Here is a 126261-nt window from a genome sequence, read left to right as displayed (position 1 = left end):
TTTGTGATGCCTTAGACTAGGAGTTGCTATTATATGTGATGTGCCTTCGAGTATGTGCTGAGTATGAGTATCCAGCAGGAATCCTTTTAGAGAGGGATCTGAGTAGAGGAGTAATCTAGGAGAAATACCTAGATGAGCATTTGAGGAGTCTACTGAGAGAGTAGTCAGATGACCGCGTGGGGTAAGGTTGCTTGAGTTCGGTGATATCCTTTGAGTATGAGGAGAGCAAGTGGGTAATAACGTAGAGTGGTTTTACATGTTGGTAGAGATTATTCGATGCCCGAATGCTGCTTGCTTCGTGCTTTGTGGAACTCCTGATGAGGGGAGTCACCTACTAAGTGAATATGACGATATTCAGGAGGTAGATGACTGGCATCATAAGGAGTTCTTCAGCAGCTGATGGCAGGGAAGTGTGAGAACCTAGGAAGAGCCTAGGAAAGGGTGACCCTAGTCAGATGAGTACGCTGACAGAGTAGAGCAATTCGTAGAGGAGCGAACACGCGTGACGGGATTGGTGATCGAGAAGGTTGAGCAGCTCCTTAGGAACTCGGGGATGGTCCGTGTAAAAAGTATGGGTAGATGTGGCAGGTAGTATGGGCCCATACTACTGAAAGCAGAGGACCCATACTCGATACAGGGAACATTCTGGAGGATCTAAGTAGCAGATCGAGAGGTGATTTCATGGTTCGAGTACCATGATTTGTAGCAGATTGAGAGGTGATTTCATGGTTCGAGTACCATGATTTGTAGTAGATCGAGAGGTGATTTCATGGTTCGAGTACCATGATTTGTAGCAGATCGAGAGGTGATTTTATGGTTCGAGTACCATGATTTGTAGCAGATCGAGAGGTGATTTCATGGTTCGAGTATCATGATTTGTAGCGGATCGAGAGGTGATTTCATGATTCGAGTACCATGATTTGTAGCGGATCGAGAGGTGATTTCATGGTTCGAGTATCATGATTTGTAGCGGATCGAGAGGTGATTTCATGGTTCGAGTACCATGATTTGTAGCGGATCGAGAGGTGATTTCATGGTTCGAGTACCATGATTTGCAGCAGATCAAGAGGTGATGTCATGGTTCGAGTATCATGATTCGTAGCGGATTTAGAAGGGAGAACATGGTTCGAGTACCATGATTCGTAATGGATTGAGAAGAGATAATGTGGTTCGGGTACCATGATTCATAGCAATTCAAGAGGTGGCCACATGGTTCGAGTACCCTGACTCGTGGCGGTTAGTGCTTCTGGTTTACCGGTTATTCTATGGTGATTGTCTATACTGAGATCAGATGTGAAAGAGTATGGGGCCAGAGGGCCATGATGAACGAGTTTTAGTGGAGCATCCCTTGAAAGGGGAATCGAGTTAGCTCTGAGGGATTTTTGGTGAGATGCCAGTTGGAGTCGCAAGACTCAGGGATAAGTAGGGATGGTACGTTATTGGAGAATACGGTCTGGGCTGAGCGACCGGACGATAGTGGAGATGTCATTTTCTGTGACCTGAGTGCTGTTATTTCTGTTCCAGTGGGAAACAGGAGAGATATTGAGATTTTTGGTTTCCGAGGTTGGGGGTGATCCCTGTGGGGTAGTTTTAGTTACGATCTTTCATCGGAGTATCTGGGCAGTAAATCTGCCGCGAGGTAAGGATATAGCATGAGCAGGTTGTCAGTGGGGACTGAGATGGTCAAGGACCAGGATACACCCTATTTGAGCACAGTAGGGCATGTGTTAGCTGCAGCAACGGACAGTCAAGAGGAGTATATCGGAGTGGTGGCTCTTATTGTCTATGCTGGGTATCGAGTGTGGAAATGAGGTCTCTGCTCTTATGATAATTCACGTGATGGGACGTCAGTTGAGGAGTCGAGGACGAGGATCATGTTAGTTCATTATTTTCAGACTGAGGGTCAGTATTACTACTGGACAGTTGAGATGTCCGGTAGTGGGATGGTACGAGATTCTGAATGACTAGAGGTAGTCATGATGAGAAGTTTCTGAGGATTTCATCTGAGATTCGGGGTAGTTGGAGTTGTTCGATCTCCATCGGGGAGATCATCGAGCATTGTGTATCACCTTCCAAGGGTAGGTGCGATGTTACTGGTAAAAACAGTATGTGGGATAGATTGTTGGTGAACCAATTGGTGATGGTTCGAACCCTGAGTGGGGGAGAACCGGGTACCTTTGAGGAGATTAGAGGTTGTTCAAGAGTGGTTGGAGAACTGGATATAGAGACCCGCGGTGCGGATTCCTGAGACCAGGGTTATTGGTGGTCAAGTCGAAGTGCAGAGCGAGATAGTGCATGTGGTATGTGTCACACCCCAAAACCGAGAACGGCGGAATACGTTCTGGGGTGGAAGACGTCATGTCAAGTATCACAACATATGCAGTATAGTAATCAAAGTACAACAACCATTGCATTAATAGTAATAATTTTACATAGGTTACATTTCATAGCAACATCATTAAAAGTAAATACAGAGAATAACATAGATGCAGCTTGGTACTAGGCTGACTTCGCAAAAGTTCCCGGGATGTACCTGTCTATCGATGACCTGAGAATACAAGTTATTTTGAAAGCGAGTATCAGCATATTTAAATGTTGGTGAATTCATAAGTATTTAATGACATTAGTATAAATACACATTTTTATTCAAAATAACCTCATGAAAGATGGTGGATTAGAATCTACAGAGTATTAGAATTCTTCCCAGAAAATCCGATATTTTCTAAATAAAAGCAGTCTTCTACCAAGACCCATTTGTTTTATGTTTAAGAAGTAATTTCCCCAAAGGTACTATCATTACTAAAACATAGTTTTTTTTACCTTAAAGGAGTTGTGAAAAAGCCTTAAGTAAAAATAATAAGGGAAATCATATTTTCCTCAGCAGAGACACTGCTGGCTAAAAGTGAAAAAAACCTAGACTCCAGGCGGGACGCCTCGCAAAGTTTAAAGGTAAATAAATCATAGAATTCAGGAGATACGCCTTGCAAAGTCTAAAAATAAGTAAAACATAGACTCCAGGAGAGTATCAAATGGGTAATACGCCTGGCTCAGTCTAAAACAAGGAGATACAGACTCCAGACAGTATCGAATGAACGATACAGCTAGCAAAGTCTAAAACAAGGAAACACAGACTCCAGACAGTATCAAATGAACGATACAGCTAGAAAAGTCTAAAACAAGGAAACACAGACTCCAGACAGTATCAAATGAACGATACAGCCAGCAAAGTCTAAAACAAGGAAACACAGACTCCAGACAGTATCAAATGAACGATACAGCTAGCAAAGTCTAAAACAACCTTTTACCCTAATTGGGTTGGTTTAAAGGTTTAAAAATATGGGCCTAGTGTATAACTAGGAAGGTATATATATAATGATAAGTTTATATATATATAAACCATAATGATACTTATTACCTTAAAGCCATGAATTATAAGGTAAGTGTAAAGATACTCGTAACGATACTGATTGACAATCAAATACTTGACGACTTGCAATCGTCCGAATGAATGTGACATTTGTCACCCCTTGGCTTGGTCGGCCGGGACTGTAGCTAGCAGTCAGGATGTGAGAGTGTCTGTCGCGTATAGATCTATACACACAATGCCCGCTCTCCATCCTGGAGACTCTGGTTACCAACTCGACGTACGGTGGAATCCGCGTCATGAGGATGTATCTCGCGTTATGAATTCTATTCAAAGTAATATAGTAATAGTATAGACTCGCGAATGAACTGACTCCTGAGTAATTCTTTGTACTAGAGAGAGAGAGAGAGTAAAATAGAATCCCCTAACTATTCCTATAATAGTTACTAATGTTTCAGGTATATGAACAATGAATGGAAGGATGCCTTTTCTACCCAAAGGAAAATGAACTGGCTGATGGAAACCTTTATGACTATAGATGTACACATGATATATAATTAATAGTTAAACGACCTTCGGACGGATAACCGATACCCCAGAACCACATCCAAACAAGGAAAAGGAGGTAGGGTGAGCTAGCCTTCCTAAGTCTTTTAAACATTACTTATATAACTATACATACACAGGCATGCATTTTATATTATAAAAGCATAGAAGAAACTTTGGTAAAACCTTTGGAAAACTTTACAAATAAGAATTTATGACTTGATGTCAGTTTATAAACAAGCTTTGGAAAACCTTTGGAAAACCTTTGATAATCTAAAATAGAAATTCATACTTTAAAACAAGATTTGATAACAAGATTTGAAAACCTTTCGCTGAGTAAAGCGGTTTAACATGTAAAAATCCATTTGCTATACAGTTATTAATCACATGCGATTGATATAATAACTCTATAGTTCAACTTGTATTTCCCCCCCCCCCCATAAAAGCATTTAAAATCATTTAAAAGGTTAATTCAGGGGTATGAACTCACCTGACGTGGGTGATTCGGGTGAACGGACGATATAGGATGCTATGTGTCAGTTGAGGATTTGAACACACACTCGGATCCTATTTAACAAGTAGTGATAAATTTAAGTATCAAATTAGTCATTTAATAACTAATTAAGCAAGTAAGGATGTCCTAACACATGAAAACACTTTGCTACAAGTGTTAGGAGTACCAAGGGTTGCATATGAAGAGTGTATGGACTCACATTGGAGTTTACTCTTCAATTGATGGCCCTTAGGGGTGTTTACGGTTCTGGGACCATAACCCCCATGAGTTTATGGCTGTAAACTCATGGTAGTGGTGTCATGGGATGTTTAAAGGTCTTATCTCACTCATAGAATTATGCTAGAGTCGAATCAAGGGCTAAGGAAGTGATTGGGGCTCAAAATGGACATAATAGGGAGTTTACGGTCCTTGGACCACCCCCTTGGGTGTTTACGGTCGTAAACACATGGGTTTACGGCCGTAAACCCATGTTTGTCCATTTCTTTTGTGTTTTGGGTGGTTCTAACTCATGCATGCAAGTTTCTAGACACTTAAACAAGCATAGGAAGGTGTTAAGGGCATTTAAACACCTTGAAAAGGTGTTTACGGTTTTGGGAGGTGTTCTAAAACCGTAAACTCATGTTTCTTGATGATCTTCAAGGCTTTAACATGTATACTAAGCAAACAACTAGCTAGGAGAAGTATACTTACATATAGGAAGCTTGAATGGGTGTTTGGAGCCCAAGAACACTAGTGTGTGTTCTTGGTGTTCTTGGTGTTCTTGATGAACACTTGAAGATCTAAGCAAAAGTCGAAATCCATGGATGAAGTGGTGTAAAAACACTAGATTAAGTGTTATATAAACAAATCTAGGCAAGAAACACTTACGTTTTGGCGGATTTGACGAAAAAGAAATATGATACTTTGAGAGGATTTCTTGAGTGTTCTTGAGGTGGAAGTTGGAAAAAAATGAGAGAAAATGACTAAGTGTCATATTTATACTCTCGGGGGTTTGCGGTTGTAAACTCCGAGTTTACTCCCGTAATTTCCAAATTTTGGAGTTTTGCGTCTTACGTTAAACACGGCAACTCTAAATTTATACTTCCTTATTTTTGGTTCGCTTGACGAATATTATTTAAAATATTCCAACGGGATTAAATCCGGCCAAAAATGTTTTAAAATAAATTTGGCAAATTTTTGTATTTCTTAATTGCGGAGTTTATACGAATAAAAATTTTGGGTTGTCACATCATCCCCCCGTTAGAGGGAATTTCGTTCCGAAATTAGGATTTAGACAAAGAGGTAGGCATGAACAATCAAGTAAAGAGATGAGGGTACTTCCTATTCGGTTGGTCCTCGTGCTCCCAAGTGAACTCCGGTCTTCACTTGGTGTTCCAGCGAACCTTCACTAGTGGGACGCGGATCCGTTTCGTTCGCTTGATCTCTCGGTTCGTGATTTCCTACAGGTTCTTCTACGAAGTTAGGGTTCCCAATGATTTTCTATCACGACGAGTGGGATTATACAAGTCGCGTCGGACAAGCACCTTGTCCATGCTGGAGACGTGAATAGACTACGGTGGAATTTATGGAATTCCAGAAGTAGTCGAGGTCTGACGAGGGTTGGACCAATTCTTATAAGGAATCTCGGATGGTCCTAAGCTCTCGGAAGGATAGAGCTTTTTCAGTACTTTAGAACACAAGGTACTTCTATTGGTGAGATCATCACTGGCGTGATCGCCATTTCGAAGGTCCAAAAGTTCTCTCTTACTGTCGTGTGATTCCCGGGTTGGTTCTTAGAAGGCTCAGGTTGTTTTCGGATTCGTATTCCCTACTAGTTGGCTTTCGGAGGTTTTCTGGATCATCGGATGTATTGGCTACACACTGGCATCTATTGGTTACGGGACATCTATCTCGATCTAGTGCGAAAATGGACCTGCACTTCTGACTCTCGAGGTGTTTCTATCGGAAACTCTCAAGTTCAGTGAGATAGGGCTTTACCAGACGATGTTTAGAAATTTTTAAATTTTCATCATCATTTAACAGATGCTTTCACAGTATGATTCCTAGATGGCAGGAATCATGCTCTTACTCGCTTCGTTGTTTTATGGATAGCAGTCTCTGTTCAGGGCTAACTTGGCCCTTAGAGATTTTCTGAAGTGTTGGGCCATTTCAGGAGGTGGTTCTACTATCTCACTAGGGATAGTATTCTTTGGAGCACCGAGTAGCCCAACGAATCTCTAAGATATGCCCTATTTTCTAAGGTGTCGGCTCCTTTCAGTTTGTGGGAAACGCATGTTCTTGTATAACCCATCGACTAACACCTAGACTGGTGTTGAGTCTAAGATCTCTTCGGGATCTGGGTTATAAGGCTTAACGCAACTCACTTTCGTACTTTATTCAAGTATTCTTGGTTGCGGAGGTTATCCTGTGGTTCTTGGCATCCTAGTATTCACTTCGGAGAATGCAGTCTATCATCTACCGGGCAACGGTGCCTTCTTTTATGCATGAGGAGGTGGTGTATCCTAGGCATTAATCATCTGTAACTGGATGGACGAAGTGCCTGAGTAGTGCGAGTATTCCTTGCAACTACTCTTCCGGTGTTTCAGAGTTTCCTCGATCTAGATTAAGTCTAGAGAGTATAGGGTTCCGTTGCTCAGGGTTTCTAATTTCTTCATCCACTCTTCTCAGAGTTTAAGCTGTCACAGCTTCTAGGTTTCCGGGATCTCTTGTTGAGATGCTTAATTCGTGGGATTAAGCGTGAATGGATGGTCGTAGTCAATGTTTTGACTCTTACGACTCAAGTTACCTTTCCTAACCGAGGGTGCTAGCTACTATTTTGGCTTAACCGGGATGACAACAACTTTCGGATTTGTGATCCTATTAGTAGCTCAACCCACAGTGGTTCTCTTGACTCCAACTCCTTTCCTATGGGATAGGATGAAGAGTTTTACTACAGGTTCGTGGTAGAGCTCATAATCGTCTTAATCACTACTACTTGGTGTATGCCAGTCGTATATAATTGAGATCGACGGGATGTTCAGTTGTGTGGCCCCACCCCAAACCCACAACCCAACGAGGAACAGGGAGTAGGGAGGAAGCACACATCTTAAGTCTTATTGATCTGAATTACATACCACTCTAATGCATATACTCAGTAGCAGTATGTTAATCCCATGAGTTCTTTCTCTTGATTCACGAACCTGGTTGTGAGGTGCTAAGGGTCTTTTCGGGGGATCCACTGAGTAGGTTTCGGGTGGTTGGTGTCTTCTGGGATACCTGCAGTGTCTTTCGCTTCGGGTTCTATCTGCCTAAGGAAGGGTTGGTTAACAGCGCGTGGTACCTCCTCCTGGGACTTCGGAAGGTTTGGATAAGAGAGACGACTGGCGGATCGCATTAGGTTTTATGATTAGGTTCGGAAGAACCTTTATTCGACGAATTGGCTATGGTGAAAGTTCTCTTTACACAGCACTAGGAATTTTCACATGGTCGTACTAAGTCGAACCATGATTGACGGAAATGTCGAATTTAACAAACATCGACATGATGTGAATGAGAATCGATGGGACCATGTGCTGTACTGGGCACACAAGTTCTTAGCGTCTTGGGTTTCGTCCATGGTATCACTGTCGCGGATACTTAGACCGATAGAATCGACGCGGAACTCTAGGGGTCCTGATGTTTCGGAATAATGTACTTTTCATGAATGTATTTCTCACGAGGCCTCTCTATAATCGCTTAGTATACACTAGTCATGTATAATTAAGGTGTAAAGGACTGTTGACTGAGCGACTCCGCCCTAAATCCACAACCAAACGAGGAACAGGAAATAAGGCAGTATCACTCACTCGAGGTCTATCAATCTTAATTATACATGGCCTTAACGTATATATCGAGCCATTATAGCTTTTACCTGATGGATTTTTAAATTTTATAACAGTGCTACGACTTTCGCCTTAACGAGAGAGTAATTACAATTAGAATTAATCATTTAATGTATTTGGTTAACTACTCGGGATTGAGAGAGAAACGTACCAAAATTCTACCGGGTTCTTTGATGCTTCTCTCTAGGCACTAGGGTTAGACTCCTCCTGTGCCCTTGTTGTTTCTTTCAGTTGGGCAGTCCCTCTTGAAGTGCCCAATTTCACCACAGAGATGGCACACTGGACTGGTCGCCACATTGGTGGTTGATGTAATGAACTCAACCGGGGTTCTACAGACGCGAGCGGTATGCCCCTTCATGTTGCACCTAACACAAAAGAGTTCTCTGCAGATACCATGATGATGGTAGCTACACTTGCTGCAACGGGGGAGGTTTCCTAGGTATGGTCTTCTTGGAGTCGGGACGGAAGGGTTGACAGGGGTATTGACTACCTCAGCTTGTTGCCCTTAGGAAGGTCCTTGAGCCGAGGTACTTCCCTCCTTGTTCTTGAACTTTCTCTTCAGTGGATTTGGTTGAGGTTCTTGGGTGGCTGGGTACACGGGTGTTGGTTGCTGTTGTCCATTGCTAGGATTGGGAATCCCGATAGGGCTCCTGCTAACATTGGCGTTGTTAGCATTCAGGTGAGCCATGACAGCTGCTACGGCTGCTGAGACTGCAGCTTGAAACGTAGCTTCATCGAATAGGAGAGTCGGTTTCCTGCCAGCGGGTTGGTTACGTTTCTTCGGAGGCATGGTTTTTCCTACACGAAAAGGAATACAAGCTGATGAGAGACGAGGGTTAACCCTGAACGTATCTCGCTTTACTATGATAGGTATAAATTTTTCCCGTGCCTCGAGTTATGGTTATCTGAGTGTCGACCTACATCCCTATGATGCAGTCCGGGTAACAAGGTAGGAGTAAGTGTATCGGAAAGCCATAAGGTGGGAGTCGTTCCTACTAAGTTATCTTTATACTGGAGAGATTTACTCTCCGATTTGGAAAGATTTGAGGGAAGTTCAGAATGTAGATTACAGAAGAAAAGGCTCATGAAGACTTATGGCTAAACACTCTAAATCGAGGTTCTGAGATCCGATCTATTCGTATTAATTGCGACGGGAAAGACGATTTACCTAACACATAGTGTGAGTAGTTTAATCACTAACTCACTAAATTGTATTATTTTAGGGGTTTATTAGCGTGACGATGACAAGGAAAAGACACTTCTCGGGCTCCATGTACTGGCTCCCTCTGTCTACCTCTTATCCTTGACTGGGAATCGGCGTTGGTTTTCTTCGGGTGTTTTTCCTAGGGTTCTATTCTCTTGCAGACTTATTGAATCTCTGCTCCGTCTTACTTCCGATTCTGACTCTGAGTGTCATCACCTCAGGATGGATGACTGGGGTCTCGAAAGTTCAAGCGAATTTCCCACCGATGTCCCTAAAAGGTATAGGCACTTGAGAGGATTTCTTGAGAGGATTTCTTGAGTGTTCTTGAGGTGGAAGTTCAGGCGAATTTCCCACTTACGTTTTGGCGGATTTGACGAAAAAGAAATATGATACTTGAGAGGATTTCTTGAGTATTCTTGAGGTGGAAGTTGGAAAAAAATGAGAGAAAATGACTAAGTGTCATATTTATACTCTCGGGGGTTTGCGGTTGTAAACTCCGATTTTACTCCCGTAATTTCCAAATTTTGGAGTTTTGCGTCTTACGTTAAACACGGCAACTCTAAATTTATACTTCCTTATTTTTGGTTCGCTTGACGAATATTATTTAAAATATTCCAACGGGATTAAATCCGGCCAAAAATGTTTTGAAATAAATTTGGCAAATTTTTGGATTTCTTAATTGCAGAGTTTATACGAATAAAAATTTCGGGTTGTCACAGTATGTGTTAAGGAAAGGATGAGTGTCTCCACGGCAGGTAGCTGTCGATCGAAGACCGTGTGTGGCATGAAGATTAGTGGTGAATCCTGAAGGAACACATTGTTGTATCTGTGTATGATGCGGTAAGTAGGAGATTAGTGGTTGAGACAGGACATCATGAGGTTCCGTGATGATGTACCGAGGTATCCGAGTATGATGTTCTAAATTTCAGACTATTTTGAGACTTGAGTTATGGGATGACGAGTGGGGTATCAGATGTCTACGGTTCCAGTGGGAGCCCTTTCAGCTAATTGACATCAAACAGGATTATTCGAGAATGTGGATTGCAGCAGGGAAAAGTGTTTTGTTATGGCAGATGTCGTCAGAAATAGCAATGCATAATTTGGGTAAGTATGTACACCTATGGTTGGTCCGCAAGGCATGAGTTAATGATCGCAGTGTGGCGTCGACCTGAGGATGAGATTGTGAAGTGATAAGAGCAAGGGCGGTGATGCTACAGGGAGCCGTAGTACTCACTATTCAGTGAGAGGTTGTGGTGATGCTACGGGGAGCCGTAGTACTCATTATTCAGTGAGAGGTTGTGGTGATGCTACGGGGAGCCATAGTACTCACTATTCAGTGAGAGGTTGTGGTGATGCTACGGGGAGCCGTAGTACTCACTATTCAGTGATAGGTTGTGGTGATGCTACGGGGAGCCGTAGTACTCACTATTCAGTGAGAGGTTGTGGTGATGCTGCGGGGAGCCGTAGTACTCACTATTCAGTGAGAGGTTGTTGTGATACTGCGGGGAGCCGTAGTACCCACTAGTCAGCAAGAGAATGTTGCGACGAAGTACTCTCTGATCAGAGCGTGAGACAGAGGAGTTTTGGGCTTGGGTAGCCCTAATATTTGAGTTTTGTGGGAGCCTGGTGGTCGAATCAGGGGTGAGACTGGGATCTCCATAATTGTCGGGAGTTGTTATACTCTGAATTGAGTAATGGTTGTCGCAACCAAAGGGAAGTGGATAAGTGAAGAACGCATGAGTTGCGGGTCATGAGTCATGAGTTGAGTGGTTCGTTGGGACGAGTGGTTCCAATTCTGTGCCGGATCAGACTCTCGAGTTGAGTTCGATTCTAGTGGTGTATCGAGTAGACAGAATGAGATTCCAGATTCAGAGATGCATTTCATTTGGAAGGGGGTATTGTTCCATATGGTGTCTTGGACCGGAGTTCAATTCGTTGGTATGAGAAAACCGCGAAACGCATGGAACTAATGAGTAGTGGACGACAGAGATCCAGAGTGAGTCGAATTCCGTATTCGCTTGAGGTACAGCGAACTCTGTGACTGGTGTGTGTCACACTGGGCCGAGATAGTTGTTGTGGAAAGGAAGTAGACGAGACGTTTTGGGACATGCAATAGGTAACCTTTAGAGGTTCAGCTGCTGGGTCGGGTGAGGACCCGGTGCTCAGTTTTGAGAGGGGAGCTGAGGTTTATGTTTGTTAGATGTCGGAGGACGCTTCAGAACAAGCATGATCATTATCTGTGTTTGAGGTCAGGGTGTTGAGGATTCGTTGTTCAGATGGGTTTGATTGCAGTACAGTGGATGAGTCCCTGGTGTGATGTGATCCTTCCATTCCTTGTTATATGATATGGGTTGTTTATCATGTCTGGGACGAGTGATCGGTAGCCAGTTTTGGGCATGGACTTGTTTTTATCGGTCCCCACCAGAGAATCAGAGGTGCAGTGAGCTATCGGGGTTTATTATTCGAGGAGCAAATAACGAGGTGACACCTGAAGAGAGCGGTTTGGCTATGTATCGAGATACTAGAGTTTCCAGACTCTTGAGAGTCAGGAGGGGTAGCGTAGTGGCAGTGAGTCTGTCCTTTTCCAGGGAGGAGTTCCTGTTGGATTCAGGTGCCCAGAGAGAAAGATAGTTGTGTGGTATGAGATCCTTTCGATGGTGCTGTTCGATTATTGGATTAGATCTATATGTTGTTGAGAAGCGATTTCGAGGGCGAAATCTAATTCAAGTGGGGGAGAATTGTAACATCCGGATTTTCAGGGACATTATTGTGTATGTTAATCTTGAGATTTAAGGAGGGACTCGACGAGTTGAGGGACCAACTCGCCGAGTCGAGTCGAGATTGCCGCGTGGATTTAATGAATGGACTCGACGAGTCAGAGGAGGGACTCTCTGAGTAGGTGCTGGGCAGAGAAACCCTAATTTCCCGGGTTTGGGACCTATTTAAAGGCATTTATATCCTCATTTGCGGCTACCTTCCCCTGAGAGAAAACCCTATTTGCTATTGGAGCTAGAGAGTGAGAGAGAAGCTCATATTGTGGTTATTGGTGCATTTCTATGAAGAAGGATGAAGAGCTTCATGATGGGGAACAAAGGAAGGCAGTGGATCTGTGGTATTGAGTGTTTCAGCTGCTAAGAGAAGGTACAAAGTCCTCATCTTGTTCATTCCTTGTACTAGATCTCAATTTGGGAGTTTTAGGGCTTTGCTTCCATCCTTTTGAATCTATGAGTCGAATGAGACCTGGTTGTGGTTGGAAACCTCAGATCTGGACCTCTTAAGGTCCTTAGAGTCTAGATGTCTCAGCTTTAGTGGTCCAAATGAGGGTTGATGAGCAAAAACCTTCATGAAGAGCATGTATTAGCGTTTTGAAGCAATAGCATCATGTATGAACGTAAAGATTGAAGCTTTACGTAATTATTGAGCCTTGGGATGATAGATCTATAGTTTAGAGTGATAGATCTGGTTGAAATCGTCTGAATGAGAAATCAGATCAAAGGGACTCACCGAGTCCATGACCCGACTCGACGAGTCGGCGAGGGTTTGTCCCGATGGATTGATTGTGCGATAACTCGACGAGTTGGGGGTCAACTCGACGAGTTGAGTTGGACTTTTGAGACTTCTGAGGATACGAGGGGACTCGACGAGTCACAGGAGTGCACTCGACGAGTCGGGTCAACTTGGACTGTTGACTCGAGTTTGACTTTTGTTGACCTTGGGGTTTTGGTCAACATATGTGATAGAGACCTTGGAGGGATAAAATGGTCTTTTACCCACTTTAATGAGTTAGAAAGAGAAAGAATCGCCTTCGATTATCTGAGTCGTGAGAAGAATATTAATAAGAGATATTCATCCTTTGTGTTAGGGGGAGGCTAGTTCGAGATCTGAGCGCGAGGTTATTTGCTTACCTGCTAGCCGAGGTGAGTCTTCTCACTATACATTACCTAGAGTGGTAACTATGTGCAGACCGGAGGGTCTTATGTGTTAATTCGCACAAACTGCAGGGACTTGAAATCCGCAAAGTAACACCGGCTTCAGTCTCCAACGAGCTAGCGCGATCAAGACCAAACTCCCCCTCGAAGTAACACCGGTCTTCAAATCCGCAAATGAATATCCGACAAACCCGCTTCAAATACCCATCATTCTCCCCTTTTTATAATAAAAAAATGATTATAAAACCCATTAAGGGTGAGAAGCGCCCGAGAAATGAACTTCACAATACTCCCCCTTGATGTGTACCAAAAATGAATCACCAAAAATCTTGCACGGAAAACAATCACGAAAAAGCCTAAAAAAATTTCCAATTTGTGAATTTTTTTGACTTTTTGGGTGAAAGTTGCAAGATTTTCCAAAATTCGGGTAAAAACTGTTACTTTCTGAATTCTGCAGGGACCTGTTGCTCCAAAAACAACCAAATATGCGAAATTCTCCCCCATTTGCGAAACTGGGTAGAAAATGTTAATTCGCACAAACTGCAGGGACTTGAAATGTACATTCTTCAAATTCTCATAAAATCAGCCCATTTTCGAATTTGGGTACGGTCAGCCAAATTTTCGAAACTTCAGGTACTAATTTCGAAACTTCTGTACACTTCTTCAAACTTTCGAAAGTTTAGTCCTTATTTCTTCGAAAGTGGGTGCAAACTATCAATCTTTCGAAAGTTCAAGTACAATTTTTGAAATTTCTGCCTTATTTCTTCCAATATGTCGAAAATTACCCCAAATTTCAAAGGTGGGTAAAAGCTGTCAAGCTTTTGAAACTTTAAGGTCCAATTTCGAAAGTTTTGTGTTTCTTCCTTCCCAAATCGTGAACCAGATTTTCGAAAGTTGTTAACCCAAAATCTTCGACATGGACTGGCAAGCCTTCGCTTTTTAACACCAATGACTCCTTTGCAACGACGTCAAAATCTTTGACTATCAAAACATAACTCAAACTTTCGAAATATCAATACATGAACCCTTCTCACTTTAACATGCTACCATCGACTTTTGTTGTTAGTGATCAAACCAAAACATCAACTTCCCAACATCGTCCAAAAACAAACTTTCGTTACTCAACAATCAGGGCTGGTCCAGACGGTGGGCAACCCGGGCGGCCGCCCAGGGCCCACGTCTCCAGGGGGCCCAAAATTTATGGGCTATGTAGTGCATACATAAAAAAAATTATTACCTAAATGATTTTTAGGGCTTAAAGTTGGTTCAAACTCAAACTAGCTCAAAAGATAAACAATTTGGTTTGCTTGGTATTGCTAATTGAACGCATTTATAGTGAAGATAAATGATATTTTTTTAACCTTTAATATATTTGAGTTTAAAGGTTTTTTTTTTTTCGACAGGGACGTTTGGACTAGGGGTGTTCAAAACCGGATATCCGAAAATTCGGATATCCGAATTTCGGATAGTTGATGATTGTATCCGAATCCGTATCCGAATTTTCGGATATCCGAATTTTCGGATACGGATTCGGATACCAAACTGGATATCCGAAAATCATGTATTTCATTATTAAATATTCATAAGTTAAAAAATTTTAACCAATAAAACATAGTTGTAATTTACGTAAACAATATAAAATGATAACAAATTTAACAGAACAACGACAAACAAGTTACATAATATAGATACTAGTTTTTACGTATAAACGATAGATTGGTTGTTTAAACACATATTAAACAAATAAAATAAGATTACAATTCACTTTATTAAATTAATCAATTTGTAAAACTGTTTGTGTACATTGAAATTAAATATACCCTTAAAAATTCACCGCAACAATCTTAAAATGAGTAATAAACATAGGCAAGAACTATGTTAAAAGTAATATTTAGTTAGTGGTTTTGAATTATAAGCCAACCAACCTGGAGTACAACAAACAAATATATAGCGATTGTAAATGTCAATGTTTGCAACATCGATTTAAAAGTTTGGAAAGAATGGTGATGAAAGGGTTGAAAATGATGGGGTAAAATAAGTCCAGTAACAATGTCAACGTTTCTTATTTCTTATTTTAAAATATTACAAATAAAGAAAAATTATTTTTTTTCGGATATATCGGATATCAGAAATATCCGAAAGTTTATATAATCAATATCCGTATCCGAATCCGAAAAATCGGATATCCGAATTTCGGATATCCGAAAATCCGGATATCCGAAATTTCGGATAATTTCGGATCGGATTTTCGGAATCAACATCAATTCGTTCCAAAATCAATTCTTCGTTTTTCAGTCGATAATCATCAACATCTATTCCAATTGACTTTCACAGTGACTCGATATCGACTCCAAACGCTTCAATTCGTTAACAATCAATCCATTTGCATCGACCTTTCTCAGTTCGTCCCTAATCAATCGACATCAAAATAACGAACAATTCAATCACTGTACGTTTTCAACCATTCCATCTTTAACCCAAGCATCGATATCAAAATCTAACTCAAGACTTCGCTTTTCATTCACCCCAAACTCATCAACCATTGACCATCGGAATCAAAACAAATTCACTTATCAATCGATTGTCGATCCTTCGTCTTTCATTCACCAATAATTTTCGATCACAAACCAGTGAACCTTGATTTCTACTGTTCGTCAATCGACTCCAAAATTCCACAGTGAATGATGTCTGACCTCCAAATCGTCAACAGTCAATCCATCTGTTCTTCCCCAAACCATCGACTGTGAACCAATGAACTACCTTCGCTCTTATCAAACTCAAATACCACCAATCAAAGCGTATCTTCTCATTTCAAAATCAAAATCAATTAACCCTTCAAAATCGATCCTTCCTGTAGATTCGAAATCAATAGAACACAGTTTGACTTCAAAAAGTCAACTCAAATCAATTTCCTCAATCCGTTTCCAAACCATCGATTCCAAATATACAATTGACATACAAACTGACTTCTTAATTCCAAATCAAACCAGTCGACTTCAAGACATTCGACTCCAATGTTACATCCATTCCAAGTCAACTTTAACTATTCCTTTGTCGATTCAAGCTTCATGAACCATCATCGATTCCATACCTACTTGGCATGAAATCTCAAATTAAGAATATCAATCGAAACTGATTTTGAATACAATGTTCGACTCCAATCAAGCAATAGAAATCCAGTTTCAATTTCGATTTTAAGAGATGAAAATTAAACATCGATGATTTTGAAGGAGAATGTACAATAGTTCTGAGACTTCGAACACTTGATAAAGGAATAGATTTATGAATAGTATTCGAACTAGGGAAGAATCCCGCCCTGCGGGTGTTGGAGTTGCGGGGGTTGGAGGGTATTTCATAGTCATTTATTTAAAAACAGGAAATAGCAACAAACTTTACAATGCTTTACTTTTCTTACCAAAGTTAGGACAACTTAATAAACATTTTACACAACATATCCTACTCCATTTCTTCCTGTTACAACATTATACTTCACAATATCATCCAAATAATGTTTTAATAAGAAATTGTAAATGAACGAAAATTGAACTATGTTTGCTAAGGTTCTTGTGTCAAAAGCATACTGAGATGCTGATACTCTTGTTCCAACTCCACTTCCATTCAACTCATTCCCTTCAAAAAAAAATTCAACAATTTAAAACCATTTTCAATAATAAAATTCATAGTGTGTACTCTAATTGAATTCAAAAAGCCGATTAGGGACTAAATGAGTCAAAAGGTGAAAGTTTGTTGCTGAACTGATACCTTTGTTTCAGATTGGAAGTCATTCCGGGTCTCTTGAATTACTTCTGATCTCTTTGAAAATATGAAAAGTAAATAAATAAATAAATATTAAATACCTTCAGGAACTTCAGTATTAGTTGCAAGGCGTTTCCACTGTATAGACACTGATAATAAAACACAATAACCCAACACACCATAAAAAATATAACAAAAAAACATAAACTAATTTTTTTTTAATATTATGTGAAAATCAGAAAATGATCTACTCACCCCTGTCTAAAACAACACAGTCATTGTAGTAAACATCATAGCGACTCAACCAACCACCGGTTCCATGGCCTCCAAACATGAAAAGCTGGAAAAGATATAATTTTTAAAAAAATAATAATAATAATGTTAATAAAAGTTGAAATTTGAAGAAAAGGAGACTAACATAGTGGCCTCCAGAGGTGACAGTATGACCGCATCGGGTACCTCCTCAGTGGGTTCCAACAAAGAAACGGTTCTATGTTAATGATGTCTTCAGGAGCAGAAGACACAAATCTGATGCCTTAAACAGCAGTCACTGCTTATGCTCTGAAAGTGGCTACATCATTTGTTGCCCAAATGTTTGTTGAAGAAGTGAAGAGCGTTCTTCCACCACCAACGTTTACAGGTCTTTTCATCATACACAGACATAGAGATGTTGGTAGTTTTATCAGTTTCATCATGGAGACAGAGATTTGTGAGGGTTTTAACAGTTTCATCAAGGATATTGCTTCACTCAGCTGGAAATACAAACTTTGTTGTTGAAGATGCTTCCGAGTCCGCTTTCTCCTCTGCACATTTAGATTCGATTCATTAGCATTAGCAACTCCTAATCTTCAGATTGAATCGAATATATGATTTGATTCTTTACCTATATGTTTACAGCTACTTTAGTTTCAATAACTTTAAAGGGCAAATACCCAGGAAGCTTGCTACTCTTCCACAAATTCTGCATCTTCATCTGCAAGATAAACCCTCAAAATTAAGAAAACTGATTTTTTTTTATTTGGGTATTTGGTTTAGTCAGGCATTTAGACAAACAGGTGGTGGGCATGAATAGAAAGACAGATGAAATCCTCGTCATTCGTGTTGGATTGATTCCAAATCACGAAAAGAGGATCGTACATCAGTTTGAAATTGCTATATTTCTCGATGATTAGAAACAAATGAAACAATTTTGGTTACAGACGACCTAATTTCACGATCATTCTGTTCAGACTGTAGTTAGTACTGTAACTTACCTTGGCGAAGTACCGATTAGGATGAGCTTGGAAAAGAGATGAGGACGGCGAATAGAGGCGAGAATACCGATCATAGCGCGATGACGGCGAGAGGGTGTTCGATGGGAACGCTGTGTAGTGGCAAAGGAGATGTAGAACATAAGATCAGAGAGGTGAAGAACGAACTCCCTGGTGGGTGAAGAATCTGAGATGAAAAGCCGGTGGAGAAGAACCCAGATAAGAAGAGGCGGTGGGTTATCTGTTGCCCGTATTTCATTGGAAGAAGTGGGAGGTGGCCACCACGTGTAAAACGACGTTCTAAAACAAAAGCATGTGTAAAGGACATCGGGAAAAAAGTATTAAAGATAACATATTATTTTTTTTTTAAAATCAGGGAACAAATAACTGTTCATCATGTAGTTTAGTATATATATAAATGGGATATAAATTAGTTGATTGGACTCAAAATAATAAGAACAGTATTGGATATTTGGATTCATTATCACAGATTGGGCTTCGAAAATTAACATGAACAGTACTTGAAATTTTATTTAGAACTCAAAAAGTATGAATCAACGATATGGGCTTTAATCAGATTGGGCTTGAACAAATAGTAATCAGATCAAAAAATTTGGGTTTTCAGTGAACAATAATTTTCGTGATTAGGGCTTGATCTATTGAAAATTTATATTGGATCATTAATAAGGTTGAAACGGATTGATCCAATGAGACAAATCGATCAAAAATGAAAAACGTAAAATACGACTCGAAATCATGGATGTTTTGGAATCCATTTGAGAATTTGAGATACCTTTTTGACGAATCGAGTTCCATTTTCAACGAACGAATCAAATTTAGAAGATCTTGGTTCTTTTGTTGGAATGAAAAAATCTCCAATTTGAACATTGTACCACCCACGATGCGTGTTGTACAACTCGTTCTTCGTGTTCTTCATCGATCCAAGAACATTTTCAAAAGAACCACCAACACTTTTGGGTTTTGACTTCAAATTCAATGCAACATTTGGAGATTGTTTCTTTGGAACCCAAATTTGTTTCACGGATTTCGGCTTCACAACATTTGACGATTTTTGAGAATAAATCCACTTGTTCTTCCGTTTAATCTTCTTCTTCTTTTTCTTTCTCATCTTTTTGCATCTTGAAGATTTGATTTCAAGAACACCTTCATTATTTACAACTTCAACTTTGCAAGTTTGAATCAAATCTTTTGGAATTTGATACTTGTGAATTTCTTGGATCACCGGCTTCCGATAAGGAATCATTCCTTCAAACGAATCACAAGAACACACAATATCATCTGTTTGAACTCCAATTGAGCAAAAAACTTTTTCATCTTCATGAGAATCAACTTGAATCTTCTTATCATGAACCTCAAGAACATCAAGAACATCTTCAACAAACTTAAGAGCATGAAGATCACTTGGGTTTTCAACAAGAGAAATGTATCTTTTATTAAACAAATCTCTTTCATCTCCTTCTTTTCGGTTATCACTACGAACTAACATCATTATGGAAAGATCATACAAGCATTCAATCTTCGAAAGTGGTTAAAATACCAATCTTCCATGAACATCCTTCAAACCTCCATAAGAAACCATAGAATCCCATGAAATCAACTCACTTAACAATAACCCATAAAATTGATATTCGTTGACCTTGTATTTCACACCTTCAATGATTACAACCCAAGAATCATACTCCAAACGCACCATGATCACAAAATCTTGAAGATTTCTAGAGAGAGAAAGTGATTTTGAATGGGTTTTCTAGAGAGATAAAGTAAAAATCACATGAATTCTAGTGAAGAAAATCGAATTTTGAATAGAATCAAAGATGAATTCGATTTCTAGAATCCAAAAACTCTCTAAATCACGAAGATCAAAGATCAAAAAATGAATCACCAAATCAAGAATGCCACCATGGATCAATTCTTGATCAAATCAAGAACACCCGCTCTGATACCAATTGTAGTGATGTTGATTATCATGGCATGTGCGGAATTAGAAAAGATCTAGTGAATCATCATGTAAACTCAAGAACACAAGGAGTAAATAAATTTGTGTAAGCTCATATTAGATCTAGAAAGGATATACAAATGGGTTTGTACAAATTTCTCTCTCTAGTCTAACACTCTAAAATGATCATTCTAAATATGAGTGTCACTCACTTCCTATTTATAGGAAAGACAACTCATTTACACATCAATAAGGGTAAGCCACATCCAAGCGTGACTTTGCACCCTAACACATAATGAAAGTCACGATTCCACTCCCTTAGATTGTTTTTAAGAGTTTGAAGTTTTTTCTTAAAACAACCCACTGCTCATCTACATCCTGAATCTGTTGGCTCCAAGTATTTTTAACAATATCTTCAAAACCTTCCAAAGAGAACGAAGAATGGAAAATACGGAAAGGGTAAAGGCCATAATCCACCACATGCTCCAAAAGGAGAATGGGGCGATGATCTGGAATCTTCTTGTCAAGAATAAGCCATGTCAAATGAGGAAAAGCATCCAAAAAAACCCTAGAAACAAGAAACCGTTCTATTTTACTAAGTTTAGATCCTGAAGGATTGGACCAAGTAAACCGAGAACCTCCAAGGGGAACCTCAATAAGATCCGCATCAAGAATAAACTGATTGAAATAATGAGCGGAAGACACACAAAACTGGGAACCAAGTCTCTCCGAAGCATCCCAAACCTCATTAAAATCAGCCATGAGAATAACTTCTGCTTATGTGGCATTAATCAAGAGCAAAATAGTGGACCTAACATGTTTCTTATCATTAATATCTTGAGGAGCATAAACCCTAATAATCAGAACCTCTAGACCCATAGGAACCTACACCGCATCAACCGCAACAAAATAGTCATGAGAAAATGCCCTCTTCTTACAAAAAAAAATGGAAGGATCAAAAATGACTAGAATACCTCCAGAAAGACCGCGAGAATAAGAACATTCAAATTGAAAAGAAGAATTGCCCCAAAAATCTCTAATCGTCGCCATATCCATTGACTCGAACTTTGTTTCTTGAATTCCCAAAAAATTAACCCTATGTTTATTACATAAATTTTTGATCCAAGGCCTTTTATCGCGATTTCCTGCCCCTTGAACATTAATTGAGAGACAATTCATGGGTCCACCTTTTTTTCTCCATTCCAATCTAACATTGCTTGTAGAAGCTTTTCACAACCCACCATCGAACAGCCCAAGAATTTACCCATTTCAATTGTTTTTGAAACTTCATCTGCAGCTAAATTTTCTAAACATACACCATTAGGCATAAAAGCAGAATCAGCGTGTCTAGAATCCAAGAAGGAATGGTGATTAGATTTAGAAAAACATCTTTGGATCCAATAGAGTGGGCTGCAATACAACTCGACGGATGTGCGAGAGACATCGAATCTGAAACAGATTCCATGCCCGACTTTAAGGTATTTTCGCTAAACAGATGGTCAGCCACCTCCTCCTTGGCCCTATTGACAATAGGGGCTGTCATAACAATGCCGACATAAGCCTGCTGCGATACCCCCACCTGTTGTAACAATTGGTAAAAATCGACCAAGAAGTTTCCGGTCAACTACCATGGAAATAATTGTAATAAAAACTATTATACGTTTACCGGTATTCTAAGGAACAACTTAAGTCGTTATTTTAAATATTTGCGATTTAGTCCATTTATGCCTAGGTTTGGACCTAATAATTGATTTCAAGCTTTATGATGTCTTTAACATAAAACAAAATCAAACAAATGGAAAAGATTGTGTTAGAGTCCTTTTTTTTAATTTTGAAATTAAATACAAATTTTAGCCAAATCAATGTTTTTATATTTATTTGTTAATATAATCGCAACTAAAATAATCATCTTATTGCTAACTGATGCGACATCGGCTCCAACCACCTTCGCTGAGGATGTGCTTCTACGCCGGAGACGAATCTGCGAGGTCACAACAGACAAGGCCGTTAGAGCCGCCCCAGAGACTGTGCCCGGAAGCGTGCTCCGACGGTCAAGTTAGATCATTCTGAAGATATGAGATGGCTCTCTTTAGCTAGAGAGAACCATCTTGGTATTGGTGGTGGTGTATGGTGTCTGACGGCGGCGGGTGGCGGCTGAGCCACCCGGCCGAAGTATAGTGTGGCGGCTGAGCCCCGGGGAAGATCCCCCTCCATGGAGGAGATAATATTCATTATATAGGGTACAATTAGGTCAAATGGAATTAGGTCAGGCCTTGGGCCAGCCCAATTCAGGCCCAGCTAGCAAGGAGCTGGGTGAGGCCGCACGGAGGCGCCGGGTGAGGCTGGCGGGCGCGCACCAGGCAAGGCTGGCGGGCGCGCACCAGGAAAGGCTGGCAAGGGAGTGGCTGGCAAGGGAGCGCCAGGCCGGGCCGGCGGGAGAGTCCCCAACAAGGCTGGCAAGGGAGTCCCCAGCAAGGCAGGCATGGGAGAGCCAGGCCAGGGAGCTCCAGGCCGGGCCGGCGAGAGAACTCCAGCAAGGCTAGCAAGGGAGAGTCAGGCAGGGCTGACGGGAGCGCATCAGGCAAGGCTGGCACGCTAGAGCGGTCTAGGCCATGCTAATGGACCATATATCAACAAGTCCCCCCAATTCGATGTTATTGGTACGCGTCCAATGACATTGGACTGGACTTAGTCATATAAACCAGCAAGAGAGTCCCCAACGAGGCTGACAAGGGGGCGCCAGGCGAGGCTGGCGCGCCAGAGTTGTCTAGGCCATGCTAATGGATCATATATCAACAAGTCCCCCAGTCTGATGTTATTGGTACGCTGCCAATGAGATTGGACTGTACTTAGTCATATAAACCATGTGTCATCAAGTCCCCCTAGTCCGATCAGATCGGACTAGACAGAGCACCAATATGTCAAAGATTGAAAAGAAACGACCGAACCTTTCCAACGAGAATCGTGGCGATGCACAATGAGTCGGGCATGGGTTGGCTGAATGACCTTTCCTTGTTAGGAGTAAAATCCGGTCGATATGATGCAACGTAGATATTGTTGCAATCATGTAGAGCGAGGATGCTGATAATGCTATGCGGAGCGGGGCTGCTATGTGACAATAATGTCGATAGGGCGTCGGGCCAAGGTAGCTGAGAAGCGTAAGCTTGCCCTTCAGTCCCTAAGATTGTTATCCGATGCAACCATTGTTGTAGTTACGCACAAACAGAATGTCACCGATAACCATCTAACTAGATTCCCCCCAGTCTAATGTGGGTAGCATTGGTAGCCGGATCAGAATATGATGAATGACGCAAGGTTGCTGTATCAATACACGACGAAGTTGTTGGCATAATAAAAGGTAGCAAAACCCTTGTCCGATATGGATGTTGTCAAACTGATGACCTGTAAGGTTGTTGAATGTGATATATGTGGCAGAGATTCCGAGAGCTGGGTGATTGGGTTGCTAGCGGGGATCACGCGGTGAGACAATTGCCGAGAGCCAGGCAGCAGAGATGCTGATGGATACGTGGTGAGGCAACAGGTAGGGGTTGCGCAGCCAGACCATTTCCGAGAGCTAGGAAACAGAGATGCTGAAAGGTAGTAGGTAGCAGGGCCGCTGTCGGGATAACTTTTTTGTTGGAGAGTAACCTCACTATAGCACCATGCAATGTGGAGAATGCTTCATCGATCGTCCGAGCACAAGGGAACCATGATGACTGTGAGAAAGGAAACACCAAGGGTGAGGTGTTAGGCGTGGAATAGGCTTGTGATGCGCGACTTATGATGCGCAACGATGCGCTACTTATGATGCGCGAAGATGCGTGACTTATTTTTCACGGCTTAGAAGAGTAGATTTGGCTTAGCAGTCAGCAATCATGGAGATGTCACGCGGGAGAGCATCGCGTGGAACATATCGGGCTTAACTGTCAACAATTGTAAATATGTCACGCGGGAGAGCATCGCGTGGAATGGATCGGGCTTGACTGCATGCGGTCGTAAATACATCACGTGGGAAAGCATTGCGTGGAATGGATCGGGCTTGACTGCCAGTGATCGTAGATGCATCACGCAAGAGAGCATCGTGTGGAATCATGTAGGCAAAGGTTGCAGACCTTTGAGCCTCGTTGTCGGAGCATGCCGTTAGATGGAGTCGAGCTGAGAAGCCAGGCGACTCAAGGAAGGGGTGTTGAACCTCACATGCGGAGCTTGCCGCTATAATAGAGTCGGGCTGAGAAGCCAGGCGACCCAAGGCAAGGGTATTGAACCTCGCATGCAGAGCGTGCCGCTATAATGGAGTCGGGTTGAGAAGTCAGGCGACTCAAGGCAAGGTTATTGAACCTCGCATGCGGAGCTCGCCGGTGCAATGGAGTCGGGCTGAGAAGTCAGGCGACTCAAGGCAAGAGTACTGAACCTCGCATGCGGAGCGTTCCGCTATAATGGAGTCGGGCTAAGAAGCCAGGCGACTCAAGGCAAGGGTGATGAACCTCGCATGCGGAGCGTTCCGCTATAATGGAGTGGGGCTGAGAAGTCAGGCGACTCAAGGCAAAGGTGCTGAACCTCGCATGCGGAGCTCGCCGCTGTAATGGAGTCGGGCTGAGAAGCTAGGCGACTCAAGGCAAGGGTACTGAACCTCGCATGCGGAGCGTTCCGCTATAATGGAGTCGGGCTAAGAAGTCAGGCGACTCAAGGAAAGGGTGCTGAACCTCGCATGCGGAGCGTTCCGCTATAATTGAGTCACGCTAAGAAGCCAGGCGACTCAAGGCAAGGGTGCTGAACCTCGCATGAGGAGCTCGCCGCTGTAATGGAGTCGGGCTGAGAAGCCAGGCGACTCAAGGCAAGAACCTCGCATGCGGAGCGTTCCGCTATAATGGAGTCGGGCTGAGAAGCCAGGCGACTCAAGGCAAGGGTACTGAACCTCGCATGCGGAGCGTTCCGCTATAATGGAGTCGGGCTAAGAAGCCAGGCGACTCAAGGCAAGGGTGTTGAACCTCGCATGCGGAGCGTTCCGCTATAATGGAGTCAGGCTAAGAAGCCAGGCGACTCAAGGCAAGGGTGCTGGACCTCGCATGCGGAGCTCGCCGCTATAATGGAGTCGGACTGAGAAGCCAGACGACTCAAGGCAAGGGTACTGAACCTCGCATGTGGAGCGTTCCGCTATAATGGAGTCGGGCTGAGAAGCCAGGCAACTCTGCGTAAGGATGCTGGGCCTTACATGATTAGGCGTAGCATCCTACAATCTATGTGGCTGGCCCGGGTGATCAGCTCGTGTTGATGTGTAATGACACCTGATGCTTTGCTGCATCATTAGTTGTAGTGGCTATTGGTGCCTCGCTCTCTTGGCTGTCTGTCGAGGGCTATGCGGCGATGCTACTTAGATCTGGATAGTGTAGATGTTGTCAAGTGGTGTGTAGCGAGACTGTTGTCGAGAGCTGGTCAACAAGGTTGCTGAGAATTGAGCATCGAGCTGCTAGCGATAGATGAGTAGCACGACCACTGAGAGATGGACAACGAGACTACCGAGGGTTGAACCACGAGGCTGCTCTTTCGATCTGGAATATTAATGTCGCCTCAAGAATGCACTATCATTCATAACATCAGCTCTTCATGCACTTTAACTCTGCTCCTTCGGAATAAAAATCATTTCTACATAGTGTCGTACCAACCCTTCTCCCCCCCCCCTTTTTTAGAGGAGGCGAATAAAGGGGAAGATGGATGCATAGTTACTGGAAACTGGACGACACATGTAACACCCCGAATTCAGAAGACCTAGAAAGGAATGGGAAACCTCAAAAATCAGAAGGCGACTCATCGAGTAGGTAGGGTGACTCGACGAGTAGGAGCGCGTTCCGGGTCGCGGGTTAAGTGACCTACTCGACGAGTCGGAGGACCGACTCGGCGAGTTGGTCAGGGTTTGGGAAACACTAAATTCGGGACTTGGCACCCTATTTAATCATCTTATTCTCCTACTCTTGGTTCCATTCCCAACCCCCATTGTCCAGAACTTAACCCACGAAACCCTAGATCATTTGGTGAGTGTGTGAGCCATTCTTGAGTATTTTGGTGTTCTTGGAGGCTAGAAGAAGAAAAAGGAGATTGAAGGTTCAAGGAGGAACTTGTAGATCCAGCAACACCATCTCATTTCCATCATTTTCTGGTAATCAAGTCTTCATCTTGACTTATAGCTTCTTAGATTTATTTATGTCCACTTTATGAGAGTTTTGGTCCATGGAGCTTGATCTATGGGACAAGGATGTCCCAAGCAAAGATCCTTTCAGATCTGGGGTCCCTAAGAGTGGTTAAGGCATAAAGGTGCAAGCTTTATGCCATTAGAACTCCCCATGCAAGGTTTAAGAGGTTGTTATGGCCTTTTGAGCAAAAGGGCCATACATTGATGTAAAGGCATAGGCTTTACATATTATTTCGACCCTAGAAGGTTAGATCTGGGTCCTGGATGCTTTGTGCCTGACTGAAATCGTCTGAATAGATTTGGACTTAATAGGACTCAACGAGTTACTCTTAGGACTCGGCGAGTCAAGCCGTTTTCTTGCCCAAAACCCTTTTGATAGTGGGTGTGTGTTGAGTTGTTAGAGGACTCAGCCAGTTGGGTTCATTATGGACTTGAAGATCATCGTATTCGATGAGTTCAAGGATGAACTCGGCGAGTCCAAGGCAATCTCCCAACTCATGAACACGGACTCGACGAGTTGTTCATAGAAATCGACGAGTCATAGACTGGACACATTCATATGATGAAGATGAACTCGACGAGTTCAAGGATGAACTCGGCGAGTCGGTTGAAGATGGTCCCGATGTTATGGTTGAAGGTGAACTCGTCGAGTTCTTGCTAGACTCGACGAGTAGAGTCGAGGGTTGTATCATTTTGAAAGAATAGGGAATCGACGAGTTGGTGGACCAACTCGGAGAGTCAAGTCAACTGGATGTTGACTTTGACCAAAGTTGACTTTGACCAAGTTTGACCTGGTTTTACTTTTGAGGGTTTTGTAGTCTAAGTGTTATTTTGGGTATTGATAGTTCGGGGAGCCGAATGATCAATAGTTCAGGGCTGTCGGTTAGCAGCCAGAAGTGTTCAACTAGTCTTCAGCAGTGCGAGGTGAGTCTCCTCCCAGGTTGTATGGGTCTATGACCACAATGCCGGCCCATTTAGTTTACGTATAGTAGGAAGACCCAGGGGTTAGCCCTAGGCATTATGTATGAAAGGCCAGGAGGCGGCTCCTGGCACACTTCATGATATTATGTGTAGTAGGAAGACCCGGGGGTTAGCCCTAAGCATTATGTATGAAAGACCAGGAGGCGGCTCCTGGCACACTGCATGATATTATGTATAGTAGGAAGACCCGGGGGTTAGCCCTGGGCATTATGTATGAAAGACCAGGAGGTGGATCCTGGCACACTGTATGCTATTATGAATGAAAGACCAGGAGGTGGCTCCTGGCACACCGTATGTTGATTAGCCAAGTAGAGTAGTATGTTTGCTAGTTGTCTTTGTGATGCTTGAATGGAAGACCAGGGGATGGGCCTTGGCACTTATCTGTAAGACCCATGGAGTGGCCCCAAGCTTGACAAGAAGGACCACGTGCGGCCCGTGGCATAACGGCAAGACTATGTTTGGCACATAGCATCTTACTTGATTATGGATATGTTTGTTATGTATGGCTCACAGTATGTATGGCCTGTATGGCCCATTTGATAAGTATGGTATGTGGTATTTGGGAAACTCACTAAGCTTCATGCTTACGGTTGACAGTTTTGGTCTCAGGTATCTTCAGTTTCAAGAAAAAGGAGCTCGGGACGATCGCAACGCATTCACCCATGTTATTCTGCATTATGTGATCTTTGGGATTTGACTATGATATTTGTTTTAAATGAAATGCTTTCAATGTCTGGAACAACGTTATTAAAGGTTTTCTTATATTAAAAATGAAATTTTTGGCCTTGAATTTTGGGATGTTACAAGTTGGTATCAAAGCCTTGTTTGAGGGATTCGGGCACACTCTCGGGCGTGTCTGGACTCAAACTGGGGACTTGGTATGAAAATTTTCAAAAGGGAAATCATTTTTATAAAAGAACTTTGAAAAGAGAAAGAAACTTTGAAAAGAAAGGGGTGTGATGCGTGCAATTGGCCGAGCTCAAGTAAGTTCTCCCAAATTACCCATACAAGTTTATGTTATGATATGATTATGTGATCAGCATGCTAGTTTAGGGCTAAGGATCTAGGAAGGATGCCTTGTATGCCTGTTATATGTGTTGATTGAGTTGCATGCTAGTATTGATTAGTTAGTGGTAGGATAACCTGTTTAGGTTATGCCTGATTATATGAGCTTTATGAATTGCATACTAGTACAGATTCCTGATTAGAGGATAGAACAACTTGTTTGGAGTATGTGGCTAGTTTTCCCAATGCCCGAATGCTGCTTGCTTTGTGCTATTAGGAGTTATAATTATCTCTAATTAACTAGTAAACGAATATGTTAAGTTACATATTTGCAAGGACGAAATAATTTCAGAAGGTTAGGTCTAGCCCTATTCCGCAGCTCTTGTCTGAGTCCAACCGTTATAGGGTAGGACCTCTCATTCAAAGAATTATCTAGTCTGAGTGATATGTAATGGTATTCGCGAGTTAGGTAGGGGGAGATAACAAGAATTTCTTATGCAGCTGATGGCAGATAGCGAGTTAGAGGATACCCTAGGGCAAGTCTAGGATGAGAAGTAGTGATGGGAGCATTGTTAGTAGCAGTGAAAGGGACTTGGTGTAGTCGAGGCAATTCTTGAGGAAAGTACGGATAGATGTGGAAGGTAGTAGGGGCCCATACTACTGAAAGCAGAGGATCTGTACTCGATTCAAGAAGGGCTGAGATAAAACCAGGGAACTTGTAGTGCGTGTGTGATCCCTCGGTAGTGATGTGTATTCTGATGGTTGTTATGGCATGTTTTCAGCATGGTGACGTTGTGTGAGAGACCAATGGGCAGATCAGGTACCGGAGAAGGATCAGGATCAGGTTCGGGTGCAGGTTCCGAGCCAGTGGATGAGGGACTACGCGAGTTCATCGCGTCTGATATCACGAGAGGTATCCTTGAGTCGACCCCGGTGATTTTTGGGTCGATCAAGGAAGGGATTATTGAGTTGATGGAGGATCGCCTCAGAGCATTCCGGAGTGACATGGCATCCAGCTAGTCGAGATCGCGCACACTGTCCTTCAAGGACTTCAGGGGGAGTGGTGCGCCAGATTTCCACGGGGCGAAGGACCCCATTACCGCCAGGAGATGGATTGCAGACATTGAGTCTGCACAGTTGACGAGCTTCTGTCCTGAGGGGTCGAAGGTTCGATTTGTTGCGGGATGTTTGAGGGACAGAGCTAGAGACTAGTGGGAGTCAGTTGGTGATTCCTTGGGAGCCTCAGCCATTGAGGCTACGACCTGGTCAGAATTTGTGACCAGGTTGTTGGATTAGGTGTCTAAGCCCATAACTATAATTGGTATGTACTTGAATTGATAGTAGCAATGTCCTTTTGGGTTGCCTTCAAACCTGGCAATTGAATAAGATTATTGTTGGAGAGAGAAGAATGATTTATTAATTTATTACTTGGTTAATAAATTAAATTATTACTTGGTTAATAAATTAATTTATTAATGTATTATGGATATAATATATTAATTAGAAATCATATTGTTTAATTAATATTTAATCAGAAATTAATTTGGAATTAATTTTGGGATTAAAGGAATTAATTGAAACTGTAGGGACTAAAGGTGACAATGTTCAAAAGTTGAGCATTGAGCATTCTAGAACCTCCCTTAGAGGGATGGAACGAAATCTAGAGTGTCCTAGGGTTTCCTTGGGCTCTAAGGGTGCCTTGGAAGCCTTAGGGAGGAAGTTAAGGGATTAGGGTTATCTAAGATACACCTGCCTTATCCTAAACCTTCCTTATCACCTATATAAACCCTTATAAGGTTGGATTTTGGATAAGGGAACTCTAAGAGAGGCTAGGGCCGAATTTTCCACTTCCCTTCTCTCTCCATAGTAATCCTTGGTTGCTAGGTTTGTTTGTGAGCCATTAGAGGCGCGACACTTGTGGCGCTTGCTACCAAAGTTCAAGATCTTCAAGGATTTGATTATTATTACAATATAACAATAAAGGTATGTATCCTAACCCTAATTATATGTTAATTTCTAAAACTACATGTGCCTCCTAGGGTTTCTAGTTTTTGTGTTCAATGCTTGTATGTCTAATAGTAAAAACATAGATCCTCAAATTAGGGTTGCATGCACACATAGGATTGTTTGTTTGTATAAAACCCATCAGTGGTATCAGAGCGTATGTTTTTTGTTTTCAATTAGATTTGGTACAATTGATTGAACTAGACAAAAATAGGGTTTATAGCTATTAAACCCTAAGGCCTTTAAATTTTCGCAAATTAGGGTTTAAGAACCCTGTTTTTCGAAAATCCCTAAGGGTTTTCAAACCCTTTCCTTTGGCCACCTTGGAGTCGAATTCTAGGGTTTCCTAACCCTAGGGTTTTTTATTTTTAGGCAAGGTTGAAAGCCTTACCTTTCACTCCAAACAGAAGATTTCGAAATCTAATGAATAAGTTAGTAGGTTGTTATTTTTGGTAATTATCTTGTAAATTGTTTAATTGGATAATTAAAGATGTCCCTACCTAAATTTCGAAATCCATGGATAAAGGATTAAATTAAGTTAATATGTTTAATTTAAATTGGTAATCCTTATTTGATTTAATAATTTAATTAATCGTTTAATTTTTGAATAATTATTAAATCAAAGGTTTTTTAAATTTTAAGATTTTAAATTAAATGGTTTTAATTGTTGAAAATTTTAATAAAATTAAAAAACCTTAGTATTTTAAAAGTTTAAAATACACCCTTATACTATATAAAACTAAAAGTCTAATATATTATATATGTATAAGTAAAGAGTCAGTCATACCGTTAGTACGTCTCATTCACGAAGCTGGTCTATAAGGGGTGTTTAAGGAAATTGCCTATAAAATGGCGATTGAATGGGTATCCACTCTTACCCACCGCACTCTTGACTAGTGGAGGGTCGTTAGCCGAACGGGTAGGATAGGACACAACCTTCCATTATAAGTATAATGAAAAACGAAGTAACTAAACACTTTTATAAATTCCCAAATCTTAGTTACTTTAGGAAAAATGTGGAATTGGTGCTAATCCATGAAATTGCACATTGCACCCTTATTGGTCGATTAGTGGAGCGTGTGTGGTTAACCGACACACTAATATGGGACCAATGAAGGATGGCAAAGGGTAGCTTGATGTTTATCATAGATCAAATGAGCGTGTGTGGTTAACCGACACATTGATTAGGTGATTCGTAACATTGAGAGTACCGAGCTAATTTGCATGGTTATCCACACCTTGTTAGTGATCCTCGGCATCCCAGTCACAAATGAAGGGCACAATCGAGATTTAAACATGCATTAATGAATCTCAAAGGATCTAGGAGTTTTCAATACATTTAAAACTTAATCTCTTTTTCATTTTTCATGGTGGAAAATTAGTGAATCGTCATTCACTTACCTTCAAATGTTCTGCAATTTGGATTACGGCATCCCTCTTCCAAATTGTAGAACATTGTGTTGGATTGTAGCCTTAATATCTCATTTGGGTGTTTTATTAAGGACTCAATCAACTGACTTGAATTTTCTCCCGTTTTGTAGATGTCTGATTCTAACTATGGTCTTCCCAAATCCCTTGGAACAAGCTTTCTACATGAAGATGATACTTCGCGATTCGATCGAGGAACAAGAGATCATTCTTCACTTCCTCCACCTCCTCCTATTGTTCTCCCTGACCCACAAGTTCAAAGACTTGAAAAGTTCAAGCTCACTCAAGCCCTTTTGGCAAGTAAACACAAAGAAGGAAAGTCAGTGTGTGCACACGTCTTAAAGATGAAGTCGCACATTGACAAGTTAAGAATGTTGTGAGTCGTTGTCTGTGAGAAGCTGGCTGTTGACTGGGTTCTTCAATCGCTTCCTGGCTCATATAGTGAGTTCGTAAGAGAGTACTATATGATGGAACACGACGTGACCCTCATCGATCTCACCTATTTGCTTGTTGCTGCTGAATCAAAAATGATTTGGCGCACTGGAGAAGCAAAGTTGATTGGTAGATCTGCCTTCCAAACCTCCATGGACATAGGCAAGGGCAACGAAAGGCATGCCATGGTCAAAAATTTTGATCGTAAGAGAAAGGCAAAGTCTGAGGTAGTTTCGTGTGCTGTTCCAAAAGAGTCAATTAGCTTTTATTGCCAAGAGAAGGGGCATTGGAGACTAAGCTGACCTGTCTACCTGAGAGATCTAAGAGATGGGAGAGTCAAGACGTATGGCTCTACTTCAGGTAAAATCCATTAACTAACTCTATAAGTTCCTAATTTTTTATTCTTGATACATTATGTGATAAGATTACATTTTTTATGTTTTGTAGAATCAAAGAAAAGAGAGGAAGCTTAAAGGAAGAAGTGAGCTGAGTCTGATCGCGAAGAAATGGATTTCAATCGCATGGATTCGAAGATCGGATTTTTTTTTGAGCTGCTACTTTAGAGTTAGAATAAATTGCTAAGAAATGTAATAGCATAGTTTTTCATTTAAGTTGCGTTGTAAGGACAAATTTTTCCGCAATAAAATAAATTTTGATTTTGTCTTATTTATTTATCCTTGCAATGACATGTATGAAAAAAAATTGATGATTGTGTATTTCTATTATTAGCAATGTTGAAATGGATGTGATTCTTAGTTATGTTATTTATGGTAGTGTCATAATTTTCTAAGTGGGGAAAGATTCCCATCGCCCAAGTTTCAATTGGACAGAAACTTGGAATCATACAACTTGTATTGTGTGATGTATGGAAATCTTGGTACTTAAGTAATTAAGACTAATTCCTTGTTCACATAAGTATGTGAGTCAAGTGAAGGACTAAAGGAACTAGTACATAATGTTGTGCACTAGTCAAGTCCACCATAATTAATAATAACATTATTCGTCATGATTTACTAAAGGTATAGTAAATGTGGTTATACTTACAAGATTAAGTGTAATTTTGAATCATTGAAAAATGTTTCAATGAATGGCAGAACGAATAAGAAGAATCAATAAGGCAGAAAGATAAAAGTATCTCTAATATGAAAAAGATGGGAGAGTACTTTTGTATCGGGTTTTATGATCATCTTAATGATTAAGAACCATATCACAATTGATCCTCTAAGGACATCTTAGTGCACTAGTATAGCTAAGAAGAGGAATCGGAAATTGATGAGATGGTTAAATCAAAAGGATGAGTCACACTTTGTTCCAAAAATCAAGTCTTAGAGTCATACTCCAAGATTATGAATTGAGTGACACATCTTAAGAAGGTCTAGCACACTCATCAAATGTGAAGCAGAAAATTGTTTTTCTTACTCTTGCACATTTGAAAATGGTAAGTTGTGATGTCTTGGAGAAGACAAAGACCAACTAAGACCAACTGTGTGTAGTGGTTTGTCTTGATATAGGCACACACTAATTCTTGAATATTTGTTTTATCAAGATATGTTTCTTGATAAGAGAATCTAATATGTCAAGAGGTTAGTGGGAGTCTAAATGATCTTGAAAAGTTTCAAGAACTAATCAAGAGTAAACCTATTAAACACTAGCATGCGACTTGAAGATTGTAGCCTATCGTGTTGACGTATTCTTGTTTCTGTGCCAATCCAGTTAAGTTGATTATGCATATGAGTTCTACGAGTTCTCAATAGACTGCATAAGGCAAGCACCTTGTTCAATGAAAGTACATTGACTGGCATAGGTGAGCTGCTAAATAACTTGGAAGCAATGGTGGGACCCTTGATGGCAAGAAATCAAGAATGAACAAGTTCTGTCCATAGGAGTTTGGATTTGTCACAAACATTATCTTACGATTATGGTTATGGCAAATTCACATGGATAGGAACACATACACTATAAAATCTAAGTGTCATAAGGTTTCTCTCCTTCATGAAAATGATTGTGAGGAAACGCTTTCACTAAGAGAGATTTTAAGAAGATAGAAATTATGTAGATTGCATTCTCAAATTCGATTATTATTACGGCATCCCTCTTCATAGTTCGAATTGTGAGATTTGGCGATTATTCTGAACATTTTGGGACTTAGTAATATAAGTTCTGAATTAGTTTAGACACACATGTGAGTTATCTAAGGAAAGGTGTATGAGTTTGAGATGCTCAGATAAAGGCTTATCAAAGCATATCGCATTAGGAAAATGAACTTTGGAAGTCAATAAGTATTGTTTTCTGATACGTGTCAAGGCTAGTGGGAGCATAAATGTTATGATGGAATGGATATAATCATCATGTTAGTGGGAGCATGATTATTATTTTAAATGTTGCAAGTTGGCAATATTAATTATAGAAAAACAAAAGTTTCACTTTGCAAAGTTGCAGGGGTTGAAAAAATTGTTTTTGCTATAATTAAGGGAGAGAATGTTATACTTCGTTTCCAATCTAGAAGCTTAGATCGAGAAATTTTAATTGAATTTAGTCAAGGATATATTAACTGCATTCTCAAAATTCGATTATGATTACGGCATCCCTCTTCATATTTCGAATTGTGAGAACGTGGCAAATAGAAATATTATGGCAAATGGCTGATAAAGTATCATGCTTTTATGTAAGACATTATGAATCGTGTCTCATACGTTTCTCGTATAGGATTGATTGCATATGCTGTAATATTTGACCGTTCTAAAATTTTCCAAACGTCTAGGGCATTAAGAGGGAAAAAGGGACTAGAACCGGATTTGACTAAAATAATTAAACAACTATCAAGGACAATCTAAGGTTCGCTAAGGATTGGTCGCTTGTGGGCAGTTGGAAGTATAGTAACGAATGGACCATAATGGAATTATTATGATTAGATATGATTCTATTAATAATAAGTTGTCGTATGGCAAATATGGAAATATTTCCATATTGGGAGTTGGATATCGAGAATCTATGTCTAGATTAGAAACTTTTATGCAAGAAGAATGTTCAAAGTAATGTACTTTGAACGTGAGACTTCACATCTATGGAATTGTCTTGTAACAATCTCCAATAGAGCAATTTGTAATTTCATTGGCAAAGTCTTGGTGACTTTGGCGCTGTGATATTACGAAAGGACCGTTGCATAAAATGTTAGAATCTAACATATTCTAGTAGTGGCAAGAATTTGGTATTCTTACACTAATGATAAGGATTAGGAGTTGTGAAATGAGTATCATTGGAAATGTGTTAAATTGATCTATTTCACAAAGTAAGGATCATAGGTAAACATAGTGTGCATGCTTGGTGCATGGGACAACTGTTGTTATAATTCAAGTAAGAAGTTGATTACCCGAAACAACAAATAATGAGTAATCAATATGGTGATTAAATAAAATGTTTTATTTATACTCAAAGGTTTGAGGCCATATAGTATTAGTATTATTCTTGTGTTTCACTTTGCATGTTTTGACTTCCCGAATAATAAGATTATTCAAACCCTCCACAGTCGCTCATACTTTGGAAGTAGGTATGAAAGAAGACTGTCATGAATCCGTCTGTAGATTGTCTAAAGTGTTTAGACATATCACAAGTTTGTTGTAGAGTTCATGAGTGTTGCTATAAGATTAGAGTATTGGATTAAACCCACGCTCACTTGGATCGCTTCATGGATTTTATCACGAGTGACTGGTGAGACGATAATATCTTGTATTCTTGAAACCAAGATGTGGGAGTTGTATTCTGCAAGTTGGTTGCACATTGATAATATGTAAACGCACCAGTAACTTGGTGTTATAAAACATATTGTTGTGTGTGATTTGATGAGTAGGTACAAGCGAGCATTCGAGTAGAAGTTTATCCGTTCCTTTTACCCAAAGTGGGATAAAAGCGATATCTGTGGGCCCCTCAATGATTTAGTGATGACACCCTAAGCGCTTGGCCAAGCCGGGACTAAGTTGATGTGTTCAATTATAGTCTGTTGTTAGTCGTTATAAATCAGAAATCGGGAAACAACACATAGACAGAGAGAATGATTAAAATCCATGTCTTAGTCTATACGATATCTAGAATGGAGGAATAAATGATCCCTTATCTTAAGGACACGTCACTAATAAGATCAGAGTTCGACATCGGCTTTTGGTAGCTAAAATTTGCTAGTCAATTTTGAAGTTATACTTACAACTATAGTTATTAGACTTATCCAAGTGGGAGACTGTTGGATTAGGTGTCTAAGCCCATAACTATAATTGGTATGTACTTGAATTGATAGTATCAATGTCCTTTTGGGTTGCCTTCAAACCTAGCAATTGAATAGGATTATTGTTGGATAGAGAAGAATGATTTATTAATTTATTACTTGGTTAATAAATTAACTTATTAATGTATTATGGATATAATATATTAATTAGAAATCATATTGTTTAATTAATATTTAATCAGAAATTAATTTGGAATTAATTTTGGGATTAAAGGATTTAATTGAAACTGTAGGGACTAAAGGTGACAATGTTCAAAAGTTGAGCATTGAGCATTCTAGAACCTCCCTTATAGGGATGGAACGAAATCTAGAGTGTCCTAGGGTTTCCTTAGGCTCTAAGGGTGCCTTGGAAGCCTTGGGGAGGAAGTTAAGGGATTAGGGTTATCTAAGATACACCTGCCTTATCCTAAACCTTCCTTATCACCTATATAAACCCTTATAAGGTTGGATTTTGGATAAGGGCACTCTAAGAGAGGCTAGGGCCGAATTTTCCACTTCCCTTCTCTCTCCATAGTAATCCTTGGTTGTTAGGTTTGTTTGTGAGCCATTAGAGGCGCGACACTTGTGGCGCTTGCTACCAAAGTTCAAGATCTTCAAGGATTTGATTGTTATTACAATATAACAATAAATGTATGTATCCTAACCCTAATTATATGTTAATTTCAAAAATTACATGTGCCTCCTAGGGTTTCTAGTTTTTGTGTTCAATGCTTGTATGTCTAATAGTGAAAACATAGATCCTCAAATTAGGGTTGCATGCACACATAGGATTGTTTGTTTGTATAAAACCCATCACAGGTTTAGGTTGCTACAAGTGTGGCAGTGATGGTCACGTCAGCAGGGACTGCCCACGGGGGCAAGCCCATTATGTTTTCACTGCAATCAGGTGGGCCACAAGAAGGCCAATTGCCCGACAATGAGGGGAGGAGCAGGGAGTACGTCTCCCCCGACTACCTTGAGGATTACGGATGGGCGAGAGGGTATGGCCTCACAGTGACAGACGAGGGAGATCCGGATTACAGCAGGGAATGTTGCAGGTATGTTTCAATGGCTATTTTCGATTCTATATGTATTATGATTGCTCTTACCTCGGTCTCAGGTGATAGTATGTATGAGTTATCTCTCTGCTTGTATTCAGATTGTATTTTCGGAATTGTCATATGCCAATTGCATACCAGGAATTATTAGTAGCTAGTGTAGGGTCATTTCTCACTTCTGGTTCGAAGTGTCCAGTGTTATCTCGGATACGGACGAAATCGGTTCAGGGGGATTACGTGGAGATCTGTGTTCAGGGTCCATGGAGTGGTCATCCACCATCGTCAGGATTCGGTGGTTTTAGTCTTGGTGTTTGGGATGGCTTTTGGAAGAATCATGGGAAGTGGTCTATCACTGAAGAGGTTGCTCTGAGCATTAGTTATTCGGACCTTAAGGACGTCAGTTTGAGCTCAGGGGATTATCAGTATTGGGGATGCAGAAAGTGTTCATCTAGTATTCGGTAATTGTGCGGTATTTGGAGTGGGCTAGTGATGGATCGCTAGCAAGATTAAGGCGATGGTAGTTAGCATGCCTATCGTGTAAGGGAGGAAAGAATGGAAATCCTCGGATTTTCGCATGCCGTAAGGACTTAGTCGAAGCTAAGTGGGGGAGAAACGATCTTGTACTCAGAATCAGGAGCGATTTTGAAGATGGGGTAAGTTTTGCTCTCTTGTCAGGGAGAAAGACGGCCCAGGCGGCTGTATGAATTGAGGATAGTGTGAATTGGAAGTTCGGAAAACTTGCCAATGGTGAGATCGCATTCTCGGGATGTCTGATAGCAGGTTTCAGAAGAATCGGTTGGGAGTTTCAGTCAGGACATGAGTACAGCTTGGGGAACTAGATTGTGCTTGTATGCTCGATTATGGGGGTGTTCGGGTTAGTAGCCAGCATGGAAAGTGTTGTAAGACTGTGGGATGGCCGTAACATTCACTAGTAGCCGGTCAGCGTGAGAAGTGTTGAAGACTGCGGGTTAGCCGTAGCATTCGCCAGGGGCCAGATAGCAGGAGAAGTGTGGCAAGACTGCGGGGTGGCCCGTAGCAATGGTTAGCAGAGAGTGTAGGAGTGTTGTCAGACTATGGGGTGGCCCGTAGCGTTCACTAATTGGCAGATAGCGTAAGGACGTTGTAAGACTACGGTGTGGCCCGTAGCATTCGTATATTAGTATAGTTAGAATGCGGTGTGGCCCGTAGCATTAGTATAGTTAGACTGCGGTGTGGCCCGTAGCATTAGTATAGTAAGATTGAGGTGTGGCCCGTAGATTTGGTATTGTAATACTACGGGGTGGCCCGTAGCAATCATCAGTTAGCTGTTAGTATAATGGTACAGTGAGACTGCGGGGTGGCCCGTAGCATTCATCGGTCCCGATTCAGTAGTAAGAATGTATCAGGGGTGTGTCTCGCTTGCGGGGTTTTTCAGATAGGTTAAACCAGGTCAGGGCAGGCCACACGGATGTGAGTAGGCCACAACATAATTGAGTTCGGTAACAAGGCAGGATCCGGTATTTTAAGATAGCCGACAGAGTAGTTGGGACCAGGGTAGTCTCGGTTCATCCGAAAAGTGGATAAGAGATTGTGGGTTTTTTTTCGGTCAGAGGTAGCGATAAGGGAATTCTTGTATGGAGCAGTTAGTTGACCGATTGGTGCGACGCCTCTCACATTAGGGTTAAATAATCTCAGAGGGAAGGATTTGATTCTGTTGCGCAGCTCTCGTATGAGTCTAACCGTTGCAGGAACGGATCTTTTACTCGAAGGATTATCTTATCCATCCGCTGGGTTGGGCGTTCAGCATTGAGGCGTGATAATAGAAAGCATTCAGCAGTTGACAGTGAAGGAACCAATACTGGGAGTGACTGGAGATTTAGTATAGCACAGGGTTGGTTCTACTCAGAGATAGAGAAGGTTATTAGTTATGGAAGTTTCCTTGGGAAGGCCTGTGACCGCACTGGAAAAAGGGGTGAACCCATTGGATGTCCAGCTTAAGTACTCGGAGAGTACCAGCAGGATTGTCGATTGGGTAAGGGCGATGTACTCAAGGTTTGTAGTGATTCGGTGGTTCTCATAAAGATATCTTCGAGGTATAGCATTTCGCTCAGGAAGACTGGACGGAAGGCCAACAAAAGCGTTCCTTCGAGGATTGGACCGAGCAGGCAAGGTATGCGGCGATTAGGAATGTCATGAGAGGTTGCAGAGTAGTGGGCCGTAGCGGACTTCGAGGACGAAGTCTAGTTTAAGTGGGGGAGAGTTGTAACACCCCGAATTCAGAAGAACTAGAAACGAAAGGAACACCTCAAAAATCAGAAGGTGACTCGTCGAGTAGGTGGGGTGACTCGACGAGTAGGAGCGCGTTCCAGGTCGCAGGTTAAGTGACCTACTCGACGAGTCGGAGGGCCTACTCGACGAGTCGGAGGACCGACTCGACGAGTTGGTCAGGGTGTGGGAAACCCTAAATTCGGGACTTGGCACCCTATTTATGTTGGAATAGTGTCCAAGGTCATTAACTAATGGTAATATATCTAATAATAGCAGGGTCCTTTTGGGTTGCCCTCAAGACCCAAATTGAGTTGAATAAATAAAGGAGAAATTAGTTTATTAATTATTATGGTTAATAATTAATTAGAAACTAACTGGAAATATATTTTGGGAATTAATTAACAGTTTAATTAATTAAAGGGTTGAATTTTCATTAATCGATAGTTGGTTAATCAGGAATGTTCCAGAACCGTTATGGAATTAGGTTTGGATGAAAATCACTCCATCCCACATGGGAAAGGAGTGAAATTTCGTGGTTAGGCCTCGATCCCACATGGGAAGGAGTACTAAACCCTAGGAGGCATCCAAGGCTATAATAGGGCCTTAGGGATTTCATTCCTCCTTGCACCTTGGCTTGAAGTATTCGCCAACCCTTCTTCCTCCTCCTCTTAGGGACGATTTCTAACCCCTTTGGGTTTCTCAAATTGAGTATTCTCCTAGTTATTTTTTATTCCACTTTTTGGTGTCATTGGGTGTGATACCATTAGAGGGATTTTGGTTTGGATCCTTTCATCCAAGCAACTTCATGGAGGTTCAAGATCTCAAGCATGAAGATCAAGGGCTACATAAGAGGTATGTTTTCTTACTTATGTTTTAGTTTTCTAGGGTTGATGTAATTAGCATGAAGCCATAGATCCATAGGATGCATGTACACTTAGGTATATCGTTGTTTCGATTTTTCCGCTGCCTAGTTTTAGAGTGTATTTGATGCATAGAAAACCCAACAGTGGTATCAGAGCCATTGGTTCATGGTTACATTCACCCTAGGTCCATATTTTCTGTAAAAACTTGTTTGGAATTGAATGGTAGAAGAAGAATTGAAATTTTCGTAATTGATAAAAACCCTAGTCGTAGCTCACGACGTGAACAAGGAGGTCACAACGTGAGCTCAACAGAATTAGGTTTTCGGATTTTTTTGCCATTTTTCGAATATGAAGCTTTATAAAATATGGATAAATACCTAATTTAAATTGTTTTTGAATCTGGAAAATTGATAAATATTATTTAAATGTGTTTATTTGAATTTGAATATTTATTTGATAATGATAAATATTATTTAAATATGTTTATTTGAATTTGAATATTTATTTGATAATTGATATATATTATTTAAATGTGTTTATTTGAATTTGAATATTAAATATTTAATATTTAATATTTATATAATAGAGATTTATAAATTTGAATATTACACCCTTATGATTTATTAATTGTTACATTGTGTCCTCGTAATTAATTAGAATTAATAACAGACAACTAAATTTAAAGAGTTTTAAATTTACCCCTTGTATTTATATATATTAGAATTGTGTCTACTATATGTATAAGAAAGTTACAACATGCGCCCTCGCGTGTTTAAATATTGACATGGTCAGTCTTACCGTGACTACGCTCACCCATTCTAATGTAGGGGTTTAAGGAGGTCTCTTTGATTCCTAATGAGGTCGGTTTTTAATATGCTTCGCGCTTACCACCCTCACCGCCCTATTGCATTTTGAGAATGGAGTTACCGAAAGGGTTTGATAGTGATAATGGTCAATCTAAAAGTATTCTAAATACAATTATAAAACAAAATCCCGTTTTATTAATAGAATGTGAGTTTATATTATCCATGAAAATTGCACATTCTCTTTATATTCTGTTGGTGGAGCTCGTGTGGTTAACCGGCACATCAATCTAGAATATAGTCGAGAGTGATATGGAACTCGCGAATCTCAAGCGTAACTTGAGTCGGGGACCATGCGATTTTGCAAGGTTAATTCTCAATCTATTTAATGTGAATCTTATGTTATCCATAAAAGTTGCACATTCTCTTTATAACTTGTTGATGGAGCTCGCGTGGTTAACGGGCACGTCAATTTGAGAGTATAGGTAGAGAATGATGTGGAACTCGCGAATCTCAAGCGTAACTTGAGCCGGGGACCACGCGATTTTGTATGGTCGATTCACCATCTGTTTAGTGATCCGCGACGACCCCGTCATTGAATTTGAGATTAACATAATCCGAGATTAACATGCCATTGATAGTCAATGAATCTCAAAGATCTAGGAGTTTCATAGTGATCGAAATTGGCAAAGGACTTTGCCTACCTAAATAACTTTATGGTGTGTTTACGGCATCCCTTTACACATCATGGAGCCAAATATGGATCCTAGCCTTCTAAAATAATTTAGGGTGATTATTTTCTAAGGATAAGTAAAACAAACTATAATGGAATTTGTCATTGAATGATGTATATAACCTTATCCACTAAAATCTATTTGCTATAAACCTTTGAGAGGATTAGCTATGAGGATGATCAATCTTGTCAAATTCGTAGTTTGGGAATAGTTCTCCTAAACGAAAGGAAAGATCACGCCTTTGCTCTTCCTAGGTTACTTCAAACATTGCATTCTAAATTGTTAGAAAGAGCAATTATCAAATGTACGTTGTAAATTGACATATTGAAGTAAAATGGAATTTCCTTGAGTTAGGAGTTGACTATGGTTAGTCGACTAGCTAACATGTACATATAATCAGTTCATTCTGATTTTGATATAAACAACTTGGAATGTCCATTAAGGAGTTGTGTAGCATGTTGAGGTTTCCTTTTGGAACTAGCATGGCCAATCATAGAAACTCATACTTCAAAACACTCCCATATTTGACTATCATGAATAGAAGTGTCAAGAAGAAGAAAGCCAATTGCCCATGGTTTAAAAGGTGATTGGTATACCTAATCTAGGCCCTAATACCTAGAACAAAGGAAGGCTTATTCTAAGACATGTTCTGATAGCTGCTTGTTTCCATTACAAGAAAAGGACTAAGAAATCAAACTTGCCCAAATGTATATTTGAGGTGAAAGGACTGGAACATGAAGATGTTAAATTTGATCATGGATCATGAGCCCGTGCTACTTTCCATTGGATCAAAAGATAACTAGTTCTTCCATGTTTGTTATTCAAACAAATATATGGATTTATAATGCCATCAAAACATTACTTCTAAACCTTGAGTGTATTGCTAAGGATTAGTGATGACATTTGCAAGAATGTGCAGTCACTAAAATGAAATAAGAAGACTAAAACATGGAGAAGATAATTTGATCATGAATGCCAAGCCCTTGCTACATTCATAGGATCAAAAGACAACTCTTTTGAAAATGTTTAGTCTATGGTATTATAATTGAAATTGTTTATACTATGATTCATGAGATAGTTCTGACTTATTTAAATGTGGAGCATTCTAACATGTTAAAAAAAAGTCATGAAATCTATGAAGCTAGTAAGCAATAGTTCAAAATTGATTCGAACATTTGAATAAGGTGTATTATTGTGAATATCTATTGATGTTAGTTCAACTAATGAATCGTTCAGATTGACCATAATAAGTACTTATTCAAATACATCCAAATGTTTGGGTGAAATCTATTTGTGGAATCATAGTATTGGATACATAAATGAGAAATGCATTACCAAGTATCCAGTTAGATCAAATTTTGGATATCATTTGACCTCGAGTCTTATGATACATGCAAATCTTGTTTATCAAGATAGATGATGAATGCGTCACTGGGTGATGAGAGTATCTATTGGAATTAGTTCACACTAATGGACCGTTCAGATTAACCACGATACATAGTGAGACCAACTTCGTATGAATGTGAGTCTAGAACCTCACAGGTGTTCAGAGCTCTCATATAGCGAAGTTAAGAATCAATTGGGCAATAGAATGAGACACTCATAGTGAGAATCTCAGTCCAATTGGGCAATAGGATGAGACACTCATAGTGCCTCGCTGTCTTGGCTGTCTGTCGAGGGCTATGCGACGAATGCTACTTAGATTTGGATAGTGTAGATGTTGTCAAGTGGTGCGTAGCGAGACTGTTGTCGAGAGCTGGTCAACAAGGCTGCTGAGAATTGAGCATCGAGCTGCTAGCGATAGATGAGTAGCACGACCACTGAGAGATGGACAACGAGACTACCGAGGGTTGAACCACGAGGCTGCTCTTTCGATCTGGAAATATCAATGTCGCCTCGAGAATGCACTATCATGCATAACATCAGCTCTTCATGCACTTTAACTCTGCCCCTTCGGAATAAAAATCATTTCTACATAGTGTCGTACCAACCCTTCTCCCCCCCTTTTTTTTAGAGGAGGCGAATAAATGGGAATATGGATGCATAGTTACTGGAAACTGGACGGCACATGTAACACCCCGAATTCAGAAGACCTAGAAAGGAAAGGGAATCAGAAGGCGACTCATCGAGTAGGTGGGGTGACTCGACGAGTAGGAGCGTGTTCCGGGTCGCGGGTTAAGTGACCTACTCGACGAGTCGGAGAACCGAATCGGCGAGTTGGTCAGGGTTTGGGAAACCCTAAATTCGGGACTTGGCACCCTATTTAAGCATCTTATTCTCCTCCTCTAGGTTCCATTCCCAGCCCCCATTGTCCAGAACTTAAGCCACGAAACCCTAGATCATTTGGTGAGTGTGTGAGCCATTCTTGAGTATTTTGGTGTTCTTGGAGGCTAGAAGAAGAAGAAGAAGGAGATTGAAGGTTCAAGGAGGAACTTGTAGATCCATCAACACCATCTCATTTCCATCATTTTCTGGTAATCAAGTCTTCATCTTGACTTATAGCTTCTTAGATCTATTTATGTCCACTTTATGAGAGTTTTGGTCCATGGAGCTTGATCTATGGGACAAGGATGTCCCAAGCAAAGATCCTTTCAGATCTGGGGTCCCTAAGAGTGGTTAAGGCATAAAGGTGCAAGCTTTATGCCATTAGAACTCTCCATGCAAGGTTTAAGAGGTTGTTATGGCCTTTTGAGCAAAAGGGTCATACATTGATGTAAAGGCATAGACTATACGTATTATTTCGACCCTAGAAGGTTAGATCTGGGTCCTGGATGCTTTGTGCCCGACTGAAATCGTCTGAATAGAGTTGGACTTAAGAGGACTCGACGAGTTACTCTTAGGACTCGGCGAGTCAAGCCGTTTTCTTGCCCAAAACCCTTTTGATAGCGGGTGTGTGTTGAGTTGGTAGAGGACTCAGCCAGTTGGGTTCATTATGAACTTGAAGATCATCGTATTCGACAAGTTCAACGATGAACTCGGCGGGTCCAAGGCAATCTCCCAACCCATGAAGATGGACTCGATGAGTTGTTCATAGAACTCGGCGAGTCATAGACTGGACACATTAATATGATGAAGATGAACTCGACGAGTTCAAGGATGAACTCGGCGAGTCGGTTGAAGATGGTCCCGATGTTATGGTTGAAGGTGAACTCGTCGAGTTCTTGCTAGACTCGACGAGTAGAGTCGGGGGGTTGTATCATTTTGAAAGAATAGGGACTTGACGAGTTGGTGGACCAACTCGGCGAGTCAAGTCAACTGGATGTTGACTTTGACCAATTTTGACCTAGTTTGACTTTTGAGGGTTTTGTAGTCTAAGTGTTATTTTGGGTATTGATAGTTCGGGGAGCCGAAGGATCAACAGTTCAGGGCTGCTGGTTAGCAGCCAGAAGTGTTCAGCTAGTCTTCAGCAGTGCGAGGTGAGTCTCATCCCTGGTTGTATGGGTCTACGACCATAATGGCGACCAATTTAGTTTACGTATAGTAGGAAGACCCGGGGGTTAGCCCTAGGCATTATGTATGAAAGACAAGGAGGCGGCTCCTGGTACACTTCATGATATTATGTGTAGTATGAAGACCCGAGGGTTAGCCCTAGGCATTATGTATGAAAGACCAGGAGGCGGCTCCTGGCACACTGCATGATATTATGTATAGTAGGAAGACCCGGGGGTTAGCCCTGGGCATTATGTATGAAAGACTAGGAGGTGGATCCTGGCACACTGTATGCTATTATGAATGACAGACCAGGAGGTGGCTCCTGGCACACTGTATGCTGAGTAGCCAAGTAGAGTAGTATGTTTGCTAGTTGTCTTTGTGATGCTTGCATGGAAGACCAGGGGGTGACCCTTGGCACTTGTCTGTAAGACCCATGGAGTGGCCCCAGGCTTGACAAGAAGGACCACGTGCGGCCCGTGGCATAACGACAAGACTATGTTTGGCACATAGCACCTTACTTGATTATAGATATGTTTGTTATGTATGGCTCACAATATGTATGGCATGTATGGCCCAGTTGATAAGTATGGTATGTGGTATTTGGGGAACTCACTAAGCTTCATGCTTACGGTTGACAGTTTTGGTCTCAGGTTTCTTCAGTTTCAAGAAAAAGGAGCTCGGTACGATCGCAACGCATTCACCCATGTTATTCCACATTATGTGATCTTTGGGATTTGACTCTGATATTTGTTTTAAATGAAATGTTTTCAATGTCTGGAACAACGTTATTAAAGGTTTCTTTATATTTAAAATGAAATTTTTGGCCTTGAATTTTGGGATGATACAGCACAGCTGCTGAAAAGGCTAGGCGACACAAGTGCTAATGAAACTGGGTAGTACAACTACCGAGAGCTGGGTAGCGCGATTGTTGGGAGTCAGACAACGTGGTTGCTGATGATTGGGCTTTGCGGCTGCTGATCTGGGTCACATCACTGCAGAAGGCTGAGCTGTACCACTACTGAGAGCTGGGCAGCAAGACTAGCGGAGGCCGGTCAACACGGCTGCTAATAGCCAGGCAACATGGTTGACGTTTGGTGTTGGGCCATGAAGCTTCTTCTTTATTCATAACCCCGATCTCTTCTGTCGATGATTGAGCTTTGCGACTGCTGAGCTTGGTCTCATGACTGCTGAGGGTCGGGTTGCGCAACTGCCGAGATCTAGGAAGCGCGGTTGCTGAGAGCTGAGAAGCGAGACTACCTGAAGTTGGTCAACACGACTGTTAGTAGCTATGTAGCGCGGTTACCGAGGGGTAGGCAAAGGGACTGCCAAGGGTTGATCAGCATGGTTGTTGGGATCCAGGAAGCGCAGTCGCCGAGGAGTAGGCTTTACGGCTGCTCTTTCATTCATAACACTAATATCTCCGTGGGAATGCATGACCATATACCATGTCCTCTTGTTATGTAGTTCAGCTCTTTTCTTGGAATAACACTTCTGTAGTGTCTTGGAATAACACTTCTATAGTGTCGTGCTAGCCCCTCTACTACCCTTTTTTAGAAAAGGTGAGGAGTGAGAACGAACAGATATATGACATTGGCTTGTGTTTGCACGTTCGAGCCTCATTTGTTTGTACATGTCATTGTAAACAATAATAATGAGTTATGTAATTCCATAATGCATGATAATGGCAATTAAAGCATGTAGTTTTATGAGTTGTTTACAACATGTGCCTTTGTGTAAGCTTGTAAGGCAAACTTCTTGTTTGTGTGAAATAAAATGATGTGTGGCATGTGATTAGTAGTTACGAACCAACGATGACAAAAGGGTTTGATTAAATCAAAAATTGTTTGCCAATTCAGCTATCAAAACACGGCATCTTTGCATGTGAAAATAAGATGTTGTAGCAAAATGTTTTTCTACTATGCATAGTATATTAGTATTTTTTGCATAAATACCTTATCTCACCGAAGGTACAAGCATGCCACGATTGTCATAATAAAACTTTAGTAAATATTTTAGTTTTACTAAATGGAGATAACATATAAATGGTGTTGATTTACTTGGGAGAAGAGAGAAGGTAGACCTTGAGCATTTCTAGCAATCATATTCTGAAACGCTTCATGGAGTAGCAGTAGTAGTAATACACTACTCTTCTACCTCCTCTTTTTTTTTTTTTTTTGAAAACGCTGAGTCGTCTAGACCATTAACGCATCCTTGCGATTTGAATTTTGTTGAGCGAGACCGCAACATACGAGCATCGGGCGGCCGCGTGATAAAATATTTTGTAAAAGTGACCCAATTAATTGTTGAGGTAGCCCAAGAATATGAGATAGCAGAATTGAGAGGAGCCCAAAACGAAATTGCAGTCTATTAGACCCACGTCTCCCTTTTTTTTAGCGGAGCTTGTGGCTCGCCAACGTTGAGTGGTTGATCTTTGTTTTGTAAAATTGGTACAACTTATTGTTGCTGAGATAGCCCAACGTGAAAGCCAATATAAGAGGGGGGCCCAAAATCATTTTTCTTGTGTTGGGCCTCGCGAATACCGTAGCCTGAATTCATATCCTCTTCTGTTTTTTTTTTGAAATGTCGAGTGGTCACGGTCGCAATGCGTTTTCTGAAAACGCATTTTGTTGAGCAGGGTTTACGGCACGTGAGCGTTGAGCAGTTACTCTTTGTTTTGTAAAGTTGGTGGACTATATATTTTTTGTTGCTGAAAAAGCCTATAAAATAGCCTAGGAAAAACCCAAGGCGAATTTGTTGTGGTCCATTTGGAAGAAACTCATAATTCAAATTATAATGAGTCTGATTGTGAATTATAGGCCCAATGCTAATTTTTTTGTTCTTAAAGACACATCTTCTAGACTCTGAACAGTTGAGTGGCCTGATTTGTCTTGTAAAACTGGTCCGGCTAATTGTTCTTTCAGATAACGTAGTTATTGAGAAGACCGGAATAAGAGAAGCCCATTAACCAATAAAAATACCTTCAAAATTATATAGGGTGTCTAAATGATAAAATTGAGTGTCCATTTAGCCAACCCATACGACAAAGCCAATATAATAGAAGGCCCGTGATGAAATTATTAAGCCCATGGGAAGGTTTGTCGGCGGACTTGTGAACTTTTAGCCCTAACTTTATTTCACTTCTCCTTTTTGTTGAATTCGTATGGGAAAAACAAAGCTACCAGCTTTGGAGAAAAACTGAATCTGCCCATTCTTCCCTATTCTTGCGATTCGCTGGGTGAGAACACAGAAGGAAAAAATCTTTTAATTGAAGCTCTGATAATGGACGATGAGAGATTTGGTGGTCTTCGCCAGAAATACATCGACTGGCGATGGAGGTTGGAGCAGCGACTTGTGATGACGTCGATTTGTTGGGTTGAAGGCGGCCAACGACTGGATTTGCAAGCTGATTTGCTTGAAGTTGTGAGGCAGTTGTTGGGTGTCGACAGGTGGTCCAGGGGCAACGATGCTTGAAGGGAGTCCCAAACGGGGACCGACGAGCACTGCTGGTGACGGTGGCTGCTGGGTCGCTTGTGTTGCAGGTGGGCGAGTTGCAGGTGAGATCGCCTTTATATTCTCCTTGGAATCTTCGTTCATGGAAGATGGAGGCTGTGGCAAGACATAAGTCTTGGTGAATATAGAAGAAATAGACATATAATTCTCCCTCACCACATGAGTCTCTACTATTCGTGATTTCTTCTGATGTTCTGATTCTTTTCTGTAAGATTTAGCTCTGGCCAAAAGATCCACACTTGGATAGATTTGCGTCTGGTTTAGGAGAGGAATTTATGAAATTAATTGATGATTGTTTCTGCCATTCGTACAACCGGGTCAAAGCTTTCATCCTTTCTTCCAAACCGTGATGTGGATTCCTCACTTGGTGATGATTCTGCAAATGGGTGTTCTCCTCCTCATCCCGATCTTGAATCATCTTCACGCGAGACCTAGTGGACACCGTCAATTTTTTTTTGAAACGGTGAAGATAAATGCCCTGGTTCGCGAATAAAGGAAAAGATCTAAGAGGTGGGAAGTTTTCACTCCAAAATCTGCAATATTTTGATTTGAAGTTGAAGACTAGTTTGACTTGTGATCGTTTGGAGAGTTTACAGAACAGAGCTTTGTTGGAGTGGAGGTGACCAACAACCAACGGGCAAGACAAGGCTTGGACGTGCTGGTCGGAGAACACGATCAAGCAATGAGACTTTGGCTTCATTTGCTGCCAACGCACCGAGAAAACTAGGGCTAATGCCTGCTGCGACTCCGGTGAGGGAAGTCGGGATTTGGGAAAGTCTTTGACTGCTCGATAAGATGCCTTGACCGGGTGGGTCCCAGTTCTTTTATCTTTTCTGTACATAGGGCATTGGACCAGATGGGTTCGGGATTTTGTCTTCTAGTTTAGCATACTAGTATACTCTGAATATACTATCTCTTCCTTTTTTTTTGTGTACGCAAGAATTGGACCAGATGGGTCCCACTGAAAATGCTGTTGTCTGTTTATGGTGTACATTGTGTACACCATCTTTTCATCCCCTTTTTTTCTTGAGAGTGAAGTAAATACGATTCTTGATATCTTTTTGTGTAATGTGATGTAAATATTAGCTGTAAAGATTTTCTCTGTGTATACACTAATGTTTTTTTTTCTTTTACAGATATCAGTTCTATCTATATCAGTTCTTCTTATAGATGTAACATAATTAATCTATATTTATTTATCGTTCTAATATAAATATAAAAATAATTTATACAATTTTTAATTTTTTTTAATGATTGACAATAAAGATATTTACATAATTTCGATTGCTACATTTTCTAAACAAGTATAAAAAAATATAAATTAAATAATATTGTATATCCTAAAATTGTTATATCATATTTACTTAATCATACTTTAAAATATTTGTTAAATTTTAAAATGTCATTTATATATTTTCCTTTGCCAATCATTTTTTATAAGTTTACAATTTATTCATTATTATACTTAAATATAAATTATGTTTTATGTACCACATTCGTTATTGTTTAAATACTCATGTAATCTATCTAAAACCACAAATGATTTCTTTTTTGTTAATCATCAAAATTATAAACGAATTACATTTAAATTTTGTGTTAACATATATATGTCTTTAAATAACGTATTCATGTATCTACTATTTGATTATAATTCAAATTTTGAGGATTGATGTGTATAACCAACCATCAGTAACCCTTACTTTGAAATTATTATAATTATTTTAAACTTAACTTTATTATTGGTCATTATTTACCAAACAAGAACATGGATGCTGCAGACGTTAGAGACAGAAGAAAAAAATAGAAAATTATACTTGGATAATAAAAATCTAAAAGAATGTCTACTGCTAACACATACAATGATCATAATCATGCTAACACATACAATGATCATAAAACAATAGCATACGATTCAGTCATCGGGCCTCGCCCGACATTGAGCCCTGCCCGGTATACATAGCAGCACATAACACGTGCAAGGGTCACACAGACTCCTAGCATCCTAACATAAACAATAAGGGTCGGCATTGGCGCCTTAGACCCGCTAAACCCAGTGCGGAAACTTATCTCAATCGACGATAAAAGATCCTACACTCACTGTTGATGCGAACCGACAAATCCCCGAGCTATCAATACCAAATAACATCTAATTAATAATTGGATTCCAATTCATAGCTATGAGTCCATAATTAGGGTAAAAAGACCATTTTACCCCTGACCTAGTGTAACGCCCGTGTTTATAGGCTAGACATTAATAATGATGTAATAGTCTAGGTCAACCTTTGTAATTTGTTTTGAAATAATAAATTGTATTATTTGAGTATTATGTGTTTTATGCTTAATTATTTTGATATAATGAATTAAGAATAAAAAAAGCGTCGAAAATAAATATTAGATAAACCCAATATCTATCAAGGAAGTTGTAGTAGTCGTGACAAGGATTCCGGATATATAAAGAATGCTAAAATCCGAGTTATAACGAAGAAGTTATGACCTGTCGAAGTTTCGCGACAGAACCGGTACGACACTCGTGACGTAAATAGTGAATTTACGATAGAACGATTTTTAGCCTTAGTGATCTAAACAAAAGTCGTAGAGTTCGTTAAACCGAGAGCGTGCATAAAAAGAACGCCCAAATCTGAATTCGTATGAGGAAGTTATGATTTTTCTAAGTTTCGACTTAGCAGTATGCAGCCCAAAATTTGAAATTTAGATCGAGTGATTTTTATCCAAAACAATCTAAACGAGAATCGAAGATCTCGTCGATATTAGTGCAACGGTAAAAAGACAGACGAAAACGAACGTCGGATGAAGAAGTTATGAATTTTTAACGAACTTTTCCTGTCCCGACCTGTTAAAAATATAACTTTAAAAATAAAGTCAAAATTAGCCGACGGAGTATAAATAAAAGTTGTAGAGCATAGTCTCACCTACGTGTGAATATAAAGAACGTCAAAAACGGAGCTCGTATGCGAAAGATACGAATTTTAGAAGTTTGGAAATTCGGAGTACGCCTAGCGTACAGGAGTACGCCCAGCGTACTCCTGTTCATGATCTGACTTGGGCCACGAAGCCTACTCCATCGCATGAGTGCCACGAGTCCGTAGCCTTGATGCATCCGAGCTGATCCACTTCGTACGCCCAGCGTACATGTCGAAGAGGCAGTACTCCCCGCGTACAAGGATGTTATGCCCAGCGTAACTCGAGCATTCAGCCACTATATGCTCACCAGGCTCCCAAGTTTGACTCACTCAGCTTTTTATATTACAGGTAGTGGACCCCGAGCATAGTCGGATGATGATGAGAGATTTTTGGATTATAGGCCAGTAGTTGTAAATAACTATTGTAAGACTTATAATATATTGTTTATGCTTTTGGTCTGTATCGGAGCATGGCATCCCGAGGTTTTGATATATAATTAAAATATATATTTCTTTAAGAAATGTTTTGATAAATTTTTATCATGTTTGTTTTAGGGACAAATTCCGCAACATCTTTTAAAAAGATTACTCTGATTTTATTTTAAATGCATAAATTAAATCGGTCTTTTCTGGCCGAGAAATTTGGGGATGTCACACCTAGTTTGGACCAAGACTTAGTCCCAAACCTATAACCCAAAAGGACCAAAATCCAATTAACCGTTCACAACCCAAACTTGGCCCAATTTTCCAAATTTGGCCCAAAACCTTACATGGGCCTTTCCCTAAAGCCCACCAATTCTCCTAGTCCAAAACACTTGCACTCAGATGGCCCAACAAGAACCCAATCACCTAAGCCCAAAAGAAAGGCCAAAACTCGAAGCCCAAAATGCAAAGCCCGATAGACTCAGTACGCGGGGCGTACTCAGCTGTACGTTAAGCGTACACGCTAAATGGCTTGTACGCGACACATACAGACTTGTACGCCCAACGTACTCACACATTAAGCCAAAACCCACTTTAAGCATGTAATGCTCAAGACTAAAAGTCCAAACCACAGATCTATTCCCTAATAAACGTCTAGAACCATAAAGTCGCTGACTTGGTGACTTTGCATGCCCCAAAAGGACCCAACTTCAAGATAGCCCTTTAATTTCACTAAATGGACATAATCTCATGCATGGGTGATTCTAAACCCGAAAGGTGCCAACTTTATGGACTTTGAACCTCAGAAACACCAAGAGTGGCAACTCATAGCTCCTGGAGTGGTGTCAAACCACTAGATCTCATTCATGGGGCCAAATAGGGTCCAAAACTCATATAAACTAGATACGTACGAGGGGCGTACGCATATGTACACGGGGCATATTAATTCCCTTCATTTTTGAAAGATCTCATTCAGTGTACTGATGAGTGGCTTGGTCAGGACTCCATACACGTACGATGGGCGTACGCATATGTACTGATGAAGGGAATTAATATGGGTACCCATATGTACGCCCCGCGTATTACCCAAGGACTAAATGTGAAATATTTCAAAAATGAAGGGAATTAATGAAACATACCACGATCCAAGTGTTACAACTGATCTCCTTTAATACTAAAGAACAATCATGTAACGCCCGCAGATTCGGGCTAGTCAATTTAGAGACAATAAGCATAAAAATGACTTTTTAATAGAAGATTATTTAGAATAAATAATCTTAACCAAGTTATAGTATATGTCACAAGGGTTCTGTACATATAAAGAACGCCGAAATCCGAGTTATAACAAAGAAATTATGATTCGTCGAAGTTTTACAGCAAAACCGACACGACACCGGGAATGTGCATAAAAAGAACGTCCAAATCTGACTGCGTATGAGGAAGTTATGATTTTTCTAAGATTAGGCATAACAGTGCACAGCCCGAAATTTGAATTTTAGATCGGTCGATTTTTAACCAAAAAAGTCTAAACGAGAAATGAAGATATCGTTAATAGGAGTTCAACGATAAAAAGACAGTCGAAAACGGAGCTCGTATGCGAAAGATATGGACGAAACTTAGTCCATACTCTTCGAACGCGGCGAATTCGATATAGATTTGTAAATTCGAGATAGAATGAGAATTAGCCGATGGATTCTAAATGAAAGTTGTAGTACTCATAAATACCAACGCGTGGATATAAAGAACGTCGAGAATAGAGCTCGTATGTTAAAGATATGGACGAAACTTGGTCCCTACTCTTCGAGCGCGATAAATTCGATACAGTTTTGTAAATATGAGATAGAATGAGAATTAGCTGACGACGTCTAAATGAAAGTTGTAGTACTCGTAAATACCAACGCGTGGATATAAAGAACGTCAAAAATGGAGTTCGTATGAACGAGTTATAATTTTTAATAGCACATTTACGTATTAAAATAAAGCGTAAATCATATATACGTCTACATATATATAGATATGTATATATCATTAGAAAGGTATCGACGATGCGGTCATTATAAGACTAATGTTGAGTACTTTCGACATTAGTTTTGTACAAATATCATTAAATCTATTTTAAATAGTATTATAAAGGGGTGTTTAGTCATTTAAGTAAATATAGAGGGTGATTTTTGAAAATTCAATTACTATAAATAAGAGCCTCTAGGATCTCATATTTCTTGCACCATTCTCTTGATTCAAGAGTATTTCTCTTCTTATCTCCCGAGCATTTCGGTCCCTCGTGATTCGACTTCTATTTCTGTAGTTTTAGTATAGTAAGGTAAGCGCTGAAGCGCTGCAAGAATCTTTCTTAGAAAGATTCAGCGACGAAGTTCTACCCTGCAGAGCCCGACTTCTAACTAAAACCCCATTGTAAGTAAGTTATGCTTACCATATTTTAAATATAACTTATATTTAAAATTAGTATTGTTATTATGAACTTATAATAAATATTTGGGCTACTATTATGACTTATATAAGTGTCGTTATAATATCTTTTTAACTACTCGCGGTACGGTGAATCTTGTTTAAAGGGCCGCATAGGGTTGTTGGATTTCAGAAGTGCTATATGCCAAAATGGTCCTGCCCTCCGGTGTTCTATGTTTGGCCCTGTCTGTACATAGTGGTTGGAAAATATTGTTTAAACGCTTATATAATAATAATAATAATGCTAGGACTAATAATTAGTCACGGTAAATATTAGACTAAAATCTAGTGGTAATAATACTAGGTTTCGTCGAAGGAAATTATATTGTTAAGAAGCGAAGCGCTATCCGAGTTTGGAATCATCACTTTAACAAGTGAGTGCATAGTTACTTTCATCTTACACATAGATATGAAGTATTTTATATAAATTACGTGCTATGTGTGCATATTATTTGAATGCTTGCTTTCTATGTTGGATGAACGATTTTATATATGTTTTAAATGATTTAAACTGTATATGTATTTTATATCTACGAATATGTTGGGTAAAACAAGGGTAGATGAACGATGAGAGATGAAGATGGTATGAGTAAACATTGGCAGCTATAGACTTTGTGCCTAATAAATAACATCGGTGGCTATGGACTTAGTGCCTATTAGATAAACACTGGTAGCTATGGACTTAGTACCTGTTAGAGAAATGTTTGTAGCTATGGACTTAGTACCTGTTAGATAAACGTTGGTAGCTATGGACTTAGTACCTGTTAGATAAACGTTGGTATCTATGGACTTAGTACCTGTTAAATAAACGTTGGTAGCTATGGACTTAGTACTTGTTAAATAAACGTTGGTAGCTATGGATTTAGTACCTATTAGCTGAACACTGGTAGCTATGGATTTAGTACCCGATGAATGAACTTTAGCAGCTATGGAATTAGTGCTTTACGAACAAGCATTGGCAGCTATGGACTTAGTGCCTATCATATAAACCCTGGAAGCAATGGGCTTCGAAATGAATGAATGCAATATAGATGATTCTTAGGGTAGATCCTTAAGAGTAAGGAAGATAATGGGGATGGGTAATTGAGTTGATTGTTTGATGTTTAAACATAATACTTAAATTATTATGGGTTGAAAACCCTATGTACTCACCAGGTTTCCCAACCTGACCCACTCAAGCTTATTTGTATCACAGGTGTCGATATGAAACTACTTTACACTGAGGGATTTAAAAGAGATGTAGATTACTAGTGTAAATGAATGTAAGATCTGTTTATGCTTATGTTTCTGTATTGACGATGACATCCCAAATGTTTTAAAATGGATAAAAATACATTTCTTCGGAAATGCTTTGATAACGTATTTATCATGTTTTTATGGGAACAAATTTCGCAACGTTTTTATTAAAAGAGGTACTCTGAATAAAGCATAAACAAAATCGGTCTTTTCTTGCCATGAAAATTGGGATGTCACAAATCACAAAAAAAAAAAGATGACCAATGCATTGAAAGGTTACTGTTTCTCAAAATAAAACCCTATGCCTCATTGAGGGATTTCATCAAACAAGTTAGGTGTAAGTTTGAACAACGTAATCAACTTGTGAAAAAACATACCTTTAGTAAGTATGAGGCTTCCTTTAACATTAATTTCAAACCTTTGCAAAAAAGGAAGTTTCAGTAGTTAGAAACCGAACTTGAAATTTCAAACTGGTAAATAAGTTAAAGATTCTATATATATATATATATATATATATATATATATATATATATATATATATATATATATATATATATATATATAAGATTTATTCATGTAATCGATATTGGTTGATTTTAGACAAAAATATGGTATTTGAAAAATGCAAACCGGCTCTCTCAAAAAATCGAACTGTTATGCGGTGACCCCTAAATGGACATAAGCTTCAAATCGGATGGTATTGCAGGAATCGGAGAGAGGGCTAACACTACCGATGAGTAAGCGGACACCCTATGTAGTCGACGACGCAGTGCGTTGCGTCCGACCGACCATGGAGAAGACGATTCCTCCAACCGAGACGCATTACGACGATGGGTAGGGCACGAAACATATACGAATCTATGATGCGGTTGTCGACTGGTAAACATTTGATAGTTTTGGAGGATTAAGTTGGTGATCTGGATTAAGGCGGTGGTCTGGAGGAATGTATGAAGCGGTGGAAGGAACAGGACTCGAGACAGGCAAAAGAGAGAAGCAAGCGGAAAAAAAGGCTGAGAGGGGTCAAGGTTCCACTAGGTTACGACCATATTAAATAAATCAAAAGAAAAAAAAAAAGAAAAATGGACCAATATGAGTGGAACATTGTTCATAAGAGAACAAAAAATTTATATATATATATATATATATATATATATATATATATATATATATAGGGTTGAGATCCGTTGAGAACTCATAGTTTCTCGAGAACCCGAGAACTAAAGGTGGAGCGTTGGATCAAGATTAACTCATTAAGGGCATGATCGTCATCATACCAATCTCATGTAATTTTTTGTATTATTGGAAATATTAATAAAAAGCTCTTAAATTAACATTATAAATCAAATTTTCGGATTTTTTTTATAAAAAAATAATTTTTGTTTTTTTTAAATTGCAGATTTTTTTTTTCTTTTTTAGAAAGCATAAAATTTTCAAAAAAAGTTAAAAAAATATATTTTTTTTAAAACTGCATTTTTTTAAAAAAACAGGAAAATTTTAAAACATAGTAAATTAAAAAAAAAACCTGGAATATTTTTAAAAAAAAAAATATAGCTTATTTAACCACAAAAATCAATGTTTTAGGAGCATATCTACATATTTTTTCAAGTGCATGTATATATATTTCTTATACTATAATACTCGTAAATAAATCATAAAAAACCAATTTTTACTTACTAATCTATAAACACAATAGTACAAGTATTTTATTCCATACAAAATAAAATATAAAAAATAAAAAATGCTACAAAATTTCAAAGCGTTTTCACGTATTTGTGTCAAGATTTTTATATTTTCTTTAATTTATCATTTTCACCTCTTCAATTTTTTTCCAATATTCTTCCAAATCTACAAGAAAATTAAAAAAAATTTGATTAATGCAAGAACATTCACAAAAAACATATGTATAAATCATGTAAGATTCACTTATGATTATTTCATGTAAGATTCACATGTGATTATATCTTTTAAGATTCACTTGTGATTTACATTTGAATCACTTGTAATTCATATGTGATTCACTTGTGATTTACATGTGAATTACATGTTATTCATATGTGAATTACATGTGAATCATGTAATTCATATGTGATTCACTTGTGATTTACATGTGAATCACATGTGATTTACATGTGAATCATGTAATTCATATGTGATTCACTTGTGATTTACATGTGATTTATATGTGAATCTCATGTGATTTACATGTGAATCATGTAATTCATATGTGATTCACTTGTGATTTACATGTGAATCACATGAGATTTACATGTGAATCACATGTTATTTACATGTTAATCACTATAATAAACAACTTATATATACAAAAATAAAATTACTTATATAATCTTTAATAATATTTTAATGTTTTTAAATAATTTCAAACTTCAATTAGATTCTTCTTTTTATTTTCCAAAAATAACAAAAATATTAGTTACACTAATTGAAATACATAAATGTAGTCATGTATCTTTATTTGACTAAAAGTTTAGTTTCAAAAATAACTTTTTTATGTTTTCTAATTACCTTCCTCATTCCATTCCTTTGTGATTCCATTCCATCATATATACCAAACACTAATAAGTAAGTTTTATTAAAAAAAAGATACCTTTGACGATCATAATCCCGAGCACGTTCCCTTGAGCGTGATCTGGGTCATTCTCATTCTACTGTATGTAAAGACTAAATCATAATCTCATTCTATACAGATTAGAGATAACACTTGAATTGAAAACTGAATGGAAAGAAAAACTTACGAAAGATGAGAGATGTCTAAAGGGTGAATTGAGCGCATCCTGAGTTGTTCATTGTTGCATGTGTAATCATAGAAAGGAGAAAGTGCAAAGTAATCAAAGACAAGATTGCGGTCAAGTGGGTATGTGTTTAACCATAATTGATCCCTGAAGCATATCCCGGTCATGTCTGTCTCTGGTGGAAGCGGAGCTGTTGGAGCATTTCCATCTCCAGGTCCTAAGTTTGGTGGCAACATGGGTGTAGCCGTCATTTCAACTCCAAGCTTTATTAATGGACTTACACTCTACTCTACTGCAAGCATAACATAAAGAATATCAACACATATATGATAATTATTAACTTGAAAACCATTACACCCTAGAGTAAGAGCTTCAGACATATATGTTCAGTAAGATCATTTCAAGGAGGTAAACAAACATGTGAGAGAAGATATGACTATTAATCCTACCTTGATCAAACAGAACTACATATGGACAAAACATCAAACACCTTCTGGCCATTCCAGAAAAAACAAATTGAATTCGTCACCAACAGTTCAACATCAGCAAATCCTGAGGAAAACGATGATAACCACCATATCAGTTACTTCAGTTGGATTCATCAACAAGAATTTGAATTGTTTATGAAATGAGTTGAGGTGGATATAAGTGATTAATTAGATAGCCTTCACATCTCACTCTCACCCTCACCCTCGTATGGTAACCAAAACATACTAAATTAAAGCAGATGTTGGAATAACCGAGATCAAAATATAAAAGCAACATGAAACATTAGAATCTAACCGTACACCGATGATTGATCTCGACGATTACAAGGTCACAGGAGCTGATAAAAAATTTGATTTCAAATTTCAGGCATACAGGGACATCAGAGATAACTGTTTCTGAGAAAACATCTCGTCGGAACCCTAGAACAACTTTCACCTCCATCTCCTTTCGATCTTCAACACATCAAGTGAAATTTGATATTGAATCCATAAGGTGACAGACTCATGACCGATGTCAAGCACTGGAAGGGTGGAGGCAATGATAAATTAAGGATCTAGAGAATCAGGAGAGCAGATGAGATGGGTCCAGATATGGAAGTGGTGAGGAAACATCGTATAAGAACATAAACGATGAGGTGAGGCGACGATGTAAGGAGATCTCTCACCGCAAGCAACATCGGGGTCATCAATTCTATCGGAATTTGGTCGTGATTAGAAGGCAGGGTAGAGGGAGAAAGGGAGAGATCGTTGAAGATCTACAAGTGTGACATTGGTTTTTAAGAGAGAGAAAGAGTTTGGATGTATTTCAATGCCGATAACACCCCGGTCTCTTTTTTTTCACAGTTATTTACAAAGCTGCCATTAGAAATCACATCCTTCCATTTTTTTAATCTAATGGTCTAAAATTAGTTCTCGGGTTCTCGGGAAACTATAGGTTCTCAAATGATCCTTCCTATATATATATATATATATATATATATATATATATATATATATATATATATATATATATATATATATATATATATATATATAAAGAATAGTTTTTATATTTTGATCCATAGTTTAGATACTTCTTCAACATCATCATCACCATGTCTCACAACAACACAACTCGTTTTTTTAAGCTATCAGATTTCGATTAAAAACCGAATTGGCTTTTACAATATATGTTTACGGGTGGTGCTAAAAAAACTCATATACTCTAATAAATGAAAGTTTCTTTGCCAAATGTCACACTCTTATTTAATTTGCCAAATGTCATTTTATGGTTATTTTGAATTAATTTTTTTTCTACCTGTCATTTTATGAGTTTTTCTATTTTATTAAATTTCATATAATATTTTAATGTAATATTTACAATAAATATAATAATAAATGGATATCAATTTCATTAATGAATTTACCTTTTAATTTCAAAATTCACAAATTAAAGTTCATTAATTTCTTTTGTTTATTTATTTAAATTTAAAAGATAAAAAAATTTCAATAATAATAATTCATTATTTTTCTTATTTTCTTATAAATTCAAAGTTCTCAAATATTTTGATTTTTATATTTAAACTTTTTTTCTTTTAAATTAACTGATGTACTACATAGGTCTCACAATTAGTTGATATAAAAATAAAGATATAAGTAATTCTTTTTGTTTAAAAAAAATACACAAATTGGATTATACTATAAACGATTATTGGATTTAATAACTTATGTTTTTTCAAATTTTTAACAATTTTCGAATTACATAACTTATGATTTTTCACATTTCGGATGAATCTATAACCGTTTTCAAATTAAATAGCCTAAATTGTAAAAAGAAAGTTACGGATTTGGATGATCCGATTTTTTAAAAACTGGTTTCAGATAAACGAAAAAGACGTTAAAAAGTTATGACTAACTAATATAAATAAACAAAACATAAAAAAATTAAAAATTAATAATAATTAACAAACAAAAAGTCAAAAGAAAAAACAAATAAAAAAACAAAAATAAATATATATTTGAATAAGCCCTAAAAAAACAAAAGATTTTTAAATTAGAAAAATAAAAGATTTGTTAAGCATTGACATGAGCATATACTCATCCTAATTTTTTAGAACCGAAACTGCAACAGAGGGTTCTTGGTATATTGGAATCGGAATCGTGTCTGAATCAAAAATAAAAATGAAAAAATCGGAAAAATATCTAATTTAATAGGAAATGCAATCTAAATAAAAAAATAAATTTAAAGTAAATTAAATGATAAGTTGAATTTAAATACTTTAAATAAGTGATTTAATAAAAAATATTAATAATTATAAGCCAAATTACAACAAAAATAATAAAAAACGAAACATTAGATAGATTTGAGAAGGGTTTGGTTTTTATAAAAAATGAGGGTTTTTTCTTTAAAAAAACTTTTTTTTTCTTCACGTAACTAGCAACACCGTTTAACGACGGCGTTTAAACGCGATTTACAACTTTTCCCTCCCTACCCTCCCCTTCCCCCTATATTTGAAACTAATTTCCCAGAAACCGCCATTGAAAGGTCAGATAACCGCCATCAGATCCAGAGAACAATGAAAATTACCGACGCCAATAACAAGGCCGATGAAACCGTCGATGAACAGAAACAAGCTGAAGTTGCTGTGGACGGTGAATCCAATCAGCAGAAGAAAATGCAGCAGAAATCCACAGAGAAGGAGATGTTTAGGGTACAAAACTCAAATCATTATTCAAATCATCTTCATACTTTTATTTAACATCGATTTTGTTGCTGTGAATCTTATATTCATTATTCTGATTCGAGTTATCATGTTATATTTAGAAAAATGAGGACAAATCAAATGTTGTGATGAAAATCTGGAATCAACTGAGTAAAGGATCTCAGAAACCAAAGGACGATGACTTGTCTAAGGTAACGATCCAACTTGAAAATTATCTCTCCATTTGAACTTTACTGATTGTATTTTCATGTTAATGTCAAACAATGAAGAAGGAGAGCCCTGAGGAGATTTACAGAAGAAGAATAGATGTAGAAACAACTTCGCTATACCTTATAACTTATTATATTTGATATTGAGTTCTCATTTTGAATTATGTTAACAGGATGAAGAAGAAGCAAATCCTCTGTAGAAGATGCTTCATGAAATGAGTAAATCCTGGAAGAAGGACCAGAACAAGGACCAGAACAAGGTACCGAACTTCCGCTAATTTTGTGTATTTAAACAGAGTCTAAATTTTGTTTGATTGTTATGTCAGAATCCACTGGAGATCTTCATAGATGGCTTCTCGAGGAAGATTTTTCCACCGAAAGCAGAGAAGGTAAGTAGATTCTGATTGATTTTGTAATTTACAGATCTAATTTCAACACCTATGTCACAGAAAGAGAAATAAGTGGAAGAAGAAGAGAAACAAGTGGAAGAAGAAGAGGTGGAGGAGAAAAATGAGAAGAATCGTGTGGATGCCTCCTTAGAAAGTCGCCAAAGGCTTGAGCAACTGTCTAAAACCTTACGTCAACCTCTGAATGTTCCCAAGCTAGAGGTGATTGGTGAAAACTAGCTATCATTTAGATATGTATTCTGCTGGATTTTAATGTAAATTCATACTTGCAGGCTCAGCATAAGGAACCTATTGCCGCCATTGTCAAGAAACAGAAAAAGAAGGATGGAGAAGAAAACCAGGGTGATGAAGAAGAGAATCCAGATGATGAAGAGTGATTTACTGAAGTTGGTGAGGATGATTTGATTGATTGATTGTTTTACCTTTTTGTTTAGAATAAAAAACTTATAGTACATTCATAAAATAGATGTCATTTGAAACATAGATATCATTTGAAACACAAATATTAAATGGAACTCTCGTTTTAACACTTTCAATTTTAAAAAAACAAAATATTATGTTTCATACCTTTATGATAGGTTTGTTAATTTTTAGGCAAAAATATCGATTTTTTAGAAAAAATGAGAGGAGATTGCATGCCACATTGGACCACCTCTGATTTCATGCATAAATGTGTTGTACCTTTGATTTTACATGTGCAGTAGTGATATGGTTTGCTCATACAAGTCATGCATTAGTGACTTATATCCTAATAATACATTTTTTTTTGCCTTTTTTCTAATAAATTTAAGAACCAAAATCATTATTAAATCACAATATAAGGGCCAAAACGGCAAACAGAGTACTTTTGAGACCAAAACTGGAAAAGGTGCTAATCTCGGAGACCAAAAATTGTAATTTACTCTAAAATCATTTCTTTGCAAAGATGTTATTTATGGAGATGTTTTTGCATGAGAAGAATTGCAAGATGATGGATTACAAACTTTATTTTTACTAAAAGGAATATTCCTATTGTAAAGAACAAGGATAATATACTATATACATTATAAAACAACTAATAATTACGATAATTTGATTAATTTTGTTAAATTCAATAAGTGTTACCATGAGTGCAACTTAGGCACATACAAGCCAATGAATTGGAACATAACATATTAACTGCTTCTAAATGTCATAAATTCACAACAAAAGGACGAAGGGCATTAAAAAAATCAAACATCTTCCTTAGAAAATCAACATTGTTTTCCTTTTAAGCACTAATGGGTGAGAAAATACTTGTTTTGGAAGCCTTAAAGTTTTAGATTTCATACCAACATACAACCTTTGGCTACGTTTGGCTAGTCTTCTGCAAGCATAACAAATTATAAAATAAGTTATATCCTGTTTTGGAAACCAATATATAACCTTTACATACTTTCTATTTTCATACCTCATCAAAAAAAAAAAAAAAAAAAATCAAACCATATACTTGTACTATCACAGTCACAGAGGAGCGTGATAAACATGTCTAGTGCCTTTTGTCGATAGCAAGTTGCTACTCATGAACACTTATTTTTTAGTTTGCATGCTCTATATAGAAAACGAAAAGCCAATGTAACATTCCGTTTAAAATCAATTAAATAAATAGTAAACTCAAAAGCCCCGAGATGTAATCTTTGTTATTATTTTATATAATGGTAGCCAAAATCAATAATATTTAGCGGGGTGTTGGTTTCGGGGGAACCAAATGATATAATTTTGGATTTTGGGGGTTAAAAGCGTAAGTATTGGATTTAATTTGAAAAGGATTTCAGAAGTCAGGGTGTGTTTGGTAATTAATGGACTTAAATTGAAAGGATTTGAAGGCTTAGGGGGCTGATTGGTAATTTCGGGACCTATTATGAAAGGACTTTTGGAGACAGGGGCTAAAGGGGTAAATTCCAGGCCTAAATTGAAAAAGATCTTGGGAGGAGGGACTGAAGTTGGCAAATGGCACACATGTTTGAAATGAGACACAGGATTAACTCCCGTATCCCTTCCCCCTCGTTTCCCTTGCACGAACCCTAACCCTACGTCGCTATACCACTAGCCGCCATCACCATGTGTAGCATTTTCAGCCGCCACCATGAGAAGCTCCAAGACCGCCGCATGCCACCTCGCTGTGGAACACCACCACCCTAGCTCTGCTGCCGGAGACGTCGTGGCAGTTAGATGAACCATCGAGAACCGTCAGAGTCATCGTAAACACCTGGAGAGACCGCCGAGACGAAGGAGGAAGCTGTGAACGTCGGGATATGGACCGTGCACGACGGAAGGCTCTCGGTAAGGACAATCGCCACCCCTCTATCCTTTTTCTTCGTTTTTCTGTGAACCGGCATCGTGAACGCCGACTGTGGCCGCCGGTGGCCTTAGGTCGCTTCCGGTCGTCGTCTGCTACCCAAGGTGGCTGAGTTGGAGGTGTTCACGTGTTTAGTTTGTATGTGTGAGGGTGTGCGTGGGTTTGCTCGACTGGAAACCAAGGAAGGCCCGCCACCACCACCGTGAGGTGGTGGCTGCCACCCACTGCCGTATTCTACCACCTTTTGCTGCCACCAACCACCATGGGGAGGGTGGTTGGGTGTTTATGAACTTATTTCTTGGGTTAATGTTGTATAGATCTTTGCTTGGCCAGGAAAAAACGAAGAGAACTCGTCACCGCCACCTACTGCCGTCGTTCCGCCACCTGCTGTCGCCGTTCCGTTACTGCTAGCCACAATCTCGGGTGGCTGTGGACTTTCGGGTGCGTTTGGATTGATGTTTGGAGTGCTTTTGGTGTTGTGTTGGCCCAAGAACATGACCACCACCACCGTGAGGTGGTGGCTGCCGCCGTGAACCACCGCCAACCATCACTGCCCGAGGTGGTAGTGGGTGGTACCCGACTAGATTAGACTTTAACTAATGTAAAAATTGAACTATTAGATTAATTGGGTTTTGATTTGGTTGAAAACTCTAATTAGGGTTTAGAAAACCCTAATTTTGGGAATATATATTTTGGATTTGTCGGGACCCGCGTAGGACCATTGGTTTGGAACTTTGAACTATGCCCGATTAAGTTGGTCTAGTGGAGTAATGGACTTAACTGAATAAGTACTTAATGGATTAAGTCTTTAATGGGTTAAGTAGGAACACTTAACCCTAATCGTCATTTTATGTGAAAAACCCTAATTGGGTTTTGGGTTCTTATTGGGCCATTTATTAGACTAAGCTAATGTGGGCCTTTGTGGGCCAATTGGGAACATATTTATGGACTAAGGAAATTATTAGGCTTTAGGGTAAGACCCATTGGAAAGGCTTGGGCCCAATTTGGAAAATTGGGCCATAAGTGGGCCATACGTTGGGCCTTGGTTGATTATTGGGCTTTTGGGCCTTCAGAGTGAGACTTTGGGCCTTGGTTGTGAACCAAGCTAGGTTAGGGGTAAAATAGACCATTTACCCCAAGTGTAGACTAATGGTTATGTATTGGAACCCAATTATTAATTGGGTGTCGTTTTGATGATTGACAGTTCGGGAACCTGTCAACCAGCAGCTAGAGTTTTATCCGCGGGACTTCAGCAGTGCCAGGTGAGTCTCCTCAACATACCAATGGGTCTAAGGCACCAAGGCCGACCGATTCAGTTCGTTGCAGTGTTTATTGTAGATTCACTACTGATATGTCTGGTATGCATGTATATGTGGTATGCTAGTGATTATGTGGTATGCTATTGACTATGTGATATGTGGTATGCTAGTTGTCTTTGTGATACTTACATGGAAGACCATGGGGGAGCCCATGGCACCCAGATGTAAGACCATGTGGAGAGCCCATGGATTTCCTATTAAAGACCATGAGGGGAGCCCATGGCACTTGGATGTATGACCATGTGGAGAGCCCATGGCTTTCCTATTGAAGACCATGGGGGGAGCCCATGACACTTAGGTTTAAGACCATGTGGGGAGCCCATGACATCCTGGAGTAAGACCCTGGGGGGAGCCAACGACATCCATATATGTTTATATGCATGGTTATGTGATTGATATGGATATGTGATTGATATGGTTTATGTAGCTGCTATAGCTGATGTGGATTATGTGGATTGTGTAAGGGTATGCTCTGGGGAACTCACTAAGCTTCGTGCTTACAATTTTGTTTATTGTTTCATGTATCATCGGTTTGGAAAGGAAGGGCCCGGATTGATCGCAGTGCACACACCCATGTTTCCCGCATTGAATGATTTTGGAATGAACTCTGATAAATGTTATAATTAACGATGTGTTAGATGTTTGGAATAAATGATATCTATGTTTTGACTATATTAAAAATGAAATTTTTACCCTTGATTTTTGGGTCGTTACAGCCAATATGTTCCAAAATTTTAAAATGCAAGAACAATATTTGATAAGAAATAAGCCAAACAGCTGATGTTCCAAATCGTGAAAAAAATACCATACTTATGTCTTCTACTAAAAGAATGCAAGATAAAAACCTAAAATACGCATTAACATGGATCACATGTAATTACATAAAAGATGGATTGAGATACTTATAGCACCTTATAGATTCAGACACGTAAGCGATAGATACAATTAATATTCGAGACAACAAATTGGGTGTGTATTCAAATAAAATAATTAATTATTACCTTCTTGCTGGTAAAGAAAAAACATCTATTGTGCAAAACAGTTGATCAAACAATTCATCAACCACATGGTAAGCACAAATTGAAGCAATTCATGGAACACTTGATAAGAACAAAAACTCTCATGGTAATTTTATCAAACACCCAGAGTGCAATATGCAGTATGTAAGGTAAAAAAGAGAAGCGCCATGTTATTTTTAAAGGTTATCTAATACAAAACTCAAGATTTTGCATATAACCCTAATTTCAATAAACAAAACAAATAAAGCATCATCGTATTAAAAAAAAAAGCCGCATATCAATATGAACAGTTAAACAGTAATATAAAAATTGAAATCGAATATGTAAAATACACTTATAGGATGGAGTTATCGATAACCCTTTTACACTCATGTATCAGATTTTTAGTAGTCAGCTTGTAAGCTTGAAATCAGATTTTGAAAGAAGAGGAGCATTAAAGTCTCATATTTTTAGAAGAGAACAAAAAGCTATGGTAGGGTTTGAATTTTCAGTTTGATTATATGGAGACCGGAGAGTACGAAATTATATTTTGGAGAGGGTTTAAATTTTCAATTTAGTTTTATGGAAAGGATTAGAATCCCTGATTTCTTGATGTCTTGTTTAATTTAATTAGTAGAGTTCAAAGCGTAGCTAAAATGAAGGAGCGTAAAAGAGCAGGAAATGAAAAAGGTAGGGGAATATGGGCTTGCCACGTGGCAAATAGGTGTAGAAAAATTGACATTTGGGATCTTAATGATTCTTTTATTAGAAGAGAATATTGAACTTCCATTAAGATAAGAATATGTTATAAATTTAATAGTTCTATTTTTCCCGTTCGATTCCTCATAACTCTATTCCACGAAAATATATTAATTCAAAATTATCGGTTATTAATATCAACATTTGTATCCCTAAACATGAGCAATTAAACTTTAAATTAGCAGCCGAATTTTGTACATTTCAGTTTTAATTGTCTTTATTCCTAAACATCATCAATTAAATTTTAAATATATGCTTTCATACCAAAAATACCTCCAATCGGATATAACTATAATTTTAATTTTGCCTTCGATTTTGAATTTTCTATGATGTAGAAATATCTTCAAGCTATATCATGTCCCTGAAAATAAGAAAATAAAATTGTCTATTATACCATCATACTTTGCTTTCTTCATATTACAACACATTAGAGTAATTCACACTTTAACAGGGACCAAAAATTCCACTTTTCTGTTATTGTTTAACGAATTCTTACTACATATTATTATAGTTAAATGTGAATATGTTTTTTTTTTCAATTTCTAATATATTTTAGTTTATATTGTTAATTGTATTGTCTTTTTATGTTCCTTTTATTCGAATGCAAGAAACAACAATGTACTTGTGTCAATGTGTCTATTATAGCATGATTCGTAGGATTCAATTAGTAATGTACTTTTCAAACTCAAGAACCATTTGTTCACTTTTTAAACTACATTCTTATGATTTTTGTGTTTCCGTGATAAAATACCAAAAAATAGTTTATTACCTTCTCTCATAATTGTTTGCTTTGTTGGCTAGCTCCATTTTTCTTTATCTGTTTTTTCATACTTTCACCATAACATGTACCTCAATAAGAAATTAAAAAAAAAAAACATTATTTACATATTTTGTATCATTTGCTTCGTTCCATTCCGTAAAAATACAATTTCTTATGTAATTTTGTTAATGTGTTATGTTATGTTATATGTGTATCTTTATTTGTATTTATGTAGTTGTTTCCGTAGAAAATAAATAAATAAATAAGTATAGCAATGTACTTTCAAAAAGAATCATGTCCATACTATCTATTTAAATTAATATTGTTCTTGTAATTATGCATGTTTGTATGTGAGATTATGTTATTGGAAATTTTGAAGTTAAAAAAAACAATAACATTCATATTTATAGCAATAAACTTTATAACATGGACCAATAATGTAAATTATTTTCTACATGGGATTGTTTCTGTGTAACTACTATATATGTGGTTTTTTTAGTGGGAAAATGTAACACAAGTGTGTGTATCTTGTGTTGACATTTTTTATGATATCAATGTGACTTATTTTACTATTTAGGGACAAAAAATGCACCAAAGTAAGAAAAAATTACTTTATCCGAAAAAATGATATAACACGGGAATAAATTTGTAATTTGTAACAACCCAAAATTTGGAAAGATTTGAGTTTTAGTCAAATATTGACCAAAAGGGCAATATGGTCATTTATGATAAAAAGATGAGATTATGAAGTTGTGACTTAATGAAAATGTCCAAAAAGAGCTTAATTCACTAAGAAAGGGTTATATGAGTAAGTTCAAGAGAAAGAATGAATGAGAATATGTATTTTGGTCAAAAGGGTAAAAGGGAAATTTTATGATTTTTGGGCCTATGTTGTGACTTAATAGATTAAGACCTATATTAATTCAGTGAAAAGTGACTTAATAGATTTGTAGAATATGTTCCCATCTTCGCGTGGATATAAAGATCAGGTAAGAAACAAAGAAGTTATGCACGTTTGAAGTTGGAAGAAAAATTGTCTCGAGTTGGAATGGAATCAGCAATGTACTTTGTTGATATGCAGCCACCACGACATGTTGGAAAGCTACCACGATGTGGTTACGCATAGAAAACCCATTATAATTTGTTTTAAGAGCTCATTTCGATCATTCTTCATGGGGGATCGATTGGGAGCTGAGATGGGGAGATTATGATGCAAAAATGGAGACAAAATGAGTTAAAGATGATGGATTGCAAGGATTAAGACCCCCCTTGGGGCGCCCCGAGGTAATGATTTCTTCCTTTTATGAATCTTTGAGCTTCAGTCGCCGAATCTTTAATTTGGTTAGATTGCGTGAGTTAATTAGTTTATAACTCAATTATGATGTTATTGATAGTGTATAGAAACTTTTAACAAACTTTGGAAGTGATTTCCATGGTGAAATCAATTCAATGAGAGTTAGGGTTTGAAACCCTAACTATTTATTTGAGTAATTGATGTTTTAGATTTATATTATAATGAATTAGGTATTGTGGATAGTTTAATTCGTTGATTGATTGAGTATTTGAGATAGAGAATGAAAAGATAGAGTTTAACCCATTAAGTGGTTATGTTGATCTAAAGAGTTATTGAGCTCTTAATAGGCGAAGACAAGTATTAAGATGCTTGTAAATGTGTGTGAATAGGCTAAAAGCAAAAGATGGATCAAGAAATATCAATTGACAAAAGGAGCCAAAGTGGGACAATTAGTGTTCACACACTTATAAGGTGAGTTATCACTCTCACTGTTTCTTTATGATTGTTATATGTTTGATTATATATTTATATATGTATGTATGAGAACCTTGAGGCACTAATTGAATGTCATAAAGTTATGAGATGATGATAGAGCATGAAAATACAGAGAAATCATGTATCAGAGCATGTATATGTATATTTGGAGTATATATATACACACACACACACACACACATATATATATATATATATATATATATATATATATATATATATATATATATATATATGCGATATTCATATAGACATGTAACAGAGCATGTAATGAGTATATTTCCTTCGGGACTAGAGTATATGAGACTGAGAAGAGATAAGATATACAGAGTATACGGGACTGAGTGTAACATCCCGTTTAAAATAGAATGATTAAATAATAAACCCGGAACCCTGAGAAGTAATTTTATTATTATTTTATATTATTATAGCCCAAAATCGAATAATAATTAATAGAGTGTTGGTTTCGGGAAGTCAAATGACAAGATTTGAACCCCAGGGGTTAAAGTGTAATTGTGGGACTTAATTTGTAAAGATTTTTATAAGTCAAGGGGGGTGTATGATATTATTTAGACTTAATATGTAAGAATTTATGGAAATGGGGGTTAAAAAGTAAATTATGGACCTAAGATGAAAGGATTTTGGAAAGGCGGGGTCTAATTGGTAAATTTGGGATTTGTTTTGAAAAGAATATTACAAAGAGGGACCATTTGTGTTATTATGGGAAAATCTGGTGGGAACCGGGTATATATGCCTCATTATCGTCAAACCCTAACCCTAAGGCTCCTCTCATCAGCCGCAAACACCTTATGCCTCCCTCTTCACCCTTCAGCCGCCTCCCTCCCTCATCTTGTTGCTCCGATCACCCAAGGTCACCGATGGACCGTTGCTGCCGGCGGAGACGTCCCTTTCCGCTATCTCTCTACCGACGACGACAATCGTGGTAGAAGCTGCTGCCGTTCGTGGCTGGGAAGACCGGACCTCCTTCTCTAGTTGTATGCTGGTGCTACGTCGCTGCCACCAAAGCTGCTGCTAAAACGCGACAACCGTCGCTGCTGTCGCCGCCTTTCACGTTGCTGTTTCCGCTCCTGCCACCGTTGACGCTGAACCAAGCGCCACCGTTGCCGGCTGTTGCTCTATTGTCGTTGTCACCCACCACAGGTGGGTGTTGGGATCGTTTTCCGAGCAGGGGTTGTTAGTTGTGTGACAGTGTAACCGAGAACCAAAGGAAATCACCGCCACCACCGTGAGGTGGTGGCTGCCATCCCGAATCCATTGTTGCCGCCGCCGTGAGCCACCAGATGGGTGGCTGGAGTGCATCTCGCAAGTTGTAGCGTGTGTTTGTTTATCTTATGGCGTGTTTTGTCCAGCTGGGAAAACCTAGGGGCCACCACCACCACCACCGTGAGGTGGTGGCTGCCACCCTCTACCACCACCCGCCGCACAGTGCGGCTGTGTGTGTGTATTTTTATGTGAGAGTGTGTGTTGAGTATTGTTGTAATTTGTAATAGCGTGTGAATACTGAAAGAAAAGTCTAAACCACCACCGTAGGGTGGTGGCTGCCGCCTCCTGTCGCCACCGGCCGCCGTGTCGGGTGGCGGTGTGCTTTGATTGCGTTTGGACCTCGTTTGGGATGATGGGACAAGAATGGGCCCAATGAAACCCTAATACGCTCAATGAAACCCTAATGGGCCCAATAAGGCCCATAGTGACCTAAAAGCCCAACCAATGGACTAATGGGCTAGTATTGGGTTGGAAATAACCCTAATTAGGGTTTGGAAAACCCTAAGGGCATAAAACCCTAATTGTGGGAATTGTTTGGGACACACATGAGAATTAATTATTAAACCTAAAATAATAATTAATAATCATTGACAAACTAACTTAAGGCAATAATGGACTTAATGGATTAAGTCCTTAATGGGTTAAGTAAGAAACACTTAACCCTAATCAACATTTCATGTGAAAGCCCTAATCTCACTCGGGCCTTGAGTTGGGCCTTCCTATTGGGCTTAGGTGGTTGGACTACTGATGGGCTATCCAAGAGCAAGTTAATGGACCAAAATAATTAGATGGGCTTTAGGATAAGGCCCATGTGAAGGAATCGGGCCCAATTGGGAAAATTGGGCCATAGATGGGCCATAAATGGGCCTTAATGATTATGTGATATTGGGCCATGGGAATTGGATTGGAATAATTGGATAGGCCTTAAGGAAAGACCATGTAGAGGTTTGGGCCCAATTTGGAAGATTGGGCCACATGTTGGGCTTTGGCCCATTACTTGACTTTTAGGCCTTTGGAGTGTGAGTTGGACCTTGGGCTTGGAACCTAATTATTACTTGGGTGTTGTTTGATGTTGGCAGTTCGGGAATCTGTCAACCAACAGCTGGAGTTTCATCTGCGGGACTTCAGCAGTGCCAGGTGAGTTATCCTCACTATACCAATGGGTCTAAGGCACCAAGGCCGGCCCTTTATATATTTGTATCTGGATTATGACATGATATGTTTATTGATTTCATCATGGTAGTTAGGATGGTGGTATGCTTATGCTTAGTGACCTGGTTAGGTCAGTGTCTTGGTTATAGGATGATGCTATGTTAGTGACCGGTTAGGTCTGTATCCCGGTTATTGGGATGTTGCTATGGTTAGTGATCTGATAGATCGGTTTGACCGTTATATGATATGAGCTAGTGTATGATATTTATGTTCACATGTTTGTTTGATTTGGGGGTTGGGTTGAGGCGGTCCTGCTTTGTGCTGTAGGCCAACATACCCGGTGAGCGGTCCGGATAGGCTGTAGGCCCTGCGAGGCGGTCCAGTCATGCCGAAGGCTCGGGAGCAGTCCAGATAGGCTGTAGGCCCTGCGAGACGGTCCAGTCAGGCTGAAGGCTCATTATGCATGTTGTTCTGTATTTGTTATATGATATGGTTATATTTGTATGGTGTTGGTATTCTGGGGGAACTCACTAAGCTTTCGGGCTTACAGTTTCAGTTTATTGTTTCATGTAAATCAGGGGATGGTGGCAAGGCAAAGGCGTGATAGTACAACTCCTCACTTTTTATGACTTTGTTTCTGGGATACTCTGATATGATACATTTTGAAAACAAGTTTGTAATAGTTAATGGATTTGAAATGTTTTTAAAAGTTTAAATTGACTTGAATTTTACGGGTGTTACACTGAGTAGAGATGAGATATACAAGATGATAAGACTGAGTAGAGATGAGGTATATAGAGTATATGAGACTGGGAAGAGATGAGATATATAGAATGTACGAGACTAAGTAGATATGAGACATACAGAGAGTATGAGATTGAGCTGATATGGGATATAATAAAGTATACGAGACTGAGTAGAGATAAGATATACAAAGAGTATGAGATTGAGTAAAGATGGGATATAACAAAGTATACAAGGCTGAGTAGAGATGAGATATACCGAAAGTATGAGATTAAGTAGAGATAGGATATAATAAAGTATACGAGACTGAGTAGAGATGAGATATACATAGAGTATGAGATTGAATAGAGATGGGATATAACAAAGTATATGAGACTAAGTAGAGATGAGATATACTAAGTATATGAAACTGAGTAGAGATAAGATATAACAGGGTACATTAGACAGAGCAGAGATGAGACATACCAGAGCACATGAGAGAGAGTAGAGACGAGATTTAATAGAGTATTAAAAAAAAGAAAATATTATATATGTCAGAGCATGAGGGACTGAGTAAAAATGATATAGATTCGAGTATAAGAAACAGAGTAATGATGAGATAGAACATAGTATAACAGATAGAGTATAGAAGAGATAAAGTTAGAGACAGAGTTATGATATGTGCAAAGCATGAGATGAGTTGGAGAAGTAACTATAAGGACAACAAGTATGAAAGAAGAGAAAGATAAGAAAATAGAGAAATAATAACTCAACATACACGTGTGTGATACTGCAGATACATTTATTTTTTGCAGGTTCAGGTTCATATGTCGGCAGCCGTGGTACCAGAGGAGATGAGAAGACAGGAGCACAAGAGCAATATTTAAATAGTAGGATACTATTATTGTATTCTTCATTTTTATGTAAACAAATATGTTTTTATTGTTCTTAATTGATTTACCCTGCGATGTAAAAGTTTTGAATTTGAGTAGATTTTCGTATTTGTAAATAAAACTTTGATATTTCTTATAGATTAGATGTATGAGTTTGAGGGTGTTACATAATTTACGATTCTTTTTTTGTAGAACTACATCGGTACATGAATTTGGATACTAACATTCTATTGGAATACAATTTTTGATGTATGTGTTATGTTTTTGTGGAAAAAAAATCATTTTTTATAAATTATAACAATGTACTTTCAAATGAAATTGCTATAATTTGTACAACTTCATATTCATAATTTATACAATGCTATTATATGGAAAGTTTAACTTAAATCTCAAATGGTTAGCCCAATCAAAATTGATAAAACTTAACATCTGTTAGGGGCTGTGTTTCTGGCTAATAAAGATCTTATCGTGAAATCTCATCCATTTGCCATGTTATATACACGTCATGTAGTTCTTATGTGATGCAAACCATCAAAGTTATTGTAAGTTATCTTCATTATTCCGTGTATGATTATGTCTACAAAGAAAATAACAAATCTGATTACTTTTCATTCAAGACAATCAATTGAATCCAATTTGGAATGAAGATTTCGAGTTTGTAGTTGAACATACTTCCAACCACCACTTTACAATATAAACACACAATGAAAATAAGCTTCAAATTCAAAATTCATTGGATGTGGTCAAGTGAAGTTGAGTGAAATTGACATGGTAAAGTGAGGGATGTGTGGTTAAAATTGGTAAAACGTTTGGAGGGTCATGGAGACAATGAAAACCAAGGGAAGGTGCATTTGGATTTATTTTATTGCCCAACTATTGTTGTTAATCAATTTATTCCAACTTATCAATTACATTTTTGGATAAAGTTGTGAAACAGATTCGGGGGTCTAAAATTATGATCTAAACTATGATATATATATATATATATATATATATATATATATATATATATATATATATATATATAGGGAAAAGTTCAATAGAGAACCATAATTATTGGTTCTTCAAGGAACCAAATCTTTTTTTTAAATTTCTAGAGCTTATTCTTTATCGGAAAAAAATCTAAAAATATCTAAATTCATATATTAACATTGTGAATGTGAAAAATATTTTTCGGATTCACCGTGTGAATCTGGATTCACATTGTGAATTTTCAAAGATTCACATTGTGAATTTGACGTAAAAAAAAATTCGAATTTGATATCATTGGAAAAAGGATAAAATGTTATAAATTTCTGTATTTTTAGTTTTTTTTTTTGATAAAAAATAAGTTCTAAAAGTTGAAAAAAAGATTGGTTCCTTGGTTAATTATGGTTCTCTATTGAACCTCACCCTATATATATATATATATATATATATATATATATATATATATATATATATATATATATATATATATAATGGATACATAATGAGAAGTTTAAAAGCTTTAAGACCAAAGTCTTAAACTAAGGAGCTTAAATCTCAACCATTAATTTCACATCTAATACATCTAATGGTATAAAATATTAATCCTTGTGAGTTAAAATTAACCAATAACAAAAAAGTCTTAAAGAAAATACAAAATTTAACTAATTATAAAGATGGGATGCCAACTACTATTTACAAAACCTTATTTTCTTGTAAAAGGAAGATAAAACAACAATATGTGCCTTCAAAACCATCTAACAACCCACTATGGTGATTGCTAGATTTGCCGGCCCAATGCATTGAACAACCACTGTTATATTTCCAGCAACACCTCAACACAACTAAACCATAGATCTAAATAACAACCTAGATCGAAAATGCCACAACACCAAAGCTTTTGTTCCTCCTTCGTCAAAAGAAGTCGGTTCTCCATCTTCGCAAAAAAAAAAAATCCACGTTTTTCTTCATTCTCAGCAAAAAAAACCCATCTCTGGTGTCCTGCTTCACTCTTCGTTCCCTCATCACCACCATTAAACATCATTTTGCTATTATTTTTCAGATTTGTGTATGTGTTGGAGATATGAGTATTTGTGTGCACGAATAGATCTCTAGGAGTATATGTCTTTCAAGAAAACGTAGGAATACATCTTCATGTTTAGAAGGATTATACTTTTTTTTTCATTTGTTCGTATATTACTTTATGAAAGGTTTATGAAGATTGTTGTGTTAGTGCTTGCTGAGGTTTAGGAGGTCAAAGGTAATGGAAAGCGCTTGTAAAATGTTATACATGAGTTCCTATAGATCGAAGTGTGATCAAGTGTAAAGATTAGTCCATCTTTTATTTCTTTGAATCGAATATTAATGTTACAAAAAAAAGATGTAATAACCGAGGGATTGGTCTTTTTTTTGTTCTTTATGAAAAATGAATGTCTATTATTCTGTTTATTTTATTCTTAACAAAAATTATTCTTCAACGTGGTATGCTGCATTATTAACAATCAAAAAATATCAAACAATATTACAATATCAACTACCTAATAAACAACTAAACTGTCACACCCCCGAACCGAAGAAACGGCGGAAACGCCCGGGGATTGGGTGACTTCATCTTGTAATACCATCACAGTGTATATAATTGAATCAAGAGAACATCATCATCACACATACAATAATACAACCGTAATTGTTTACATTAGTGTTTTGGTTTACAAAATTACATTCCCAAAATATAAGTGTACGATGATAGCAAAATACATCAAAATCCATGAGTTCTTGAAGGCCAACCTGCTTAACGATTTCCTGAGAATACAAGTTATTTTGAAAATGGTCAACATATATAATGTTGGTGAGTTCATAAGCATATTTGTATGAAAAGTTTGTATCACTTTGTAAACACCAGAAAATCCGATATTTTCTGTAAAAGAAATATATGGTTAGAACGCTTTGTATCAAATCTTGTGTTAAAGCATGTGTGTTTCTGTTTTGAAATATATAAAAAGAGTATTCCAGAAAATCCTATATTTTCTGTTGTAAGTAGAAGGTACTGTATAATTGTATGTTTTTGTATCATCAAAACTGTATATGTATTCCGTAAATTTTACAATGGAGTTAATTTCTCTGTGAGTCGTTATAACCATACTTGATATGACTGATCTGCCTGTCATGACGTTTTTCAGGCGTCGCTTGTTTAAGGTAAGACGTTTGTCACCCTAGACTGGCCTAGTCTAGCTGTAGCGAACACCTCAAGTGCGGGGCTGTCAACCCCGTATAGATCTATACACAAATTCTCGATCACCATCCAGGAGACTCTGGTTATAACTACATGACTTAAGGGTGTACACTAGCTAGGTACGAATGAAAGAACGTCTCACAAGAATCTTAACTAAATTTTACGCGAACAGTGTATCACATTGTTTTCCGTTTCAAAATAATGTTTCTGTGTATGTATTTAGGTTATAAGGTCCAATGACATGTGGTGAAAGTATCAGGCCCAATAAGCATGTAACTGGATCACTGAGGCACAATAAACATCTAATGTATATTCCAGGCCCAATAAGCATGTAAATGGACCACTAAGGCCCAATAAACATGTAATGTATATTCCAGGCCCAATAAACATGTAATGTATATTCCAGGCCCATAAGCATGTAAATGGACCACTAAGGCCCAATAAACATGTAAGGTATATTCCAGGCCCAATAAAAGTGAAAATGACGTATGTAGTCCGTTGGTTATTACGTTGTTCGTTTTAGCTCAATTGTTTACCAAAATGACATAAAAGGCCCACTTTTTGTAATGATGACATTTTTGGCCCATTAAGCCGAAAATTTACAATTAAGGCACATTTTTGGTAAAAATGACACTTTAGGTCCCTTACGACCAAAAGTTTACATTTAAGGGCTTATTTTAAATAAAATAACATGTTTAGCCCACTTTTGTTAGAAATAACATTTTCGGCCCAATTTTGATGAAAATTGGTATTTGCGGCCCAAATGTATAAAAATTTAACCTTTTCGGCCCAAGTTTAATAAAACTTACATTTTTAGCCCATTTAACCAAAATTTTACATTTTTGGCTCAAATTTGTTTAAAATGAAAATTTAACCCACAAAAGTCAAAAGTTTACAAATTTAGCCCATGAAACTGTAAAGGCCCAACTTTAGGCCCATTTTGTGAAAATTACCACTTTTGGCCCTTTTTAAAACCATAAATATCTTTAAGACCCATTTTTATATAAAAATGACTCTTTTGGTCCTTGAAAAACCATGAATGTCCTAAAGGCTTCACCTTTTTGTTTATTTGTCAAAAATGGGCCCTTAAACGGTTTTGGATTGTTTTCTAGTATATCAAAACATGTTTTAAACTTTCCATTTTCATAGTAAGTTGCATGTAATGATTTAGTTTGCAAATATCACCAAGTTTTGTTAGCAATTTCGAGTTTCATGAGGTTTTAGCACATAATCACAACATATAACATGGAAAAACACACATATACATACATAAACACATAGATCTAACACAAAGCAACTTGTATCCTCCCTCAAAACAATATAAACCCGAAAACAAGGGGTATGAACTCACTTTGGTTGATGGATTCGGTTTTGATGAGAAGTTTGAAGGAGTTTTCGGCCTTAGCAAGCCCTTCTGAGAAGATCTTCGAACTTATGAAGTTCTAAGAAGCTTGGATCACAAAATGGTGTGTTTATGAGTGAAAGACTTAATATAAAATGAAGTTAAACACTTGGATAGAAAGTATCTTACCAAGAATGAACTTTGATGAAGTATCCTTGAGCACACACACAAAAGCACACATGAAATTTGGAAAAGAAGGAGGGGATTTTTCTTGGTGTTCTAGAGATGATTTTTAGATGATTTTTAGTGAGTTTGAGAGTGAAATGAAGGTGGTGGTGGGGATCCTTATGGCTGAGAGTTATGAAGAGAAGAGAGATAGGTGATTAGGTTTGGTTAATACATGGTGGTTTAGGGTGTAGGTGCTTAGATACGTGTGAGATATATTACATAGATTACCACTAAGTAAAGATGAGGTGTCAAGGTTTTAATTAAATAAATATTTTTTATTAAAACCGAGAATGGAGGGTAGAAAGAAAAACATGGCTTTTGGGCTTGATATTGCATTGGCCCAATAGAGGTTTTTCGATCCATGTGGGCTCACATATAAGTTTACGGCCCAAAATGTTAAAAGGAATGGGTTTTCGGCCCATTACAATTAATTATGTGGTTTTTAGCCCAATAAGGCCCATGAAAACGAAGTGAGACATTTTAGGCCCAATCAGGCCCGTAAAAAGTCTTATGGCCCAAAATGCTATAGCTTAATGAATGTGGGTCCAATTAGGGCCCAAATGAGGATTCTTATCCCAAAAGAATCAAGTTGTGAGTTTATTGGCCCATTAGGCCCAATAAATGATTTCTGGCCCCATAATATGTTTGAACCGGGAAGTTTGGGTTACAACCCAAAGTTGAGTGTATGAAATGCATCGAATTAGGTTTTGGGCTTCACGAGTGAGTTTGGATCCGAACAATTGTTTTTGAAATGAATAACATGTATACCATCAATCTTAAAGTTATAAGATACATCAAGAGTTGATTATACATAGATAGAATTTCCTAGCCAAAAATGCTAGTTGTGATATCATCCCCCCATTAGAGGGAATTTTGTCCCAAAATTCTTTTGAAAGTTGTTCTTAGGAACTAGAGAAAAGGTGAGGGTACTTTTTCATTATTTGGTCTTCGCGTTCCCATGTGAATTCTAGTCCGCGCTTTGCGTTCCATTGAATCTTCACAATCGGAATGCGGCTTTGTTTTGTACGCTTCACTTCACTATCCATTATCTCAATCGGCTCTTCGACGAACAACAGATTCTCGTTTACTTCGATCTGATCAAGAGGAACGACGAGGGTTTCATCTAATAAGCACTTTTTCAGATTCGACACGTGGAACACGGGGTGTACGTTGCTGAGCTCCGCATGTAGCTGCAGCTTATAAGCCACCGGACCAATCCGGGCAAGAATCTCGAACGATCCGATGTATCGCGGGTTTAGATTTCCTCGCCTCCCAAAATGGATCATCCCTTTCCCTGGAGACCTTCAAGAGCACCCGGTCTCCGACTTGAAACTCCATAGGCTCTCGTCGTTTATCAGTATAGCTCTTTTGTCGGTCTCGCGATGCTTGGAGTCGTGCCTTGATTTGATCTATTTTCTCCGTCGTTTCCCGAATGATCTCGGGTCCTGTAAGAGTACTGTTTGGTGTTTGTCTTCTTGCTAACTGAGTGTCTCCCACCTCAGCCCAGCAAAGAGGTGATCTACATTTTCTGCCATACAAGGCCTCGAAAGGAGCCACCTTAATGCTCGTATGATAGCTTTTGTCATACGGGAATTCGATTAAGGGCAAGTGGGTATCCCATGCCTTTCCAAAATCGATCACACAGGCTCGGAGCATATCTTCAAGCGTTTGAATGGTTCGCTCGCTTTGGCCGTCGGTTTGAGGGTGGTAAGCAGTGCTCATGTCTAGTTGTGTTCCCATTGCTTTCTGGAGCGACTGCCAAAATCGTGAAGTAAATCTACTATCTCGATCCGAGATAATAGATATCGGCACTCCATGGAGTCTCAAAATTTCTTTAATATAGATTCGTGTTAACCTCTCCATTTTGTACGTCTCTTTTATTGGTAGGAAATGGGCGGATTTAGTTAGCCTATCGACAATTACCCAGATAGCATCCAATCTGTCCGCTGTCTTAAGTAATTTGGTTATGAAATCCATGGTAATCCTTTCCCATTTTCACTCGGGAATTACTGGCTGTTGTAACAATCCTGAGGGCTTCTGATATTCCACTTTAACCTTGGCACAAGTGAGACACTTGTCCACGTAAGTGGTAATCTCTGCTTTCATGTTTGGCCACCAATAATGTTGTTTAATGTCCAGGTACATTTTATCGGAACCTGGATGGACGGAATATCGCATCTTATGCGCTTCGTTTATGACTACATCCCTGAATCCTCCAAATTTTAGGATCCAGATACGTTCCATGAAGTAATAAGATCTGTCTCCTTTGACTTCCAGATTCTTATCCATTCTACGCAGTGCTTCATTTGTGGCATTCTTCGGCTTCAATGCCTCTAATTGAGCTTCCTTGATTTATGAAGTTAGGTGAGAGTGGATGGTTATCGATAAGGTTTCACCCGACGACCCGAGTATTCTTTCCTGCTCAGGGCATCGGCTACCACGTTAGCCTTGCCTGGGTGGTACCTGATCTTGCATTCATAATCATTTAGCAGCCCAACCCACCTTCGCTGCCTCATGTTCAACTCTTTTTGATTTAGAATGTGCTGGAGGCTTTTGTGGTCCGTGAAGATGGTACACTTTGTACCATAGAGGTAGTGCCTCCAAATCTTTAGGGTGAAGACCACGGCTCCCAGCTCGAGATCATGGGTGGTGTAATTTACTTCATGTGACTTCAATTGCTTGGACGCGCAATCTATAACTTTTTCATGCTGCATAAGAACACAACCTAACCCTTGATTCGAAGCGTCTCAATATACTACGAAGTCTTCGGTTCCCTCTGGTAAGGATAGCACTGGAGCACTACAGAGGGCTTGCTTCAAGGTTTGGAAAGCAACTTATTGTTTGTCCGTCCAGTTGAAGGGTACGCCTTTTTGTGTTCGAGTGGCGAGGGGCTTGGCTATCTTGGAGAAGTTCTGAATAAACCTTCGGTAGTAGCCTGCAAGACCCAAGAATTGCCGAATTTCTGTTGGTGTTTTCGGAATCGTCCAGCCTTCAATAGCCTTGATCTTGGAAGGATCCACATGAATCCTTCCTCACTGAATACATGGCCCAAGAAGTTTATATTGCGAATCCAGAACTCGCATTTGGAGAGTTTTGCATATAGCTTTTCAGCTCTTAGAGTTTCCAAGATCTGACGAAGGTGCTGACCGTGCTCCTCCTTACTTCGAGAGTATATGAGTATATCATCAATGAATATGATTACAAAATTATCGAGCAATGGGCAGCAGACTCGATTCATGAGGTCCATAAATGTTGCGGGGGCATTTGTCAGACCGAAGGGAATAACAACGAATCGTAATGGTCGTATCGAGTTCGGAAAGCAGTTTTTGGAATATCCTCTTCCCGGACTCGGAGCTGATGATAATCGAATCTTAGATCTATTTTAGAGAAATAACTAGCTCCTTGAAGCTGGTCAAATAGATCATCAATCCGAGGGAGTGGGTATCGGTTTTTGATGGTGGGTTTGTTTAACTCCCAATAGTCGATGCACATTCTGAAGGATCCGTCCTTCTTCTTGACAAACAAGACAGGAGCTCCCCAGGGTGAGAAGCTTGTCCTGATGAATCCTTTGTTTAGAAGCTCGCTTAATTGACTGGATAGCTCCTGCATTTCGGCGGGAGCTAACCTGTAGGGTGATTTGGCAATTGATGTGGCTCCCAGTATTAGGTCAATTCGAAATTCGACCTGTCTTTCTGGGGGTATTCCCGGAAGGTCTTCAGGAAATACATCCGGAAAGTCACACACCACTGGGATGTCTTTAATGTTTATTTCCTCTTTTGCTTTATCCATAACGTGAGCGAGGAAGGCATAATTTTTCTTGTGCATGCATTTTTGTGTCTTGATGCACGAGATAAGACGGAGATTGGCGCCAGGTTTATCATCATAGATTATTAGGGTTTCATGGTTGGGGTGGTGAAGGCGAACGGCCTTCTCGTGGCACATAATGTCGGCATGGTGGGGGCTTAACCAATCCATGCCTATAATCACATCAAAGCTCCTAATATCTACTGGCATCAAGTTGATTGGGAATGAATGATTATTTAACGTGAGAGTGCACCCTATGTATATATCTTTTGTTGTTTCGGTTTTCCCATTAGTCATCTCCACCGTGAAGGCTTCGCTTAGCTTCTGGGGTTGTTGGTTTAGTAAGTGTTTGAATTTATTACTCACGAAACTCCGCTCAGCCCCACTATCAAATAAAATGCATGCGTAAGTGTTGTTGAGGGGAAACGTACCAGTAACAACCGTCGGGTCTTGAACTTCCTCTCCTTGACCCAAAGTCATGACCCTGCCTGGTCCTCCTGCTCCTTGGTTGTTGGCTTTGGGGCAATTTCGTCTAAAATGGCCAGTTCCCTCACACCTATAACAAGTATGACTGGCCCCGACGTTATTGTTGTTGTTGTTGTTTGACTGTTGGTTTTGTTGGGGTTGAGATCTGCAGTACCGGGCGGTGTGCCCCTTGCTGTTGCAGTTGGTACACTACATTTCTCTACACTTTCCATTGTGGTGGTAGTTGCATTTGTTACACTTTGGTTCCAGAGTAAGGCTTGGTTGTTGTTTACGCAGATGAGGCTGGAGCAGCTGGTGCTGGCGCAACTTGTGCGGTAGCAGCGTGGACTGCTACTGTTTGCTGCATCTTGGAGGATTCCTGGTTCTGTCGCCCCTTTCGTTTGTTGTCCCTATTTTTCATGCTATTCCCTTCCTTCTTGGCCTCAGTCTCAGCAGTTTTGGTTCCTTTCTTGTTTCCATGGTCGTAAAGCTTTTGAGCTAGCCTTTTTGCACTGTCAAAGGTCTCTGGGTTTGCTGCAATCACATTTCCTTGGATTGGAGAAGTTAATCCCCAAATGAACCGCTCGATCTTCTTCCCTTCTGATGTGATCATACCCGGGCACAGAAGGGCTAGTTCACTGAACCTTGAGATGTAAGCCTCGATGTCTGAGTTTTGTACTGTGAGGTTCCATAACTCATACTCTAATTTCTGTACCTCCCCACGGGGACATTACTCTGCCATCAACATTTCCTTGAGCTCCTCCCATGGCATGGCATTTGCCACTGGGAGTGTCATAGCCTCCAGATGACCATTCCACCATGACAGCGCTTGATTGACAAACGTGCAAGCTGCAAATTTCACCTTGCATTCTTCAGGACATCTGCAGATCTCAAACACTGACTCGATCTTTTCCATCCATCGCTTTAAAGTTATCACGCCTCCCGTTCCATTGAATGTTCGTGGTTTGGCATTTGAAAAGTCTTTGTAGGTACACACTTTCGTAGGGCCTTGGGTCATTCCTTGGTTCGAGCTTCCAGTTCCTTGACCGTTATCGCCACCATTGTTCCCAGTTTGAATGTGTGCCAATGCTACTGTGACTGCAGCCGAGACTGCTGCTTGGAAAGCAGCAGAGTTCACCTCTGGCAGAGGCGGTGGTGGTGGTGCCGTGTTGTTGTTCCTACGAGTATATCTTCGAGGCATCTTCTGTCATGGAACAGGAATATGATGAGTACATAGTGGTTTGTGGTTTCGTATTCCTTTGGTATATAATGTTTTCGATGGTTCAGTCGTGCATATGAGTGAATTCATACAATATCATGAAACAAGGAAAATAGAACACATAGCAGATAACAATATCACAAATAATACATAAATGCTTCATTAATGATATAATATTCGTAGTACAGAGCATGAAAATTTGCCTTTTAAAAGGCATATAGTAGATAGAGGAAATATATGATCTGGCAGCATAACGACTTTATGAGTAGTGTAGTCACTTAAGCGTAAAGCCGGTCCTACATACAATAGTACATAAAAGAGAACCATAACAATAGTGATGAGGGGTGGAGCTGATCCTAGTCGCGACGGGAAGTGTCTGGTGGTGGTGCTCAGATGCCGAAATAACGCACCAAACGTTCAGCCAATTCACTCATCTCCCGAGTGATTTCGTCTCTCTCTTGCTCCGCCCGAACTGTTCTCGCTTCTGCTGTAAAAAGTTGTTGTCTGAGAATGGCAACTTCCTCCTCCAAGGAGCGTGTCCGGTCTGTGGGGTCCTCTCGTGCTATGTGCAAATCTGGTATCATCTCTAAAGGGTGGGATTCACTAGGGACTTCCCCGATGCCCTCTACCTCTTCAGTCTCCTCACCGAATCCCTCGTCCTCGTAATCTGTCTCTAGATACTCCTCAGGTCCTATCCCTGGATCTGCCTCTTGAACCATTTCAGGTTCCTCCTCCATCTACCCGTGGGCCACCAAGGCTTGATAGTAAAGGTCACCTTGCTGGTATTCGGCCATGATGTTTGCACGAGAAGTGAGAGGTGTGTAAGGGGGTGTATGTAGATAGCATTTTAAAATACTCCTATAGTATTTTAATTGTTTATGTTTGAGTTCCTTAAAACTTTTTGGATCCGAGGTTGGTAAGTTTCTAGATTCATTGCCCATCATGATCACTCCCAAACACATGTTGGTCGTATTTTGAATAAATATATGCTATATTTATCCCCAATACGACTACAAAACTGTCCGGGTTTAACCACGATGCTCAATTCCTCCAAAGACTTTTATTGTTATTGTAATAATGCACACATAGGTATGTATTTTATTTATTTTGTTCAGAGTAGTTTAGTCCCAATGTATTTATAGTTGCATATCTTGTATGATTAGATATGCCAATTCACTATAAACATTGCTCTGATACCAATCTGTCACACCCCCGAATCGAAGAAACGGCGGAAACGTCCGGGGGTTGGGTGACTTCATCTTGTAATACCATCACAGTGTATATAATTGAATCAAGACAACATCATCATCACACATACAATAATACAACTGTCATTGTTTACATCAGTGTTTTGGTTTACAAAATTACATTCCCAAAATATAAGTGTACGATGATAACAAAATACATCAATATCCATGAGTTCTTGAAGGCCAACCTGCTTAACGGTTTCCTGAGAATACAAATTATTTTGAAAATGGTCAACATATATAATGTTGGTGAGTTCATAAGCATATTTGTATGAAAAGTTTGTATCACTTTGTAAACACCAGAAAATCCGATATTTTCTGTAAAAGAAATAAATGGTTTGAACGCTTTGTATCAAATCTTGTGTTAAAGCATGTGTGTTTTTGTTTTGAAATGTATAAAAAGAGTATTCCAGAAAATCCTATATTTTTTGCTGTAAGTAGAAGGTACTGTATAATTGTTTGTATGTATTCCGTAAATTTTACAGTGGAGTTAATTTCTATGTGAGTCGTTATAACCATACTTGATATGACTGATCTGTTGGGTTTTAGTATACTACAACATCCTATGGTGCATATACAACCCTAAATGCTTTGGATCTATGTTTTCACTAATTATACATGCAATATTGTTTCCAAAGCATTAAGCCTACAACTAGCATACAATTGATATAAACTACATGGAATAGAGTTATAAACTTACCTCTTTGTTGTAGCTTGTAGAACTTCTTGAGTTTGGCCTTTAAGAACTTAGTGCCCCAAGTGTTGCACCTCAAATGGAATCACAACACACCTTTGGACAAAAGGATGACTTTTGAGAGAATATCCTAACACCAAAATCGGCTCAATGATCTCCAAGAACACTAGTGTGCAATTTTAGATGCTAAGGGGCTTCTTATATAGTGTGGCAAGATTAGGGTTACACCATGTAAACCCTAATGTGCATGACCTTCCATATTCCTTAGGATCCATGGGTTTAAAACCTCCATGGATCATCCATGGGTTTATCCAAACCTAAGGAATCATGGATCATTGGCCCACACCATAAGAATGAATGATTTACCAAATCAATCCCCATATATTTAATTAGTCTCTTTTGATCACAAAATTAATTCCAAATTAATTCTTGATCAATACTAATTAAATAATATGATTTCATATTAATATATTAGAACTTATAATATATTAATAAATCATAAATAACCTCTTCTCAAAAGTCCATCCTATCAAATTGTCCTGGTGATATGCAACCCAAATGGACCATGCTACTCTCGGGTCAAGTACATCTCTCGGGTCAAGTACATACCAATTATAGTTATGGGCTTTGACACCTAATCCAACATGATCTGCCTGTCATGACGTTTTTCAGGCGTCGCTTGTTTAAGGTAAGACGTTTGTCACCCTAGACTGGCCTAGTCTAGCTGTAGCGAACAGCTCAGGTGCGGGGCTGTCAATCCCGTATAGATCTATACAAAAATTCTCGCTCTCCCTCCTGGAGACTCTGGTTATAACTACAGGACTTAAGGGTGTACACTAGGTATGTATGAATGAAAGAACGTCTCACAAGAACCTTAACTAAATTTTACGCGAACAATGTATCACATTGTTTACCGTTTCAAAATAATGTTTCCGTGTATGTATTTAGGTTATAAGGTCCAATGACATGTGGTGAAAGTATCAGGCCCAATAAGCATGTAACTGGATCACTGAGCCCCAATAAACATGTAATGTATATTCCAGACCCAATAAGCATGTAAATGGACCACTAAGGCCCAATAAACATGTAATGTATATTCCAGGCCCAATAAGCATGTAAATGGACCATTATGGCCCAATAAACATGTAATGTATATTCCAGGCCCAATAAGCATGTAAATGGACCACTAAGGCCCAATAAACATGTAAGGTATATTCCAGGCCCAATAAAAGTGAAAATGACGTATCTAGTCCGTTGGTTATTACGTTGTTTGTTTTAGCTCAATTGTTTACCAAAATGACATAAAATGCCCACTTTTTGTAATGATGACATTTTGGGCCCATTAAGCCGAAAACTTACAACTAAGGCACATTTTTGGTAAAAATGACACTTTAGGTCCCTTACGACCAAAAGTTTACATTTAAGGGCTTATTTTATATAAACTAACATTTTTAGCCCACTTTTGTTAGAAATAACATTTTCGGCCTAATTTTGATGAAAATTGGTATTTGCGGCCCAAATGTATAGAAATTTAACCTTTTCGGCCCAAGTTTAATAAAACTTACATTTTCAGCCCATTTAACCGAAATTTTACATTTTTGGCTCAAATTTGTTTAAGATGAAAATTTAACTCACAAAAGTCAAAAGTTTACAAATTTAGCCCATGAAACCGTGAAGGCCCAACTTTAGGCCCATTTTGTGAAAGTTAACACTTTTGGCCCTTTTTAAAACCATAAATATCTTTAAGACCCATTTATATATAAAAATGACTCTTTTGGTCCTTGAAAAACCGTGAATGTCCTAAAGGCTTCACCTTTTTGTTTATTTGTCAAAAATGGGCCCTTAAACGGTTTTGGATTGTTTTCTAGTATATCAAAACATGTTTTAAACTTTCCTTTTTCATAGTAAGTTGCATGTAATGATTTAGTTTGCAAATATCACCAAGTTTTGTTAGCAATTTCGAGTTTCATGAGGTTTTAGCACATAATCACAACATATAAAACCGAAAACAACTTGTATACTCCCCCAAAACAATATAAAACCAAAAACAAGGGGTATGAACTCACTTTGGTTGATGGATTCGGTTTTAGTGAGAAGTTTGAAGGAGTTTTCGGCCTTAGCAAGCCCTTTTGAGAAGATCTTCGAACATATGAAGTTATAAGAAGCTTGGATCACAAAATGGTGTGTTTATGAGTGAAGGACTTAACATAAAATGAAGTTAAACACTTGAATAGAAAGTATCTTACCAAGAATGAACTTTGATGAAGTATCCTTGAGCACACACACAAGCACACACGAAATTTGGAGAGGAAGGAGGGGATTTTTCTTGGTGTTCTAGAGAGGATTTTTAGTGAGTTTGAGAGTGAAATGAAGGTGGCGGTGGGGATCCTTGTGGCCGAGAGTTATGAAGAGAAGAGAGATAGGTAATTAGGTTTGGTTAATACATGGTGGTTTAGAGTGTAGGTGCTTAGATACATGTGAGATATATTACATAGATTACCACTAAGTAAAGATGAGGTGTCAAGGTTTTAATTCAAATAATTTTTTTATATTATTAAAACCGAGAATGGAGGGTAGAAAGAAAAACATGGCTTTTGGGCTTGATATTGCATTGGCCCAATAGAGGTTTTTCGATCCATGTGGGCCCACATATGAGTTTACGGCCCAAAATGTTAAAAGGAGTGGTTTTTCGACCCATTACAATTAATTATGTGGTTTTTGGCCCAATAAGGCCCATGAAAACGAAGTGAGACATTTTAGGCCCAATAAGGTGTGTAAAAAGTCTTATGGCCCAAAATGCTATAGTTTAATGAAGGTGAGTCCAATTAGGGCCCAAATGAGGATTCTTAGCCCAAAAGAATCAAGTTGTGAGTTTATTGGCTCATTAGGCCCAATAAATGATTTCTGGCCCCATAATATGTTTGAACCGGGAAGTTTGGGTTACAACCCAAAGTTGAATGTATGAAATGCATCGAATTAGGTTTTGGGCTTCACGAGTGAGTTTTGATCCGAACAGTTGTTTTTGAAATGAATAACATGTATAGCATCAATCTTAAAGTTAAAAGATACATCAAGAGTTGATTATACATAGATAGAATTTTCTAGCCAAAAATGCTAGTTATGACATAGACTTTTTAAGACGGCATCTTAACCGAAATAAATTCATAAAATAAAAACCATTTTTGATGGAAGTTTATAGTACTACACATCATTTTTGCGTAATCTTGTAACAAATTTATCTTTTATTGTTCGTTTAGATGTTATAAGAGTATTTTTATTATACTAATAAATCTAAGAAATTATTAAACAATGGCGTATTTATTTCGGCACTAGAGATACATGTTCAGCCATTTTTTACTTCCCAACAAATTTTAATATTTTATTTTTATAAATATACTTACACTAAAGTCCTAACTGAAAGCAAAATTATCAAAATAAATTATAAACTTCTAATTATGATTTTTTAAAATACAATTTTATAATTCAATAGTACAAATGTAGTCATAACTATTATTTTATTTTAATATAAAATATTTATTTAATATAGTTTGAATAGAATTTAACTGCTTTAATAAAAAAAAAGTCAAATTTCAAATCGATGACATGAAAGTTTATTGGATTAAATAAGTTTATAAAAATCAAATAAGCTATAAAGGAGTTAATTTAAGCGGCAATTTTTTAAAATGTTTGTAAAGTAAAAATTATACGGTTAGATTTTTTGTAATGATTATTGTAAATTTCAATCAACCACAAATAGATATTTCACATATAAAAGCCAATAAAAATATATAAATAAAATTGATAGCCAATAAGTTGGATATTTTTAAAATACTATTAGCTTTTTTTATTTATTGGATGTTGAGAAAAAATTAAAATATGTAAGCACTATAGATATATACAAACAAAAGCAAATCTAAATATGATAATAAAAATAAGGTATATATATATATATATATATATATATATATATATATATATATATATATATATATATATAGAAATAGATATCTAATATATATCCATAATTATTGGTTCTTCAATGAACCAATTCTTTTTTTCAATTTCTAAAGCTTATTCTTTATCGAAAAAAAAATCTAAAAATATCTAAATTCATATATTAACATTGTGAATGTGAAAAATATTTTTCGGATTCACCGTGTGAATCCAGATTCACATTGTGAATTTTCAAAGATTCACATTGTGAATTTGACGTTAAAAAAAAATCGAATTTGATATCATTGGAAAAAGGATAAAAAGTTATGAATTTATGTATTTTTTAGTTTTTTTTTTTTTGATAAAAAATAAGTTTTAAAAGTTGAAAAAAAGGTTGGTTCCTTGGTTAATTATGGTTCTCTATTGAACCTCACCCTATATATATATATATATATATATATATATATATATATATATATATATATATATATATATATATATATTGAGAGAGAGAGAGAGAGAGAGAGCTAGGTTCAAATGTTTCTAGCAACTATTGTATGCTTGTAAGGACCAATAAGAATTCAAGAAAATATTAAATCATTAATTAAATAAATAAGGGTAGTATAGTAAATTGGTAAATCAAATTAATAATCATATCCTATAAATTAGGAAACTAATAATTATTTTTGATTCACATCCATTATTTAAAAAGGCAAGAATTATATTCAACGCAACCCTAAATCACGTCTACACTCTTATTCTTCAATTGTCGGCTACCATTATCACGCCTCCCTGGTGATTTTTGACGACATCCGCTCTATCTTCGATCGTCTCTGGCCTCCATCTCCAATCAAATCGATTAACACATCAGCGGTAAGTTTAGTTTTCTATGTTAAAACCGGAATTAATTCAGAAAATATGTTTTTGTTATAAGTTCTTCTCAAATTCATCTACTTGAGCGCCTTCTCCTATCACGTTTCATGGAGGATTTCGATTTTTTTTGTATGGTAGATTGCTCTTGATTTTCCATTTGTTCTTGATATTTATTGTTCTTGATTTTCCATTTGTTCTTCATACTTGATTGTTTTAAATTTGGCTTGTTTGATGATAATGCCTAAAAAGTGTTTGTTGAAATGCCTGAAAGAGAATCTAAACAATTTAACTTTGTGGTATGCATTCTGTCAGACTTACTAGCAACACATGTTTTATGTAATTGTTTAAAAATGTAATTAATTTTTCTGTGTATTATTTTGGTTCAATTTGTCATTTTGAATTCCAATTTCTATTGTCCTTCGTTATTGTATATTTGGAATCTGAAATTATATTAGCAGTAAATATGATACTTTTGAATGTATTCTATGTATTCTGTCAGAATGTATTCTACCAGAATAAAATCTATGTATTCTGTTAGAATGTATTCTATGTATTCTGTCATATTGTATGTATTTTACTAGAATATATAAAGTGATAGTTAATTACAAGTAACATGTTTTTAACCATTTTTGTTGTATTTGTGATAGGAATGACTGGAAGAATGCGTTGAAGACCTAATAGGAATAACTTGAAGAATGAATAAAGTTTGATCATACTCACAATTTAAGAATGTTGTTATTTTTTAAGAATTTTATTCATTTTTGTTGATATTCTTTGTTGATATTTTTGTTGATATTCTTTTGGAATATGTATGAATTTGTATTTAAGTTCGGATGTATAATAATATATTGGAATATTGTTATTTTCAACATCGGATTCAAGAATTTTGTTATTTTTCAATAATATTCTAATAGAATAAATATCTGAAAGAACATTATTCTAACAAAAAAATATTCTGACAGAATAAAACCGGTTATGTTTACAAATTACGTTAGAATTAAAAGTGAATTAATTAAAAAAATTCAGATATTTAAATCAGGAGAATTAATTATCCCTAAAACTCCGAATTTTTTTTTATAAATGTAGTTAATTGTACCCTTTTGCTAAAATTTGTATGATTATATGGTACATATTATCCCATTGTAATATCATACACCCTCAAATCATGTTCATTGGTTAATTCCATCCGTTGGTCCAGATCTGTGCATTCTGGCACACAATAGTTAGTAAAAACAAAATAACCTAATCCCATATATATATATATATATATATATATATATATATATATATATATATATATATATATATATATATATATATATATATATATAATGGGAGTGGTTCAAATGAGAACCACAAAAAATTAAGAACCCTAAGAACCTCAATTTCATAAGTAAATATGTATTGTGAATATTACCAAATATGTTAAAATCCTTTTTTTTTTGTCTTTTTGGTAAGAAAGTGGATAAATTAATTTTTTTTAGTCTAATATTTTTCATTGATACGCTCATTTATATTTTAACACAATTTTTTTTATAAATACAACATTATACAATCCATTTACAGTTTAATACATAAAATTCATAACTTAATATAATCTATTTTATAGTAATTCATAAATTCAAAGAAGTTAAACCCAAACTCAACCACCACCACCACACGCCGCCACCAACCATCTGTTCGCAAACATCCTTCTTTGCAAATCATCATATATGTATATATAAATTCATGCAATGAGAGGTTAAATACTACATTCATAGTTTAATAAAGGTATTAATTCACTCATTTTGAATTTAATACAAAATAATTATAAAAACTAATGTATTATTATGTACTTATACAACACAAAAAATAAATATATTTACAAGAACATTATTACAAAAATTCATACATAAATAATTTATATTTTAACAATTAATGCACAACTTAATATAGCCAAGAACTGTTTAATACATACAATTCACAGCTTAATATAATAAATTAACAATCTGATACGAAATGTCTTATTGTTAACTTAAAACTTATATTTATATTTTCAGATCTGGAGGCTAGTGCTTCTTTCAAAGTTTAATTTACATAACATTTACGATTTAAATTTTATATATTTATTTAAAATTAGAAAAAAATCATATATGTGTATAATGATTCGTTATTCTCATATTTCAAAAGCAAATATAAAATTCATAAAAAAATTCTCAGCTTAATATAGTCAGTTCAAAACTTAATAAAGTCAATTCACAATTTAATATAGTCAATTCACAGTTTAATACAATTAATTCACAGCTTAATACAATCAGTTCACAGCTTAATACAAGCAATTCATAGTTTAATACAATAAATTCACAACTTGATACAGTCAATTCACAATTTACTACACAAAATTCAAAGCTTAATATAATAAATATACATTCAAGACTTTAATTCACAGTTTAGGAGTCTCATTCACAATATTCACAAATTATAAACCTACTTGATTTTGTTGAAACATTTCATAAACACTTTGTGTGCAACATACAAATTCACAATTTAATAGAGCATTTAAGAACTCTCATTCACAGTTTATTACAAGAGTTCATGACTCTCAATTATAGTATTTACTGCTTAAAAACATATCAATTAATTCATTTACAGTTAAAACTTACTTTAACATAACTAAATAATAGTTGAAACATTAAAACATCACAATTCACAACTTAAAAAAAAAATTCAAGTTATTTGAAAAAACTCTAACATTCTAAATTCAATTTACATCATAATGATCATATAATATAAAGTTGAATAACAGTTTGATGCAAATATTATAAAAATAAGAAAACAAACATGGATTCACAACTTTATATTTTATAGAAATATAATAACAAATAAAAAAGCAAACTTGAATTCACAACTTAATAACAGTTAAAACTTAAAACTAAGATTAACAAAAGCAAAACAAATTAAAGATCTAAAGATTAAATTTGCACCTTAACAAAAGAAAAAAAGATCAAAATAAAATTATTTTTTATCACACGGATCAAAATGGAAGCAAAACGTTTAAAATAAAAAGGACTTATACTATACTAATAATATATTTCTGAAAAATCAAACTCAAAAGTAGGGGTGTTCGCGGTGCGGTTTGGTGCGGTTTAGAGTTGAAACCGCAAACCGCACCACACATGCAGTTTGAGTTTTTTGGAAACCGCAAACCGCACCGCGAAAGCTCTAAACCGCATTATGCGGTGCGGTTTCATGTTGGCGGTTTGTGCGGTTTGTTTGCGGTTTGATAAGTTGTTCCAATTTATAACTTTTGTTGTTAATCATTCCATTTAAACACTTTCAAAATTTATTAATTATACTGCATACCCTTTAAAATGCATAGATATTGCAAACAAAAAAACCACAGAATCTTTTTCTAAGTTTGTTGTGACTTATGAAATTGATATCATAGTCTTTTAAGTCTTTAATTATCAAATTTAACCATCATGATATAGAAAAAAGTTATTCGACAGTATGAAGTATTTGGTGATTGGAAACTTTGATATATATATATATATATATATATATATATATATATATATATATATATATATATATATATATAATTTTTATTAATACGATGCGGTGCGGTTTGAACAGCGGTTTGGTAACTATAAACCGCAAACCGCGCCGCGTAGTGCGGTTTGACAAAATTACGAACCGCAAACCGCACCACGAAATTCTAAACCACATTATGCGGTGCGGTTTGGTGCGGTGTGGGCGGTTTGAGCGGTTTATGCGGTTTTTTGCACACCCTACTCAAAAGTATAATTAATAGTTTAAATTTTAAGATTTAAAATAGTAAAATTGAAACGAGCAAATAAAAAAATAAAAAGGTATATAAAGCAAAAGTAAGGAGATAAAATGTCAGACACCTATTATCAAAATGTAGGTAAACAAAAATAGTTAATTTCGCATGCCATGTCTTAATTAATTAATAATGCTTTTAGTAGACTAGAGTGTCTTTGGGATTACTTTTTAAGCATAAAAGTTATTTTTGTAAAAGTTCTTTTGAGGAAACAAAAGCCAAAAGTGAGTTTTAAAAAGTGTCTGGGTAGTATTTTTTTGACTTTTGAGTGTGATTTAGCTTTAAAAGTCCAAAAGTTACAAAAAGTCACACTTTCTTGACTTTTGAAAACCCACTATTTTCTTCTTTACAAAAAGTTATTTTGAAAAAAACTTTTGCATCTTCCAAACATCTTTATAACTTTTTAGAAAAGTTAAAAGACAAAAGTCATCTAAAAGTATTCTCAAGGTGTAGTTGTAATAATAGAAATCAAACACGTATGAAGGTAAGTTGCTTAGTATCTACACATAACATAATACCACTGACGAAGTTAAAAGAAAATATTAAAATATTACAACTATCTCTTTTCTAAAATAGAAGCTGTAGTTTGGTCACTTACTAGCACCGGTAAACCACCATCAAATGCCTCCCTCTCCGACAGAATATATGAAGTTGCTTCTTCTCCGGGGACTCGTGAGTGGCGAGCGGCGGGGATGGTGGTTGGAGATGAACAAGGTGGTTAGCGGTGAGACGAAGTAGATCTGAAAAGAGACGATAGTGATGGATCATCGCCGCTCGCCGGAGCTCGTAGATCAGATATTGTCGCTCATCGGAGCTCGTAGATCCGGCGTCGCCACTCACCGGAGCTCGTAGATCTGGACTCACCACTTACCGATGCTTGTAAATTTGTCCACAATGCTTGTCGGAGCTTGTGATCTGGCCTAACATGTCGATGATTTTGCAGTCGTAGTCGATGGTGGCGGTTAACAGCAAAAATCAACAGATCTCGAGATGCAAGAGGATAACGCTATTGGTAAATCTGGTGCATGTGGAGTAACAATAACATATCTGATGGCGACACCGGTGCCGACTTAGATTCTGGCGAGCCGGTGGTGGGGAAGACATCAGAGGAGGCAACGATGACAAGAGGTTGTCGGTGGTAGAAGGAGGGAAGAAAGGGAGAGAATGATATTTTTGAGAATTATGAGAGAATGATTCAGATCTAGATCTGGATTTTAAGATCTGATTATTGTTTGGGAAAGTAGGATGGATAAAATTTATTGTTATTTACAATTATGCCGTTATGTTTTTAGTTACGAAAATGACATTTTTAAAATTTATAAACATGTACCCTTAATTATAAATTAAAAAAATGGTTCTTAAGGATTTTTAACCAAACATTACTTATATGTTCTTCGCTTATGTCCCCGTCGATGACCTTCTTCCTCCTCCAATAACAATGTAGCGGCAGTTTTTAACGTTTTATGGAACTGCTTGCTTCATCCTTACCTCATGCTTACACATAAGACTTCAAAGGTGGGTTTGCTTCGTTTATTCTTTAACTTATACGGCCTCACCTGTTTCCTCCACACACCACCACCTCAATGGCTCAATTGTCCAACACCGTTTCCCTTTGCTTCCACCTCCCGCTTCATTTTAAGGCCCCATATCGCCACCTCATGTTTTCCTTTTATCTCTACCCTTTTTCTTAGAAAGTAATTCCTTCTAAACACTGTCTCCTGATTTCTCTCTTGACAACACCTATTCTTTGGTTTGATGCGCCCAAAAGCTCCTAAATCAACAATTTGACATCCATCTTCATTCAAAATTCCAATTAAGGCTTATCAGCAAGCTACTTGCAACCTGCTTCATTTGATGGTTTGTAATCAACCATTTGTTCTTTGGTTTACCCTAATATTCTCTGATGAGCATCAATGGAATTACAATTTTTTGGGTTTCGATTGGCCCTCCTGATGTTTTTAATCTGATTTTGGTTCCACTTTTCTTTTTACGAAGATTACGAGAGAGTTGGTGCCTGCTTGCTTCATCCTTACCTCATGCTTACACATAAGACTTCAAAGGTGGGTTTGCTTCGTTTATTCTTTAACTTATACGACCTCACCTGTTTCCTCCACACACCACCACCTCAATGGCTCAATTATCCAACACCGTTTCCCTTTGCTTCCACCTCCCGCTTCATTTTGCGGCCCCATATCGCCACCTCATGTTTTCCTTTTATCTCTACCCTTTTTCTTAGAAAGTAATTCCTTCTAAACACTGTCTCCTGATTTCTCTCTTGACAACACCTATTCTTTGGTTTGATGCGCCCAAAAGCTCCTAAATCAACAATTTGACGTCCATCTTCATTCAAAATTCTAATTAAGGCTTATCAGCAAGCTACTTGCAACCTGCTTCATTTGATGGTTTGTAATCAACCATTTGTTCTTTGGTTTACCCTAATATTCTCTGATGAGCATCAATGGAATTACAATTTTTTGGGTTTCGATTGGCCCTCCTGATGTTTTTAATCTGATTTTGGTTCCACTTTTCTTTTTACGAAGATTACGAGAGAGTTGGTGCCTGCTTGCTTCATCCTTACCTCATGCTTACACATAAGACTTCAAAGGTGGGTTTGCTTCGTTTATTCTTTAACTTATACGGCCTCACCTGTTTCCTCCACACACCACCACCTCAATGGCTCAATTATCCAACACCGTTTCCCTTTGCTTCCACCTCCCGCTTCATTTTGCGGCCCCATATCGCCACCTCATGTTTTCCTTTTATCTCTACCCTTTTTCTTAGAAAGTAATTCCTTCTAAACACTGTCTCCTGATTTCTCTCTTGACAACACCTATTCTTTGGTTTGATGCGCCCAAAAGCTCCTAAATCAACAATTTGACGTCCATCTTCATTCAAAATTCCAATTAAGGCTTATCAGCAAGCTACTTGCAACCTGCTTCATTTGATGGTTTGTAATCAACCATTTGTTCTTTGGTTTACCCTAATATTCTCTGATGAGCATCAATGGAATTACAATTTTTTGGGTTTCGATTGGCCCTCCTGATGTTTTTAATCTGATTTTGGTTCCACTTTTCTTTTTACGAAGATTACGAGAGAGTTGGTGCCTGCTTGCTTCATCCTTACCTCATCCTTACACATAAGACTTCAAAGGTGGGTTTGCTTCGTTTATTCTTTAACTTATACGGCCTCACCTGTTTCCTCCACACACCACCACCTCAATGGCTCAATTATCCAACACCGTTTCCCTTTGCTTCCACCTCCCGCTTCATTTTGCGGCCCCATATCGCCACCTCATGTTTTCCTTTTATCTCTACCCTTTTTCTTAGAAAGTAATTCCTTCTAAACACTGTCTCCTGATTTCTCTCTTGACAACACCTATTCTTTGGTTTGATGCGCCCAAAAGCTCCTAAATCAACAATTTGACGTCCATCTTCATTCAAAATTCCAATTAAGGCTTATCAGCAAGCTACTTGCAACCTGCTTCATTTGATGGTTTGTAATCAACCATTTGTTCTTTGGTTTACCCTAATATTCTCTGATGAGCATCAATGGAATTACAATTTTTTGGGTTTCGATTGGCCCTCCTGATGTTTTTAATCTGATTTTGGTTCCACTTTTCTTTTTACGAAGATTACGAGAGAGTTGGTGCTCAAAAAAACGATGAGGCAGTCTAACAGGAAAGTTTTTGGAATCGCTCATCATCAATCTTGTCTAATTGCAAGTCGGTCGCCGCCTTACACAAATTACAAACTCATATGGGATGTCCCCCGCCACCATGGTGCTTCATCGACTTCATTTGCCACCTCCTGCTTCCTCAATGAAACGTGTTTGTATCTCCTATTCCTCAAAAACTATCTTATTTTAATTCTATTTCAGATTTTTTATATGCCGATGTGGGTTTTTAGGAGTAATCGATTTCTCAACCCCCGCCCAGAAACCCTAGAATCTAAGAGTCAAAGCAGGGTCGAGCTCTATCAAGCAAGTGCAGCCGACTTAGGTTGTGTGTGTCCTTCAAGATGCTAATAGCTCTTTTATGATTTCATCTTATTTCTCTTCCGTCCCTTTTCTTTAACCGATTTTGTTGATCGAGTTTCAAGTTGCTACAAAGATACAAGCATGTCACGATAACAGGTACTCATTTTGTCTTCCTTTTTAATTTCCATTCTTTAACAGAGACGATAGAAGGAAAGTAATGGGTGAAATCAACCGATTTTCTATTATTATTGTGAACCAGAAGCGAAATGGGTATATTTTTTAAATTATGGAATTGTGTTCTTGTAGTTATACGTAAATCCCAATACGTTTAAAGAGTGGCACATGAAAAATCTTAATTTAGAGGATAATACCTGATTGTACATTTATTGGAATATCTTTGTGACTGCTCCTAGCCTAGAAACTCTGAATGCTTTGTTTTAATTTGTATCAAATTGATTTGATGTACTTCAGAGGTGAGTAAAGGTTGTGAAGTTTATTGATGAGTACTCCATTAGGTTATTTCAACTCAATTTCTATCCTAAGATGTGACTTTGATATGAATAAAGTATATTCCATGGACAAACATATATGAGTGACTTCATTTTGACATTATAATATGTTTTTTTCCTTGTATAACTTGCTTTTAGTTTTGGAATCTTGATAATTTTGACTGTTTACAGATCTTAACAGACTATACTTCTATTGTGATATAGGTTCTTGGACGGTACCTGTTTCTTTTATCATGTTCACTAGACAAAACAATAAAGGTTTTGGTGCCTTTACTTTATAAGATGATATATATGAAGAAGGTTTATACTTTTTGCCTATGAGTATTTATTCTTGCTTGCTCATGTAGGTGTGGGCAGCTATAAAGCTATAAACAGTGGGAATTTGGAAGTAACTTACACACATACCAAAGAATATGTATGTTGATCAAACCATTTTTAGCTATTACATAGTATATAATAATATAATGTTGATTTTTTTTTGTAGTTTCACTTATGTGCTATCTTTTTCACTCATGGGGTATCAATCCAGGTAGCAGTTCAGAAAACAAACAAAATGAATAGTTCGGAGGAGCAGAAAAGGAAATAAACCCAGAGGAATCGTTAGGAGAAATTGTTGATCAAAATCAAACATCAAAGGCAAAAGTAAAGCATGTTGGCTTCCGCTTCCAAATTTTCAGTGCAAGTTTGTCATCCATGCTGCTTTCATTTCCATATTTTTTATTAAACGCATAGCTTAGTGGATGGTGGTGATGGTAAGCTATGGGTCTAATAAAATAAATTATGACATATAAATATAAATATATAATAAAATCAACGTAAATGATAAATTAGTCATTTCAGATTGGACACAGAACAAAATTGTCATAAATCTTTCTTGTAATGACTAAATTTGCAAAAAAAATTATATTTATACCGGATCCAACAAATCACCAAAACACAGGGACTAAAGATATAATTTAATCAAAAGTGTATATAATGGTGTGATTAAAACATCAAACGTGGGAAAAAAAACTAATTTTTGGTCATATAGATTTTTATATTAATTTCTAATTGTAAATTTAGTGAAAAAAATGAATATTAAAAAAAATGAATAATTGATTTTTCAGACAGTTAGAACAGGAGTGGAAATGACCCTCATTTCTTTTTTTAGTGATATCGTGTCAACCATTGTTTATAAAGTATCTTAAAAAATGACTGCACAATTTGGAAAATTAAAATTAAATTTTAATAAGGATGGATCTGTAAAAGATTGGGACTTAAATGTAAAAGATAACTCTTTTCAGTGAAGCCATTTTTTTTGTATCAAATCAAAGAGAATGCTTACTAGAACAAGGACCAATTTTTTTCCCCTGATGTGTCTTTTACTTGGTGGGCTTAATGGGTTAAGCACTCAATGTGGACTGTTTTCGAGGTATAGATTCTTGTGTCTTTTTTACCTAATCTAATCGAAATGACTTAATAGTTTAAGCCAAAAACCAAGTTTAATGTATTATGACTCTAACCTTTTACCTATTTTCAGCTTTTCATTTTTCCTTCCAATTCTTTTCATGTTAAAGGTTTGATGAATACTGATAAAATTGACGAAAATTATGAAAATTTATTTTTTTAAATGTCAAAAAGAAACAAGTAAATTTGAGTTGCGTTTCATTTATGACAAGTCAAACATAGAAAATTAAAATCTTTGATTTAATCTTTATTTATATTTAGTATATTGAGGTGGTTCCCATATTTTATATAGTTTGTTGCTGTTTATTTTTATTTGTGCTATATCTTGATTTTGCCTATATGCTTTGTGATAAATAACTAACAACCCTAACCACAAATAAAAAATACAGGTGAATTTTTGAAAGAAAATGAAAAGATACTGGTGGATTAAGCTGCAATGCACAAAATATTTTAGTTCCAAGAGATGATAGCATTATTGCTTGACCAAATGTCATGCCATTGGCTTGACCAAATGTCATGCCATTGCCAATCAATGTCAACAATTGAAAATACAAAGCTAAAAACTAGACGTTGAAGTAAGTGGCAAAAGAAGCATGCTAATTGACGATAATACCCCTAAAGTAAAAGTTGGACACTTAGAATTAAAAGAGGTTAACACAAGAAAATGACTCAAAAAGTGAAAATGAAATATGAATATCAAAATATTTGTATAAATGTAAAATATTGGACATCAGAAATGACAAAATATCCCCTGAACTAAATAATGGCAAAAACGAACAAATCATTGATGATGGAAATAGAAAGTAAAGTTTCCATTATGCCAATACACACATATAAGGAAAATATCATTTTTTCTCACGATTTTGATTTCTACATAAAACAGTTGAAATGAAGGACCTAAATTACACAAAAAATAGAAACTTCAAAATACGATGTCGTGATAAGATAATATTTAAAGTATATTGCTATAAGTAGCTAGATTTTCAAACTACAACGCACAAATAAGAAACAAAATCTACAAATAAGCGAACCTATATTACCATTTCTCGTATGTATCCCTAACTTATTAAGACACTATAATCTAAAAATCTACCCGGCCGTAACATTTTATCTTCATTCTATAAAATACCCAAATTACACTCTAGGATTCTGAATAACAGGGAACTTGAAGCCAATTATGGAGAGCCATGATAGTATTTGGGTTCTAATAAGATGACGCTGGATATCAATATCCCAGATGTTGTTAAACACAAATTCAAACAAAACACAACTTCTACTCCAATGAGCTTTGTGCCATTTATACTATTAGGAGCCATAACAGAAAAATTCAATCAAAAGTTATATTTTTCACTATCAATCGTGTTTTTCTGGAAACATTTAACACTAGCTTATTGATCGTTTCTTTGGGGCCGTGATTATCACGGCCCTAATAAGTTTACTAGTATATATATATATATATATATATATATATATATATATATATATATATATATAAAGAGATGATAAGATGGTGGTGACCAATAAGATATGAAAAGATATACGTGTAGGGTACATACATATAGGGTAGATAAAAATAAAATAGATATCAAAATTTTTAATATCGAGACAATTTATATTTCCTATATATTTTTTCAATAAAGATCATGTCATTATTTTCCTTGGTTACTGTTTTTTACTTATTATTTGATAATCAATTTAAATAATTTATAAATACATAAAATTATTATAATGTTATTTCATTTATACAAATAGTTTTGTTAAATAGCTAAACTTAAAACAATATTTTAAGTACTAGTATGATTATTTTATATATTCTTATTATTCCTTATCATCAAGTTACTTTTTTATATTTATTTTACTTACATGTTTTATCATCAAAATAGATTTTCTATTATATTATTAATAGATGTTAAAGGTATTAAACGAAGTTTGTATTCTAACTGTTTATATTATTATTACATACTCTATTACAATATGTATTAACAAACGATATATGTATATCTTGACTCTGAAAGGTTGACTTTCTGGTCAACCATCAAAAAGCACACAAATTAGTAATTTCCACAATTCTTACTATGATAATCTTGAAAGCTTTTTTTTTTTTTTTTTTGGATTCAACATCATAAGAAAAAACATTATTACATCCAAACACATCCTAAATTTCTTGAAATCTCTTATACGATCGGTGGATTAGGTATGGATCTTCGAAGGAAAGCAACAGTAAGTAGTTTGAAACGTCGATTTCTTTGTGTTTTCTTCATTAAATCTGTCTTTTTTATCATCATTTAAGCGATTTAACTTTGATTTTCTTCTGTTAGACACTTCCTAAACCTGTAGTTGATCCCAAGAAGCTGCCAAAATGGAATTATGATGGATGGAGCACTGGTCAAGCTCCTGGTGAGGACAGCAAGGTCATAGTCTGATGTGTATTTGTTTTCTACAAAAGGGATAACACACTAACATGCTATAATAAACAAAAATAACACACTAACATGCTATAATAAACAAAAAAAAGTAAAAGTAAGTAGGTTTTTTTTTTGTTCATTTGCATTATATCTTTGTAATTTTGTAACAAGTAATTAGATGAACTTTATCAGAATACAACTAAGACAGCATATGAAGTTTAATAGAAGTTACTATGTCAGCTATTGTGAGGTATACTACAAGTGAAATGCAAGTAGAATTTGCAAAGTTTGGTACGTAAGTGTAAGTTAATATTTATTTCTTTTATTATTTTTGGAGTCAAAATGACTAGAACAAATCAATTTATATATTTTTGTGCATATAGTATAAAATGAAAAATAAATTTCTTTTAGAAATAAAGATTTAGCTTGGTCATAGCACAATCTCATATTTTTACTTTTTTCCTTTCGATTGATTCCATCCAAATTATTGGTATTTTATAAGTTACGATTTTAATCTCTTATTATATTTAAAAGTTACATTTTTAGTCCCTAATATAAGTTTTTATATTTTTTATTTTTATTAATATCATTTTTTATTCAAAAATTGTAAACTTTTATGATATTTATTTACATTCCTACCCTCCATTCCTAATTTATAGACGTTAAAAGTTTTTATGGTATTTATTGTGGTTTTAGTTTTTTTTTTTTGAACCGGCAAATACAAATATTATAATCTACTTCTAAACGAACACATAATTCCACCTATGTCCAACACGATACTTGAACTCTCGACCTCAAGGAGGAAAGACACTACCTGATACCACTGGGCTACAAGCCCTTTGGTTACTGTGGTTTTAGTATCGAAATTTTATTTTGATACTTTTGTGGGCTGTCAAATATGGTGAAACCATTACCGTTCTATATGTGAATTATGATTTTTTACTATAATCGTCATCATTCTATATATGTATTTTGATCTCTTAATGTTTTGATACTTTCAAGGAATCGAGTTCTATATACATATTATATAAGTTACGATTTTGATCCCTTACTATATTTTAAAGTTATGTTGTTGGTCTCTTTGTTTTTATTAGTTTCCTTAGGATAAACTTTCAAATCTTATTTTTGCTTGCCTCTTTCATGCGTAATTGTTTGGATCAAAACTTTATTTTTATATTTTCGTGGTCCACTTGATATAATATAATCATCAAAGTGCTATATGTCGACTGTTGACATTTGTAAACTATATTCGATACATAAATTGCAAAGGAGTTACTCTGCACATTAAAGTTACATTTCTTTTTTTATAATTTTTGTTTTTGTTAATTGAAAATGAATTTGCTGCAACAATGCGTGGGATGACTTAAGTACTAGTTTAATTAAAATATCGATACGAAGAGTTTGAAAAAATTGTAAGTATTATATATATTTTTTTATTTGATATAAAGATCTTTAGTATTTTATATAGATAAATAAAAAATTGATGGATTTCGGTATTTTGGTAATATTTTGTACCGACATAAATTACAAACAAATTATCGTTGAACTCAGTGATTTAGGAGGATGATTACAACAATACAATTAGCATCAAAATATGATGATATTTAGAGTATTAGTTTTAATAAGAAAATGACAGTTTATTAAATTCATGTGGATTCGATTTTTTAGATAACTACCTATTTCAGCACTAGGAAGCACAAAAAACATACTTTAGAACAATAGAAAAGTGTATTTTATAATCAGTGCCGGTCCAAGACGGTTTGAGGCTTGAGACAAAATAAATTTTGAGGCCCTTCACTGCCATACCTCGGAAAATTTTGTTAAATTTAAAAACTTAATACAATATTTTGAAATTGTCTTTGATCCCTTACAAACTTTGTTTTTATAGTTTTCATTTTTATTAATATAATTTCTTAATTATTATTTACTCCCTCATACCTAATTGTTTGGATCGAAACTTTATTTTTTATAAATTGTAGTCCACTTTGCAAATGAGTTCTCCCATGCATCGCGTGTTGTGATTAAATACTAATCGTATAAAAGATAAAGTTAATACGATAAAACAAAATAAAATAAAAAAATCTCGTAAAAATTGCCTTATATAAGAAAACCTAAACCTAGCATAATCTAATTGATTAAATCAACCACGTGCAAAGGTTCACAAAAAAAATAATGTTTTGTTGTTGAATCAGAATTTACTTTCGGAAGCTGTCGACATGAACTAATAATATTCCCTTCATTATTTTTTATGATCTTTCCATTTGAATTTGTATAACATAATAGGAAATTTTGTTGTTGAATCGAAAGTTTTGATAGGATATAATTTGTAGAGTGCACTTTTGAGGGAAAAAAAAGGAATATGTTTACACACATGGAATTTCAACAATAACAATTTTTGATGTGGGTGATTTCGTCCCATTTTAGTGGCTCCACGTTGCATTTTTAGAGGGGCCTTAACATTTAGTAAAATATATATATAAAAAATGACCTCTTTTGGGACTAGTACAAGGTTAAAACACGGATCAACAATCACAACCATTCCTGCGCTTCAAACCAGTTGAACTACAAGCACCTTTGGTTATTTTTGGGAGACGTATAGTATTTATCATTTTAAAACTATATATATAATATTAATCACTATTTGGGGCCCCAAGATTTGGCGAGGCCCGGGGCGGTCGCCCAGCTTGCCCACCCTCTAGGGCCGGCCCTGTTTATAACCAATATAAAGAAAATCTAATTTTAAAACTAAAAAAATGTCATGTCCGGTATATGTCGAATTGAGTCGAATTTATATCGTTATAATAGATAAAAATGAAAAACATTTGATGATATACTTGGATTTATACTGAATATTACATAATCAAAATTATATAAAAAAAATTAGATTAAATAGGATAGATTAATTATAAAAAATAAAATATTATAATAAGTTATATATATATATATATATATATATATATATATATATATATATATGTTATGTATTCTAACTATATATTTTATGGATATATGGTTGATTGTAGACCAATCATTTTAGTTATTTTCAGAAAGTGATTAATACATATTATTAAATTAAAAATAATTGAAAAATACCATTTTATTTCACAATAAGGGTATTTTAGTCAATTGAGATCAATTTTAAAAAAATTCCATATTTTTGAGGATAATTAATTCTCTTGATTTAAAAATTCTTATTTTAATTTTAATTCTAACGTAATTTTTAATTATACCCGATTTTATTATGTTAGAATAATATTCTATGAGAATGATATTCTATAAGAATACCAGGATATATTTCTGACAGAAATCATATTTTGCTTAGATGAACTTCTTGAAAAAAAAACAACATTCTTGAACCATCAGTTGAAAAATAATAAGACCTTTATATATATATATATATATATATATATATATATATATATATATATATATATATATATATATATATATATATACACACACAGAGAGAGAGAGAGAGAGAAAGAGAGAGAGATATATATAAGTTCAATTGAGAAAATAAAAAAGGTTGAGAATGGGGGAATCATTCTCAGCCATTCATTTATTTTGGTCGTAAAAGCCTCCGTCGTACCAGCGAAAATGGGAAAGAAATACACATGTGTTTTCCAACAAAACATGTTTCCTTAAACTATACTAATCATTACCTATATATACAAAAAAATAATTTTTTTTTCGTTTTTTTAAATTTTAAGAAGTTATTTTTATCGAAAAATGTTTTTAAATATACAAAAATTCATGATTTTTTATTCTTTACAAATAGACATCTATATTGATATAGTTTTAAGATAAAATAAAAAATTTATTTTTTTATTTTTTCAGCTATCGTTATTAATAAGTGAATAAAAATGCATCAGATTTTTAGTATAGCATATTCGTTATTCATTTATGAATAAAAAATATGATTAATTTTTTTTACAGATTAAGTATCATTCATATATACATATAATATATAATAAACTTTTTATAGCTTACATCAACTCTCGTCACATGTTATATTCACATATGAATAAAACGTGTATTGACTTTCCTCACAAGTTATATTTATATACGAATAACACATTTATCATAATTTTGTTACAGTTCATTTGTTAATCCTATATGAATAAGCAGTTCAAATGTTCAAAACACTTCACTTTTTTTAACATACTACTTATTTATATATGAATAACAAATGAAATGTAACAAAAATTTTAGAAATATTTTATTAATATATGAATATAACATATAACGACAATTAATACACGTTTTATTCATATATAAATATAAATGTGACGAAAGATGATGTTAAAAAAAATATATTTTAGGTAAGAAACTTTATAACGTGTTATATTCATATATAAACGATACTTAAACTGTAAAAAAAGTTAAGCATACGTTTTATTTATAAGTGAATAACGAATGTACTGTAATAAAAATCTGATGCGTTTTTATTCACTTATGAATAACGATAGCTGAAACTCTAAAAATAAAAATAATTTTTTTTATTTTATCTTAAAACTCTGTCAATATGGATGTCTATTTATAAAGAATAAAAAATTATGAATTTTGATATACTTAACATAAATTTTCGATAAAAATAGCATTCTAAAAATAAAAAAAAACAAAAAAATGTTTTTGTTTATTTTAAGATAATGATTAGTATACTTTAAAGAAACATGTTTGGTTGGAAAAATACATGTGTATCCGTTACCCATTCTGCCGGTACGCCTAAGTGTTTTGTGGCAAAATAAATGTATGGCTGAGAATGATTCCCTCATTCTCAACATTTTTTTTCTCAATTGAACTTCCCCTCTCTCTCTCTCTCTATATATATATATATATATATATATATATATATATATATATATATATATATATATATATATATATATATATATATATATATATATATATTTGAATGTAAATACGGATTCATACATATTCTTATAGAATAATAGTCATATACATTTTAATACAATTATATATATTCTAACAAAATGTCATAAAAATAAATAAAAGTCTTAAAAAAAATTGCATTCTTAAATATACAATTCTTAAACGCACTTGATCTTCTTTAATGGTCTATTCTTACGAGAATGACATTTTGTGAGAATAAAATCAGGTGAGAATGATATTATATAAGAATATCATTATGTGACAATATATTTATCTTCATCATACAATGCACTTGTCTCTGCAAAAAAAAAAAAAAAATACAAATTATCAAATCCTATTAACATAAATGTAATGCTATTTTTCTTTAATTCATGAAAAATTTATAACTTTTATTCATGAAAATTAATGTCAATTTTCCTTTTATTCATGAAAAATTCTAACTTTTACTGCCTCTATAAAAATACAAATTATCAAATTTTATGAAAATAAACTATAAACATAAGTTAGAGATATTGTTTTATCAATGCGCCTAGGTTACTTTAACCACTTAGAATACCATATAAGGAAATGTTTAGTAAATTTTTTAATATTTTAGTCCAATTTATAAACAATAAAAAAAAACACATAATACCGGTTAAAACTTCAGAAAACTCTTTTTGACCGGTTTTGTAGATTTAGCCGGTATCTCGCATTTTTCCGTTAATTTGGTTAAAATATTGAAACTTTTCCTAATACTTTATTTTAAACCAATAACGAAAATATTGAAACTTTTCTTAAGACCACAATTGAACTAATGTATATTATTATTATCAAATCATCTATAAACGTAGTGCATCTTTTTTTTTTCTATCATAAATAAAAGAAATACATGTGTTGCTAATTTCTAGGAGTAGAAAGATGGACTAAGTAGTCTCATATTGTTTGATGATAACTTAAAACTCTCTACATTCTTCTTATGCATCGTTGTGGTTGTCATGATGAGATACATTTTATGTGTGTTCCTCTGATGTTGGTGTTCTTCTAATGTTTTTTTAAACTAACTATCATCAAACCTCCATACTTTACCTGGTAACAACCATCGACTAACACACATCCACAGGATAAAAAGTTAACGTTGAATGACATTTTAAATAAATAATCACTCTTCATTTGTTTTTATTTAAACTATCATTCAATGCTCACTTTTCACTCTCGATGGAAGTGCGTTGGCTGATGGTTGCTAATGTATGGAGGTCGGATGGTAGTTAGGTTAAATAACATAAAAAGAAAATCAACATCAGATGAACACCCATATAGTGCATATCAACATTATTCTCATAATGATGCATATGAAGAATGTAAAGAGTTTGAAGTGGCAAAAAACAACATAAGTACTTAATCCATCTTTTCATTCATAGAAATTTAGCAAAAATTGTATTTCATTTGATTATTATAATAGAAAATATATATTATGTTTATAAATGAGTTTTTAATAAATATATATTAATTCAAGGACAATTTTTAGAAAAATACTAATATTTTGGTTTTTGGTTAAAAATAGAGTAATCCTCGTAAACATCCAAATATTTTACCAAATTAACGAAAAAAGACAAGATACCAACTAAATTTTCGAAATCTGCCAATAAGTTATTTTTTCGAAGTTTTAGCCGATATCATGTACTAGAATATTTATACTTATTAAATATTTATTTCCCTGTATGTTAAGTATGATTACTATATCAATGGACATAAAAGATCAAATATGAACATTTTTTTTAAGGAATCAGCTAAGACTTGTTATGCAAATTACTTTTGGTATAAACTTGATTGAATTATACATATCGATTTATTATATGAATCAATTTAAGGAACAATCTTGAAATCAAGCCCTAATCGGTGAAGGAAACATAACTCTGAAGCTTGCGTTACGGTTTACCCTTGGCCAAACAGAAAAACTCCCCATTATTTACATTACAGGCCCTATACTATGTGTTATGTTCACTTGTACTCCTTACACATAAATTCATGTTTAGTTCTATTAATTCAATTGGGTGTCACAGTTCACATGTGAATAAATTTTAAACTTTTCTTCAACTCAGAATTTTTTATTAAAGAAGTATTTATATGACATTACATGCATTTTTAAACTCAGTTAATAAAGAATAATTTTTTATGAGAAATCTAAAATCATGTATACTCGAGCTTTTAATACCAAAAACTTATAAACAAATAATACAAACAAGAATCATAACTATGAAGAAGAATGATGTAATAGTTACAGCCATATTTGTACCCATTTTGTATTTGAAAACTCCGAGGTCCCAAACATCAATATCCAAATGTGGTTTTTTGTGTATATACTCTGTAAATTCACAATTATAAAAACCTAGGAATCTTTTAAATATAATCAATAAAGCCCCTTGTGGAAAATGATAAAATGGGCCACATTTATATTTTGCTTTAGCCAATCAGAATGCACCTTACCCAAAGGAGAACTGGTTATTGCCATACATTATTATTATTATAGAGAATGGTTTTGTAAATTGTAATTCAATTTATGTGGAAATGGACAAAATAAGAATACTAGAATCGTATAGCTGTCTCGCTATGTTGTTTTGTGCATTTCTTAATTCCGTTACCATGTGCTCTCATGGACCACAAAACGCATTAAGATGTTAGTTTTTTTTTTTTCTTATCATTTGTAAAATCAGAAAATTTAGGGTGGTAGGTATCATCTTTTGCTTCCTCCTTTTTCTTATAAGGCCGGAAGGTGCGTGCGGGAAGCTTCTCTCAGTTTTTGTCTGTCACGTCATTCTTCCGTCCACTTTTCTTTCCCTCACTAAAAGTCAGGATGTGTGTGGGAAGCTTCCTTCACTTTTTTTTTTTAAATAAAAATAATTGATTTTTATGATTTATAATTTTTTTAAATGAGTAATAAACATAAAATTAATTAAAAATAAAAACCACTACATTAATTAAAATAAAATTTACATAAAAAACCTAAGATTTAAATAACTAGAAAACTAAAAAAAAAAAAAAAAAAAACAATCTACGGAATTTTTTTTGCATAATCCGTTCTTTTTTCTTCAAAACTAGCTCGAGAGCCGCTCCCGAAAGATGATCGGTATTTTCAATCAAAAACCTCATATCTTCCATTTCTTGTTTCTTCGCGCGCTCCTTTTTTTTCGGCTTCTTTTTCTTTTTCGAACACCAAACGTTCATCGAAATTAAGATTATATCGATCAAATGTCGCCGTCATTTTCCACATTTCATCCGCGTCCATGATGAAATCTGTTGCGTCCGAAAAAGTCCCTTTTCCCTTCCTTTTTGTTTTGTCCCTACCCATCGGTTGGACAGTTTCTTCTAGCTCGAGTTCATCCTCCTCGTTTAAATCTAGACCAACCCGAGCATTGGAAGAAATTGTGTAACCACTAGAGCCCGTTTTTGTTCGCTTTGATTGTTGTACCTCAAGTATAAGGTCTTGCTTTATATTTTTTCCACCTAGGACTTTTAATCAATATTTTCCAACAATCGTGCCACTTGAATGACTTTCCTACTTCCTCTAGAAAAAAATGCAAAACTTCCTGAAATATTTATTCATCTCCTTGGCCGCTTTTCCATTGGGTTTTTAGATTGTTATACAACCCGTTCATTTTTGAAACAACCTTCGCTATTTCTCGAAACTTTGAATTCAATTAACGATTGGTACGGTACTCGTCACATTTTCTCATCTCCTTGCGAAACTTCTCAAGAATGCGAAGCCAAAAATGATCCCCCGGTTGTACATTTCCTGTCGCTGAATCCTCTGAAATGTCAAACCAAGCTTTTACCACAATTATCTCTTCTTGTGGAGTCCATGCTTTTGGCTTCTGTCTTCCCGGTTGTGTGACACCCTCCTTCACTTTTTGTTTTCCTTTGCGGCATTGGGAGTGGTGTGGGTTGAGTTTCCCGTACAATCTTTTCATCCGACTCATCGATGCTTTGGTTTTGGGTTTGAGTTTGAGATTGAAAGAGTGAGATTTGAGTTTGGGGTTGATTTGACAAAAATTGATCGGGTAAAATTGCTTAACATTTTGGTATTGAAATTGTAGTGGAGATTGAATAGGAGCATCGAGTTGTGGACGATAAACCCCTTTAGACGAATCGATAGCGAAAATGTTTTGAGTTGAACTCGAAACATTGGTTTTTTCCTTTCTATGTCAGGATTCATTTTTTTGAAGAAAATAGAGAGAAATTGATAGAAGGAGATGTGAGTTTGAAGGTTAAAGTGTGTGGATATTTATAGATGTTGTAGAGGGTAAAAAAAATTAAAAATAAAAATTAAAATTAAAACCTCAATTTCCTATATCTAGCCGTTGAATAATTTTTTTTTATATATTACCGTTTTCTCGATGCGGTGTTCCGGTGAGCGTGAAAGGGTCCCACAGCCCTTCCCTCGAGCACTCAGTTGAGTCTAAGCTTTGGTATGTAGGAGTTTGCAATATGTTCCACAAGATCTGATCAAATGATGCGGTGGATTTCTTTGCTAAACAACTTCTGAAGAATAACTTAATTTACTTGATCACTTGGAGAATCTTACACTTGATTTGGACTCATCGATGCACCTTTTGTCTTTTTAAAATTATATTGTGTAAAATAATACAATTGTACATTACTTTTCTAATTCTCCTTAAAAACATTGCCCGTTCGCCATATTCATTTGTTGATTCTTGTGTTGCCTTGAACCTTTTTCATTTTTCATCGTCCGAATAAGTATATGTTCTCACAAAAGTGGCCTAAGTGAGATATATCCCTTAGGCAAGATAATAGTGTGCTTGTATTGTACACTATTAACATGAAATTGACAATTGGGTGTGGTTCCATGTGATTTCAGCTTCAAACATAATCATCGCTATGATCACCACTCATGTATTGATCACCTCTCTACGCATTAGGAACCTTCTTCTAAACCCCACAACACCAAATATAGGATTTGGAGCAAAATAATCATGCACGAAACAATCATGTGTACCTTCATGGTTTCAATGAACACGAGTTCTTTTAATACTATAGTTTTAACAATGTTATAAAAATTCATACTAGTTTTCGATTAGTCCCTAGGCGTAGACAACCGATTAGTTTCTAATTAGTTCCTAGGCAGTAAGCAACCGTTAGGCTGTATCTAGGTGCTTATGCATATTTAGGCAATTAGTGAAGTTGTGGGAGTCAGAATTTCTAACGCATCGAAAAAGTTCTCGTTCAATAATTTTTTTTTAGGAATAATCAAAGTTATAGTAGTCAAATTTACCTATTTATAATTATATTATTCATATTTAACTATGTTGTGATTATATTAGTTATATTATTTTAATATTTAATTGTTTTACAATTTAGAGTCCGAAAATAGTCTCCTATTACTGTGATTATATTAGTCATATTTTTTGGAATGTAGGAATTTTATAAAAGCTAGCTATGAACTATCAAAAATAATAAATACAATTAAGGTTGTATTAGATTTTGAAGTATGCAATCTTCGAAGCCATAGAGTTTCCGCGACAAAACCAATTAAACAAATACAAAATTGTTTTACAATTTAAGGTCCCTAAATAGTCTCTAGTCCGTAGTCGACAAATGTAGTACCGTCTAACAATGTTTGAAAAACTGATTTTTAATCATATTCAATATATTATTTTAGAGCAAATTACAAATTTTATCCTTATCGGTTGCATTTTCCTGCAATTTTGGTCCACGTTTTGAAAATTTAGCACAATTCCTCCTCATTGTTTCAAAATGCATATCGGATGGTCTTTTTTCTTAACATCATTAAGTCCAATATGAAAGGATGATTTTTCCCTTATACCTAAAATAATAAAAGCTATAAACCTAAGAACCAAACTATAATTTAGGTCCCTTTTGATAGATTCTGTCCGGGAAAGTATGATAAAGTTTTCTGATTAGTAAAGAAACTATGTTGTTTGATTGTACATCTGATTGACTGTGCTGAAATCTGAATAATAAAAAATGACAATATTACCCTGCTGTTTTATACTGTGATGGATGAAGTTGCTGAATAATTATAAAAACATACAAATTGTGATACAAAATGAAAATTACACAATAATCATTTAAAAATCCAAATAAAATATCGATTAAGTTGTTTTTAGTTTACTGTTTTTCAAGTTGATGTTACATTGGTATTATTTCTAGCAATTTTTGTTTTTTTTTATAACTGAACGTGTGATTCTTGACCCGGTTTATGTCTGATAGTGATGGGATGGGTGAAATTTTTTAAAATATATTAGGATGATGTCAGTGTTGTCCAAAAAAAAAAGTAATCCAATAAAAATGAATTATAAAAATTAACTAAAGAAATTAATAATCCAATAAAGTAATATTTATTAATATATAAATATTATATATTTATAAATAATATTTATTAATATATAATAATCCAATAAAAAAGAATTAATCCACAAAAAGGAAATAAAAAAAGGAATTATTTAAAAGAAATTAATAATCAAATAAAATAATATCAATTAATACATAAATATTATATATTAAAAATAATATTTATTAATATATAATAATCCAATAAAAAAGTAATAATTCAATAAAAAATAAACTAAAAAATTATTTAAAAGAAATTAATAATCCAAGAAAGAAATATGCGGGGTTTGGGAAACAATTATATTTTCAGCCTATTCAGCCAGAAAGATATGGTTTTGGAGCTTTCTGGGAAAGACATATCTTACCGGGAAAGTCCTATTTTTTTGTGCATATCAAACAGTCTTTCCGGTCTATTCAGCCAGAAATATCTGTTTGGACCTGGAAAGATGCCTATTAAACGGGGCCTTACTCTAAAAATTGAAGGATTCTTTCCTTTTCCAGAATACATAGCGTCCCTAAACCCTTCGATTGTCTCACCATCTTCGCCACCAGGAAACATAAATCGACATATCGACCACACATTCTCTGCCGGTTCTCGATAAACCTATTGTTGCATTATTCTCCCTTCACTTCTAGCCTCCATGCTCTTTCTATCGGTTTAGGAAAAATCCTACACCACGACCTCCCCCTTTTTTGGAAAGTACCTCCTATCTCATTCCAACAACTCATCTCTCACCCTTCCTCAATCATTTTTCTGTTGGTACTGCTATTACCTACAAATAACTACTCTGCGAGCCATTGCTTCAAGACCGAATAAGACTAAATTAGGGTTAGCTTGGACTTTTTTTCGAAAATAACAAAAATAATGGGTTCTAGATCTTGATTTAAATTTGATTTTCAAGTTTAGGATTTCAGTTTTGTTTTAGCTTTAGGTTAGGGATTTCAATTTGATGGTGATGGGTTGGGGATTAATATTTAAAAATAAAAAATATATATAATTAATAAATTAGAAAATGACAAAACATGGGTAAAACTATTGTTTAATAAGTGGTTTCGGGAGGGGGTTGAAGGTGCAACTGGACTAAATGTGTTGTATTTTGAAAACTACTAACAAGCTCTAGTAAGTTCTCTTTCACCTAGTTAATTAACCAAAAGAAGCTCTTCAATTAATCCTAATTTTTTACTAACTTATTTAAAAAAGCTCTTAATCAAATCTGAAAAGCAACATTATGAACAATGTAAAATTCCCATCAATATTCAATACTTCTCACAAGCTCGGAAGCGTAAAAATATGAAATTTTAGTTTAAAATAGAGTCACACTACTAGAAAACAGTCCTTTAATGACACGCAAACAATGACACACACTAATCTACGATAGGCATTTTTGTGTGCCGTAAAAATAATGTCAGTTTTCCAAAATTTGAAGGATAGAGGACACGCATTTGTGTATACCCTAAAATTAGTGTCGAAAAAAACACGAAGGGCGCATATCATAAAATGTGTGTCGTGTTAGCATGTTGTTTTATATTTTTTTTATATACGCACGCTCTTTTCTATAGCAACTAACGGGGGGAAATGAAATTCCCAAAAGTTTGAAATGTCGACATGTTCTCCTCTACCTTCTTTCCGTCGTTCTTCTCTCTCTCACACACACTCAAATACCAAAAAAAACTGATATCACCTTTACTCCCAAAACAGCATCCCACCATCACCAAATCGCCAATCTCCCACCATGTCTCCTATCGATGTCTCCACCCACTCTCTGCCCTCGCTCTACTTCTCCCAATCAAATATTCAAAAACCGTCAATCAGAGAACCACAACCGCTTCTCCTTTCACCAACACCAGTCAACAGAAATTAAGGATTCTCATGCCAAGCAATATATATAGGGCCACAAAATTGACTATTTCTGGAACTAAGGTTCCAGTTCTTAGTGAAATCAAAGGGTTTTTGGTTACCATGCCATGAAATTGAAATCAAAGGGGTAGGATCTCGTTTCTTATACACATTGTATAACGATACATTTCACAGACCCTCCATCTGCTTCTTTCGATCGTTGGCTCCTCAAGCGACGAGTCCTCCCTGCTCGCCGTCGTTAGCCATCGCCTCCTTGTGAAGCCACTACCGCCCGAAGACTACCACACTCCACAGCTACACTGGAGACCTTCGACCTCTCAGCTGCACGTTCGTTTTTATTCCATTTTTTCCTAGTTTCATTCATCTTTTTTCCTGCTCTCTTTTGTTTATTAAAAGCCAAAACTACTTCCATAAAATATTTGACTTTCTTACTGGCATTTTTAGGTGATGATAATACTGAGAAAAATGCTTGTACTGCTACAGGTAATAAAATTGAGACACCTGATTCTATCTTTTATTCATTCTATTTACAAATTACTCAATTATTATTTCTTATGCAGAGTGGTAAGCAAATGGTAAAAGTATGGGCATTGACTGCTCTAGCATAAGTTGCTTACTGTTATAAGTAATTCAAGATAATCAAAATAATGAAATATAACTACCATCTTTATCTGTAAACTTCAAATTCCTCATTTGGGTGCTTGATGCTTTTATAGAATGGAATGGAATGATCCATTCTTTTACCTTGTCCATTGCATAATTGTGTGATTCCATTCAATCATTACTAAATGGAACAGGGGTGACAGATCATGGTTTGAAGCCAAGACTAGATAAAGAAGGTTGCTATTCTTGGAGGAAGTTTAATAGGTCAGGATAGCAACATCTTTACTTCTAAGTGTGTATCAAGTTATCATGAAAGAAGTCAATCAAAAGTTCTTGGAGGGTGAACTAGGCAGAGTCAAAGGTATAATAATATATTCAACACTTTGTTATCTAAATATTTAGAAAATATACTTTTTTACAAGTTTTTAACAAATATCTTTTATATGCACGTCAAATTTGTCAAGAAGTGTTAGAAAAGGTAAGTAGACTGTAACGCCCGTAGATCCGGGCTAGTCAATCTAGGAGATAATAGGGGTCGAAAACGACTTTTCGACAAAAAGATTATTTAGAATAAATAATCTTAACCAAGTTGTAGAATATGTCTCAAGGGTTCCGTACATATAAAGAACGCCGAAATCCGAGTTATAACGAAGAAGTTATGACCCGTCGAAGTTTCGCGACGGAACTGGCACGACACCAGGAGACGTAAATCGTAAATTTGTGATATAGGAGTTTTTAGCCTTAGTGATCTAAACAAAAGTTGTAGTATATTTTAAACCAAGAACATCCATAAAAATAACGCCCAAATCTGACTTCGTATGAGGAAGTTATGAATTTTCTAAGATTTGGCATAGCAGTGCACGACCCGAAACTCGAATTTTAGTTCAAGAAGTTTTTGGCTTACGCAACCTAAATAAGAGTTGAATATATCATTAATAGGAACTCAACGGTAAAAAGACAGACGAAAACGGAGTCCGTATGAAGGAGTTACGAATTCTTCGTGGTCATTTAACAGTCTAATCTCATCCTACTGTTATATTTAATATCGGTCAGGAATTAGCCGATGGAGTCTAAATAAAAGTTGTAGATCTTGTTTTTACCTACGCGTGGAAAAAAAGAACGTCGAAAACGGAGCTGGTATGCGAAAGTTACGGGGTTTAGAAGTCGACAGGGTGCTGCTGCAAAAGGGGTGACGTGGCTGAATATGGGCCAAGGCTTTCTCCCCAAGAAAAGCCATCAGGCGATGACACGTGGCACCGACTCGGCGAGTCCATCAGGAATTCAGCCTATAAATAGAGGTGTCGGGTTCCATTCATTCTCACACCTTTCCCAACTTCTATCTCTCTCTAAACTCTCTCTCTAAGCCTCCCTAACCCCCCAAAGCCTAGGGTAACTCCCTAGCATGAGGCGGAAGCCCCGGAGCGCCCGACGGCTCCGAGAAAAGAGCCTTTCGGCTCGGGAACGCTGCTCCAGCGAAGCCTGGTTTTGCGAAAAACCCGCTGTAAGTGAGCTATGCCTACCCTATCTTTAGTATAGCTTATGTTTTAATATAGTAACAATATTAGGACATTAAAATAATTATTTGAACTATTATTATGAGTTATATAAGAGTGTTTCTTAACGCTTATATAATAGTAATAATAGTTAGACTATTAATTAGTCGCAGTTAACGTCAGACTAAACCCTAGTGGTATTGATACTAGGTTTTGTCAAGGGAAAATTGTTTTGAGATAACGAAGTGCTGTCCGAGTACCGAGTCACCACCTTATCACGTGAGTGCATAGTTACTTTCATCTTACACATAGATATGAAGTATTTTATATAAATTACGTGCTATGTGTGCATACTATCTGAATAATTGTTGTCTATGCTGGAAGAACGATTTAATACATGTTTTAAATAATTTAAACTGTATACGTATTTTATATCTACGAATATGTTGGGTAAAACATGGGTAGATGAATGATGAGAGATGAAAGATAATATGAGTGAACATTGGCAGCTATAGACTTAGTGCCTATTGGATAAACGCCGGTATCTATGGACTTAGTACCTGTTAAATAAACGTTGGTAGCTATGGATTTAGTACCTGTTAGATAAACGTTGGTAGCTATGGACTTAGTACCTATTAAATAAACGTTGGTAGCTATGGATTTAGTACCTATTAGCTGAACACTGGTAGCTATGGATTTAGTACCTGATGAACGAACTTTAGCAGCTATGGAATTAGTGCTTTACGAACAAGCATTGGTAGCTATGGACTTAGTGCCTGTCATATAAACCCTGAAAGCAATGGACTTTGGAATGAACGAATGCAAGATAAATGACTCTTAGGGTAGACCTTAAGAGTAAGGAAGATAATGGGGATGGGTAATTGGGTTGATTGTTTGATGTTTAAACATAATAATTATATTATTGTGGGTTGAAAGCCCTATGTACTCACCAGGTTTCCCAACCTGACCCACTCAGTTTATTTGTATCACAGGTGTCTATATGAAGTTACATTGCACTGAGAGATTTAAAAGAGATGCAGATCACTTGTGTAAATGAATGTAAGTTCTGTTTATGCTTATGTTTCTGTATTGACGATGACATCCTAAATGTTTTAAAATGGATTAAAATACATTTCTTCGGAAATGCTTTGATAACGTATTTATCATGTTTTTCTGGGAACAAATTCCGCAACATTTTTATTAAAAGAGTTACTCTGATTTTTATAAAGCATAAACAAAATCGGTCTTTTCTGCCCTTGAAAATGGGGATGTCACAGACTCAAGAAAAGATGAAGAAAATTATCTCTCTCTCAAGGGCGTTCTTGATTATGAAAGCTTTAGGGATGTAGACATGGTGATAGAGGTATTGATGTACTAGAAACATAGACAACAATTCTTTTAACCATTTAGCACTTTTTAATCTTTAAAGGTGATTTGTTTTTGGTGTTGAATAACCAAATAGGGTGTTATTGAGAAAGTCTCTTTGAAGTAAAAAGTATTTTTGGATTTGGAGAAGTATTGCTCTCCACATTGCATACCTACAAGTAACACCTCTATAATTTACTTGAATCTAATTGGTGAAAATACAAATTCTCATGACAGGATAATTGGGTCACACTTTTCAGGCATATGAATTTATTGTTATCCATAAGGTCTGTTTGGTTGGATAGAATGGAATCACAGTCCTTCAAGAACTATCCATTCCGTTACTTCCCCGATTCCATAGGAAAAAATATCAGATGTTGGACTTGTTAGATGTTGTAATAAAGGTCAGAAAAACTCCTTATGTTTGCAATTCCATAGGTTTTGCTGTTAATAGAATGTTCTTTCCATATACCCAAGCTGCCTTTTTGCTTGTAGAACGTGGGGCTGACCTCTAAAGGGTAGATAAGGCAATTACTAAATTCAAAATGCCAATTGGCCCTTTCAGGTTCGTATAAATCCAAAACAAGACACCATCTTTTTTTAATCATTTTATGTTTTGTTGAATTTGTTTCATGTATTTGGATGTAGATTGTCTGATCTTGTTGGATTTAGTGTTGCAGTTGCAACTGGTTCATAATTTGTTTTTAATTTCCCTGAAAGAACATATAAGTCAATGTTGCTTCCACTCATGCCAGAGGATAAAAGAGTTGTTACCCGGAACCGGTTGGAAGCGGTTCTAATATCGGGTACCTAGTTTCCATATATTTATAAAATTTTCTCACTATAAAGAAAACAATTCAAATAGTATACAACATATACTACGTCAAGAATTACAAAATTTTTGTTTGAAGATGTGCTTTAAAAACAAAAGGTGTAAAAAGTACTCTGTATAGTTCAGACAGATAACAACTAGAACACTTAATATTAACTATTAACTACATATTGTCCAAATTGTTGCATGTTTGCGAATTAGTAGAGTGCTTAACCAGAAAGCCACAAGCCACACAAATCAACTCATTATTAGCAACATTATTGACTTTTAAATTTATAGGAAACCTTTAACTCTAGTCTTTCTTATCCTATCGATGTGGAATGATCATCATTTTTAGCTTGCTGAACTTGTAGTCCCACATCACAAAACACGTTGAATTGGAAATAGACACTCTTGTTAGATACATATATGAAGTAATGAAGCTATGACCATATTTTGATGAGAAAATAACTATGTTTTAATGTTTATGCATTACGCACTTTATAAAGTTATATTTGTAAACATAATTAAACTATATATATATATATATATATATATATATATATATATATATATTTATGCATTACGCACTTTATAAAGTTATATTTGTAAATATAATTAAACTATATATATATATATATATATATATATATATATATATATATATATATATATATATATATATATATATATATATATATATATATATAGAGAGAGAGAGAGAGAGAGAGAGAGAGAGAGAGAGAATCATTTGAGAACTCATAGTTTCCCAAAAACCCGAGAACTAAAAGTGGAACGTTGGATCAAAATAAAGGACGATCAAGATGCAATGTGGCATTTTTGTAAATAATCAGAAAACTAAAGAGGTGGGGGCATATCAATTAAATTACACAAGAGTATTACTGGAAACAAATATATTATTAGTTTATTAATCTTATTTACTAAAAGAGAAAACAAAATTTCCCATTGTCGACTGCGATTTTCCCCAAACGATCGTCACCTTCTCCGATTATGGTGTCGGCGATTCCGCCTCCCCCACAGTCGACGTCGGCGAGTTGCCTCTTCAGTACCGCATCTAGGTAATTATCGGTGACCACCGCCTTACACTGCCACCGTAGATCCAGAATCAAAATCCCTTTCGTTGATCCATTGTATCATAAACCTCTCTCCACTGAAGATCCCTGCAGATTGATAGATTGAACAACGCGGTAGCGATATCCTTCTTCCCTCTCGGAGTTCCGTGCCCTAATCTTATTTACTATCGGCTGCTTTCTGTTCCGTCCGATCTAGATGGAGCCACGGTGTTGATTGGAAGTCTCCTGCCTCGCTGTCTTCTCAGATCAGGACTACTGCTTCTCCTGTTCTTGACCGTTTTCACCGTAGTCTCGCTACCATGGGTAATTCCTTTGGTTTTCTTCTTGCTTGTTTCTGGTTCCCGCGCTATTCATTTTGATTTCTTCTGATTTTTATTTCACGTAATTCTGCTGGAGTGTCAACGCTTGCGTGGCTGATACTGATCGGTGGGGTGATGTTTGACCTCAAGTTTAGATTTCAGTTACGCGATTTGAACAAAGGCTAATGAATTATGATTATAATCTAGTAGCGTACAGGTTAAGCAGGATTGTAGTTGTCAAGTCGATAGTGCTTTAGATATACAAGTATCACTATAAGCTACTACCTCTTACCAACCAAATAACATCACTTCTCTTATGAATCGGACTGAGGGAGTGTATGATCATATACTTCTATGGTTATGACAAACAGCCTACATAAGTATCGATCTGAGTAGAAGCACATATGACAACATAAATGAGATGTTTTATGATTTCTAGTGTTTCTTACTTTTTTTTTCTTTCTGAAATTGTGATTGTCTTTGAGTTGTTAGATCTGATTTGTATGTTTAATTGCATCTACAGCCTCTGATCATGCTTTAAGTGGGATTTTGACTGGTCTCCCCAAGCCTGGAGGTGGAGAGTTTGGAAAGTTCTATAGTTTGCCTGCGCTGAATGATCCAAGAGTTGGTAAATCTTTTTGACTCCTCCGCTTCACTTCCCAACTTTTTAGCTGATAATTTTCATTTAAAGAATCTATAAATTAACAGTCACTTGAAACTGATCAAACTTTTGTTCATATGGAGATTAGACAAGTTGCCATATTCAATTAGGATACTTCTTGAATCAGCCATCCGTAATTGTGACAATTTCCAAGTCACCAAGGCATATGTTAAGAAAGCCATTGATTGGGAGAAGACTTCTCCAAATCAAGTTGAGATTCCATTCAAGCCAGCTCGTGTTCTCTTGCAGGTTTCTTTTTTACTACTTTGTGAAATAACCATTATGAAAAAAAGTTATTATTATTAAAGCCATTTTTTTTAGAATTGTAAAATTTCATGAACGCCATTTGAGATTTTTTTTAATATTTATTTATTAATATATTTTTTAATTTACATTTTAATATTAGGGAAAATGATAGAAAAATATTTTTTAGTTTTTCCATAAAGACTAAATATGTCCAATATATAAGGTGTTTTTTTTTAAAATATGTGATTCACTTGTGATTTACATGTGAATGTGATTCACATGTAAATCAAATATAAATCCATATGAATTACATATGATTAACATATAATTAACATATGGATTACATGTAAATCACATATGAATCACATTCACATGTAAAACACAAGTGAATCACATATGAATTACATATGATTCACATGTAAATCACATGTGATTCACATGTAAATCACAAGTGAGTCACATATGAATTACATGTGATTCACATGTAAATCATATGTAAATCACATATGAATCACATGTGATTCACACGTCAATCACAATTATACGTGATTCACATGTAAATCACATATGAATCACATGTGATTCACATGTAAATCACAATTACACGTGATTCACATGTAATTCACATATGAATAACCTGTAATCCACATGTAAATCACAAGTTGGTCACATATGATTCACATTTAAATCACATTTACACGTGATTCACATGTAAATCACATGTAATTCACATATAAATCACACGTAAATCACATATGATTCACATGTAAATCAAATGCGATTCACATGTGAATCGCATTTGATTCATATGTTAATCACATGAAAATCACATATGTATTTTTGTGAGTGTTTTTGTGTCAATCATTTTTTTTTTTAATTTTCTTGTAGATTTGGAAGAAATTGTGGTGAATATTGAAGAGTTGAAAAATGATAAATTGAAGAAAATAAGGAAATATTGACACGAAGACATAAAAATGCTTTGAAATTTGTAGCATTTTTTATTTTTTATATTTTATTTTGTATCGAATAAAATACTTGTATTATTGTGTTTATAGATTAATTAATAAAAATGAGATTTTTTGTGATTTACTTATGAATATTATAGTATAAGAAATATACATATATGCATTTGAAAAAATATGCATTTATGCACTTAAAAATTTACTTTTTTTTTAAAAAAAAAAATGCAGCTTATTTTTAAATGCAGATTTTTTTGAAAAAAATGTAACTTTCTTTAAAAAACTTGCAGTTTTTTAATTAAAAAATACAGTTTTTTTAAAAAAATTACAGTATTTTTTTGAAAAAAAATGCAGTTTTTTTCTAGAAATAATGCAGTTTTTTTTTTTTAAAATTACAACTTTTTTTTAAAAAAAAAATGCAGTTTTTTTAAAAGAAAATGCAGTTTTTTTTGAAAAAAAGATGCAGTTTTAAAAAAAATACTTTTTTCATTTTTTTTGAAAAATTTATGTTTTTTGAAAAAAAATTAAAAAATCTCCATTTTTTAAAAAAATCGAATTTAAAAAAAAAAAATAATAAATCCAAAATTTTAAGTTATTTTGTTAATTTTTAGACATTTATATTAATCTATTAAATAACACAAAAAAATTAAACATTAAATGAGATTAATAAGATGACGATCATGTCGTTAACGAATTACTTTTGATCCAACGCTCCACTTTTAGTTCTCGGATTCTCCGGAAACTTTGAGTTCTCAACCGATCGCAACGCTATATATATATATATATATATATATATATATATATATATATATATATATATATATATATATATATATATATATATATATATATATATATATATATATATATATATATATATATAACAAGAAATACGATTCAACTTTGAGGTCAAAAGGGCTTAGCGAGGTTTGACTTAATTGCCTTGACTGAGTTCTTGTTCCTTTTTGTAGCCTTAATGGATGGTATGCTTTGTAACGAGCAAGCTGATGAAAAGTAAGTCTATATACGAGGAAACAAATATATTTTTTTCATGAATAATTTTGGAATCCAATATTTGGTTTTTGTGTTGGGATTAAACCCCAGAAACAACATCTAATATGCATAGAACTTTAGAACAAGAAAGAACAAGTATATATTAAATTCAATATGTTTCTTTGACTTTTCAAGATTTATTATTATAGCGAGTATAGCATTGGTGCACAAATAATATATATATATATATATATATATATATATATATATATATATATATATATATATATATATATATAGGGTTAGGATCAAATGTGAATCACAAATATTGTGTGAATGTGTGACCAAATTCTAGCCATTAGATTAAAAGAATGAAGAGATGTGATCTTAAGGTACATGTTAATGAACATAGATTAGCATATACTATATAACTACATTAAATTAATTGTAATGGCAAAAACGTAAGAATAGTTAACAATATATATGGAATGTGAGATTTTCATGGAATTCAATATCAGTTTCAATTTACGTGATCTGCAGTATGTTTTTATATAATTCTCACAA

At 36.2% G+C, this 126261-nt stretch overlaps 3 protein-coding genes and 2 long non-coding RNA genes across 9 annotated transcripts; 3 read left to right on the top strand and 2 right to left on the bottom strand.

The window, feature by feature from the left end:
- Positions 1 to 16797: 16797 nt before the first annotated feature.
- On the bottom strand, positions 16798 to 18782 carry LOC145116789 (uncharacterized). 4 transcript variants are annotated; one of them, XR_013712309.1, is made up of 6 exons: positions 18427 to 18777; positions 18057 to 18146; positions 17592 to 17976; positions 17429 to 17513; positions 17180 to 17230; positions 16798 to 17047 (listed from the first exon to the last, which is right to left on the bottom strand). XR_013712309.1 is itself a non-coding variant. In XM_079053105.1 (6 exons), the coding sequence occupies exons 4-6, from the start codon at positions 17505 to 17507 to the stop codon at positions 16860 to 16862; spliced, it is 315 nt and encodes a 104-aa protein (XP_078909231.1). In that variant the 5' UTR covers positions 17508 to 17513; positions 17592 to 17976; positions 18057 to 18146; positions 18427 to 18782; the 3' UTR covers positions 16798 to 16859. The 4 variants fall into 4 exon arrangements, 1 of the variants encoding a protein (XP_078909231.1); XR_013712307.1 differs by having other exon boundaries at positions 17180 to 17322; positions 18427 to 18776; XM_079053105.1 differs by lacking the exon at positions 17180 to 17230 and adding an exon at positions 17275 to 17322 and having other exon boundaries at positions 18427 to 18782.
- Positions 18783 to 20698: 1916 nt separating this feature from the next.
- LOC145113537 (uncharacterized) lies at positions 20699 to 21142 on the bottom strand. The gene has a single exon (XM_079049608.1). The coding sequence runs from the start codon at positions 21140 to 21142 to the stop codon at positions 20699 to 20701; it is 444 nt and encodes a 147-aa protein (XP_078905734.1).
- A 38443-nt stretch (positions 21143 to 59585) lies between these two features.
- Positions 59586 to 63365, top strand: LOC145113536 (uncharacterized). The gene is made up of 8 exons (XM_079049606.1): positions 59586 to 59734; positions 59971 to 60070; positions 62021 to 62293; positions 62407 to 62496; positions 62688 to 62774; positions 62841 to 62903; positions 62964 to 63122; positions 63194 to 63365. Exons 1-5 carry the CDS (start codon positions 59586 to 59588, stop codon positions 62712 to 62714), a joined length of 639 nt encoding a protein of 212 aa, XP_078905732.1. The 3' UTR covers positions 62715 to 62774; positions 62841 to 62903; positions 62964 to 63122; positions 63194 to 63365.
- A 35605-nt stretch (positions 63366 to 98970) lies between these two features.
- On the top strand, positions 98971 to 101237 carry LOC145116962 (uncharacterized). Of its 2 annotated transcripts, XR_013712412.1 has the most exons (5): positions 98971 to 99234; positions 99373 to 99873; positions 100431 to 100484; positions 100574 to 100641; positions 100756 to 101237. It is a non-coding gene; the product is annotated as an uncharacterized LOC145116962 (long non-coding RNA). The 2 variants fall into 2 exon arrangements; XR_013712411.1 differs by having other exon boundaries at positions 98971 to 99873.
- A 21493-nt stretch (positions 101238 to 122730) lies between these two features.
- Positions 122731 to 123663, top strand: LOC145112314 (uncharacterized). The gene is made up of 3 exons (XR_013710503.1): positions 122731 to 122842; positions 123362 to 123466; positions 123588 to 123663. It is a non-coding gene; the product is annotated as an uncharacterized LOC145112314 (long non-coding RNA).
- The last annotated feature ends 2598 nt before the right edge of the window (positions 123664 to 126261 follow it).

Source organism: Lactuca virosa, chromosome 5 (genome assembly GCF_052849685.1).
Source record: "Lactuca virosa cultivar CGN04683 chromosome 5, Lactuca_virosa_CGN04683_v6, whole genome shotgun sequence".
Classification (NCBI taxonomy): Eukaryota; Viridiplantae; Streptophyta; class Magnoliopsida; order Asterales; family Asteraceae; genus Lactuca; species Lactuca virosa.
The sequence above is the reverse complement of the archived record's forward strand: the minus strand, read 5'-3'. Positions and strand labels throughout refer to the sequence as shown.

What these genes read in the sequence shown, in the direction of transcription:
- LOC145116789 (XM_079053105.1), bottom strand. Translation starts at nt 17,507, where the DNA reads ATGTTTGGAGGCCATGGAACCGGTGGTTGGTTGAGTCGCTATGATGTT. An exon ending in CTGTGTTGTTTTAGACAGGG is followed by an intron (nt 17,323 to 17,428) that starts GTGAGTAGATCA and finishes TTTTATTATCAG; the next exon opens with TGTCTATACAGTGGAAACGC. An exon ending in TAATACTGAAGTTCCTGAAG is followed by an intron (nt 17,048 to 17,274) that starts GTATTTAATATT and finishes TTTTTTTTGAAG; the next exon opens with GGAATGAGTTGAATGGAAGT.
- LOC145113537 (XM_079049608.1), bottom strand. Translation starts at nt 21,142, where the DNA reads ATGGCTGATTTTAATGAGGTTTGGGATGCTTCGGAGAGACTTGGTTCC.
- LOC145113536 (XM_079049606.1), top strand. Translation starts at nt 59,586, where the DNA reads ATGGACAAAACATCAAACACCTTCTGGCCATTCCAGAAAAAACAAATT. An exon ending in CATCAACAAGAATTTGAATT is followed by an intron (nt 59,735 to 59,970) that starts GTTTATGAAATG and finishes TTCAAATTTCAG; the next exon opens with GCATACAGGGACATCAGAGA. An exon ending in AGGACGATGACTTGTCTAAG is followed by an intron (nt 62,497 to 62,687) that starts GTAACGATCCAA and finishes TTATGTTAACAG; the next exon opens with GATGAAGAAGAAGCAAATCC.